The sequence below is a fragment of the Loxodonta africana genome, chromosome 24 (assembly GCF_030014295.1).
Source record: "Loxodonta africana isolate mLoxAfr1 chromosome 24, mLoxAfr1.hap2, whole genome shotgun sequence".
NCBI lineage: Eukaryota > Metazoa > Chordata > Mammalia > Proboscidea > Elephantidae > Loxodonta > Loxodonta africana.
This window is the reverse complement of record NC_087365.1, coordinates 56,993,072-57,135,133: the sequence shown is the minus strand read 5'-3', so window position 1 is coordinate 57,135,133 and position 142,062 is coordinate 56,993,072. Positions and strand designations below refer to the sequence as shown.

Genomic DNA, 142,062 nt, shown 5'->3' with positions numbered 1-142,062 from the left:
AAATGTTGTTAGGTGCTGTGGGGTCTATTTTCGACTCATAGCGACCCCAGGGGTTACCAAGTAGAACAGCCCTATAGCGTTTTCTAGGCTGTAGTCTCTACAGAAGCAGATTGCCAGGCTTTTCTCCCTCGGAGCCACTGGGTGGGTTCAAATCACTGACCTTTCGTTTACCAGCCAAGTGCTTAATGACTGCACCACCAAGGCTCTTTTTTTTTTTTTTTTTAATGTGGGGCAGCTTCATGGGTGGTCACCCACGCAGTCACACAGGAGATCTGCCCTTGGCTTAACGCTCTGCTCTCGCCTTCTTGAAATTCTTCATAACTTTGGATCAAGGGGCCCTATATTTTCACTTTGCACCGGTTCTGCACACAGTTGTTCTTGTTGGGTGCCATTCAGTCGATTCCAACTCACGGCAATCCTGTAGGTCAGAGTAGACCTGCCCCATACGCTTTCCTAGGCTATAATCTTCATGGAAGCAGAGTGCCACATTTTCCCCACAGAACTGCTGGGTGGGTCAAACAGCCAGCACTTCTGTTCGCAGCTGAGCAATTCACCTGCACACAGAGACCAGGTAAATGCCCTGAATGGACATGGCGAGACAGTGGCAGAGGTGGAGGCAGGTTCAGGCTCTGAGCGTCCCACCCCATCCCCAGTGCAGCAGGGTTGTACCCAGGATACCCCGAGCCATGCACCCACCCCTTCACCACACACTTGGTGCTTTGGCAACCACTCTCCTCTTTCTGAAAAGCCCCAAATGGGTCCTCCCAGTGGTGGTTCAGAGGTAGGATTCTCGCCTTCCCTATGGGAGACCTGGGTTTGATCCCTGGCCAAGGTACCTCATGCGCCAGCCATCTGTCAGTGGGGACTTGCCTGATACTAGGACACTGACCAGGTTTCAGCAGAGCTTTCAGACTAAGACAGACTAGGAAGAAAGGCTGGGTAATCTGCTTTTGAAAAGCAACAGCAATACAATGCACATACTCATTTCCCCAGCCTTTCTGTTTACATTTCCCAAACTGGGCATTGCAGTCCTCCTTTGTTCCAGAAGATTCCAGCCTCTCGGCCCACTCTTGGTGGGTTCCTTCCAGCAAGGAGAAACGAAGAAGCCTGGTTGGGAGCCGGGATGATAGGAAGGAATATTATTAAGTTGCTTAGGAGGTCATTAACACCTTTTATGAACTTCACTGTTTAAAAGCCTGCCATGCTTAATCATCTTAGCACCATTAAATCAGAATTAACAACAACTCCATGACTTACACTCTGAAATGTCACCATTTGATAAAGCTCATGCAAGGTGGTGCCGGGGGAAATCTGGGTCGAAAAGGTGAGCTCCCGGCTTCCCCCACAACGCTCATCCTTCTTGTGGCAAGCCTCAAATTAAAAGAGGGGGTGCCCCTGCTACTCAGGGGCCCAAAATGTCAGGCAGGGTAAATCCACCCCACCACCACCTGGGGAGAAGGAGATGAAAGAGGGGACTTGATTGGAATTTTGTAAATTATGTTTTTTCTTTTTCATGCTTGGTCAACAATGCGTTGTTGTTGTTAGCTGCTGTCGAGTTGGCTCCAACTCATGATGGCCTTTTGTACAACAGAATGAAACATTGCACAGTCCTGCACCATCTTCACAATTGCCAGCATGTTCAGGTCCAACATCGTGGCTATTGTGCCAAGCTATCTTAAAGAGGGTCACCCTCACCCTTGTTGGCCTTCTAATTTGCCAAACATGAAGTCTTTCTCCAGCAACTGATCCCTCCTGATGATGTGTCCAAAGCAAGTGAGCTGGACAATGTTCTGTTGTGGTTCATAAGGTTTCCATTGGCTAATTTTTAGAAGCAGATTGCCAGGCCTTTCTTCCTAGTCTGTCTTAGTCTGGAAGCTCCATTGAAACCGGCCCATAAGGGTGATTTTGCTGGTGTTTGAAATACTGATGACATAACTTCCACCATCATAGCATAGCAACACTCAAGCCACCACAGTATGACAAACTGACAGGTGGAAGGAGAGTGGGACAAATAATATAAACATTTGTAAAGTAAAAAGTATATGTCCTTCTCGCCCACACTCTGTAGTCAAACAGGCCAGGTTTGAATCCCAGCTCTGCTGCTTGAAAGCTGTGTGTGACATCACCTCTCTGAGCCTGTTTTCTCATCTGTACTGAAGGTGTCAGAATAGTACCTACGTCAGAGTCTTGTAAAATTAAGTGAGAGTCCATGCAGTTCACACAGTGTCTGGCACTTAGCTAATATTCAATAAAGTTTATCACCTCTTAAAATTCCAGAGGTAGGTGCCCGGCCACAATCGATGTCTGCCCTGTCAGGGAGCACAACAGACAACTCCTGAGGGAGCAGGAGACCAATGGGATACAGACCCCAAATTCTCATAAAAAGACCATACTTAATGGTATGACTTCAACTAGAGGAATCCGGGAGGCAATGCTTCCCAGACCTTCTGTTGGCACAGGACAGGAACCATCCCCGAAGACAACTCATCAGGCATGAAAAGGACTGGGCAGCGGGGGGGAGAGAGATGCTGATGAAGAGTGAGCTAATTACATCAGGTGGACACTGGAGAGTGTGTTGGCAACTCTTGTCTGGAGGGGGGATGGGAAGATAAAGAGACAGGGAAGCCGGCAAAATTGGCACGAAACGAGAGACTGAAAGGGCTGACTCAATAGGGGGAGAGCAAGTGGGAGAAGGGAGTAAGATGTATGTAAACCTACATGTGACAGACTGATTGGAATGGTAAATGTTCACTTGAAGCCTAATAAAAATTAATTAAAAAAAAAAATTCCAGAGGTAAGCAGCAGAAGGAGACTCAGAAATTGGAGAAGGCACTGGACTGAAGTTCCAACTGCCTCCAAAAACTACTAGCCATGAGAGCAGAGGAACTGAATGGTGACTAACCACCATTGCTGAACATTTTGATCAAGGAATCCAAGTTGAATACTGATCAAAAGGAGAAAAAATGTGGAACAGATTTTTAAATTCTTATAGAATCCGGACTTACGAGAGCTGTAAAGACTAGAGAAGCCCCGAAGCTATCAATCTGAGAAAATCTTCAAACCATGATCTGAAATTACCCACTGAAGTCATCTGTAAACTAAACAACTGATTAGCTAAATTAGTAAAGAAGGTTCACCGCAAACATCACTCTCTTTTAAAAAATCGTCTATATGAGGTCAAATTGTCAACAGTAACTCTAAAGTGTAGATGAGAAGTTTAGGGGGTAGTAAGTCTAAGTCAATGGTGGTGAGACAACATGTGTAGAGTTTGTGAGAATGGAGATACAATGGGAAGAATGTAACCAATGTCATTAAATTGTACATGTAGAAACTCATGAATGGATCTATGTTCTGCTGTGTACTCTTTCACCATTTTTTTTTTTTTAATTCCAGATGTAACCCTCATTAGCAGATTGCGGCATATCCTTTCAGACTTTTGTGCACCTATAAAATACATGCACAGTATATGATCTTATTACCTTCATTTGACACAGATTGTATTTGTCTTTCATTTTTCTTTGTTGTTGTTGTTAGGTGCTGCCGAGTCAGTTCTGACTTACAGCAAGTCTACGAACAACAGAACAAAACACTGTCCAGTCCTGAGCCATCCTCACAATCGTTGCTATGTTTAAGCCCATTGTTGCAGCCACTGTATCAATGCATCTTGTTGAGGGTCTTCCTCTTTTTCGCTGACCCTCTGCTTTACCAAGCATGATGTCCTTCTCCAGGAACTGATCCCTCCTGATACATGTCCTAAGTATGTGAGAAAAAGTCTCCCCATCCTTGCTTCTAAGGAGGATTCTGGCTGTACTTCTTCCAAGACAGATTTGTTCGTTCTTTTTGCAGTCTGTGGTACACTCAATATCCTTTGCCAACACCGTAACTCGAAGGTGTCAATTCTTCTTCGGTCTTCCTTATTCATTCAATTGTCCAGCTTTCGCATGCTTATGAGGCAATTGAAAGTCCCAAGGCTTGAATCAGGAACACCTTAGTCCTAAAAGTGACATCTTTGCTTTTCAACACTTTAAAGAGGTCTTTTACAGCAGATTTGCCCAATGCAATACGTCATTTGATTTCTCGACTGCTGCTTCCATGGGTGTTGATTGTGGATCCGAGTAAAATGAAAGCCTTGGCAACTTCGATCTTTTCTGTTTATCATGATGTTGCTTATGGGTCCAGTTCTGAGGATTTTTGTTTTGTTTTGTTTTGTTTTATGTTAAGGTGTAATCCATACTGAAGGCTGTGGTCTTTGATCTTCATCAGTAACTGTTCCAAGTCCTCTTTGCTTTTAGCAAGCAAGGTTGCGTCATCTGCATAACGCAGGTTGTTGGTTTGCCCTTCCCTCCTCTGTGGGATCTTTTTCTCACGCAGCAGTAGTCCATGGGTCAGCCTGCTTTTTCTGTAAAGAGCCAAATAATAAATATTTTAGGTTTTGCAGGCCATGTGGTCTCTGCAGTGATTGCCCAACTCTGCTGTTGCAGCTGGAAAGCAGCCATAGATGACTGGGAAACAAATGGCCCTGGTTGTGTTCCAACAAAACTTTATTTACAAAAGCAAGCTGTGGGCCTGACTCTGCTCTCAGGCCTAGTTTGGCAACCCCTGCTCTAGCCTGATTCCTGTGGACTGCTGCCTGTATCCACTGGACTGGCACAGTGTTGTTTACTCCATTTGCTGTTAAGTCAGCTCCTGGCAATCACACGTGTGTTAGAGTAGAACCGTGCTCCCTAGGGTTTTCAGCAGCTGATTTTTCAGAGCTAGATTGCCAGACCTTTCTTCCTGGGTACCTCTGGGTTCACTTGAACCTCCAACCCTTCATTTAGCAGCTGAGCACGCTCATTGTTTGTACCAGCCAGGGACTTCTGTTATTTATTTATTCATAGGCATTTAGGTTTTGTCCCAAGTTTGATTTTTCGAACAATGCTTCCACATCTGGGTACTTGTAGCGGTGGCATGAATTCCTCCCAGCGGGATTGCTGGGTAATGGGAGGTGTCCTTCAAATGTTAGGAGTCCTGGTCCTGCTGGGGTCAACTGCCCCCACCTCGTTGTTTATGGACAAAGGCAGAGGCTCAAAAACGTGGTGGTGGGTAGAGAGAAAGGGGACCAAGTTTCAAGAGCAGAAACAGACCCCTGTGCCTGGCACCAAGGGCTGGGACAGACACTAGCCCTGCAGACGTGGCACCTCCTCCCATCCCCGGAGAGCATCTCAAACAAGCATAACCGACCCATCACCACCCAGCAACACCAGGACGGCCACCCTGTGCACTTTCAGATTTATCGTTGGTTTGCCATCAAGTCTGGTCCACTCATGGCAACCTGACACATATAACAGGAGGAAATCTTGCCCAGTCCTGCGCCATCTTCACGATGGTTGAGATGTCCTGGGCTAGGTTGGTGGTAGGGGAGTAGGAGAGTGAATGCCTTTCCAAGGAACTGAAGTATGATAATATCTACTAAAGCTGAACCTGTGCACGTCCTATGACCCAGCAACTCTGTGCCTGGGTATAAACCCAACAGAAATGAAAACACGGGTGCACAAAAAACACAAGCAAGAATGTTTGTGGAAGCTTTATTCAAAATAGCCAAGTACTTAAAGCAACCTAAATGCCCATCAATGGGAGGATAGTGTCTTAGTTACCTAGAGCTGCTATAACAGAAATACTACTAGTGGGTGGCTTTAACAAGCAGACATTTATTCTTTCACAGTCTAGGAGGCTCTAAGCCCAAATTCAGGGTGCCACCTCCAGAGGAAGGCTTTCCCTCTCTGTCAGCTCTGGGGGAAGGTCCTTGTCATCAATATTCCCCAGTTGAGGAGCTTCTCAGAACAGGGACCCCAGGTCCAAAGAGCATGCTATTCTCCTGGCTCTTGTTTCTCGGTGGTATGAGGCCCCATGTCTCTGCTGGCTTCTCTCTTTTATATCTCAAAAGAGATTGACTTAAGGCACAGCCTAATCTTGTAGATTGAGTCCTGCCTCATTAACAAACTGCCTCTAATCCTGCCTCGTTAACATCATAGAGGTGGGATTTACAACACATAGGAAGATCATATCAGATGACAAAATGGTGGACAATCACACAACACTGGGAATTACGGCCTAGCCAAGTTGACACACATTTTGGGGAGACTCACAATTCAATCCATAACATATGGATAACTGCACTGTGGTATGTTCAAACTATGGAACACAACTCAGCATTAAGAAAGAAGGTGCTTCCAGTACACAGGATGACAGGGATGAATCTCACAGTCATAACGTTGAAGGAAAGAAGTCGGATCAAACAAGAGCTTATTGTACAATCCTTTCATATGAACTTCAAGAACCAGAAGACAGGGTATTAGAAGACAGGGAGATAATGACCAGGGGCTTCGGAGAGGTGGTCATGTTCTGCTTCATGATCCAGTGCTGGTTATACAGGTATGTTAGCTTGGTAAAAATTTACCTGGTCACGTATGGTTTGTCCACATTTCTGTGTGTGTGTTATTCTCCCATAAATAAGTGTATTGTAAAATAGAGATAGATTTATCAACAGGTGAATGGATAAAAAAGATGGGGTGTATCTGTGTAAAGGAGTACTCTTGTTGTTGGTAGTTGACATGGAGTCAACTCTGACCTGTGAAGACCTTATATATAACAGAACGAAATGTTGCCTGGTCCTGTGTCATGTTCATGATCAATATCCAGGGAATAGAATACTAAAGCCACTGCCGTTGAATCAATTCCGACTTGTGACAACCCCATGTGTATCAGAGTAGAACCGCTCCATAGAGTTTTCTTGGTTGTCATCTTTACAGAAACAGATAGCCAGGCTTTTCTTCCACTGTGCCACTAAACCATGGAGCCACTGAGTTTAAACCAACAACCTTTTCGTTAGTAGCTAAGCCCTTGACTGTGCGTTCTCAGTGCCGTTGGGTTGGTTCAAATCCCAACCTTTAAGTTAGTAGTCAAGTGCAACCCATTTGCTCCACCAGGGTCCTGATGGAACACCACTGAGTAATAGAGAGGAAGGAACTACGGATACACGCAGCAACACGCGTGAATCTCAAAATAATCATGCCGAGTGAAAGAAGCCAGACCAAAAGAAGTCCAGACTGTATGAGTCCATTTATATAAAACTCTAGAAAATGCAAAGCAGCCTATGGTGATAGAAAGCAGAGCCATGGTTGCCTGGGAAAAGAAGGGGTGGGAGAAAGGGATTGCCAAGGGTCCCGAGAAAACTTCCGGAGATGAAGGAGGTGCTGAGTATCTTGATTGTAAAGGTGATTTCCTGGGTATGTACACAGGTCAGAACTTATCAAATTGTACACTTTAAATACGTGAAGTTTATTGTATATCAAAGGAGCCCTGGTGGCACAACGGTTAAATGCTTGGCTGCTCACCAAAAGGTTGGTGGTTCGAACCCACCCAGTGGCTCCATGGAAGAAAGGCCTGGCAATCTGCTCCAGTAAAGATTACTGCCTAGGAAACCCTGTTTGGAGCAGTTCTACTCTGTCACATGGGGTCATTATCAGTCTGGACTGACTCAATGTCGTCTGACAGCAACAACAGATTGTATATCAGCTACACTGCAATAAAGCTGTCAAAAAATAAATAAATAAAGGAGATAGAACCTCGGGATTTGTCAATGGGATGTGGAAGGTGCTGGAAAGATCCCAGACTCTGTACAGGAAAAGGGGAAGAAGTGGGGTCCTCGGTCACAGTGGTGGTTGGCTACTTTGGGGTCATTAATTGAAGAACCTCTGCTCCCCTCCCCCACTCCACTGCCAGCTCCTCAAAGGCAGGGCCTGGGTCTCTGGGCACCATTGTTCCCCCTCTACCCCAGGGCCTAGCACAGAGCCAGGCACCAGGAAGCACTCAGTAAATGTTTGTGGAATAAATGCTGGCTCTTCAAGGGAAGGCGTTTTTTTTCTAAACACGCATTAGGACTGCAAAGCCCTAAACACACTGCCCATGCTTAGGGCTGCGTGTGTCTGTGTGTGCTTCTGTGATCCAGCAGCTACCCACAGGAGGCGCAGGGTAGGGGGGAGAAGGAAGTAGGGGGACAGGGACGCTGACAAGAAGCCATGGCTGAGGCCCCCAAAGTGTGCGCTAGAGAGGACCAGCCGCCATTTGCTGAGCACTTCCTTCCACTAGACCTGCCTGGGCTGTGTGGTAACTGAGGCGCCCTGACAAGGTCAGCACTCATATCATACCCATTTTACAGGTGAGGAAACTAGGGCATGGTGGTTCCCAACCCAGGCTCTAGAGCACTGCTACCCAACAAGGAGCGATTTTACCTCCTAGGTAGGGTGCCAGATGTAGCAAAGAAAAACACAGGACACTCAACCAAATTTGAATTTCAGATCAACATACTGTTTCTAGTGTAAAACCCAAAAAACCAAACTCACTGCCATCGAATTGATTCCGACTCATAGCGGCCCTCTGTACAACAGAACAAAACAGTGCCCGGCCCTGCACCATCCTCACCATCATTGTTGTTTGAGCCCACTGTTGCAGCCACTGTATCAATCCATCTCGATAAGGGTCTTCCTCTTTTTTTGATGACCCTCTACCTTAAGGCAGAAGTATATCCCATGCAAATGCCATCATGGTGGCATTTGCATGGGATATACTCATGCTATATTTATGCCTGTATTTGGGACGTACTTATACTAAAAATAATCTGTGGCTTCTCTGAAATTCCAATTGAACTGTGTGCCCTGTATTTGTATCAGTCAACCCTACCCCCAGTGGACGTTGGGTGATCACTGGGGTCATGTCTGGTGTCACACCTTGGGGGAGGAGTGTTACTGGTATCCAGTGGGTGGAGGCCAGGGATATTGCCACACATTCTACAATGCCCAGGCCAGCCCCATCCCAGAGAATGATCCTGCCCCAAACGTCAACTGTGCCGAGTGTAGAAACCATGATCCCTAGGCCTTGAGGGTTGAAAGAGGGATCGGATCGGCCACTGTGGGGTGAGAAGAGGCAGGAGAGGGGGTCCCAGGCCAGACTGCTCCTCACAGTAAGCCATGGGAAAGAAGCTCACAAATGCAGAGAAGAGAGAACAGACACCCGGCTGCATGCCCCGCACACGTGTCTGACGGTGGCATTTGTCAGAAAAGTGTGTAAGATGACACGCAGGGGCCTAAAAATAATTAAATAAATAACCGGAGAGGCCCAAATTAGACGTCTGGTGGTTCCAGTGTGGAGATTTGGTACAGCTTGCTCCAAGCATTCTGGTTTCCTTGGATACGTTGGCCACGCATTAGCTGTCTCGGGCCAAAAATAAAAGATTTGCAAGAAAGAAGCCACAGGACTTTGCCGCCACCGCCGCCACTGTAGAAAACAGGTTTTTAAAAACCAGACAATCCCAGGCTCCTGGGAGAGAGAAGTGGCTTGGTTCTCTGTTGCTCCTGTTGGCAGGAGAGTGAGGGGCTGAGAGAGCAGGCTTTGGGTTCGGCCTCGTCTGGGTCCCAGTCTTGGCCCTAATAGCAGCTGGGCAGCTTTGAGAGTGTTATTTAACCTCTCCAAGCCTCCAAGAAGGAACCTGGGTGGTGCAATGGTTAAGCACTTGGCTACTAACTAAAAAATTGTTGGCGTGAACTCACCAGTGGCTGTGCAGGAGAAAGACCTGGCAGCCTGCTTCCGTAAAGATTACAACCTAGAAAACCCTATGGGGCAGTTCTACTCTGTCCTCTACGGTTACCATGTGTTGAAACTAAATCGATGGCGACGAGTAATCTTTACAGAAGCAGATGGCTGGTTTCGAACTGCAGACATTTCGGTTGGCTGCTAAGTGCTTAAACACTGCACCACCAGGACGCCTTGATTGTGCGTGCACATCAGGAGTTTTTAAGTTTTTGTTGTTGCTGTTATTACCAGAAATATAAGCTATCAGCTTCTACATTCACCTCCAGAGTCTTCCACCCCACAGGGCTGCCTTCAGGACAAAACATGCTGGCCTCCCCCTTACCCTTAATTCCTCTTCCCCGGGCCAGTTTCTGACCCTTGGAGCCTGGGGCCTCTGGGATTGAACTACCAGGAAGCCTGCGTCTGTTGTGCACCCCAGGAATGGGACTTTTACCCTCATCTCATCTCAGTGACTCAGTGACTCGTCTTTTGTTCACTGGGCTGGTAGGTAGGTGGCAAACCAAACTCGTTGCTGTCGAGTTGATTCCAACTCATAGACACCCAATAGGACAGAGCAGAACTGCTCCATACGGTTTCCAAGGGGCACCTGGTGGATTCAGACTGCTGACCTTTTGGTTAGCAGCCGAACTCATAACCATTGCACCACCAGGGTTTCTGTGGTTCAGCCAGACCTAGGCTTACCTTGCAGCTGCCTGGGCAGTGTGACTTGGAGAAGTAGCTGCTCAGGACCAGAATTCACAGACTGGTATAAAATTCATATGGGAGTAAGGGAGACCACCACAGGTTCATCATTTTTAAATTGTCAACCAAGAACATTTTTTAAATTACTTCCTGAGCTCACCATCATTTCATACAAGAAAAAAAAAATGTTTACTTAAAAAAAAAATGAAGATAGTTATGGTTGCAAAAAGTTCATGACGTGTTCCTGTTGTCCTTATTTCACAATGGCCTGATGGAAACCCCGTCTCAGTCCAGAAGCAGTCCCTAGCCTGGGTGGAGCAGTCACTGGCAAATTCAGTTCTCTGAGCTTCAGTTTGCTCACCTGCAAAATGGACATAAGAAGAACTGCCACTGGGGTTGTTCACTGAGTCAGCCAATATGTACCAAGCACCTCCTGTCCCTAGGTGGCGCAGTTTGTGTGTGACTACTCACTACTGACTACTCACCTAAAGGCTGGTGATTCAAATCCACCCAGCCACACAGCAGAAGAAAGGCCTGGCGAGCTGCATCTGTAAAGATGACAGCCAAAAAAACCCTGTGGAGCACAGTGCTACTCTATAACACATGAAGTAGCCATGAATCAGAATCCACTCAAAGGCAATGGGTTTCATTTTGTTTTTGTGGGCCTCTCATTGCATTGGCCTCAGGCGAAATTGTCAGGGGGAGGGAGGAGATTGAACAAAGCAAAAAATCTGAAGAACTTAATGCAGGATCTGGGCGAGGCTATTAGCATCCTTAGTATTATTATTTCCACTGACGTTGTTATTGTTGCCATAATCATTACCCACCCCCCTCCCCCACCCCACTCATGTCAGGTCTTCTGATTCCAAATCCAAGTCCTTCTGTTCATGGGTAAGAGTATCAGTTTCATAATGCAGCAGTCTGGATTCAAGTCCTGACTCTCCAACCGAGCAACTGACTTCCCTTCTTGGTACAGCAGGGACAGTAACGGCATCCACCACATGGGGTCCTTTGGAGGGCCATGTGAAATAATTTAGGTAAAGGCCTGAGAAGAGTGCTGGAGAACTCAGAATTCTAACAGTCTAGACAGTAGCCTAGTAGCAGGCGCCCTGGTGGCACAACACTTAAGCGCTCAGCTGCTAACTGAAAGGTTGGAGATGTGTACCTGCCCAGCAACACCTCGAAAGAAAGACCTAGCCATCTGCTCCTGTAAAGATTACAGCCTAACAAGGTAATTATGAGCCCAAGAGACAGAAAGGGCCACATAAAGCAGAGACTCCATCAGCCTGACACCAGAAGAACTAGACGGTACCCGGCTACAACTGATGACTGCCCTGATAGGGAACACAAGAGAGAACCCCTAAGGGAGCAGAAAAGCAGTGGGATGCAGACCTCAAATTTTCGTAAAAAAAACCAGACTTACTGGCCTGACTGAGATGAGAAGGACCCCGGAGGTCATGATCCTCAGACCTTCTGTTACACCAGGACAGGAACCATTCCCAAAGCCAACTCTTCAGACAGGGATTGGACTGGACCATGGGATAGAAAATGATACTGATGAGGAGGGAGCTTCTAGGATCAAGTAGACACATGAGACTATGGGGCAGCTCCTGTCTGGAGGTGAGTTGAGAGGACAGAGGGAGTCAGAAGATGGCGGAATGGGCATGAAAATAGAGAGCAGAAAGGAGTGTGCTGTCTCACTAGGGGGAGAGCAACTAAGGTGTATATAAATTTTTGTGTGAGAGGCTGACTTGATTTATAAACTTTCAGTTAAAGCACACTAAAAATTAAAAAAAAAAAAAGATGACAGCCTAGGAAAACCTATGGGGCAGTTCTCCTCTGTCACACGGGCTCGCCATGAATTGGGATCAACTCCACGGCACACGACAACGACAAAGTAGGGTAGACAGTAGCCTGGTAGAAGGAACTCAGACCCAGAGCCTGATACTGTCATTATGATTATTGCTGTTGTTTTTGTTGGTGGTAGAAGTCACGGGATCCCACTCACCCCAACCACACTTGGCCAAATCCCCAAGAGGCCCTCTGCCCTTCTCTCTCCCTCCCTCCTGAGTCCATTTGACCAAATGACTTCAGGACGCTAAGGCTGTGCTTGGTCACGAACTTGGGAGTGTTGACCAGCCATATGGATGACAGCGTGGCTACTGGAGATCTTCACCAAAAGGGACCAGGCCCCTCCAGGAAGCAATGGAAGCTCTGTCTGCCTAACTTTGCAGTACCAAAGGAAGAGCCCCAAGTTTCAAACCAAGGAAGCAACTGAGCTGAGCCGCATCCTAGACCTTGAAGCCATACTTCTTCAGAGTGAGTCTGTTCCCAGTCCAGGGTACACGGAGCCTCACTGGCCTCAGACAGCTGTGTCCCATCCACCACAAAAGCTCCCCTGTCACTTTGAACCCTGAGACATCACCAAAAGAGGCCAAAGCAAATGGCTTTATAAACCAGGAGCACGGGCCCCCGAGACTGGGGCCAGTAATGACCCACTCATCAGGAGACCCCAGGGGAGGCCAACACACCTTGTCAAAGGGCGATTTCTCCGCAGTCTTGATACATGCTACAGTATGGAGCTGGAAGACAGCATGCTGAGTAAAATAGGTCAACACAAAAGGACAAATATTGTGTGACCTCCCTTATATAAAAAGACAAGAAAAGGCAAATGTATAGAGACCAGGTTTTATCAGTAGTTAGTGGGGGTGGGAGGCAGAGGGAAAGGTGGGTTAACAGTGATGGAAAAATCACATTGATTAAGGGTAAGGTTGCACAACCGATTATTGTAGTTGCTGTCAGTAAGTTGTATACCTGCAGAAAGGTGAATTGGCAAAAGTTGTACGATAAATATATTTATAACAACGATAGAAGAAAAAAAAAGAGTAGCTGCCGAGGCTGCTTATGCACAACCAAGCACCTCATGGGATTTGGTTTCTTGGTTTGGAGGTTCAGGGTCATGGTTTCATGAGATACCCCAGTTAATTAGCCTACTAACATGTTTAGTGCTTCTGTTCTGCCTCCTAGTTCATTGCATAGTGGAATGGCTTCACTCACTATTACCCCTGGTGACCCCCTCACAAAATTTTTGCTTCCTGTCCCTGGGACCCTATGAGCTGTGGGTCTAGAAGTCTTAGTTCCAAAGGGAGGAATGCTTCCATCTGGGGACACATCACTGATTCCATTGAACTGGAAGCTAAGAATGCTACCTAGCCACTTTGGGCTCCTCATGCCTCTGCATCAACAGGCAAAGAAGGGAGTTACCATACTGGCTGGTGTGATTGACCATGATTACCAAGAGGAAATCAGATCGGTGTGACATAATGGAGGGAAAGAAGAGTATGTCTGGAATGCAAGAGATCCCTCAGGGCTTCTCTTAGTACTACCATGCCCTGTGATTAAAGTCAATGGAAAATTACAGCAACCCAACTTTGACATGACTATTAACAGCCCAGACCCTTCAGGAATGAAGGTTTGGGTCACTCCACTAGGCAAACAACCACAATCAGCTGAGGTGTTTGCTGAGATGAAAGGGATACGGAATGGTGGTGGAAGAAGGTAGTTCTACCAGCTATGACCACATGACCCATTGTAGAAACAAGGAATGTAATTGTTGTCAGTATTTCTCCCTTGTTTTGTTATACATGTATGTGTGCATATATATACAGCAAATATTTTTCTTTTCTTCCCTCCCTTATTCCATTTCTTATTATAAAGTATAAGATGTAAATGGGGCTAGTGCGTTTTCAGTCATACATATGTTTGTTGTACCATGTTAGGCATAACTATGAATTTGTAATTGTCTTTATTTAGAGATTATGTATGGTTTAAGGAGATGAGTACAGATGCCGAGTTGACAAGGGGTGGACTGTGATGGTTAAGGTTATGTGTCAACTTGACAAGGCCACATATCTCAGTGGTTCGGCAGATATGCTGTGATCTGTTGTGATGTGATCACCATACATGGTGCTATCTGTTGTCACATAATCATTGTCCATGAAGTGATCTGTTGTGAGCAGCCAACCAACTGAAAGGGGAGAATTTCCTTGGGGGCGTGGGCTGCATCCAATATATATGAATGTTCTGGCAAAGCTCACTCTCTCTGGATCCTGCATTCGACTTGTCTTCCTCTGACCTCTGGCTCTTGTGATGTGAGTCAGCAGCCTGCTGCCTGACCTGGAGAGCTTGGGATTCACCAGCTCCCACAGCCCTATGAGCCAGCGGCCTGCCACCTGACCTGCCAAGTTTTGGTTCATCAGCTCCTGCAACCACATGAGTTAGGAGAAGCCTCCAGCCTGATGCCTGACCTCAGATTTGGGACTTGCCAGCCTCCACAACTGCCTGAGCCATTTCCTTTAGATAAATCTCTCTCTCTCTCTCTCTCTGCATATGTATACATACACCACTTCACTGGTTATGAGTTGAAATCGACGACTACATTTTTTGTTTTTGTTTTTTTTTGCTTCTCTGCAGAACCCAGCCTCAGACAACGAGCAAGGAAGGAGTGGGAGGAAAGCAGGCTGGTGAAGCAGCTGGGCCAGGTCCTTCCCAGCCTGGGCACCTGGCCAGGGGTAGGAACCTAGTCATCACGCAAGGTGAGTCCATCTGAAGATTTCAACCACATTCCTGGGGCTGACCGCTCACCTGGTTTGCCTGGAGGCACCTGGCTGAAAGGAGGCCTTGCCTGTCTGGCCACCTCAGCCTGTGTCACCCTGATTTGTTTTTCAGTGGGAGAAAGATAAGCTTCTTGCCCAGCAGTCTCCAGGTCTGGAATTTCAATTGCTTGGTCAGTCCCTGGGTGAGGAGAAAGGGCTAAGGCACGCAGTTCAGTCAAGACTGTATGATTTTGTGCTTGTTTCCCTGACAACTTCTGCTCTCAGAGGGGCCTCGGACATCTGTTCTGACTGCTGGACTGTGGGCTCTATCTGTTCTGTGTCAGGGGCAACACAGGGTGAATGGATGCATAGTAAAATACTGGTGGACGTTGTAGCTGTCATGGCATTCTTCAAATAAAAATTGCAGAGTATTTCCTTCATTCTAAGAAGCTACCAGGAACCCTGGTGGTGCAGTGGTTAAGAGCTCGGCTGCTAAGCAAAAGATCAGCAGTTGGAATCCACCAGCCGCTCTTTGGAACCTCCTATGAGGCAGTTCTACTCTGTCCTATAGGGTCTCTATGAGTCAGAATCAACTTGACAGCAACAGGTTTGGTTTAGTTTTGAAAGAAGCTACCAGAGTCTTTTGGTGGTGCAAACAGTTAACATGCACAGCTGCTAACCTAAAGGTTGGAGGTTCGACTGTACCCAGAGGCATCTGGGAAGACAGGCCTGGCTATCTACTTCTGAAAAATTAGCTATTAAAAACCCTATGGAACATAGGATTTCATAGAGCCACCATAAGTCAGACTCAACACAACAACAGGTTTTTTTGTTTTTTAAGATGCTATTTAAAAAAAAAAAAAAAAGTTTTTTTTTTTTTTTTTATCAATGTACCATTGATGCAATAGCAAATTGTCTGGGAAAAGGAACCTGTATTAAACACACATATCCACTGAAATATGTGTCTGTGTTTCAGAAACTGAAGACTGTGACTCCTGAGGGAGGGGACCAAGTTGGTTTGGCTTGATTTTGCAACCTTAAGGGTGCAATTAGGTGCTAAAGCAATGTCTGCAGAATGAATTGCCAGAGTCAGGGAACGCTGAAATGGTGAGCTGTGCACTCTAGACGGTAGAAAAACAGATTTGCAAACCTTCTGCATTGCATGGTAGGCCTTCTGCACAAGGCTTTAGATCAGGATCCCTCCCTGTTCAAGGCGGGATATGCAAAGTGCAGAACACTCGTGTTGAGAGAGGAGACCAAACGACAGCTCCAGACCCTTGATGAGGGAATCGTCCAAGAGGAAGCCCCAGGGTTCTGCCGGCATTTGGGTCTGTCCTGTTCAGGGTTTTCACTGATGATTTAGATGAAGCCCTAGAACCCACTTTTTGTCAAATTTGCAAGTGACCTTGAGGGGGAAGGAGGGCTCAGGGGTTGGAAGGTGAAGGTCCAGGGTCGGAGAAGACCTTAACAGTGGTCAGTGAGGCACAGCGAGCTGAGTTCCGGTGCTGGGCTTCCTTCAGTTGCCCAAGGCAACGGTGACACCTTTCAGAACGGCTGCAATGAAAGAGACCGGCCATGCCAGTGCTGGTGAGAGTACAGAAAAGCAGGAAGGCTCATTCACCCACTGGCAGAGGCAGAAATCTACACAACCTCCTTGGAAAACTGGTAATATTGCAAAAGCTGAGCGTGACCCCAGCCTTTGACCCACTGTACCCAGGAGAAATGAGTGCAAATCTGTGCAATGAGTGTACAAAGGGACAAGTGTAAGAATGCTTGTGGCAGCTCTCTCTGAAACAGCCCACAGCTGGGATTAACAAAATGTCCATGGACAGAATAGATATATTGTGGTGCATTCATCCAAAGGAACACTACACAGCCATGAAAAAGAACAAACTCCTGTTACAACACGATGATCTCAGGCTTTGTCAGAGAAAAAAAAATCCGATGTACTGTACGACATAGTGTAGACATTGCTTTTATCTGAAGTTCAAGTACAAGTAAAATGAAATCTTTGGTGAAAGAAATAAGAATAGTGGTTGTCACCATAACAGGGGCAGAAGGGAACTTTCTGGAGTGGGGAAAATGTCCTATATCTTGACCTGGATGGTGATGACATAGACAGATGCAAATGTAAAAGTCATCTATGTATATACTTTGGATTGTGTACTATACTGTCAAACCAAAAACCAAATCCATTGCTGTGGATTCCAATTCATAGTGACCCTACAGGACAGAGGAGAACTGCCCAGGAAGGTTTCCAAGGCTGTAATCTTTACAGAAGTAGACTGCCATATCTTCCTCCCACGGAGCGGCTGACTGGTGAGTTTGAACTGCTGAGCTTTCGGTTAGCAGTTGAGCACTTACCCACTGTACCACCAGGGCTTCTGTACTTTACTGTATATGTGTTATAGTGCTATTAAAAATGAAAATTTGAGGGAGAGGAGAGCTAGCAGCTGTATGGACAGTGGCGGGGGAGGGGGAGTTCTTAGAACCGGGATTTCTATGGTGACCTGTGGGGACAGCAAGCACACCTGCAGGAGTTGGCCCCTCTTCCTGACCACCACTGCCCAAGGCCTGGCAATGCTCGGTGACAGGATTCCAGCTCACTCGGCTGTGTCTGACCCACCTGCTTCCTATCCCGTCTCTTTTCTCTCCCTTGCCAGTAGCACAAGCCCAAGTTTTAAGAATTTCCTTAGAAAAGAAAAGAGTACTGGATAAATATTGGGATAGTGTAGTGGCTAAGACCAAGGGCTCTAGAAGCAGACAGACATGGGTTTAAATCCCAGCCCTACCAGCTCCTAGCCATGCAACCTCAGAAAAGTTACCTGGCCCCCTCTGCCTCAGTTTCCATATCTGCAAAATTGGGGTAATAATGATGCAAAATTTGTCAGCTTTTTTTGGTGAACATTAAATTAGCTAAGGCCTGTAAAATGGCCAGAAAAATGCTTTGCACGTAGTAGGCATTCAGTCCGTGCTAGCTGTTCTTTCTTGCAAAAACAGTTACTATTTATCAAACACCTACTGTGTGCCAAACACTGTGATGAGAATTGGTCTTTGAGTAATGTATTCAGCAAGTGCATGTTGAACATAAACTATGGGGCAGACACGCCACAAGACACATGGGCACCCCACTGTTATGGATTGAATTGTGTCCCCCCAAAAGATGTGTTGTCAATCCTAACCTCTGTGCCTGTGGTTATGATCCCTTTTGGGAATAGATCCTCTTTTTTTACCTTAATGAGACAGGATCAGTATAGGGTGTGTCTGGAGTCAATCTTTTACAAAATATAAAAAGACCGGGTTAAGCATACTGAGATAGGGGAAGAGAGATGCCAAGCCACTTGAAGACTGCCCCAGGAGCAGAAGCTCAGAAGACATCTGGACCTTCCTCCAGAGCTGACAAAGACAGAAAGCCTTCCCCTGGAGCGGACACTCTGAATTCGAACTTTCAGTCTCCTAAACTGTGAGAAAATAAATTTCCGTTTGTAAAAGCCACCCACTCGTGGCGTTTCTGTTACAGCAGCACTAGAGGACCAAGACAGCCTGCTTTTCAAGAAGAGTAAAGTCCCGTAGACGAAGTAGAATAAACGCTACTGTGCAGTTAAACAGAGCAGAGTGGGAAGTCGGAGCAGGTAGATTAACAGGTATTTTACGGATTAAACGATATGCCCAGAAAGGTTTTAAGCCATGTGTCCAAGGTTGCACAAATAACAATATGTCGTTTGATTTCTTGACTGCTGCATCCACGGGCATATCTCATCTGGAACAGATCAGTCCTGGAGGAAGTACAGCCAGAATGCTCCTTAGAAGCGAGGATGGTGAGATTTCATCTGACTTACTTCGCACATGTTATCAGGAGGGACCAGTCCCTGAAGAAGTACATCATGTTTGGTAGAGGGCCAGCGAAAAAGAGGGAGATCCTCTACAAGACGCAGTGACGCAGTGGAGGCAACAATGGGTTGAACCACAGCACTGATAGTGAGGATGACACAGGACCAGGGTCCGTTTCATTCTGTTGTACACAAGGTCGTTACGAATTGGCACCTAACAACAACACACATATAGCAAGCGTGGGGTTCAAAAGGTGTCTCTGGTGTGGCGGCCCTTGTATCACCACGCCGGGCCCATGAGCCTGGACTGCGTGCTCAGTATACGGAGGAATACCACTGGAGCCTCACGAAGCCTTCTATGGAACCTGCTGATACAAACAGGCTCTCACAGGCGGAATCCCTTGTTCAGGGCTCTAGGAGGCGGTGGCTGAATCGCGCTCACGCACGGTTTCTCCAAGGAAACGGGACAAGCCGAGTCCCAGCTCCTCTGGGCCTTTAAGCGCCCGGACCGGGCCCGCCCTCCCGCCACCACGTGGATTTAAAACCCACGCGGCCGCCGGGCTCCTGCCCCTCTGCCGCCATTGGCCAAGGCAGCCGCACTTGTGTCCAATAGAACTGGCTTTCCTAGGAATCCGAACTTGGGATTGGTCCGCCCGCTGTGTCATTTCGGGCTGCCCTTGACGTCAGGCATGTCTGGCACCCTCCCCTCCCTCCAGCTCTTGGGTGTCTTGACACGTTTTAAAGGAGCCGCAGGGGAGAAGACGCGCGGGCTGCTTCCCAAGTGAGTGTTCCAACTTCGCGTTCACTGTAGAAGATAAAGCAAGGCGGCATCAGAAAAATGTAAATTCAGTTAATTCCATCACACAAAGCTAACCACGGTTAACACTTGGGCTTGTATCATTTCAGTCTTTTTTCTAATTGTAAATAAAATTTTACTTTTACAGAATTGGAATCACTTTTGCAGCCTCTTTTAAGATTTGTTCTATAAGACTTTTCTCTGTATCATCAAATATTCTTTGAAACGTGGTTTTTAGTAGTTGCGTTATCTTTGACCTTGTTAACATATGTATTATTGCATTGCATTTTTGCTTTTACATTTTTGTCCGTTTCTCTACTTCTTTAAACTGTGTCCTAGAAATGGAACTACTGGGCGAGACTTTTAAAGGGCTCCTTGGAAACTCTATGGGGCAGTTCTATTCTCTCCTGTGGGTGGGGTCGCTATGAGTCGGAATCGACTCGACGGCAGTGGTGGTTGGTAATCTGCATTGCCAAATTGTTTTTGCATTCATTCCTTCAGCAAATATTTCTTGAGCAGGAGTGTGCGCCAGTGGCTGCTAGGAGCCGTAGATACTGGAGAGAGCCCGGCAGATGTAGCCCCTGCCTCTTTCAAAAATGCAAGGCCAGTTCCATTGCCTTTGAAGCAGCCGCTTGGACTCTGGTTGGCAAGCCCCATATCTGAGGACGGCTTCCCCAACGGTCGGAACCGTAGCTCTAGCCCCAGGCACCAGGGCTGTGGATAAAAGACACGGGGTGTTTTCTGGTGGCTGCACCCTGTGCGACACTGAACAAAGCAACTCACAAATTCATTAAAAATTCCAATTCAGGGTAAGTTCTCTGAAGGGAAGAAGGAGATTCTAAGGAAGCCTCTCGAGCTCTGTGTAAGACTAGGAGGTTGCCAAGGAACCCTGCTGGTGCAAAGGTTAAGTGCTCGGCTGCTAATTGAAAGGTTGTGGTTTGAACCCACCCAGCAGCTCCGCAGGAGAAAGACCCGGTGGTCTGTTTCTGTAAAGATTACAGCCAAGGAAACCCTCTGGGGCACCTCTGCTGTGGTACATGGGGTCACCATGAGCCAGAATCGACTTGACGGCAGCTTTAGCAAAAACAACGGGAGATTGCTAAGGGCAGAGCCCATGGTAAGAACAATAATTAACTTTCACCCCAGCTCTGTGCTAATCTACGAGGAGCCCTGGTGGCTCAGTGGTTAGAGCATTCCACTGCTAACCAAAAGGTTGGCAGTTCAAACCCACCAGCCACCCCACGGGAGAAAGATGTAGCAGTCTGCTTCTGTGAAGATTGCAGCCTTGGGAACCCGGCGGGGCAGTTCTACTCTGTCCTATAGGGTTGTTATGAGTCTCCACTCAACAGCAATGGGTTGGTTGGGTGCTAAGCACCATACTTATGTTTTCCCATTTAATCCTCGCAACAGTCCCTGGAATCTGCACCTTTATGATCTCCATTTTAAAGGTGAGTAAACTGAGGCTCAGAGATGTTTACTGACTCCCCCAGCCAAGGGCACAGGTGAGAAGTGGTGGTGTATATCCTTGTGATTCACAGGTTTAGGCATGCAGAATTCAGAGTCTGGGGGATGGTTCAAGGAGCGAATCAGCCCCCTGCCCCCCAAGTCACCGTGCACCCCCAGGGCCTGGGGCAGCACCTGTGTGCCCGGTGTGGTGACCGGTGCTGGCAAGCCACAGAGAGCCAGGCAGACCCCTCATCCTCTGTGATTAACTTGACCCTGGCCCTCACACCCAACCCTCCCCTTCATTGCCTTCCCCTAAAACCTGTCAGCAGACTGTGAGGCCCAACCTCTCTTCCAGAGACCCTTTCAGCCATGGAACATCACATTTTTGCTGCATTGCGCCTAACAACGGGAAGATGCACCGTTCATGAGAACAGAGACACGGAACGTTTTTTGCTCGGGTGTTTCTGGTCCGTGAAATCAGCTTGAATGATGAACAGTTCTTTCTGGAAGTGTTTAAGACATAAGTTGAACATCTGCGATCTTCCAAACCCCTCGGAGGCTCTGGCAGACAGGTCTGTCTATTAAGCTATTTAAGGTAACCAAAGACCTTGGGGCCTGGGCCAGGCCACTGGGGCTGAGTTCTGGCTCACCTCTGCCCTTCACTCTAGCTTGGAGCCTTAGTGGCGCAGTGGTTAAGAGCTCAGCTGCTAACCAAAAGGTCAGCCATTTGGATTCACCAGCTGCTCCTTGGAAGCCCTATGGGGTATTTCTAGTCTGTCCTATAGGGTCGCTATGAGTTGGGAATTGACTAGACCACAACAGATTGGGTTTTTGTTTTTTTTTTTGGTTTTGACCTTGGCTAAGTCATGTCCTTCTCTGGCCTCAGTTTTCCCATCTGTCAGGAGACAGGATTTGGCAATGGAGGCTCCCCTTCTGCCCACTCCCAGCTCCCTGTCTGGGCCCCAAAGTTTTGTGCTCTGTCCTGTCTGTAGAAACCAGTTCCCAGCTGGAAATGAGAAACTGGATGGAGCAGAATGGGACTTGGAGGGTTCCCCTGGGGGGTGAGGGATGTCATGTGTGACCAGTTTTGGCAAGCTTCTTACACTTGGTGCTGGAGAGCTCAACCATGTGACATTGGACCACGATCACCACCTGTATCACCACCTAAACACACACATAGCACACACTACACTGCCAAAAAAATACACAACACACACGTACTTCCCACACGACACGAATACCCACATCTGTACCCCACACGTGTATGCAGCATACAGCACTCGCTCACAAATCCACAGCACGTACATCACATGTATACGAACACACCCCACACTATACAACCAACACCACACACACACACACACGAAGGACACATACATCATACACGTACCCCCACATGACACAAATGCATGTATATACATGTCACACTTGTATACATCAAACAGCACACACCCACACACCCACAACACACACATAACACATATACAAACGTGCATCACAACACTACACAACTAACAAAGCCCACAACACATACATGCACACATGACACACACTACCACACACATACCCCCTCATACAACACAGATACCCCCACACACACACCACATGTGTATGCAGCACACACAACACGCGCCCACAAACCCACAACACACACACTCCACAAGAGTCTTCTTTCTGGCTAATGAGATTTCTGGGTTTGGTATCAGGCCAGTCCTTGCAGTTCTCCTGTGCAGGTTTCTAGCTTCCAGGTACTTGGTTAGGAGCTCACTGCTAGGAGGGCATCCCAGGGACCCACACAGGATGGAGGAGAGCAGGGAAGGGAGAATTAGCAGCAAGTGGTGAAGGTAGCCCCCGTGGCACAACAGTTAAGTGCTCAGCTGCTAACCGAAAGGTAAGCTGTTCAAACCCACCCAGCCGCTCTGCAGGAGAAAGACCTGATGATCTGTTCCCTTAAGGATTATAGCCTAGGAAAGCCCGTGGGGTAGTTCTGCTCTTCACATGGGGTCACTGTGATTTGGAATTGGCATGACGACACCTAGCAACAACAGGAAGGTAGCCAGAGTGTTTGGGTGTGTGGGTGCCACTCGATCACGTAGTCCAGATACGTTTGCCTAGTGCCCTGCACGCCAGGCCCTGATCAAGGCACCAGGACACGGAGGGGCCCACCAGACTCTGTGCTGCCCTACTGGGACTGACAGTCTAGTGGCGGGTAGACAGGGAAGGCACAAACGCACACATCGTTGTGGCTGGTCACTGTGCTGGGCCTTCACACGCCACCTCGCCTCCCTGGGAAATACCGTTCCCTCCACACTCAGTGATGGCAGAGACACAGGCTCAGAGAGCGGAACTGCCTGCCAGCCTCTCCCACGCGGGACTGTGGCCACCGGCATCCCCGAGGTGCTTCTCTGAGTTGTTCCTCACGTCTCGGTTCCCTCTCAGCCCCCTTCAACCTCACCCCACCTCTGAGCAGTCAAGGACTCTTCCTCTTTATAGGTTTTGTGGACAAGCCATGGGGAGAACTGTGGAGCTGGGCAGCCTCCCGAGCCACTTGGGTGGTGGTCCCGAGTCCAGTGGGGTGGACGCTGGCAGACGAAGTGTGGGTGGGGAGGGGGTGCACGAGGCACCTTTTGCTGAGGTCGGGTCACGGGCTTTGGGCTCCAAGTGCCTGCAGTCACACCCCAGCTGTAGCCTCACTCCCTGTGTGCCTCTGAGACTCAGTGTGCCCATCTGCCAAAAGGGCATAATATTAACCCGGGCCTCCTCGGACTGCTAATCCCTGGCACTCACAGAAGCCCGGTGCATATTTGCTGGATGAGTCAACGGGGGAATATGAAGCAGTTAGAACGGGGCCTGGCACACAGGCGGCACCCAATAACATTTGCTCTGCTCAGCGTTTAAGAACAAAACAAAACCAGACAAAAACTCAGAAGCCCAAGAGCTCACCAGGGTACATTGAAAGGCCCAGCAAACCACAGCCAGGACTTGAACAAAAATCATGCGGCTAGCAAATCTGCACCTGAGATTGTTAAACCGCTTCAGGTGGCCCAAGGCTTGTTTCTGAAAAGGTGGCTCTGTCTGGGCGGCCCTGGGAGTGGCAGGAGGCAAAGGGGGCAGGACTGGGCCTGGGGAGCCCCCACTCCACGCTGGCCCATGGGTGGCCAGTGGGTGCTTTCCACTGTGGCCAGTAGGCACACGCAGGATGCTGCTGCCACCACCCTCAGCTGGGACCAAAACCCAAGAAGGCGTCCATAGGGTTCCAACGGGCTGCCAGCAGGACTGGCTATGGAATTTAAGGGATCCATTGTCCACAAGTTAAGGGTCCCTGGGTGGTGCAAATGGTTGTGATTGACCGTTAGTCTAAAGGTTGGCGGTTCCAGCCCACCCAGAGGTGCCATGGAAAAAAGGCCTGGCTATCTATTTCCATCTTAGTTATCTAGTGCCTGCTATGACAGAAATACCACAACAAACAGAAATTTATTTTCTCACAGTTTAGGAGGCTAGAAGTCCGAATTCAGGGCGCTGGCTCTAGGGGAAGGCTTCCTGTCTCTTGGCTCTGGAGGAAGGTCCTTGTCTGTTTTCAGCTTCTGCTTCATGGTTCCTTGGAGATCTCTGTGTGTCCTGGCATCTGCCTTACCCCATCTCTCCTCTGCTGGCTTGTTCAATCTCTTTATAGCTCAAAGGAGATTGACTCAAGATATAAAAAAAAAAAAAAAAAACCACATTAATCCTGCCTTGTTATGGATTGAATTGTGTCGTCCCAAAACGTGTGTCCACTTGGCTAGGCCAAGATTCCAAGGATTGTATGGTTGTCCTCTATTTTGTGATCTAATGGAATTCTCCTATGTTATATATCCTCACCTCTATGACCTTAATGCAACCCTGGTGGTGTAGTGGTTAGGAGCTACGGCTGCTAACCAGAAGGTTGGCAGTTCGAATCCAGCAGGTGCTCCTTGGAAACCCTGTGGGGCAGTTGTAGTCTGTGCTGTAAGGTCGCTATGAGTCAGAATCAACTCAACAGCAATGGTTTTGGTTTGGTTTTTGGTATGATGTTAATGAGGTAGAATGAGGCAGTTACGTTAATGAGGCAGGATACAATCTACAGGATTAGGTTGTATTTGAATCAATCTGTTATGAGATGCGAAAGACAGAAGTGAGCAGAGAGGAGAGGGACCTCATGCCACCAGGAAGGCAGAGCTGGGAGCGGAGCTTGCCCTTTGGACCCGGGATCGCTGTGCTGAGAAGCTTCTAGACCAGGGTAAGGTTGATGACAAGGACCTTCCCCCAGAGCCGACAGAGAGAGAAAGCCTTCCCCTGGAGCTGGCACCCAGAATTTGACCTTCTGGCTTCCTAAACCATGAGAAAATAAATTTCTGTCCATGAAAACCGCCCACTTGTGGTATTTCTATTATAACAGCATTAGATAACTGAGACATGCCTCGTTAGCTTAACAAAGACAACCCATTCCCAAATGGGATTATAACCACATGCATAGAGGTTAGGATTTACAACACATTTACACTTTTACAACACATGTATTTGGGGGACATAATTCAATTCATAACAACTTCTGTAAAGATTACAGCCAAGAAAACCCTATGGAGCAAGTCCACTCTAACACGTGGGGTTGCCATGAATTGGCAATAAACCCGTTGCCATCAAGTCGACTCTGACTCATAGTGACCCTATAGGACAGAGCAGAACTGCCCCATAGGATTTCCAAGGAGCAGCTGGTGGATTCAAACTGCTGACCTTTTGGTTAGCAGCTGAGATCTTAACAACTACGCCACCAGGGCTCCGAGTCGGGAATGGGTGTCCACAAACTATGAAGAGTTTCAAGATGGCAACAGCAGACCAGGAAACCACCTGCTGCTCTGTGTGCCCCTGAGAAGCCGACCGACCTCACCCCCAAGGCAGGTGCAGGAGGGTGCTGGGGACAGAGGCCCTCATTGGATCAGAGGAGACGTTTTCTCCCTGAATATCTATCTGCAGTGCTTCAACCCACTGTCAGATACACAGCTGCCCACACTGTCTGGAGGCCCTGAATGGCCTCAGGGTCGCCTGGGGACACACACCCGTCTCACAACTCTGTGACCTGTAACCGAGTTGGGAAGTGCATCCCGAGCCCCAGACTTCCTGGGACTCCAGGGATCTCTTACCTCCCCTCCCACATGTGACTTTGGCCTGGGCACTCTTCCTGAGGTCCTCCTGTGCCTGCTCCCACCTCCCGGGAGAGGCCGCCCTGACCCCTTGGGCCTGAGTTCCTTGTGGCCCTTCTCTTCCCAGCCCTCGGCCCTCTCTGAGATGACAGCCTGGATGAACATGTTTACAAGTTTATTGTCTGTCACACCTGAGTGAACATGAGCCCCAGGAGAGCAGGGTTCGTGCCTGACAGGTGGTGGACGTTCATCAATACCAATGGAATGTAAAGGCACCTGAAATGGTCTGGTTTAGTTACCGGTCGACTTGGGTCTCTATAGTCTCCCTCACCTCCACTCTGCCCAGTGTGGAAAGTTGTTGTTATTGTTCTTAGGTACCATCCAGTTGATTTTCAACTCATGGCGACCCCATGTGACAGAGTAGAACTGCCCTACAGGGTTTTCTGGCTCTAATCTTTACAGGAGCAGATTGCCAGGTCTTTTCTCCCAAAGAGCCACAGGATAGGTTCGAACTGCCAACCTTTAGGTGAGCAGCCAAGCGCTTAACCATTGTGCAACCAGGGCTCCTCAGTTCAGAATAGAAGCACAGTAATTTTTTATTGAATGAATGAAATAAACGTGTTTCCCTGACTTGTGCCTCCCTCCCAGTTCCCATGGAACCTCCCAGCACCACCCCCCAGTAGAGCTCTCCCACCTTGGCCCCTTAGCACCTCACCACCACCCCTCTGAACCTGCTCATCCAGCAGGATCAGTGAGTTTGGGGCTCACTCAGGGCTCTGTCCCCCTTATCACTTTGTCCCCAGTAGCTCAATATCTGGCCCACATAAGGCTGCCAGATTTAGCAAACAAAAATACAGGACACCCAGTTAAATTTGAATTTCAGATCCACAACGAATAATTTTTCTGGCATAAGTCTGTTCCAAATAGTGCATAAGACCATTCATTGTGGATCTGAATTCAAATTTAGCTAGGTGTGCAGTATTTTATCTGGCAGCAAATGGGACATACTTATACTAAAAATTATTCATAAAACAAACAAACAAACAAACAAAAACACATTGCCTTTGAGTCCATTCCAACTCATAAAACTCATAGCACCCCTATAAAAGTTATTCATAGTGGATCTTAAAATTCATATTTGTCTGGTGCCCAGTGTTCCATCTGGCAATCCTAGGTGTGTTCTAAGCCCCCGCGGGAGGGTGGGGTTTCCAGTCCCTGTTCCTTCCAAAGCAATTGTGTCCTTTCATCCTGTCCTTTCCAGTCTTTATCCCCTCATCTGTAAAATGGAAAATAAAATAACACCTGTCCCTACCCTCCCAGAGTTGCCATGAGGATTAAATAAGATAACAGCTAAAAGAAAAAAAAAAAATTTTTTTTTTCTTTTAACATGTGTTCAGTGGTAGAACTCTCGCCTTCCTTGTGGGTGTTCCCTGGTGGAAACTCCAGGTTCTGCTTGCGGTGACTCATCTCAGCCAATAAACGAGAGACTGAGGTGGCAGAGTAGAAAGTTACCTTTATTTCCTTGCGCAAGGAAAGGAACAGTCGGGGCTGCTGCTGCCAAGACTACTCATCGAGGGTGAAGGGAAAGGTTACTTTTATGGGATTTACAAGCAGGAAGTTCACACAAGTTACATCAGCAACATTTTAAATCATACTACCCAGGTTCAATGGGGTTTACATATAACTTCATGGATCGCATGTTCAGAAAATGGAGGTTAAACTCCACCAAGAGGTGAGGAAGTTACTATGTGTAAGGTACTTAACGAGCTAAAAGGTTATCCTTAATGTCAACATGGTACCTAAACCGATTTCCACCCGTTTGGGGCGGCAGTTAAGGAGGGGGAACCAGGATGTTAATGTAAAGCTAAGGGGCATGTTGAGCAAGCTGCTTGAGGCTGTGGGGTTTTGCGCAGCCTGGGGACCTCTGTCTTATGGAAACCCGGGTTCCGTTCCCTGACAATGTACCTCATGCACAGGCACCACCCAACTGTCAGCGGAGGCTTGTGCGTTGCTGTGATGCTGAATGGAAGTTCTGGTGGCGTAGTGGTTAAGTGCTATGGGTACTAACCAAAAGGTTGGCAGTTCGAATCTACCAGGTGCTCCTTGGAAACTCTATGGGGCAGTTCTACTCTGTCCTATAGGCTCACTATGAGTCAGAATTGACTCATTGGCAACGGGGTTTTTTTTTTTTTTTTTTTTTTGGTTTGGTGATGCTGAACAGGTTTCAGTGGAGCTTGCAGACTAAGACAGACTAGGAAGAAAGGCCTGGAGATCTACTTCCAAAAATCAGTCAGTGAAAACCCTGCGGATCGCAAAGATCCAATCCACAACTGATCATGGGGATGAAGCAGGACCCGGCAGCGTTTCGTTTCATTGTGCACGGGGTTGCCATGAGTCGGGGCCTACTCGGTGGCAGCTAACAACATATATTTAGTCCATCTCTGAGCCTGGCCCTCTTCTTCCTCCCTTTCAAGGCACTGAACACGTTCATTCCTCACAACCACATGGCAACGAAACGAAGTCGCCATTAATATGCACATTTAGCAGACAAGGAAACCAAGGTCAGAGAGGGGAAGGTTCTTGGCCAAGGTCACACAGCTGGTCCCACCCGTCTGTCTTCAGTGACCCAGTCCCAACAACTGCATCTGTCACCCCACCATCAGGCCTTCCAGCAGGATGACACCAGACCAAGCCTGAGACACTAGGCTGACCCCAGTGCTGGCACACAGTAAGCGCTCAATGAATATAGGCCATTGCTACTGTCACAACACGGATTTCCTTGTGTCCCAGACAGATCAACAGGAGATAAAGTGTGGTGGGCAGGTTCAGTCATTTTAATCCACTGAATTAACTGGTTATTTTTGCCTGCTGGCAGTTCCACCACTGTGTGAGTGTTGCCTCATTCCCAAGACAATCGGCATGTGATTTTGAGCCTCCGGCCACTGGCAGGGACCAGAGCTCCAGGGAGTGACTTTCAGGGGAGCAGGGGCTGCCTCCCGCCTTGCTGTCCCCCTGTGTGGGGCTGGAGCCAAGTGAAAGTTTGTTGATTAAATATATGAAGGATGGATGGCTGCTTTGCCCCCTGAGAGGAGGGGCGTTGGTGGTGGTCTTCTTCCACCTGGGACTGACAGGTCCCAAGGTCATTTTCAAGGAGCCCTGGTGGCACAAGAGTTAAGCACTCAGCTGCTAACTGAAGGGTTGGTGGTTCAGACTCATCCAGCAGCTCCCCTAAAGATAACAACCGGGAAGATTACGGCCAAGAAAACCCTATGGGGAATTTCTACTCTGTCACATGGGGTCACTATGAGTTGAAAATTGATTCCATGACACCTAAAAACAGCATGGTCATTTTTAGGGTGCCAATATTTTCAGGATGCTCAGGAACCTCCAGCTTTCTCTCCAAGCTGCAGAGGCCAAACTGAGCAAACCCTCCCCCCCAGCCCCCCATGGCCCAAGAGGAAATAGCCCCTTCTTCCAGGTAGGGACTGGGATTGCCCAATCCACAGCAAGGCGTGGTCCCCATAAATCTGGGTGTCTCCTTCTCCTTCTGGGCCTGGGCTCTGAGCTGGGGGGGGCGCTGCGGCTTTAGGAGTGGCCTCTGTCTCTCTCCCTCTCACACACACACACACACACACGCACGCACACGCACGCACACGCGCACACACACACACACTATGGCCAGAGCTTTCCTCTTGGCTGGACACTTGGGGTCCCCCTTACACCCTCCAGCAGCCCACAACCATTGAGCTCAAGCCCTCCAGCAAAACAGTCCGCTTTCCTGAGAGAGAGCAGGAGGCTTCAGCCCCAGAGCAGGGAAGGAACCAGCTCACTTCCTGCGTTGGTTTCCTCCGCGTTCTCCAAGACGAATTCGCTCCGGCCTAGACTAGTTCTTCACCCCAATCCGACCTTAACGTCCCAAATCCTCACTTTTCCTCCTCTACCCAGGCTGTCAAAGGAAATAACAGTAATCTAAACAACCTTTTTCCTCCTGAATACAAAAGGAATCCTCGTTCATTACTAAAACTCCAGCATTCAAACGAATCTGTCGATATTAAATACTAGAAATTTGTGTGGGGGGCGGGGGAGCGTGGATAAGAGGCAGGGGCCAAGGGCAGGGACGGGAAGCCTGGCCACGGCTGGCGCTCAGGACCCTCCCCGACTGTGTGATCTTGGGCAAGCCACCTAGCTGCCTGGCCTCAGTCTCCCGCTTTGTAAAATGGGAATAATAACCTTCCTGCCTCACAGAGTTGGTGTCAGGCTGTGACACCGGGAATATGCCTGGCATACTGTCGGTGCTTGGTAAATAGAAATGTAGGAGAGGATCCAGGAGGAACACGGAATTCTTAAGAGAGATTATAGGTGAGCCAGGGATGGGGGGCTTAATGGTAATATTTTAATACTTTTTTTAAGGAAGGAGAATGTGTTCTTGTGGCACTTGTGTGATTATAACTTAATTTTTAATGAAATAAAAGCACCGCCGGCACCGCCCCCGCCACCCCCCCCCCCGCCCCCCGCCCCGGTTGAACTCCGGAGCCGCGCCTGGGGCTGCAGACAATGGGTGTGGATTCGCCCGGGGCCCCGCCGGCTGGGGCGGCCGACAGTACTCAAGTCCCCGACAGGCATTTACATGATAAGAGCCCGGGCGTTTCCCGGAGCTGCCCCGGGCGTGTCTATGCGAGTTCAGGACTTTACAAGGCGACCTTCTTGCGCTCGGGTTAAAGTGAGCTGGGGTGGGAGGTGGGGCGCAGTGGTGAGGGCCACAGCGGGGCTGCAGACCTGCAGTGTCCTGCGAAATCCGGTAATGAGTAATCAGAGGCTTTTACTCCCTTTCTCCAATTTCCCCTTCCCCAAGCCCCCGAAGGAGCCCTGGTTGCGCAGTGGTTAAAGCGCTCGGCTGTGAACTGTAAGATCGGAGATTCGAACCCATCAGCAGCTCCGCGGGAGAAAGATGTGGCACTCAGCTTCCGCAAAGACTTACGGCCTTGGAAGCCCTATGGGGCAGTTGTACTGTCCTATAAGGTCGCCAAGAGCTGGAATAGACTGGACGGCCATAGTTTTCTTTTTTTTTTTTTTTGAGCCCCCGGGGGCCTCCTGCTTCTTAGGAGACAGGCTGTCCCCAGAAGCCTGGGTCACGGACTGAGGGGCGCACCCGCAACTACCGAAGGGCACCAAGCAGATCCCCCGGCCCCGAGTCTCTGAGGCGCGGGTCCCGGGTCTACGCGGGCTGCGTCGTTCTGGCCCTTTAAGGGCCCGCCCCTTTGCCCGTCTCCCCGCCCCTCGGCCCGGGGAGGGGGTACGGGGGAACCTCGGCCAGGATTGGCGCAGCGCGCGCCCCCTCCCCGGCCCCCGCGCGGTGGGAACCAGCAGCCCCGTCTAGCGCTGACGTCAGACCGTCTGCCTGCCTCCGACCGCGGGCTCGGAGCGAAACCCGATCTCCTTGGACTTGAATGAGGAGGAGGCGGCGGCGGCGGCGGAGGCGCTCGGCTGGGGGGAACCAGCGGCAGAGGCTCAGCCCCGGCGACAGCGCGCGCCCCGGCTGCCAGCCCATTTCCCAGACCCCACTCGCGGGCCCTGCCTACGCCCCCAGGGCGGCCGAGGGCCGAACGGGGGGCGCAGAGGAGCGCAGCCCCGCGCACTGAGCCCCGCGGCGCCCGGGAACTTGGCGGCGCCCGATCCCGGCGAGCCGGGGCCACCTCCCCGCCGCGCGCCTCCTGCATGCGGGGCCCGAGCGCCGGGCGCCGGCCGGAGCCCCCCCCGGCCGCCCCCGCGCCCCGCGCCGCGCCGCCGCGCCGTCCATGCACCGCTTGATGGGGGTCAACAGCACCGCCGCCGCCGCCGCCGGGCAGCCCAATGTCTCCTGCACGTGCAACTGCAAACGCTCTTTGTTCCAGAGCATGGAGATCAGTGAGTGACCCCGCGCCCTCCCTGGGGCCCCGTCGGGCTCGGGCCCCGAGACGAGGGCGGTTGCGGGCGGGGGCTTGGGCCGTGCGCGCCCCTCGGCCGTGCGCCCTGCGCGCAGGCTGGCCCGCCGCGCCCCGAGCGCGCCCTCCCGGGTCGCGGCAGCTGGCGGCCGGCCCGGCTTTGTCCCGCGGCGCTGGGCGCCTGGTACGGCCCTGCTGCCCTGCCCCGCCCGCCGGCACTCGGACCCGGGGCCGCGCGGCGATGAGGCCCGGGGCGGACGGGTCGGTGAAGTTTCCATCTTATTTCCCTCCGGGACGGTTGCGATGGAGCAATTAGGCCGGCTCTTTATCAACTTCGGACGGGGGGAGGGGGGGCGTGTGAGGCACTGTCTAGCCTGCGAGGTGTCTGGGCCCCTGAGTGTGTGTCTGGGGCTCCGATGTGTGTCTGGGGAGTGCGGAGCTGCTTGTTTCGGTCAGTGTGGATCTGGTTTCCCTGCGTCTGCGGAGTGTGCGTGTCTGTGGTCTGGGTCTCGGTACGTCTCTGGAGTGTGTGTCTGTGTCTGGGTCTCGTGCGGCTGTGTCTGTGTAGTCTGGGTCTTCCTAAGTCTCTGGAGTGTGTGTCTGTCTGGGTCTGGATCTCGTGCAGCTCTGTGTCTGTGTAGTCTGGGTCGCCTTGCGTCCCGCTGTGTGTCTGAGTCGCGGTCTGCCTCTGGAGTGTATTTCCGTTGAGTCTTCTGGTCTCTGTGTGTCTCTGTGCTGGGGTCTGGGTGCGTCTTTGAATGTGCGCCGTCTCTGGGGTTGTGGCCTGCGTTGGGCCGGGTCTGGGGACTCTACCTCCGGTGTCTGGGTTCTGGGCTCTGGGCCGGTGCGTCTGGCCGAGCGTGGATACCGAGTGTGTGTCATTGTGTGTCTGTGTCCCCGGCGCGCCTATAAATAGCCTGTCTGGACAGCTTGGCTGGGTCTCGCTGGGACAGCGGTTACAAAGGAGTCAAAGTTTGGGCTGTTTGTGTTTGGTGCTGCCTTGCGTGTAAGAGGCTGTGGGTCGAAGGTGGGGAGCTTGGAGCTGACAAGCTGGGCACACTGAGACCACCGGTGCCTGGGGGTCCTGGCAGCCACGGGGCAGTGGGAGATTTTGTATTGTATGTACGTGGAGAAGCTGAGATGGCTAAGCCGTTGTACTTCATTCACTTTTAACCCACCCAGGTGGACCTTGGGTTCTGTGGGGAACTGAACCCCACCGCCCTGGGGTCTGGCTTCTAGTCTATACCCTCTCCCCAGCCCACCGTTTTGGGGACCGTTTGCTCTGAGCCTGTTTCCCCATCCTCTCCCCCAAGCACCCCAGGTGAGGGGGCACACAGCTCTTTTGGCTTGGGCCAGCCTTCCTCCAGCTGGGGCCGTGAGCGCCAGGCTGGCCTCGGGGTGACTCATGAGCCAGTTTCCGCAGGCGGCTGCTACAGTGTGCCTCGGGAGCCTGTACAGTGCAGCATGAAAGGTAAAAATAGCCCAGGACTGCCCGCCAGCGGGTCTGGGCACTCGTGGTGGGTCATTCCCTCCATCTCGTCCCACCCCCTTGTCCTCCCCCAGCATCCCTGCGCCAGCCCAGCCAGGTGCCAGGTGAGCTGCCCAGAGCTAGCGCTTGCGGAATTGACTCACATCAAACCGGATTGATTCCCAAAGGCCTCGGGAGTTGAATGAAATTCGAGAGGAAGTGATTGCAGTCCTTCCCTGTGCTAGGTGGGTTGCTGGTTAAGGACCCTCGGTGCTGTCCTCCCGCCCAAGGGGTCCATGTTGTGTCACCTGGGTCCTTCCAAGGGCTGGCTGCAGTTCCCAGTATTCTCCTCGTCCCAGCTTGCTGTTCAGGACTCTTCAAAATTATTCGTTCTTATTTCTGTCCCTTCTTCAGCTAATCGGCCCTAATGATGTTTGGGCTGACCCCAAAGTACCTTGTTAAATCCATTGCCTGCACTGCGTGTGCCGCCTCAGGTACCCTCGAGGTTATTAGCACCTGGAGCCCCGGCCTGCCGGGCTGGCAGCTGGCCCCAGCCACTGTACTCAGTCCATTTCTTAAAACAGGGCCCTTAATTGGAAGAAAGCGGGAAGGCAGGGAGGCACCCAGTGTTAAAAATGCAGGTATGAAGTAACTTTATTGCAAGTGCTAATCATATTTCCTAGAAAGGTTCAAGTTAGGAACCCTTAACCTGAACCCTTAACCCTGTGTTTCCAGGAGTTTCTGTCAAGCTAAAAAGGAAGGAAGGCTGCTGTATGTTTTACTCAAGGGCTTTTGTGGAGGGTTGTTTACGGCCAGAACTTTAAAGACAGGCTTGGGAGTTGGCTTGCAGGGTTGTGTTGAGGTGACTGCTGATTTATGAGATTTTCTGCAAAGGGAGAGTGACCTTGTTAGGTCCCTTAAGCCAGCCTGGGCCTCAGTTTCCTCATCTGAAAAAGGAGACCATGATGACTGGAATCTAAACTTCTGCCTTCTTTCAAGACATAGCCTCTGCCCCTCTGGAAGTCTGGCTTAGGGAGTTAATGGTACAGGTTCCACTGTGGTCTTCAGTTGCCCCAGATTTCAGACCCTGGAGAGCTCGGGTGCACACCTTCAGGTTGCAGATGGGGACATCAGCGATGGAAAGCCCTGCCCAGGTCCCCACCGCACCTGGAGCCGGGGCTGGGGTTATTTCTTCTGGGCCTCAGAGCCAGGTCCACCTTGAGCTTGGGGCTGGAGGAGCTCCCCAGCCTCCCCACTGTACCTGGGAGCGTGGGGACTGGGTCTTTTGTGAGGAAGCTGGCAAGATGGGCTTGGTTTTACTTTATCCTACTGCAGGAGCCGGAGCTTGAGAGTCGGGATGAGGAAGACTGTTTGATGGGAATCCACAGCACCCAAAAACACCCCAAGGAAAATACACCGTTCTTTTAAAAAGCCTGGGGTTTGGGATTACAAACGGAGGCACAAATGATGACCCGCTAGGTGACAGCTGACGAGCTTGCTGTGGCTACTTTTGAGGAAAAGACTCCTCTTGGCACGTGTTTACTTGGCATTCTTGTTGCCTCTCTCTTCGTCCATTTCCGCCATGTCTCAGAGAAGTTACACCATCTTCTCTGGTGCCCTTTTGAGACTTGAGGGGCAGACAGATGCTAGGTGTGCCTTTGGACAGCTTTTGGCGCCTGTGGCCAGCGTTTCCTGGTGGCTTTGGGAGGGCCCCTGCCCTGGCCCACCTCTCGCCTCTGCACAGCATCTGCAGGGACAGTTTTTTTTAGCCAGAGTCACCGGGCCCCTGATTTCTCTTCTCCAACCTGTTCCAAACAAATATTCTCAATCCTTCCTTGGCTTTTGGAAACTCAAGCGACACCCTGGTTTCTCATGGTTTGGCTGGCACACATACACTGACTCACTTAATACTGACTTGAATCCAAGGTCTCTGTTGATGTGGTGGGCTGGCTCATTCTTTGGGGGATGGGGGGGCTTCTGACCCTGTAGGGTGTTAGGCAGCATCCCTGGCTTCGATCGACGAGATTCCAGGAGCACCTCCAGTTCTAACCTCCACAAGTGTCTCCAGACATTGCCAGGTGCCTTCGAGGGGCAGAATCACCTCCTGTGGAGAACTGCTGTTTTAATCAGTGTTTGGTTTCCCCAGGTTTGGGGGCCAGAGAGCAGCATCTGAGTTGCCAGGAGAAGCCCCTCAGTTCCCTTCAGAATTGGGCCCTAGAGAGACCTGTGGTCACTCTCCACGTTGGTGCCAGGCACCACCTCACTCAGCCTTTAGTGAGCACCTACTGTGTACTTTGCAGCAGGAAAGATCAGGGCTCCCTGCTGAGAGAAAGAGCTGGGTTTCCATCTTGGATTTGCATGTAAGGAGAGGTGTCAGTGAAAGCTGATATTTCAGGATTTGGGTTAAATAGGTTTGCTGAGCTCCAGCTAATTTCGCGTCTGGGCCCTCACAGCTGAGACTCTGAACCCGCAGGTTCTCTGTCTGCCTGGGTCTCAGGTTGTGAAATAAGGAGGTTGAGTTTCGTGGCTCCAGTTTCAGGTCAGGAATTCCAAAGCCAACACGTCCAGTTGGCCCCAGCCTCCCAGGAGTTGTGGGCTAAGGCAGCTACACTGCCAGGTGAGCCAGGGTCAGGGCGCGCTTAGTGTGTGTCAGACGCAGAAGAACTCATTGGTCCTGCACAGGCACACACGTGTGCACACACAGCTTCTCCACCTTTCTGCCTTTCCTGCCAGCTTCTCTTTGGGTTGGGAAGGGTTAAAGCTTTTGCACATTTAAGAAGAAAAGGGGAAACTCTGCGTGCACAGACACTCCTGCGAGTTGTGTGAATGTATTCCCTCTCCCTTCCAGAAAGGAAAAGGGAAGTTGAATGGTTTGTGAAGCTGCCCAGGAGAGGGAGGCTGTTGGTGTGTGTGGGGTGCATCCAAATGGTGCTAGAAAGGCCTGCAGAAGAGACACCTTTTTTTACCTGACTCCCCTCCCAACCTCAGGCACACTTGGAGGCCTGGCCCACTCTCCTCCCATCTCAGATAGAGCCAGGGCTTTTAAAAGTTGAGGGTTTGGCCAGTTGTTGAAAAGAAGCTGTTGGAGAGGCAGGTGCTGGCCTTTGGGCCCAAACCAGAAGGCCTGCAAGGCTTTTTCTCCAGGTGTTACCTGTCCCCTGAGAGAAAGTTTTCAGGCAGCTCAGCGCAGGGATCCTGCCCAAAGAGAAGCCACCCTTACCAACTGAATTTGACCTCTGCACTCCTGCCAGCCTCGGACTTTTGTGTGGCCTCATGCCAAGGGGTGGAGGCCCAGGGCCCATGTGTGCATGAGTGCACATGTGTGTGCATGCGTGGTTCAGGGCACGTGTGGGGAGGCATGCGTGCTGGAGTACCCAGTTTGCCATTGTTTGCCCTTTGGAGAGATGGAAGTGGCACTGCCCTGGGCCGGGTTTTTCCCGAGGCCGGGAGAGATGGTTCAGGACAGTACACCGAAGTTCTGGTGTCGCCTGTGGTTAACCTCCTCGTGGGATGGCTACCCTGGGCCCACCACTGCCTCGGGGTTCAGTGGGGTCAGGGCTGCCCATTCCAGAGAAGCTGGGAGTCTAGGCTTCATGTCAAACCCCTGGTTTTTAAAAATATCGGCAGCCCCTTTGCCTTCTCACTTCAAGGGCCACACAGAACATGGCTACAGGCACTCAGCTTGTGGGGCCATCTCGTGTGCTGTGGTCTGGGGGGCTGAGGGGATGGAGGTCCGGAGGTGGCACCTTAGTTGGGTCCCACACACGCTATGTGTCACTTTGCACCACCAGTACCTTGTCCTGTCTGAGATGGGGTTAACGATCACGCCAGTGTGCTGGGCTGTTGTGTGTGTCCAAAGGGGTCGTTCGTGGAGAGTGTGGAGCCTGGTGTCCAACACAGTGAATGTTCATGGGGTGCAGTAGTAGCATGGGCAGATTAGACCCAACCGTCATTCCTGCCCAGGAGCGCTCACACTCTGTGGCATGCTGCCCAATGAGAATACCTTCACCGGGCAAAGATTTCCTCGTCCTGGGCCGGGGTGCTGGCACTGGCAGGGTATGTTGGGAATGGCTAGGCCCATCAGGAACCATGACTTTGTCCCTGTCGCTGCCAGGCCCCCCGCAGACCTGGCTGACAGAACCCCAGCACGGCTGACCTTGGCTAAGAAGCCCCAGGTGGTCCTTAGATTCTGCCACCTGGGTGCCCCTGATCCCTCGGTGGCTTTGATGGACGCAGACCCCGGAAGGAGGTTATGTCCAGATGCCCCCCGGGGGTCCAATTCACGGCCAGCAGGAGCAGAAAGTGGGGACGCATGGGAAGGTTCCAGGTGCCCTGTGATTATCACTATCTGTAATTATTCGTATGTGCTTTATTTGTCATTCTATTTAAACAGGTAGTTTTGGTGTCTGCAAACGTTTTTAGAGTTACTGTTTATTTATTTGGGGTGAAAATATATACAACAAGACCTACTTCACTTCTATTTCTCCGTGGGCAGTTAGTGGCACTGGTTACACTCGGCAATTGTACCACCTCGACAGCCTGCTCCAAACCCTTTCACCGTCATTAACACAGACTCACTGTGAGGCACCCATTTTTTAAATCAATTTAAGTTCTTAACAAGTGAGTGTTCGTGGGGTCAAAAGAAAGGCCCCGATCTTTTTTTTTCCACGTGGGTTGGGTGGGGAGTTAACCTTCCGTCTGATTTCTCCTCCAAGCACCTGCATCCCCATCCCCTCCCCCCTCCCCGCCCTGCCTTCTCGCCAAGGGGGGCTGGGCCTCTTCCTGAGGCCACAACAACCCAGAGCACTTACAGTGACCCCCAGCCTCCCCTTTGCCTAGGGTGACATCGTACCTGAGGTCTCTGCAGGGTCTGGTGTCAGTCACCAAGCTGGGGAAAAAACCCAGTATCCCCGGATGGGCCTGGGAAGGTTTGGGCCTCCCTGGAACGGCTTCTCTCTTCCGTTTCCAGGGTGACTGATGGGTTTTTGCTTCTGCTCCCTTTCCTAGTTGGATATGGAGCACTTGTTATGTGCCAGGTACTAGTGACGCATGTTCTTCAGTCTTCAAAACAACTCTTGCTCTCATCATTTGGCAGATGCAAACATGGGATCAGAGAGGGTGAGTCACTTGCTCCAGGCCACACAGCCAGGAAACCGTGCTCAGTTGAGATTCAAACCCAAGCTCCTGCCCCACAGCCCACTCCTCCGTGCTTTCCTCCTCGTGACGCCCACAGACCCCGAGCCCCCATGTTTTCTTTGCACACTCACGCTGCAGTGGCATTGTAGATTTTGTCCCGAGGCTGCAGGCCCGAGCTGGCCCCTTTGTTGGGGAAGGACATTAACACACTGGTCACCTCTCAGAGGAAGCAGGGTTTGTTCCGCTCTGGTGAGACACTGGCTGCCTTTCACAGAAAACTTCTCCCCAAAGCCTGTGTCCTGTCAGGCTGCATGAGGACCTGTGTCTCTTATCTCCAGCCCATTCATGTACCCCCAGTACCTGTAGGTGGTGAGGTGATGGAAGGTTGGTGAGTGGCTCTGAAGTGTTCCAGAGGGACCTCATCTCTTAACCCCCTGTGTGACTTCCAGGCCACCTGGAGTCTGCACACACCATCTTTCTGGCCAGGGTGTGGTTATGAAAATCTAGACTTTGTAGGTGACGTGTGTGGGGCGTGTGGCACCCTTAAGGTGCTCATTCATTCAGTGCTGTTATTGCATACCTACTGCCCTGCTCCAGGTCCCTGGGTGGTGAAAACGGTTTGCACTCCGCTATTAACCTAAAGGTTGGGGGCTTGAACCCACCCAGCAGCACTGCAGAAGAAAGGTCTGGCAATCTTCTTCTGTAAAGATTCCCGCCAGACAACCCCATGGAGTGGTTCTACTCTGTAACACATGGGGTCGCTGTGAGTTGGAATTGACTTGACGGCAGTGGGTTTGGTTGCTTCTTTTTAACGATCTTGTTCGAGCTGCTGTTCCAGGCGCTGTTCCCGGCACTGTTCCAGCTATTGGGGAACGTCAGGGAACAGCACAGACACAGCCTGCCCTCCGAGAGCCGCCCTTCTAGTGAGGAGACAGACAAGAGAACATGAGTTCATTTCTGGGAAATGGGCTCCCCAAGCCTCCTTCAGGCAGGCCCCAGACTGGTTAACCTCAAGGACACCCCATGGCTTTCCCGTCCCACCTTTCACAGGTCATTCGATATTTGTATAAGTAGCTGTGCCATCACTGTGCTGTTCTGGTCATCAGGCACCAAGGGACAGGGGACCTGTCTGCTTTGTTCATTGTGTTCCTTAAGCCCTGCACCTGGTAGGTACTTCCTATTCCTTTGACAAGGCAAGGGAAGGTAGGTGGGCAGGTACCTAGAAGACTGTAGGTGGAACCAGATGCAGTCAAGGGTGTGGCTTTTAAAAATCCTTCCTTTCTGTGTGACCTTGGGCAAGGGGCAGAATCGTTCCTAAGCCTCTACTTGCCCCTCCGTAAAATGGGGAGAAGCGTAACATCTACTTCATAGGGTTGTCAAGACAGTTTTCCAAGACCCATAAAGCACATTTGGCACTAAGTATTTTTAGTGCTCTGAGGAAGTGTTCACTAATTCCGGCAGGACGCTGTGCCTTAGTCTCCTACCACCATCTACCTCCTCAGGTGTCAAAGCTGAAACAAAGGGCAGATGCGGAAATCGTGTGGCCTCCCCTTTGTCATCCGGCACTGCCACGGGAGCTAGAGGCTCCTTAGTGTGGGCCTTGCTTGAGGGCATCTGTGTGTGTGTGTTGTGTGCCACTGAGTTGATTCCGACTCACAGCAACCCCATGACAGGGTAGAACTGCCCCATAGTGTTTTCTAGGGTTTTCTTGTAATCTTTATGGAAGCAGGTCTTTTCACCCCTGGAGCGGCTGTTGGATTCAAACCATTGACCTTTTGGTTAGCAGCTGAGCCCTTAACCATTGCACCACCAGGGCTTCTAAATGAGGCAGCATTGGAAGGTGGAGGAATTCTCACCTTCCCCGCGGGAGACCTGGGTTCGATTCCTAGCCAGTGCACTTCATGTGCAACCACCACCCATCTGTCCGTGGAGAATTGTGTGATGCCGTGATGCTGGCCAGGTTTCAGCAGAGCTTTCAGACTCAGATGGACTAGGAAGAAAGGCCTGGCGATGTACTTCCAGAATTCAGCTGATGAAAATCCCATGAATCCCAGTAGTCCTATTCCCAACCCATCACGGGGATGGCGCAGGACTGGGCAGCATTTTGTTCCGTTGTTGTTCGGGTCACCGTGAGTCGGGGGCTGACTTGACGGCAGCCAACTACAACAACTATCAGGGCGTCTAAAGGATGAAAACCCACCTGCCAGGGAAAGGAGAGTTTCCAGAGAGATTCCTTCCTGCACACGCTGGCTGCAGACTTGGGGTGTTTTTCAGTTACTCCCCTACCCGTGTGGCACCCACCGTGGTGTGCGCGTTTGCTCAGATGTGACATGGAGAACCACACAGCTGAGCACAGCCAAGAGCCTAGCCTGCAGGGACGCAACCTTCACTTCAGAACTGCTGGTGATCAGATCTCCCTCGTGTTCCAGAGAATTCTAATGTTTTCATGGCGGGGGCAGGGGGTGGGTGGGAGGAAGAAAGGGTGGGTCACTTGGCTTAGACTTGGTGTCTGCAGTAAACTTACTAGGATTTCAGAAGCATTGGGAAACGTGTGGCTGATTTTATTTTCTGCCCTGCCATATTTCAACTCAATCCATTTATTATCGTATCTGTGGGTTTGGGAATGGCTCTGCTGGCAGAAAAGAGAGTTTTAATTATTTGGTAACAAGTTTGAAAGCCCCGGTGGCTCTGGGATCTGAATGCTGGATGAAGTTTGCTTTCGGCCTCTGCAAGCTGACTCAGAACCCCTGCCCCTCTGGAATGCCTCCCCTTTTCCTCCAGAGCCCTCAGCGCTGAGTCAGGCAGATACAGCCCAGACCGCGGAGCCCTCACTTGGCTTCGAGAACACCACATTGCCTTTGAAGGTTTGAGGAGTTGTCCCATAGCCTTTGTTCCTAATAGAAGCTTTTGGGGGGAGGTGGCGGCCGCGCTGAGTTTTGGTTTGGGTGGATGAAAACCTATTGGCACAGAGTAGGTGGTGGTTAAGTGCTCGGCTGCCAACTGAAAGGTCAATGGTTCGAATCTACCCAGCTACTCCTTGGCAACCTGCTCCCATAAAGATCCCAGCCTAGGAAACCCTATGGGGCAGTTCTCTGTCACATGGGGTCACCATGGGTCAGAATGTACTGGACAGCACCCGACAACAACAGCAACAGGCGTTCAGTAAACAGGTGTGGGTGGTGCTCCTGTGTTTCCTCTGATGCTCCCGTGGCAGCTGGGCACACAGAGTGGGCCGGTCAGTGGAGATCATGCGGGTCACGTGGGCATGGGGATGGGATGCTCTCTGTTGGTCCTTACTGACCCCAGGAGGGCATACTGGCCATCCCTTTTTGGGAAGGTGGGGGTTAAGAACATAAAACATGTGAATTCCACCTACCCAGCTGGGGAGGCATCCCCGAGGTCCACTAAGAGACCCCGCCTCCGCAAGTGTGCCGCCCAGGCCTAAGTCCTGGGATCTCCCAAGAGGTGAAGTCAGGTGTCCCGGGCTCTGTCCTCAGACCCAAGGGCAGTGGGGAGCTGAGTCATTTCCCAGCAAATTTGGGCAAAAGGAGACTGCTTGTTCCTTCAGGTGGGACGCACGGGTCATCTTAGAGTCGCCATGCTTTGCCTGCAGCCAGGCCAGATTGCCTGGGGTGGGGAGGGAGGCCGGCTGTAGGGGGAGGTGGCGGGGGGAGAGTTGGAGTTTTATTCAGCTCAGCCTCTTGCTAGCTGTGTGGTCTTCTGTAAGCTGCTTACTCTCCTGATCTTTGCTGCCTGACTATAAACCAGGCTCGTAATTCCTGCGTGGGGGTAGTGGTGGCTCAGTGGTAGAATTCTCACCTTCCACACAGGAGACCTGGGTTCGACTCCTGGCCAGTGCACCTCATGCACAGCCACCGCCCATCTGTCGATGGAGACTTGCTTCTTGCTCTGATGCTGAATAGGGTTCAGCAGAGCTTCCAGACTAAGATGGACTGGCAAGAAAGGCCTGGAGATCTATTTCGGCAAAAATCGGTCAGGGAAAACCCTGAGTCACAATGGCCCTATCTACAACCAGTCATGGGGATGGTGCAGGACTGTATGGTGTTTGTTTTGTGGTGCCTGGGCTCCTCATGAGCCGGGGGCTGAGTCAACGGCAGCTAACAGCGACAACAGTCCCCCAAACAACAATAACTGCTGCACAGCAGGGGTTAAGCAGTCCGTATGGTACCTGCCACAGGGCTCGGCACACAGTAGGTGCTCAGTAAATGGCAGAGGGGATGACAACCCTGATGCTAAGTGCTATTGTTGTTGGAAAGTGTTGGGGTGGTGTGGGTCTCTGGTTCTCTAGTGTTGGACATCCCTGAGTTTGAGGCCTGCTGCAAACTCTAAGGAAGGCTCAGGTGCTTGGTCAGTCCAGGGTCCAGTACAGCCCGCGGGCCGACTCACGCCAGAGGCCACCCTGCCATTAGGGAGGCTCAGAGCTTGTGAGTGGCCACAGGAGATGCTCCTTCTCCGTCAGCCTGAGCCACACTGCAGTCAGTGTGGTCTGAAGCCTCCGGTGGACGGCAGTTGAGGTGGCGTGAGGGTTTGGTGGTGGTTGGGGGTATGCTTCAGAGTCCATCAGAGAAGGGAAGGATCCTCGTATTGTGTCACAGCTGCCCCACTTCAGGAATAAAAAGTTCATACCAAGACTTTGCCAAAACTCTGTCTTTACGTAAAAACCAGTTGGTGTCGGGTTGATTCCAACTCATGGTGCCCCCATGTGGGTCAGAGTAGAACTGTGCCACACGAGGTTTTTTTGTTTTGTGTGTGTGTGTGTTTGGTGGTAAATACATACATAACAAAACATTTGCTGTTTCAACAATCTTCGTGAGTATGTTCGGTGACATTAAATAAGCTCACCATGTTCAACCATTACCACAAACTAGTTCCCAATTTTCCCGTCACCCTTCACAGAAGCACAGTGTCCCCTAAGTATCTTTTCTTCCTTTCCACCTCCATCCCGCCCATCCCAGGCAACCACAAATACATTTTGATCTCTGTACACTTCATGGGGTTTTCAGTGGCTGATTTTTCAGAAGCAGATCTCCAGACCTTTCTTCCAAGGTGCTACTGGGTAGGCCCAAACCTCCAACCTTTGGTTAGCAGCTTTAATTGTTTGCACCACTCAGGGACTCCATGTATAGACATACTCCCTTTAAATCACTTATGTGGCTATACACGTTAAGCGTGTAATCTAGGCCTCCCTCCAATAACCTTCCAGAAGGTAAAGCATGAAGTGGGGGTCCACCCCATTCCCAGGGAGCCCTGCAGGATTTTGGAGTCTGCCCCTGCCCCGCTTTGCAAATTCCCCACTCGCCGGGCTGATATCAGATTCACAGTGCTAATCGCCTTCCTAAAAACAATTTAGTCGGTAATAATTCTGTAAACGTATGAATCAACTTTGTGCAAACACCCTGAGTAATTTCTTTGTTCTTTTCTCTCTACTTTGTAATTGGTGTCTGTAAAAGCCAAAGGTTTGGTCTTGCCGAAGGCGTGATTCATTTATGGGTGTCTGAGCCGCCTCGATATCATTCAGTCAACTTCAGAACGCACGGCCGTGAGCCAGCTGTGATTCATCCAGCCGAGCTGCGCCGCCGTTGGGGTCACAGCCAGCGGAGGCCACTATTTTTTCTAATCTATTTATGGTATGGGAGAAAGGGGTGGGGGTATTGAGATGATGAAGATGGTGTCAACCGTGAACACAGCTGATTAAATAACATCAGCCAGCCCCTTAAACACTGCTCCTTTCGCTGCTGTTCATCTTGATGCTAGATCACAGCTAAGTGCCCGCCTGTCTCGGGGGTACCTCACCCTGTGTTTGTGGGCCCTGATCTCTGAGCTGGCCCAGATGTGCAGATGCCCCACCACACCTGGAGGGGAACTTTAAGTCGCTAAACCAGGGATGCGGAGAATGTATTTTAATATAGTATCTGAACAGGGGCCGTCACGGAACAGTGTAAATATTCTCATACCAAGGTCAGTTAGTCCCTGGGTGGCACAGATGGTTAGGCGCTCCACTACTAGTTGAAGAGTCGGCAGTTTGAACCCACTCAGAGGCACCTGGGAAGAAAGACCTGGCAGTCCACTTCCAAGAGGTCACAGCCATTGAAAACCCTGGGGAGCACAGTTCTACTGTGCACACATGGGGTCGCCATGAGTTGGAATCGACTTGATGGCAGCTAACGAATAATACATAAGGTCACCATGAGTCAGCTCGATGGCATCTAATAACAAATGCAAGGGGGCCACTTGCCATTCTCTGTTGCCCCGACAGTGACAGTTATTACTTCGTTAGGGTCGTTAGCTCTTTGCTTTATTCTGCAACGTGTGTACTGAGGTGCTGCTGCTGATTTCGCTTAATTTTATTAGTTGCTTTTGGCCCTAAATAAAATTGTCACCATCTTCCCATCTAGAGAGCAATTAGCGTTGCTTGCCACGTTGCCCAGAAGTCTCATTATGAGTCTAACTTTCAATTGTCCTGTAAATCTAGGCCTTGCCTGCTAGTGCCTAAGCCGAGAGCCACTTGTGGTTTGGTTGACAGACTTTTCTTCCTGGGAGGTGTTTTCTTTCCTGCAGTCAGTCGCCTTCTCTGCAGTTGATTCTCTTCCTGCAGACTCCGCTGCCGTCCCCGCATAACCCAGTGGAGGCCTGGTTCCGGTGTTTTTGGGTTTCCAGCTCCAAGCTCCATGGCCAGGCAGAGTGTGTGCAGGTCGATGTCTGTTGAGTTCACTGGGAAAGAAATGTGTCGGTAACCCTTTAGAGAAGAATCCAGCCAGCATTATTGAATTGCTCTGTGGCTTTCAAGGTATAGATCCGGGATGTTGAGTGTGCAGCATTCGTACCAGCACTCCCTAGCCTGTCCCTGACAGACATTGCTAATCAATCGCAGCATCCATGCTTGCTGAGCTCAGATCTTGTCAAGGTGGTGCCTCCCAGCCAGGGTTCAGAGTGAGCCCAAGTGATCAGATCTGGGGGCCATCAGGATACAGGTAATCCTGATGGTGGAAGTTGGAGTGGACAGTGGAGAGAACTGGCTGGCTGGGAGAGCAACGAGGGCACAGAAAACTGCAGCTGAAGAAATTGCACCAGCCTGGAGCCACCAGGACTCCCGTCTCTGTGTGATTCTCACCTGCTTCGCCCCTTCTTTGAGTTCTAAGGACGCCCCACCCCTGTTTGTGTGATCCCCCCCACCCCCATCCCTCAGATGGCAGACCTGAGCCCCTCCCAAGCAGACATCTGAGACCCCTGTGGTCCTCAGTGAGGCAATATGTGAGCTCGATTCCAAGAGCAAGGGTCTCACCAAGACTGCCGTCCAGAGTAAGGGCTGTACCCATGATAGTGCTCAGTCCTCCCACACTACCACATCTGTCTGTCTTCAAGATTAGGGTCACAGACTCAAATGTGCCAGGAGCCTCCATTGTATTCTGACAGCCTCTTCCCATGGAAGTCTTGAGCCCTCCCCTGAGCACTTTGCAGCATGGCTTTATACTCTAGTGAGAACCAGAGTCAAAATCGAATGGCTGTGGGGTTCAGGAACAAGAGCAGCAGGCAGAGTCTGGGAGGTTGCCAAGTGTTTAGGGATTGAGTACCAAAAGACCAGCATCTTTGTCCACTTGATTGTTTGTCTCAGGGCTCACTGCAGTGACTGTGGCTTTTCCAGCCCCTGCTGACAGTGGTAGGTGCTGTGGCAACCCGCTTTGCACATGAGAAGATGGAGACCCGCAAAGCTAAGGCACATGCCAGAGATCCCCCATCGAGGCGCAGAGCAGGATTCAAACTTGGGCTGCTAGACTCCGGCACCTGTGCTTTGCCTTTTCCGGGCGAGATGAGCCCACCGTCCTCCAGCCTCAGAGCCACCTGTCGCCTGGCTTAGGAGCACAGCTGGTTTCAGCTTGTCCTTTCTTTGGGCTCTTGGACTTTTCCTGCCAGGCCTGCTGCCCTGTCCAGCTGGCTCCCCGCCCCCCCCATTTTCCCTTCTTGGAAAGGTCACCACGCGGGGATCAATGGCTCAGGGACGCAAGAGCAGGAATCACCCAGTGCCAGGTGCACCTGAAGGAAAGAGGGGTCACTGTGATTGTGGGGTGTTTGACAGGGCTCCCCAAGAGGGGGTCCAGGTAGTGGGGTGAGGAGGGAGCTGGAGAATGTGGGGCGCTGGGCAGGGCTCCCCAAGAGGGGGTCCAGGGAGTGGGATGAAGAGGAAGCTGGAGAACATTAGGACCAAGCGACCTTCTTCAGTCCCCGTCTAAACGCCTCAATTCTCCATCCTGGCTGCTTCTCAGTCCACCTGGGACTTTATAATCTGACGCCCAGACCTGTGACAGCTGACCTTGGGGAGGCATCGGTGTCCCTGAAACTCCCCAAGTCACCCCGGGTCATTGCTGTGAGCGGCCAGGTGGAGCCCCGCTGGGCTGGCCCCAGTTTCTTGCTTGCAGGTGGGTGAGCTGAGGTCTAGTGTGGGGAGGGAGGAGCCCTGGAGTGGCACAAATGGTTAAGAGCTCAACTAGTAGCTGAAAGGTTAGTGGTTCAAACCTACCCAGAGTTACCTCTGAAGATAGGCCTGGCAGTCTGCTTCTTTAAGTTCACAGCCATTGAAAACCCTGTGCAGCCCATTTCTACTCTGCACATGTGGAGTCGCCATGAGTCCGAATCAATCAGTGGCGTCTAACAACAAAAGTGGAGGGAAAGGTGAAACCCAGGCCAGCTTCAGCCACGAAGCCCTCTGGCTCTGACCTGTGAGTACCAACAATAATGTGATCATTGTAACAACTCCCAGTGCCAGTTACGGGGGCTTGTGTACCTGGGCAGGGCTGCACACCTTGTGGGCGTGTCTTCATTGAATTGCAGCACCTTTGGGCAGGTGAGCACTTGCCACCATCCTTGGTTTCTGGCTCAGAGACCAACAGCCCCAACTCTGCCCGTTCTGCTGAGTGCCTGCTGAGTGCCGGAGCAGGTCTTCCCCCCACCCCACTTTTTTTTTTTTTTTAAGAGACTTAATTTTCAGAGTAGTTTTAGGTTTACAGAAAAATTACACAAAGGATAGAATTTCCATATCCCCACCACACGCACACAGTTGCTCCTGTTAACATCTTGGGTTGGGTGGTATATGGTACAGTTGAACCTGTATTGCTCCATTAGGGTTCACTGTCTGTTGTACAACCTCTAGGATTTGACAGAAGCACGGTCACGTGACCACCATTATAGTGTTGTGCAGAATTGTTTCCTGGCCCTAAAAATGACCTGACAGATGCTTCTAAACCCAAGCAACCTGAGGCCTCGCTGCCAGTGGCCAGATGGGAAGCCATCCTGGTGTTGGTGGGCAAGAAGTGGCCCCCAGGGGCCTGCGATTAGTGTAGGGGGGCAGGCCGGGTGGGCACCAGGCTTCAGCAGAGTCAGGACAGCCCTGGGCACCGGAACACGCCTGTTGCTTCCTGTGCCTGGCCAGACATGAGCTGGACCTGGGCTTAGGGCCAGAGCTGTGCTGTCCTCTTGTTCATGGTTACTGACTGTGACTTTCTGCTGCACCTGGGGGGCAGGGGGCAGAGGGCAGAGTTGCTTCTTTGAAGGGGTGCCTTGAATGCAGTAACCTGGGCGACTGAGGACAGAGGCTGGGGGTAGAAGCTCAGAGAGGCAGGAAACACAGGCACAGGTGGGAGGCAGGAGGTGGATTGCTCTGGACACAAGGATTTCCTGTCCCTGATGCCCGAATGGTTCCACGTTCATTCCTCTTTACGCACCTTCCTCCTCTGTAACATGGGTGTAACCTGACCCCAGGGCTGCTGTGAGAAGAAGGAAGACCTCGCACACGCCCGTCACCCTGACGTGCAACCCTTGTCCCGTGAGCTCTTAGACCTTGCGTGTCTCCCGCGGTGACATGTTTGTGGAGGTAGAATCTGCAGACAGTGAAATGCACGGGCCTTAATGTGTACAGTGTGATGAGCTCTGGGTAACGTGTGCACGCATGTAACTGCCCCCCTCAGCATGTAGAAACATCCACCTCCCCAAAGTCCCCCTGCCCCCTCCCAATCTGTACCTGCCCCAGGATTCAGCCGCCACAGATTAAAATTTCCACGTGCTCACTTTTTTGTCCGGCTTATTCTGCTGGGCCTGATGACTGAACTTTACCCATGTGGTGTGAGTATCGGAAGTCAGTTCCCAGCGTATGGGTGAACCGTGGCGCTGACAATTTTAAACGGGGTAAAAGGGCTGTAAAGGGCAAAGCTGGGCCCCAAGGAATGACTCTACTGGTAGGATTACAGGATCCTTAATGGGGAAAACATTCTGGAATCTGAATCTGGGCCCCATCAACAGGTACCAGAGACCCGGGAATCTGTCCAGCCCTGGCCAGGGAGGCTTAGTGAGCTTGGCTCAGGGTGGCAGCAGAGCCCACGGAAAGCCGGCACCTGTGCCACAGCCTTGCCAGCCGCTGGTGCCAGGCCTGCTGGATCCCAGCCCTCGGAGCGGCCCACTCCAGTTTCGTCCCAGAGCCGCCTGCTTGCCTCACCTGGCCTGCATTCCTTTGCAGGGAATGAGGATGTGGGTGACCCCAGACAGGTATGAATCATGTCTCGGGAGCTGGTTACTCAGAGACGCTGAGCACCAAGCCTGCCTTCCTCTTGGCTGACGACTGGCTGGGACCTCAGAATGGAGCTGGGTGTCCCAGGGACTGGGGCACAGCGTGGGAATGGGTGCTGGCCCATTCTTGTTGGAGAGTAGGGCTGGCAGGCTGACCTTCGACTGTAGCATTCTCAGAAGCAGAACAGGATAGCAGCAGAGTCAGGATGCCAGTTCAGAACCGTAGCTCGGTCACTTACCATCTTTCTGGCCTCTGTTCCTTGGTTCTTCATATGTAAAATGGGGGTGCTAGCAAATAGCCCTTACCTTTGAGCAATCGTAGGACATATAATTTGCTTCTCTTTTGACTGAGTGCCTACCATGTGCCAGGTACTGTGCTGCCTGCAACCCCTGAGGAAGCTCCCATTACTAGACCCATTTTATAGATGTTGAAACTGAGGCTCAGAGAACAGAAGTCACTTGCCCAAAGACACTTGGATAATAATTAAATGAGTTGATTCTGCAACCCCTTGAACCCACTTCTGTGATAGCCACTCTACTGTGTAGGTTCCAAGAATTCTACAGACGCAAAGCAAACCGGTAGCCAATGAGAACGTTTTAGATGACACAGAGCTGTGTACTTACATGACTGTCTATTAGGAAAAATGTAGCAAGCACATCATTGAGCCCGTGGATGTTATTGTTAAGACGAGGCTAAGTAATAATAGCGAGTTGGTTGAATATTTTTTTAAAGAAAAATATTAGGGAGTCCTCTTTGTTGTAATGGGGGTCTTTGGAGCTGGAAAACTCAGGCAGGCTGTTTGACTCATGGCCCTGCCTTCAGAATGGAAGCTCTTTGGCCTTCTACATCCACCCATGGTTTGAAGGTCAGGGCCAACCTGATTCTTATGAGATCAAGGTCACGGGGTCATGTCACTAGAAGGAAAGTTCTGTTTTGGGCTGGGAAGCCGTGGGCCAGGGAGACAGACAGGTCAGAGAAGCCCCCGGCAATGGACGATACTGAAGATGGAGACACCAACGCTTAAGTGAATGTTTGCTGGGTGCCACGTGCAGGCCCCACTGAATTCTCATGCAGTAAAGGGACTGTTGCTGTCAATCCCAGTTTACAGAGGAGTACCTGAGGCTCAGGTCTGAGTTACCTGCCTAGGTCATGATGCCGCGTGCTGCTGGGGCCTGTGTATGTGTGTTAACTTCTTCGTGTAAGGCGCCTGAAATGGTATGCCGTTTCCCAGGGTCGGTCTGTGATTTATGACGACAGCCTCACCCACACCTTTCCAGCTCTAGGGAGAGGGAGGCAGAAAGCAAAGGGCCCAGCTATGTCTGGGCGCTGGGCCCAGCAGGGGTGCTGGGCCCAGCAGGGGCGTGCGACCCCTGATTATACCGCAGGGCAGCCACCCTCATCCCCTGCAGAGAAAAGCCCTGGGGGGAGTTGAGGAAGTTCTTGTCTGGCTTGGGGTTCGCCAGAGCTGTGTTTCTATTTCTAAACCAGTTTGCTGGTGATGGGCGGTGGAGGGAGTGGTCTGAAGACCCCATATTGAGGGCTGGAACCGAACCATTTAGAGGTGTGGATGCTCCCTCAGGGGAGGTGGGGGCCCTGGCCAGGATGAGGCGGCCTCCTTCCGGAGGATAGAGACCTTCCAGACCCCAGGTCTCAAGTCCTGATAGAACTGGGGAGCTGGGGAGGCCCAGGAGGTGGTTCCCCCAGCCCGCTGGCCTGCCTTGGGGGGCAGGCAAGCTCTCAGCACCTTTGCCCTGCCCCTCTTGGCTCATCCTGCATGCCTGCCCCTTCCTGACTACCTGTCTAGGAATTTTTATTGCAGCTCACAGAGGCACTGCAGGCTGGCTGGAATGGGAAAGGTCCTGGCCTGGGCCGTGCGAGGTGGCCATGGGGGCAGGTAGGCAGACATCAGACACTGAGCTCATGGCCGCTGGGCTGCTCACAGATGGAGGGTAGATACCACTCACAGATCCAGTGTAGGTGCTGCTCACTGGTCCATTGTAGATGTTGCTCACAGATCCAGTGTAGACACCCCTCACAGATGGAGGGTAGACACCACTCACATCTGGCAGCCTCTCCCCTTGAGTAGCCAGGCCACTTCCCTGGCAGCCCCAGGCCAGGCAGATGTCTGGGTGCCTCTCTGAGCAGAGGAGAGGGTGTCTGTAGAAGGCCAAGCTGTCGGTGTCCTGTGGCGGGCTCCACCCTTCTCCATCACTGTCACCCATTGTCCATCCCCCGTCCTACACGAACCCATGGAGCCACTGCTCTGAACCCAGCTGGCCACACCCCGATACCTGTACCCCATTGACGTCCTTGGGTGAGGCCAGACCCAGAATGCAGGGAGTCGGTGGGCACTGGGGACCCTAAGCTGGTCAGAGGGAGGCAGTCTCAGTGGTTCACTCCTCCATTCCTGAATTCAGATTCATCCAGCAAGTTTATTGAGTACCTGCTATGTGCTAGATCTGTTATTCCAGAAACATAACCACAAAGAAGACCGACCACGTCTAGTGTGGGGGACAGAAAATAATGATGCTACCAGGAGTGCACACCAACTGTGGGAGAAGATGGGGTGGAGAAAGGTGGGCGCCTGGCCACCTTTCTCAGTGGCTTCTTGCCTCCATCAACATTGGAAGCCGGAGTTCCTGGGTCCTGTGAGACAGACACACCGTCATTTATCCAGCCCAGTTCTTCTCTCAAATATGAAACTCTTTCTAAAGAGAGTGAGAGACTTATGGGGCGGGGTGTGTGCAGGGGCTGCATTTTTACAAGTTTCCCCCGGGAGAGTTGAAGAGGCCCCGCTGCATGGATGCAAACCGGCTGGGGAACTGGCAACACTCATGTCCGCAGAGGCTCTGGCTCGGCTGGGCCTTGGGGGCGTTTGATGTACAACTGTCCCCTCTGATGGGTCGCTTAGGACTAGGACAGATTCCAAGCAGAGAACCCCTCCCAAGCTCCTGCCAGCTGTCTCCAGCTCTCCCTCAGGACCCTGCAGCCTGGGTACAAAAGTCTGCGTTTTGTTTCACAGTGGAAATAACCCGGTTCTTCTGATTGCAAGAATGAGATATGCTCCCTATTTAACAAACAAAAAAATTCAAAGAATTTGGTAACAAGTCAAAATGCCTCTGACCCCACCCATGCTGACTGAAAACACTGCTAATGCTCTGCCATCCAGGGTCTGCAAGCCTGTCTCTGAACTTTGCTTGGAAGGCTGTTGATGGGCTGGTGGCTAGGTTGGGGGTGGGCAGGGACCTGGCTGCAGGAAGAAGAACAAGCAGGTTCTGATTGGATCCCTTCTGCCCAGGTCTCCTTCCTTGGATGGGTGGGATTGGGCCTCAGAAGGCCCCATGGGGACGTTCTCTTGGCTAGAATGTTGGGATGGGAGTTCTCTTGGCTTAAGTGTTGGAGTGGTATGGGAGGGCACAGGCTTGCAGCAGGGAGGCCCCAGGGCTGGAGACTGGTGGGCAGGGGTTTGGGTCCTAGTTGCCTTGATAACTAACCCGTGGCTCCGCCTCTTGGAGTCTTGCTCTTCTCCCCTGTAAAATGGGGTGATGCAAATAGCTTCTGCCTTTTAGAGCAGAGAAGCAGAGGCAGACTCCGGTGTTTGGAGCAGTCAGCCCCATGGACCTTAGCTGTATGGGGGAGACGTCCACTGGCCTCTGGGCCCCCCTGCAGCCTGGCTTGTATGTCTCCTTGACAGACCGGGCCCGGAGTGAGACTCCATTCCAACCTGAGGCTGCTTCTGGGGAAAACGAGTCTGAAAACCACAGATTGGATTCAAGCCCCACTCTTTATCGAGCGATCCCTGAGACCAGAGAGGGCCAGTAGGGGCCCAGGGTCACACAGTGGGCCATGCAGGTCTCTGGAACGCGTCCTCTCCCCCCATGGAGCAAGGCTTGCATTGTAGTGGGCCTGTGAACCAGATGCAGAAGGACCCCCAGGTTCCTGTGGGGACCCTTGTCCTCTTGTCATCCTAGCCAGGAATACACATGGAGCTTGTAAACCAACAGTCACATTTCAAAGCTGGTGTTTGGGGGTGCCACCTGGGCTCAGGATGGTGAGGAGACCCCCTCGAGCATCTTCCCCACATTCGTGTCTCCAGTCTTGGCAGTGACCCAAGTCCGGTCCCCAGGCTGGGCTCTGGCTGCACTTTTATCTGTAGAGGGACAGGCAGCTTGTGGTCATCGAGAGGTGGACCAGGTCATGGCCCTTCCTGCTGGGCCAGAGCCACCCTCACGGCACCCCTGGGAAGGCCAGGCCTCCTTGCTGGCTGCACGATACCCCCTTCTCACGTTCAGACGGCAGTCTAGACACTTGCTCTCCCTTTTGTTCCCAAGGGTCAGGGGTTGGGCGAGCGGCCCGGAAAGTGGGATTTGGGCTGAGGCAGGAAGAATTCTCTGCCGACAGAAGAAAAGAGTAGGGTGCAGGGAGCCGGCGTCAAAGGAGACAGCCCCTTGCCCGGCAAGTGACCAGCCCTACTGTCAAAATTTGCCTGGTTTATAGTGTCTGAGGTGGCTCCCCACTAGGAACGCCCTTAGAAACCCAACCAAGCCCTTGCTCACTCTGCCTGCATGCTGGGAGCGCCCAGTCAACACCATCTGAAAACCCCACGTCCACGCCAAGACGCCTGGGGCTGGCTGCCAGCAGCAGCACGGAGCCCCAGAGACAGAGCTTCGCCAGACGAGACACAGCCACTCACGCTCCCCGGCCTCCACCCCCCAGGAAATGTGAACCCTGAAGCCACCTTGTCATCGTGGCTGTTGGTGACAGGAAGCTCTGAGTGTCGCTGTCTGGGAGCCCGGGCCAGCCAAGGACAGCTGCAGAATCCCCAGCATGGGCCTCCAGCTCTAGACCCTAGATATTGACTCATGAGGGCTGTGCCCCTTGAGCCTCAGTCACCTTATCTGTAGAATGGGGCCAAGAATGGTCACAGTAGCTCCTCAGAAGAAGAACAAGCAGGAGGGTGACATAAGCTAGTTCATGTTGCAGTGCGTGGCTCAGAGGGAGCTGTGGGCACTGTTGGTGTCTGCCATTCTCAGTAAGTCACTTCCAGGGGTTCTCACTGGGGTGTGGTTTTGTCTCCCCCCCTCCCACCCCCGGGACATTTGGCAATGCTGGGGGCATCTTTGGTGGTCACAACTTGGGGGATGCTGTAGGCATCTGGTGGGTAATGATGCCGCTAACCATCCCACAATGCCCAGGACAGCCCCCTACTCTAGAGAACCATCTGGCCCAAAGTGTCAGTGTTGCTGACGCTGAGAAGCCTATCTTTAACTTAGTCCAGGCCCCGAAGCTCCCTCCCCAGCGTGCTCTGGCATCATTACCTAGTGGAGGTTAAATGGGAAGTTGGTTGGTTCAGCCCAGGTGGGAAGAAACAGCTTATCCCGAGGGACGAAGAATCTATACTGGGGTCAGAAATGAGGGTGCAGGTGCTTCCTGACACCTCAGAGCTGCAGTGGCTGCAACTGGAGGGAAAAACGGGGCACGGGAAGGGACAGGGCTGTGAGGACCAGTGGCTCTCCAGGGGCTTGGAGTGGTTTGGAGTTGCCTCTCGGGTTCTGGAGAGCTTGGGTGGGGAGGCGGGATCAAGTCGGCCGTGTGGAGAATGGCCTGGAGGCCGGGGGGGCCGGTGAGGGCCGTCTTGCTGGGATCCCAGGCCACAGTGATGTGATGGGGGGGATTCACACACCCAGAGTTAGGGCTGTGTCCTGGACAGGGAGCCCCCAAAGTGGACAATGAGGTACTTGCGCCTCGTGGGGCACCTGGGAGGCCCTGGTGGGTTTGGGGTGAATTTGGAAAAGCAGAGGAGGGCTAAGGACAGCAGGCCGAGCGCAAACCCCTGTGTGTCAAGCTGCAGAAGCTCAGTGTTTTATGGAAGCATGGTGGTTCCCGGGCCCAGCTGCTCTGTTGCTTCCCATGTGCCCCTGGCTTTGTCCTGCTGGGCTTTTATCATTTCCTGTCAGGTCAAAGACTCCTGACAACTGGGTTTGGGGGAACAGTTGGCAAAAAAAAGTTTCATTTGTCTGGCTGGCAGAGCCCTTGGGAAGAGTGCAGTGATTGATTAGTGATGTCTGCCGTGGTTACCAGAGGTGTGGGTGGCGTCAGGAGTGCACAGTGCGAGAATCACAAGTACAAGAGGTAGCTGGGCTCTGTCTAGTCCTGACTAGGTCACTCCCCTTCTGGCCCTGGGGTCCGTCTGTTAACTGACAGTGCTGAGTCAAATGGTCTCTCTAGCTATTGTTAGGTGCTGTTGAGTCGATTTTTTACTCATAGCGCCCCCATGTGACAGAGTAGAACTGCCCTGTAGGGTTTCCTAGGCTGTAATCTTTATGGCAGCTGACTGCCAGATATTTCTCCCGTGGAGCTGCTGGTGGGTTCGAACCGCCTACCTTTTGGTTAGCAGTGGAGCGTTTAACCACTGCACCACCAGCGCTCCTTTTCTCTAGCTATTGTTTGAGAACCTTGGGCCTGGACCAGGCACAGAGATCACAAGGGGCTCTGGTTTCCCAGCCAGGGGAGAAGGAAATGGTCTCCTTGAAAGCGAGAACCCTGTCTGTTCCCTCAGCGCTTACCCTCCCCGCCCCCCATGTCGGCAATGTCTTCTAGAACATGCACACCCCATCCACCTCTCTGCGTTGGAACCAGAGTCTCCACCTCAGATAGCAGATCCGGACTGTTTGCTGCAGGAGGCGTGAAGGTCGGGAACAGCCTTTTCAGAGCAAGTATTGATAGTGAGAGTATGGGAACCAAAAACATAAAAAGGAGGAAACAAATCTTTAGTTACTTGTCTGACAACTTTTTTTTTTTTTTAGCAGTTTGGGGTCACTGTAGTGACCACCGGGACGGGTTCTCGTTGAACACTTTCCTCCAGCTGGATTAGCATAGACAGGAGTTATTGGTGGGAATGCCGATCAGCGTAATTGTTCTGTTTATGGAGTATTCCCTGTGTGTCCAGTGTTTAGCTGAACTCACCACATGCATAGTCTCATTAAATCCTCACGGGCTGCATGTGAGACAGGTATTTACTGCAGCCCCATTTCACAGATGAGACCAGAAGGCTTACAGCGGGGAATGGCCCTGTGCAGGGTCTCACTCTGGGAAGAGATAGGCGATGCTGAGCAGGTGGCTGGTCATGCAAGGGCGTTCAATCCTCACAACAGCCCCTCAGGGCAAGTGGCTGGGAACCCATTTTACAGCTGGGGAAACTGAGGCTCAAAAGGGAAGTGACTTGGCTTAGGCCAACCAGCTTGGAAGTGGTGAAGCTGGAGTTTGATCAAAGTTTGCCTGGCTCTAGTGTCTGGACTCTGCCAGGTTTGAGAGAGAGCGTGAGGGAGAGAGGACGGAAGGAAGAAGAGCAAGTCTCCAAGATAGCAGCTGCCACCAAGGACAAGAGGAACGTAAGGGAAGGGACAGTTTCACCGGCACCCTGGCAGAGAAGGTGCTGGAAGTTTGTGGAACAAATGACTCCTTGTTGGACCCCTGGTGGGCACCAGCCTTGCTCTAGAAGTTGGCGATCCTGAGATGAAGGGGCTCCATCTTTGCCTGGCAGCCTCAGATTGTGGCCCAGCAGACGGTGGGCGTTCTAACCAGGCCTGTGCTGCCTTGCGTTAAGGCCCCATGAGGTTGTGGGTGCAGCGTCTGGCTGAATAGAGGCACACTGCTGAGTGTCAGGGTGTTTGGGGTCACCCTGAGTGTGTCCCTGCATGCTTGTGGGTGGTCCATTTTGCAGGGACCCTTTGTACAACCAAGGAGCCCTGGTTGTGCTGCAGTGGTTAAGTGCTGGGCTGCTAACTGAAAGGTCAGCAGTTTTCATCCACCAGCTGCTCTGCAGGAGAAAAGATCTGGAGATCTGCTTCCATAAAGATTAAAGATAGAAAACCCTATAGGGCAGTTCTACCCTGTCCTATAGGGTTGCCGTGAGTTGGAATAGACTGTATGGCAGTGGGGTTTGTACAACAGAGGGCAAGGGCACTCGCCTGCCAAGTGCAAGTTGGGGACAACACCATATCCCTCCCATTTACACTTCATAGTGTCATTTGGAGGCAGGTGGAGACAGTTCTCGACACCCCCCACCCCCGTGCATTTTCATTTAACCCTTTGTGTCCCCCCCTTTAAGCGCACAGTGCTACACAGAAATTGCTGCTCCCAGGTGTTAGAAACATTTTAGCAGTTGGCTTCTTAGAACAAAAACAGTGAGAATTATTGGCAAATTATTTGCCTCTTGGTCATCCCTGCACAGTCCCGTTTTAAGAGCGATCCCCATGCATCTCAATCCGAGATTCTCTGTTTTCTCTTTCTCCAGAGTAGCCAGCTTTCGCCTTGTGCCCTGGCGGACTCCGAACCAGGCACACCGATAACTTAGCATTTTCATTTAAGTCCATCTGACAAATTGTTTTCGACGGAGAAAGCAATACGGCATCCTTAAATGGCTACTTTGTCAGCGCGTCTCTGGGCGCTGTAAAAAGTCCTTTGTTATCCGTGTCTAGACGGCACGCCAGCGGAATATTTGGTCTGCCGAGGGGAGAGCAATCTGACAAGGTTGAATTCAGTTACCAGCTTATTTAGGGCGGAATTTCCAAACACTCGCTCATAAATGGTTTTCTTCAGCCCAGACTCCCCGGCCCCCCCCCCCCCCCACCCCCAACCCACACTGGCTTTTCTTGTTTTTATAATTTTTGCCTGTTCGGTCCGCAAGCGCAGGGTTGCAGCAGGGCTCGGTGGCGCGCAGGAGACACGGGGCGGCTGCGGCTGGCTTGCAGCCTTTTTTCTTTTTTTTTTAATTGTCCTCTTTATGACTGTCTAGACGCCCTGCAGATGTACAATCACGGGGGAAATGGCTTTTCCCTGCAGTTACAGGACACTCAGTGGGAAGGTTGCAGCCGCCGCCCCCTCCAGTCATCTGACCACCCTCCCCACCCCCTCTCAAGAATGTTCTTCAGCGGTTAGTTCCTCCTTCAGTGAAGGTGTTTTACATCCTAGAAGTGCCTTTGTGTTTATAACACATTTCCTTGAGTGTGCTAATTTTATACCATCTCCAAAGAAAACGAAGTGACATTCCAGGTTTTCTCCTGGGGCGGAGGGCAGAGACCCCTGTCCCTCCCCGCAACTCCCCCCTACTTCTTTTTTCGTGTCTCCTTTTTCATTCATTTTTTTTGTGGCACCTATAGACAATTAAGCAGCAGAGGCTGCCTTTTAAGGATAAACCTATCAGGGCGACTTGAGTGGGTCCGAGGGTTTAGTTATGGGGAATAGATGCATTCATTAACCTCATTGCCATAGCAACTAGGTGATTGTTGCCAGAGTGAAAAGAGGGGGCAAGCTGCGTGGGTGAAGGGTCTCCTGGCCCCCCCCCAACCTCTCCACCACCCATCTTCAGAGGAGCTGAACACAGGCACCCAGGAGTCATTGTCCTACCTGAAACCAAAGAAGTGGGCCCACTTAGGCTTCCTCTCAGGCTCTGTGGGGTGTGGGGCTCTTCTCAGCTGCCCCCCTTCTTAGGCAACTGGGAAGCCCAGTCAGTAGACTTGAGACATGGAAGTCCCAGTCCAGCCATGTTTTAGGGTTCCTCTAATCCAGAGTCAGGAGTGAGGCAGGTGCCTGGACTCCCTTCTGGAGTGAGGGGTACAGAATATCCCTGACCCCTCCTCCCCCCCAGCCCCCAGCACCCCCTCCCTTGGAAACGATTGTCCTTGCTGTTGACCCAGCCAAAAAGCCATAAATTTCCACCCACCGCCACGGCATCATCAATCTGCCCTCTGGGTTTTACATGGTAGGGGGCACGAGAGGTGAGGAGGGGGATTTGGGGCAGGCAGTCAACCAGATGTCTCCTGGGATCCCTAAACTGCCTTTCATTTCTGCCAGACGAAGCAAGTCCAGCATGTAAATCTACTTCTGGGGTGGGGGGTTGGACAGTTCTTGTGCTGGAGATAGAGGGTGGATGCCTTGTACCACTCCAGGTTTCTTGGCCTGGTCCTCTGTTTCTCCCTTTCTCCCCCAAAAGAAAAAACCCATGTGCAGGAGCGGCCCTGACAGTGCTTGTCCATTGTGTTGGGCATGGGTTTATGACCAGCTTTATGCAGGAGTTAACAATGCGCTCCTGGGGCTGAGAGCTGGGGAAGCTGCTGGGACTTTTCCTCTTAATTGCTGTTAGCCTGGAAAGCTGTAAAGTCCGGACTTGGAAGGGAGAAGCCGGGTGACCAACTTCGCAGATCATCAGGTCTTTTTCCCTGCAGAGCCGCTGGATGGGTTCGAACCTCCCACCTTTGAGTTAGCAGCCAGCTCTGAACCATTGTGCCACCAGGGCTCCACTTTTCGAAGGGAGGGGGCCTTTTTTTTTTTAAACAGAGGTCCAAAATTCCATCACTGACTTTGCAATGCGTGAAAGCATCCTTGCTTGCCTGGGATCTTTGTCCACCAAGTCCCCGAGGCGGAAAGTTCCTTAAGAAAGACTTGGACTCCACAGACTGGCAGACTTGTCAGTGCCCTAATTGGGTCTGTCCTGGAGTAATTAAAGGAAAGTAATTGTATTAATCCGGTCACCCAGACAGCATAGAGAAGCAAGTGGCACTGATATTGATTTCTCCCTCCAAAAATTGATCTTTCTCGGTATATCCAAAATGCACCCTTGACCTAAGGCTTGGGGTTTTTTTTTTTTTTTTTTTTTGGTCTTTGTTATAATTGATCTTATGTCTGCTGGTCTTTTTTTCTTTTTTAAGGTTCCTGGGGGGGCTCCCCGTTCCTTCTAACGTGAGCAGCTCCAGCGCACCCAGGGAGAGCTGAGCTTTGAAAGCTGGGTTTAGGGATGTCCGTGGAACAAACCCCCAAGAGCCTGCAGCTTGAGAGAGGAGATTGAAGAAAAGTCTGTTTTTTAAGCTCAAATCCGAAAGGCCGGGATTTTTTTTTCCCCCCTTTCTTTTCTGGAGGGTTGGAGAAGCTGGGGTTTGAAGATGTTCTTGCGTGCTGCCTTATTCAGGAGGCGAATTGCTGATCATTTGTCAGGCAAAACAGATGTGGCTGGGCGACAGCATCTATTTTCATAATTCGAAACCAATCTGGCGGGCCGCCTTCCTTTTCTGCAGGGCCTGTTCATGCAGAAAGCCCAGCTCCCAGCAGCCCGAGCAGAAATATTTATAGCTCGTCAGATGAACTTTCCTTCATCCGGGACGGGTTGGCTTCTGCTGGTGGCTGGGGACACAGACTCTGTTAACAGGGTGTGGACGCTGTCGCGAGCACTTGTAAAAATCCAAAAAATGAAGACGTGGGGGTCCCAACTGGGCAGAGCAGCAGTGCCTCTTGGCGCCCCGTCTCTGGGGTCTTCTCATACTCGGAGAGTGCAGAGGGCTGGGTAAGGGGTCCTGTTTCCCCACCACTCTAAAAACCCATTGCCATCGTCGATTCTGACTCACAGAGACCCTACAGGACAGGGTTGAACTACTCCATAGGATTTCCAAGGCTGTGATCTACAGAAGCAGACAGCTGCATCCTTCTCCTGAGGAGAGGCGGGTGGATTCCAACCGCCAACCCTTTGGTTAGCAGTGAGTGCTTAACCACTGTGCCACCAAGGATCCCCTCACTACTGTAGCACCTTTTTATGAGAGTGGGAACTGGAAACTGGATTTAGGAGGAGCGCCCTGGGCATCCCCTCTGACACTCCACAAAGACCCAGGGTCTGGGCCCCCTAGTCTTCGGGAAGTTTGTGTTTAGATTTGTGAGGGAACTTAGTGTCATCTCCCCATTTCATGGATGAGAACGCTGAGGTTCAGGACTGGGGATGAAGAGAAATAATCTGGACCATTCAGACTATGATCAAGTCTTCGTGCCCAACCTGAACCCTTGCTACACTGTAGCCTCCCAACTAAATGTAACCAGTTGTTGGGTACATTCCAACTCATGGTCACCCTATATGTGTAAGAGTACAACTGTGCTCCATAGAGTTGTCAGTGGCTTATTTTTCAGAGTAGATCTCCAGGCCTTTCTTCCTTGGTGCCTCTGGGTGGACTCGAATGTCCAACCCAGGGGGTTAGCCACCAATGGTGTGAACCATTTGCACTGCCCAGGGGCTCCCAGCTGAATGTAGCCGTGTATATATTTGTGTGAGGAAAGAGGGTGGGAGTGTTTGAGGAATTGGCCGTTGCTGGTCACTCATCAAATAGTTGAGCTCCTACTATGTGCCACTGAGAGAGCTGGGGATGGGATGGTGATGAAACAGACCTACTGTCGGCCGGCAGGGAACACAGGCTATAGAAGGTTGGGGAGCAGATGGTCACCATAGTTTCAGATACAAAACCAAACCCGTTTGTCAATATAACTCCAACTCATAGAAGACGCCATAGGACAGAGTAGAACCGCCCCATAGGGTTTCCAAGGAGCACCAGGTAGATTCTAACTGCTGACCTTTTGTTAGCGGCCGAACTCTTAACTACTACACCACCAGGGCCCCTGATACTGGTGACCAAATCTGTTGCCATCGAGTCGATTCCAACTCCTAGCAGCTAACAACAACAAAACCAGTTCATGAGTGTTTTTCTTAGATGATGGCCCTGCTGCCTCTGACTCTCAGTCCACTCATATATTCATTCATGCTGTAAATGCCCACTGTATGCTTGGGGACAGGGTGGTAAACAGGGGGGCTCCTGGAATCCTGGGGTGGACAGAAAACAGGGAAACAGACACGTGATTATAGAGTAAACAATGCTAAAACCAAACCCATCGCCAGGGAGTCAGTTCTGACTCGTAGTGACCTTACAGTATAGGGTAGAACTGCCCCTTAGGGTTTCCAAGGCTGTAAACTTTACGGAAGCAGACTGCTTCATCTTTCTTTCACAGAGTGGCTGGTGGGTTTGAACTGCCGACCTTTTGGTTAGCAGCCAAGTGCTTAACCACTGCACCACCAGGGCTACTTTGATTCTGGTGACAAAAGGGAGGAAATACAGCAGGGTCATGTGACCCTGCCCTGGGGAGAGGGGGCCTGGGGAGCGGTCTGAAGAGCTGACACTTCTGCTGAAATCCCAGGATTGAGAAGGCCCGGCAGTGGGAAGGTCTCGGGGGGATCTCAGGAAAGGGAAGATGCTGAGCCGGCTGTGGGGTCTGTTATGATACATGGGGCCATCGCATTTGGCCATCTGCTGACTGTCACCCTGACTGAGGGTCTGGCCAAGTTTCTGTCTCCTCCTCTGTACAATGAGGGTTGATAAAAAGTACCAGAGGTTTCTGATGTACCTGGAAGCACCGCCACTAGAGATACGGTTCTGGAAAATGCCACCATTGCGGGAAGCTGGGTGAAGGGCCTCTGGGTGGCACTGCTGATACAGTTCTGCAAAATGCCACCATTGCGGGAAGCTGGGTGAAGTGTCTCCGGGTGGCACTGCTGATACAGTTTTGCAAGATGTCACCCTTGGGGGGAGCTGGGTGAAGGGTCTCCGAGTTGCTTAGAGTTTTGTAAGATGTGACTGTTCGTGGAAGTGTGTCTGGGCCACTCTTCATTATTTCTACAACTGCGTGTAATTCTACAATTACCTCAAAATAAAAAGTTAAAAAAGAAAGAGAAGTCTGGAAGGACCCCTTCCCCTCACTAGGATCACGCTGGTGGAGCTTTGTTAGCCTTATCATGGGTGCAGCTCACAGAGAGAAAGCCCTGGGCAGCTTTTTTTTTTTTTCACCTGCAAATTGTAGGAGCGGAGGCTAGGGGCCAAGGCAGCTGATTTGGAGGGCATGGTAGATCCAGTGGCAGAGACAACATTGGCAAGGGTTTCTCATTACCAGCCTGCAGCCCCGCCTGCGATTACTCAACCTAAATGGAGGGAGTGCACTGGTGAAGTCAGGCACAAACACAGATACCTGCCTTCTGTGTGACGACAGCACTCGAGGCAGACATCACTAATCTATCACAGCATGCTTTCCCGCGGGCCTGGACACAGCCTCAGACTCTTTCCCAACACATCGTTCAGTGGAGGACAGGTGTGGGAGATGGAGCTCTGTTGGTGTGCCCTGTCCCTGGTCAAACTAGGGTGGGTGTCCCAGGCCCAGGGCATCTGGAAAGTGTTTCTCTTGGAGAACCGGCATAAAGATAGCCAAGCAGAGCTTCCTTCCCAGTCAGGCCCACTCTGGGTCTTTATGAAGACCCAGGAGGCAACTTGGTTTCTTATGGCCTCCGAGCCAACAGCCTCCTGTGTTTGGGAAAGTTGCTGTCAGGCGGCACCTCTTTTCGTGCAAAAGCTGAAGGCTGGCGATGTCACCGTGAAGACTGATTTTCCTGCAGACAGACCAACGTTCCCATTTCAGAAACCCTTTATCTCCTTTCTGCCTGACCCAGGACTGGAAGTAACTCGTTCCCCACGTGTGGCTGGCTTCGTTCACCTTCCTGCAGAAAAGAGCCTGCAAAGCAGTGGTGCCGCCCTACTCTCTCGTATACTCATTCATCTCACAAGCACTTATTAAGCACCTACTGTGGCACAGTGGTTAAGAGCTGGGCTGCCAACCAAAAGGACGGCAGGTCAAATCCACCAGCCGCCCCTCAGAAACCCTATGGGGCAGTTCTACTCTGTCCTACAGGGTTGCTATGAGTCGGAATAGACTCGATGGCAGTGGGTTTGGGTTTTTTTGTTGATGGCTAATCAGCCGCTCCTTAGAAACCCTGTAGGGCAATTTTAAGTTCTACTCTCCCCACAGAGTCGCTCTGAGTCGGAATCCACTCAACAGCAGTGGGTTTGGGTTTTTTTCCCCATTCCAGGCACTCGTGATAACCCCGTGATCCGCTGTGGCCGCACCCCTCACAGACATTCGTGTGTTCCCTAAACAAATCGCCACTCTTAGTCTGCTTTCAAATTAAGCTTTTAGACTGGTTTTTGTTGTTGTTATTCTTTAAACCAGTTGCCTGCGATTTAACTGTTTGCTGCTATCTTCATACCAACAAACCGTTACCATCAAGTGGATTCCAACTCTTAGCAACCCTATAGGAGGAAGTAGAACTGCCCTGTAGGGTTTCTGAGGCTGGGGGCGCAGTGGTGAAGCGTTCAGCTGCTAACTGAAAGGTCTCTGGTTTGAGCCCACCCGCTGCCACCGGGCAGAAAGCTGTGGCGGCCTGCTTCTGTGAAGATTACAGCCTTGGAAACCTACGGAGCAGCCATACTCTGTCCTATAGCGGCAGTGTGAGTCGGAGGCAACTCAGCGGCAATGGTCTTTTTGTTTTTGTTTTTTTGGTTAGGACTCTCAGTGAGGGTTGTTGGGAGCCTGGAGTCATATAAGACACTTAAAGCTGTCAGCACGAGCCTGGCTGAGCCTGTAGAGGCTGAGATTCACCCAGCTGGTGTGCCCAGTGGGCAGAAATCCTTCTTTCCATTCACTGATCTGACTGGGAGCTTGGTGAGCCAGACGCCATGTGATGTCTAGACCCGATCGAAAAGACGGACATGGTGGTGATTCTCATGGCACTTATCCTCCAGGGATGATTCATGGTGCTGGTCTGAAGGAGGGTACTGGGGTGGTCAGCCTGTACCCACAGGCCCGGCGGGCACAGGGCACCTGCCCTACCCGTCTTTGACTGTGACTGAGCAATGCCTGCCCTTCCCTGGTCAGTTCGTTTGTCACTGGGCACATCTCAGGAGCTTTCAAGCTGCCCCCCTCTCTCCCCAGACACCCAGCATGTAGCAGGCATGGCATTGGGTTTTCCCTGACTCATTCAAGACCCCAGTTCCTCGGATCTTTAAACCACTCAAGGCACCAGGCGTCTGTCCCTCTCCTTTCCCTTCCACCATACTTATTTGAATACCAGTCTTCAGCATTAGGGTCTGTTGGAAGAAATGGTTCCCCAGCCAAAGGAGTGGAAGCCTGATGCAGATCAGTGAATTCAAAGTGGGGTGATGGTGAAAAGTACCCTTTCCTGCAGGTCCCTAGACCCACTTTGCAAAGATTCCCTCCTGGTCTGTTGGGTGTGGGGCTCAGTGCCCTGTGTTTTTAAGGCATTGCCACTGGGATTCTGCTGGGTGACCTTGTTTGGAAACCCACAGGCCGAGACGATGCCTGAGTCATTTTCACACTCATGTTGTCTGTGCTGCCTTTTCCTTGCACACACATACACAACCACCCCCAGAAGTCTTAATGTGAGTTTGCCACCAGCTCCTCATCAGATCCTCACTCTGCACCTAGAAGCATCAGTCTCTTTCTTCCCCTGGTGGCCAATGTTCTTACCCCAGGACATTTGCACTTGCTGTTTGCTCAGCCAGGTGTGGTCTTGCTCAGCTCTCCTCATCTCTCAGGTCTCAGCTAGGGCCGCCTCCTTGGAGAGGCTGTCCCTGCCCACCCACCTAGGAAGTCTCCGTCACCCCTTCAGTTATTAGCGTCATGGCACTGTTAGTTGCTGTGTTTGTCGTGTTCATCCACTGGCTTATCCCTGGTCTCCCCAGGTTGACTTGAACAACTTGGGGGCAGATGTTTGTTTCTCCTTCATGCTGACTCCTGTGCCCAGCACGGGGCCTGGCTGTGACTTGCTGATGCAGAGGACCACGCTCGTTGGCCCGTGTTGATTCTAGCTCAGTTCCCATTTTCTGAGAAGAGGTGAGCAGTGTCTGACAAAGGGGACGCTTGGGTGTCTCGGTTGCTCAGACATCCCCAAGTTCCTGCACCTTTCTGTCCCTGGAACGGCCACTTCCGGAGGCCTGCAGTCGCCATATCTGCTTCTCAGGGAACACCCATGCTGCTCTCCCTCCCCAGGCTCAGGCCTCTCCTTGAGGAAGGGGTTGGAGAGTCTTTGCTCCCAGCTTTGGGTAAGACAGTAGGATCCTGTGCTTTGAGGCTGCTTAAAATCTTCCTTGTTTCTAAATTTTAAATGGGGTGTTTGGAAGTTAATCATTCAAGCCTGGGAGGCAGACCTGCAAGTGGAAAGCTGACAGCCGAGATGGTTTCGTTTGGCTGGTGGCGCCAGCCAGATGGCAGATGCTGGAGAAGGAGATGAGGGAGGCCAGGAGAGGGGGGTGGCTTCTGTTTCAGGCATACCCTCCTCCCAGTGAGCAAGCCTCCCTGGGCCACAATGGCCCAGGGGAGTGAGTGGGCCCCCAGGATCGCTTGGGGGTGCCGGCGTTGTTCTCTGCCAGGGGAATGCCAGCAACCCTAAGGGAGGCCCCCCCAGCCTTTTTTAAAAACTTTACATTTTGAGGTAATTGTGGATTCACGTGCGGTTGTATGAAATAATACAGAGGGATCCCTTGTACCCTTCATTCCGCTTCCCCCAGTGGTAACATCTTACTGTTATAGATTAACTATAGATGAACACCCCAACCAGAACATCGACATTGCTACAATCCACCAACTGGACTCAAACGTCCCATGTTCGTGCATTCATTTGTGTGTGTGTGTGTGTGTGTATTTAGTTTTATGCAGTTCGATCACATGTGTGGAGTTGTGTGACCACGATCACGATGGAGACAGAACAGTCCCGTGATGAAGATCCCGCCTGCTGCCTCCCACCCACCGTCCCCGCCTCCGGTCCCCTGGCAACCACTCATTGTTCTCCACCACTGTCATTTTGTCATTCTGAGAATGTTACATAAATGGAATCATACAGTGTGTAACCTTTGGGGCTAGGCTTTTTCCACAGGGTCATGCCCTTGAGGCCCACCAACGTTGTTGTATGTGTCAACAGCTTGCTCCTTTTTGTGGTTGAGTAGTACTCCCTGGTCTGGGTGAATCACATTTAACCACTCACCCATTGAAGAGCACCTGAGTTGTTTCCTGTTGGGGGCTATTACAAACAAAGCTGCTATAAACATTTATGAAAGGGTTTCTGTGTGAATTATAAGTCTTCATTTCTCTGAGATAAATGCCCAGGAGTGCAGTTGCTGGGTCGAATGGTGAGTGTATGTCTACTTTTGTCAAAGACCCTTCACTTTCAGCCAACACCCATGTCTGCCTCTGGGAAGAGGTGAATCCTGGTGAACGGACACTAGACATGGATCCCTTCTCTGTTGGAATAGTCATTGAGGATATATTGTGCCAGGCAGAGCTGTGTGTGCCCAGGCCCTGAGGTGGGAACAGGAGAGAGGCCAGTGTGGCTTGAGTGCTGTGAGCAAGGGGAGGGAAGGAGAAATGAGATCAGGCAGGGGTACAGCGGAGAACAAGCTAGGCCAAACCCACTGCCGTCAAGTTGATTCCAACTCATAGCGACCCTATAGGACAGAGTAGAACTGCCCCACAGAGTTTCCAAGCAGCGCCTGGTGGATTCAAACTGCTGACCTCTGGGTTAGCAGCCATAGCACTTAACCACTACACCACCAGGGTTTCCAAGCTAAGCCAGGCCCTCTCAAATGGGCAAGCAGATTAGCACAGAGGCTAACTTGTCGTAGCAGCCAACACTTATGTGGGCTTGCTACATGTTGGTCTCATTCTGGGCACTTTACAGATAGTTACTGGTTCAGTCCTCAAACAGCCTGAGGAGGCAGGGCTCTCACCTGTCCTGTGCACAGAGAGGGAAGCGGGGCCTCAAAAAGCTGCCGTGCCACAGCCAAACTGTGGCAGAGCCACATCACCAGCTTCTCACTGTCCCCTGCACTGCCCCCTTGTGGTCAGGATGGGCATCAGGGGGAGATTGAGGTGGGCAGACACCTGGCATAGGGTGACCTCTTTGCAAAACCCTGCAAAATTCTGGAGCAAGTGCTCCAGATAGATGGAACTGCACGTGCAAAGGCCCTGGGGCAGGAACAGGAGAGAAGTGTGGCTGGAGTGTGGTGAGCTAGGAAAGTACTTAGGCTTCGTAGGGTTGAAGGTGAATGTGAAAGGGAGTGAGTGATTCATTCAGTTGATGTTTTTAGAAGATCACCTGGTTGACAGGTGCAGAATGGACTGGGGGAGGTGGTGTGTATCTGAGGAAGCAGGGAGACAGGAGAGGACAGACAGGTAGAAAAACCTTTTGCTCTTGAGATGTGACCCTCTCACCGTGGGAGACCTCTACAGAGTCCCTGTGCAGATGACCAGCTACCTTTAAAAAAATGTTTGTTGTTGTTTTGACAATATACGCAGCAAAAAACCCACCAATTCAAGTTTCTCATGTACATTTCGGTGATACTGATTGCATTTTTCAAGTTGTGCAACCATCTCTACCTGCCTTTTCCAAATCATTCCTCCCTCATTAACATAAACTCACTGCTCGCTAAGGTTCCTGTCTAATCTCGCAAATTGCTGTTGTCAGTTTGATCCCATGTAGATGGATCTTAAAAGAGCCCGATGTTCAATCAAGGCAGGCCTTCTTTATTAGTTCAGCTAAAATATTATTTGGCGCTAAGAAGACTTCAGGAGATATTTTTGGCTTAAAGTTTAAAGATTATCTCAACTCAGTAGTTTTGGGGGTTCACCCAGCCTCCATGGTTCTAAAAAATCTAGATGAGAATTTGAAGTTCTGTTGTACATTTTCCCCCTTTTGATCAGGATGGTCACTATGCATCAGAATAGACTTGTCAGCGACGGGTTTTCTTCTATAGAATCTTTGCTCTAAATGTTCAGTGATGGTAGCTGGGCATCGTCCAGTTTTTCTGGTCTTAAGATCATCTCTCTTTTGGACCCATATAACTACAATCTCCTGTGGCTCCTCCCCTTTTAAGCAGCTTTCCTGTGGCTGGAGAGAGAAGACCTACAGCCAACTTGTCTTGAGCCTCCACAGGCAGATGCTTGGCTCCACAGGCGGATGCTTGGCTCCTGCGTCTTCTATCTGCTGATGGATTTTTCTGGCTTCTCGATCTTTCTTGCCGTTCCCCGTCTCCCTCTCTCTACTCTGGTCGTTACCATATAAATTGAATTTACCTGCTAAGCATCAGCCGATCTGGATTGTTAATAAACGCATGCCTGATGTTCTTGCTGTACCCCTCACTCCTGGCCCAGTCGGGCGAGGCGCCTGCTTTGTAATCAAATGACGGCCACCATTTATTATGTGCCTACTATGTACCAGCTAATGTTCGGAGAGCTACTGCACACGTATTAGCTCAGTTAATCCTGAAACAACCCCGTGAGGCAGACACTGTGACCAGCCCATGCTTTACGGTGAGGAACCCAAGGCAAAGAGGGCTATGACACTGACCAGAGCCATGCTTAGAGGAAGTGGCAGCAACTGGATTTGAATCCAGAGCCAGCTGCCTGCCTCCCACAGCTTTGCTGTATCCCTGACTTGGAGAGAAGACGCCTACATGAGCTTCTTTTGCTTCCCTTGGAGGACAGTGTTCCCATCATTTGAGATTTTCTCCCTCTGGAAGATGTTTCAATAGGAAATGATGCCAGGAGCTGGGATAGTCTTGCCTATGGGCATGGGGTGGGGAGAGGGCTGGGCTCCGGGGGGCTTGTGACGTCTCCTTGGAATTTGTTTTGGTTTTTGTCCGAAGGGAGAGAGAGGAAGAGACTCATATAGACAGAGACCTGGGGAGAGACTCAGCAAATTAAGACCACAGAGAGACAGACAGACATATAAAAGAGATAGACGGGCAGACAGACACACACACACAGGAAAGGGACAGATTTAAGGAGGCAGAAAGGAACGAGGACATTAACGCCGGGTTTAGGAGCTGGGGCTGCCAAGAGAGGCTGTAATTTGTGGCTGCTACTTCCGTTGCAGTTTCTCATCCACTTTTGCGACAAGATGAAATCAGGCTTCCGGTCACAGGTGTGGGCTAAAGTCCACCTAATCTTGGGCATGTCATTTGCCTCCCCGAGCCTCAGTTTCGTCCTCCCTGAAATGCAGTGACGGTAATGCTGGGAACCTTTCTGGGAGGGTTGTGGGAAGAGCTGAGGGAGCCGACAGAAACCTGTATGTGATGTGCTGACGTGCACCGGCTGTGCACACATCTGGAAGATTGCGGGTTGCTGACCGTAGATCTGCCCACATAGAATCCAGCCAGGGTCCTGGGGGCACAGATCTATCCAATTACCTTGCCCGGGAAGGTCAGATACAGTCGGATTTAAAGCCATCAGCTGCCCTGGAAGACCTCAGCTCCCCAGGGCCAGGCTCTGGCTGGCTGCAAGATCAAGGCCTGGCACACAGTAGGTGCATAATAGGTACTTGCTGCTTGACAGAATGAATGAGACTGAAAAACCCCCAAGGAGAGATCCAGAAAAAGTCAGGCACCTTCGGCTCCCGGGCATGGGGGCTGAGGGCAGGTGCTGAATGTCGCATTCCAAAGGGCCGCTGCCATGGTTTTACGGGCCTGTTCTGCTCCACACTTGGCTGCCTGAGAGCAGATTTCCTTCCATCCAGCCCCTTCCCTCTATGCAAGGCCCTTTCCTTAGGCTCGAAGTGCAGGGATTGGTATGCCGTCTCGGCAAATTGTTCCTGAACGGCAGTGCCGAGGGTGGCTCTCAGCTCCGTTGTGGGTTTACTGTGCATCCGGCACCCGGAGCCCTTTTCCCACCCATTCCGTGAGCATGGGCCCTGAGCTGGGGAAGGAGCTGGTGAAGGAGTTGCTCAAGGACATTAGGTCCAGGGCAGCAGGTCAGGCCCCACCTGGACCCCCCGGCGTGGCCTTGGAGGTAGCAGGCTTCTCCCTGCCTGGCTGACCCTGTGTGTCGGCCTGAGCACCTCTTTGTGCGCTGGGTGGAGTAACAGTGACTCAGGTAGGTGACACTGTGCTCCTTGGGGCTGGGAGCCCCACCTGGCTGTGGTCTAGGCTTGGCACCGTGGTAGAAAGATGTAGAACGTGCTCTGGGGCATCCAGGACTGGGCTTTGAAAGGGGAAGAGGAGCCCACCAGTCCAAAAACTGGGAGAAGGGCTCCTGCTTGTCCAGACCGTGCTGGCTTTGAGGAGGCCTGCAGCACAGGGAGCCGTCGCCTGCACGGAGTGGCCAAGCTGGCCCTGTTGACAAGACACAGACCTAGGAAAGGCTAAGAGGTGACACAAGGTATTTTCTTAGAAGGCACAGCAGATGTCCTGGGTGGTAATTACATAATTAACCACCAGCTATGTGGAGAGCTTAGAAGTGCCCAAGCAAGCCAGAGAAGGAGGTGACCATAGGGGCAGGGGCGGCTGGAGGGGTTCCTGGACCCACCAAGTCCTGACTGGAGGAGGCAGGAGGCAGGTGGACCAGGAGGCCGGCAGGCTGAGTGGAACATGCGGCAGCAGCAGAAAATTAGGGGTCAGAATGGGTGGCTGGGGGCCCAGGAGGCCCGGCTACTCATCCTAGCAAGGAGCCCTCATTAATAACCAAGGCTGCTTGTTGAGCCCTTGACTCAGCACCAGGCATGCCCTCTGCACAGAGTGTGTATTCGGTCCTCCCACTTCATCCGCCAGCAGCCACGTGAGGTGGGCTAGTGTGTCCCCCTTTTCCAGATGAGGAAACTGAGGCACACAGAGTGAAATTACTTCCTGACTTCATCACGTGTTTGGCTCGTGTCGGAGTGGTTTTGGATGCTGCAGGCGCCCCGGCGTTCCCACTGACCACTGCACTCCGCTGCCCACGAGTGCTGATGAGTCAGATTTGGGAGCGGGAGCCCATGCAGACCCTCCATGCCCTCCAGCTTCTCCCCATGTCTGCCCTTGGCTGTCTCCAGCTTGCCCGCCCACCCTGGCCCCTCGGGAAGGCAGTCAGGCCGAGAACAGCGCAGGCTGACCCTCGAGGCCCTCCAGCACGCGGCGGACATCCAGGAGGCCCCTCAGCTGAATGAGGAGCTATTGAGAGGCAGCTAAGTACTGCTGCTTTGTGCCCCCAATTCAGAGCGGCGCTTTTTGTCCAGAGGCTTGGAGATGGAGCCTCTGCACGTCCCCTCGCCCGGCCCCGCTCATGTCGGGAAACACCAGGCTCTTGAAACTCGGTAATTGAGAGAAACATCTGCCGGTTTCCAGGGAGCATGCGGAGCCCCCTGTGCGGCGAGGCCCTGTGAGTTGCATTGTCAGCTCGCCTGCACATACGCACGCACACAAGAGGGTCCTTGGTATATCATTAAAGAGTATTTTAAATTACAGTTGTCTAGGCTTGTTGAGGAGCCCTGGTGGGTCAGTGGTTAAGAGCTCGGCTGCTAACCAAAAAGGTCAGCAGCTCGTTCCACTAGCTGTTCCTTGGAAACCCTATGGGGCAGTTCTCCTCTGTCCTGTAGGGTCATTATGAGTTAGAATTGACTTGATGGCAATGGGTTTGGTTTGTTTTGAATCTTTACAGAAGCAGATTGCCACATCTTTTTTCTGTGGAGCGACTGGTGGGATTGAACCGCTGACCTTCCAATTAGCAGCCAAGCGCTTAACCACTGCACCACCAGGGCTCCTTTGCAAACAATATAGAAATATAAAAAGTTAAGCAGCATAATTCTCATCTTCCAGAAGTAGCCATCATTGTCAATTGGATTTTTGCCGTCTTTTTGTTATAAAATGGTCGGTATTTTATATACTGCTCTATGGTTTAATTTTTTTTTTTGTATGGTTTTATTATTTCTTCTCCCCGATAATTGCTAATATCTATGCACCCCCACCTCTGGTGTGGGGACTCTTTGTGATATGTGGAGATATTTTTGGTTGTCACAGCTGGGGAGGGGTAGTGGTACTTGGCATCTAGTGGGTGGAGGCCAGGGATGCTGCTAAATATCCTCCGATGCCCAGGTCAGCTCCTACCTACCCCCCCAACAGAGAATTATTGAGCCCAAAATGTCAAATAATGTGGTAGACCCAAGGTGAGAAACCTGATGTAGATTTACGTTCTGCATTTAAGTGGTCAGAGTCCCTGAGTTAACATGCTCGGTGGCTAACCCAAGGGTTGGTGGTTCATTTCCACTCAGAGGCACCTCAGAAGAAAGGCCTGGTAATCTACTTCCAAAAATCAGCCATTGGAAACCCCGTAGAGCGGTTTTACTCTGACACACACGGGGTTGCCATGTATCAGAATCGACTCGATGACAACTGGTTTGGTGTTTTTGGTTTTAAGTGGCCACCTCGTATTCCACCATGTGACACACCAGGACTTGTCAGGTGCCGTTGAGGTGGGCTCTGGCTGTTCACATTGAAAACACCACTGGGGTGATACCCTGTCACATGTCTTTGGGCCTTTCTCTGACTATTTCTGTTGCATAGAGTCCTGGAAGTAAGAATGGCTGGTTTGAAAGGCGATGTGCATTTTTAATTTTGATAACCAAAAACATGAGTCAGTTTTGACTCATGGCAACCCCGTGCGGGTCAGTAGAACTGGGCTCCAGACGGTTTTCAATGGCTGATTTTTCAGAAGTAGATCGCCAGGCCTTTCTTCCAAGGCACTTCTGGGTAGACTTGAACCTCCAACCTCTGGGTTGACAGCGGAGCACATTAACCATTTGCACTTAAAACTCCTTAATTTTGATTAAAAAAACCAAACCTGTTGCTGTTGAATTGATTCCAACTCATAGTGACCCTATAGGACAGAGTAGAACTGCTCCATGGGGCTTCCAAGGAGGGGCTGTGGTTTCGAACTGCAGACCTTTTGGTTGGCAGACAAATGCTTAACCACTGCGCCACCAGGACTCCTAATTTTGAGAGGTACTACCAAAATCTGCTCCGTGAAGAGTTGGGGCAGTTACCTCTACCGCTGGCAGACACACTTGCTTCCCCTGTAAACACCCCCTCACCCCCTGCTCTCACAATTAACAAAACGCTTTTGATTTATCCTAAACGACTTTCCCTTCGCCTCCATCGTGTCCACCGACAGAAGTGGTTCTGTCGTCGGGGATTTGCTCCATCCTGCCAATATCTCTCCAACAGTGATTGGTATTTTGCTGACACTGGGTGTTTAAAGATGTTCAATGATGGTGACAAAAGGAAAAAAAAAGAACCCATTAGTTCTTTCCATTTGGATAATAGCAAGAAAGATAAAAGGTGCTGCTTTGTCTTTTTTCATTGAAGGAGCATTTAATCACGAGGCTCTAAACTGATTATCAGGCTGAGCTCTCCCTGGAGTCCAGGTCTCACCGCCTTTTCCCCACCAGCTCGCCCTCCCTGCAGCTGCTGCCCCTGGGAGGCCACCTCCTGAAAGATGACCCAGGGAGCACAGGGTGAAGGCGTGGGCTTGTGCTGTTCAGGGGACTCCTGAGGCCCCAAGAATGAAACCCTGTCGATGGGGTCTGAGAAGGCAGTTCAACCCCTCACCCGAGTGATCTTTGTGAACTAACACAGAGTGTCACACCGTCTCAAAGGAGCCACAGGTGGGAGATGCGGAGTTAATACTTTATCTTTCAAAGGTCCTTTAAACCTGACCCTGTATTTATTGTCTAATTAGAACATGTTAACTGAGTGTGGTCCCTAGTGCTTCTAGATGCTTCTGCCTCCCCCGAGGCAGACACAAATGAGTCTAGACCTGGCCAGGGGAATACAGAGGTGGGGGATGACAGCTTAGTGGGCATGTGCCATCCCTGAGATGCCCACCCCCAGAGGGAGGCAGGTAGGGAAGAGTTGCCAGGCGTGAGCATGACAGGTTTATGATGGGCAAGCATGGTGTGCTGTGGGAGCCTGTTGTGAGGGGGTGTGTGTGTGTGTGCCTACATGTGCATGTGTGTGTGCGACCAGAGGCGGGGTCAGGTCAGGGACATCATTCTTGAGTTTGGTCTTGGTCCTGGCACTTAGTGGGATGGATGGATGGAAGGAAGGAAGGGAGGGAGGGTAGGAGGGCAGGAGGGCGGCGGAGGGATGAACAAGTGACGGATGGATGGAAGGACGGAAGGCAGGATGGATGGATTGATGGTTAGATGGAAGGATGGATGCTTGGATGAAAGGAAGGCAGGATGGAGGGAAAGAAGGCAAGGAAGAAGAGAAGAGGGATTATCCTAAGTCAGCCAGGTGAAGAAAGGCTGGAAGGGGCACCCCAGTCAGAGGGCTGGGAGGCAGGACGGTGAGCCAGTACCCTCAGATCCATTTCTGCTGTCCTGTTGGCTGGACAGTTAGTGTGGAGGTCCAGAGAGGACGCCTTTCTCCCTGTAGTGGCTGACTGTCCAGCCCAGTGCTGTCGCAGAGGCAAAGGTTCATTGGTTATCACAGGGCAACCCCAGCCTCTGGCGGTATGTCCCTTACCCCGCAGGTGATGGGAAGGTCAGTGCCAGGGGGGAAATGGCTGTCTGGCACCTGGACATGACCAAGCGCTCCTGGTGGGGCAGCCAGGTGTCCCTCCTGCCCCCCCAAAGGCATTCACGGCGCAGTATCGGACGCTCCCAGGGCCACTAAGAGACCACCTGCTCTGTGCCTCCCCCACCCTCTGTTGGAATCCGCCCCCAGCAGTCCTTGCCAACCTGGGGAGCCTTACATCTTTTCCCCTTTTTTACTGCTGTTGTTGGTAGCGGCCATTGATACGTAGTTGCATGTACTGTTGTTGGTAGTGCCTGCTGATATGTAGTTATATGTACCACTGTTGGTAGTGGCTGTTGATACATAGTTATATGCACTTGGAAAAGGCTGAGGAGGCAGAATTGTGCTGCGTGGACAGTTACCTTTTTCCCTCTGCTGTCCTTCCCCGAGGGTAACCACGGCTGACAGAAAACATGCTTTTTTAAAAAATGAAAACAGTGTGGGCTTGTCTTGATGGCAGCTTTGCCTCTCTCCCATCTGGGGCAAGCGGGGGTTCCACCCCAGTGACACCAGAATTATAATGAGGAGAAAACCAAACCCATTGCCATCAAGTCGATTCCAACTCATAGCGACCCTATAGGACAGAGTAGAACTGCCCCATGGGGTTCCCAAGGAGTGGTTGGTGGATTTGAACCGTCGACCTTTTGGTTAGCTGCTGAGCTCAGAGAGAAGTAGGAAATGTACAGTTGAACCTTCTCGATGAGTGCTTCAGAGAAAAACTGGGCTGTACAGGATTGGGGGCCCTGTGGCTTAGGACTGCTTCAGACAGAGTGCTCAGGGGACACTTCCCTGAGGAAGTGACATTGGAGCAGAGAACAGAAGGTCCTTAAGGTAGTAAGCCTTGTGGCTGTTGGAAAGATGGCCATGCAAAGGACCTGAGGTGGAACCGAGCTTGGTGCTTTGATGGAACAGAAAACAAGCTGTTAGCAGAGTGAACGAAAGGGAGAGGCCCAGGGGAAATATGTGTGCAGAGAAACGCCCAGAGTCGTGCCAGGAAAAAGGCTCACACTTGGGAATTTTGGGTGTTATTTTGCTCCCTGTTTACACTGTCAATAAAACACTGGCGGAGGGCCCCCTTGGGTGGGTCTTTTCCCTGGCTGTGGATTCCGACAGCCCAGGGTCTGGAGTTCTTACTTAAAGGCGTGTTGTCCCAGAAATGTCGGCTTTGAATTAACTCACGTAGCTCTTGCAGCGAGGAGCCCTGGCAGTACAGTGGTTAAGCGCTTGGCTGCTAACTGAAAAGTCAGCGTTTCAAACCCACGAGGAAAAAAGACCTTGCAATTTGCTCCTGTAAAAATTATAGCCTAGGAAACCCTATGGGGCAGTTCTTCCCTTTCACATGGGGTTGCTGTGAGTCGGAATTGACTCCACAGCACAACAACAACAGAAAAACAACAGAGTCCCTGGGTTGTATAAGCTGTTAACTGAGTTCAGCTGTTACTGCAAGGTTGGAGGTTCAAGTCCACCCAGAGGTGCCTTGGAAGAAAGGCCTAGTGATCTACTTTGAAAAAAAAAAAACAGCCATTGAAAACCCTCTGGAGCACAGTTCTCCTCTGATACACATGAGGTCCCGTGTGGCACACAGCAACAGCTCCCATGACACCCACGTGAAGTGGGGACTGGGTTGCCCCTCCTTTTATTCCCCCAGATGAGGACACTGAGTGGCCACCAAGTCAATTCCAACTCATAGCGACCCTATAGTGCCACACAGTAAGTGGCAAACCTGGGGTTTGAACCCAGGACTCCTGGGGGCAAACCTCATGCTCTTAACACGGACCCTACAGTTCTCCCACGAACAGCAGAGCAGGGAGCCTGGGCCCTGGTTCAAGGGCCAGACCCCTATAATCCCCCACTTCCTAGGGCTGACCACCATGGGGCTTGCCCCTCTCCGAGCTTGTGTTAGTGTTGAGGTAGTGGGTGCCGGGTACCTTGGATCAAGCCTGGCACATAGTAAGTCAGGCTGGTTTTAAAAGTCAGCCTAGAATGGCTGCCCACCCCCAAGCCTCAGGAGAAAGACCTGATCATTTTTTACCCACAGAAAGTCCTCCCCTTAGAAATAAACATGCCATTGAGGGGCGGAAGAGGGGCAGGAGTGCAGGAAATGGCACCTGGAGCATCAGAAAGTCCTCCCTCTCCGTCTGGTTCTATTTGAAGTTGGGGGGTGGGGGTGGTGGGAGCTGGGTTCTTATTCAAATGTGGCGCGGGTGGTGGGGGACGGGGCAGAAATGAGGTGGCTGGAAGCCCCAGGCCGCAGGGCCCCTCGAATGACAATGAGGCCAATGAGGCCGCCTGGCCTGTCTCATCGAGCAGGCCTAACAAGATTAGATTTTCATAAATTTCAGACAGTGCCAATTCCTAATTCCTCGGTGCGCAGCCAGGAGGCCAGACAGGGCCGCGTGCACAGGCTGCTTGTTAACAGGAAGGAGGGGGGCAGGCGGGGGGGGGGTCGTCTGGTCTGGAAGCATCCATGGGCTGCAGGAGCCAGGTGGAGTCTGCCCAGCGCTGCGGCTGAGGACAGCAGATCTCGCTGATTGCTAACCGCCATCTCAGTGATGCTCAGCGCCACTTACAGCCCTGCGTGCTGGGTGTGCTAGTGGGCACATTCTACACAGCCACCTCCCCAGTTTGCAGACGAGTCACATAGGACGAAAACAACAACCTCCTTGCTGTCAAGTCGATTCCGACTCATAGCGACCGTATAGGACAAAGTAGAACTGCCCCATAGAGTTTCCAAGGAGCAGCTTGTGGATTTGAACTGCAGACCTTTTGGTTAGCATCCAAGTTCTTAGCCACTTTGCCACCAGGGCTCCTCCACCAGGAAGGTAGGTGCCAAACTACAGTGGCACTGGCCTTGCCTGTGACTTGGTCACCTGTGGAAACCACAGATTGTCGATCAGACCACCACTGTCCTTTACACTTATCAGAACTTGAGAACCGGGATGGTTGATACACCACCACAAAGCAGTATTTCACGGTGTAATATTCCTCTGTCACAAATGCACCCCCACGTATTGTTCCTGTCTCACAAATCTGGCTGGTAGTTTCATAACTGTATTTCTGTACAGTTGCTTTCCTTCTTAATGTAGTGTCTTTTTTTCCAGTTTTTAAAAAGACTTATTTTTTAGAGCAGTTGTAGGTTTACAGAAAAATTATGCATAAAGGAACAAACAAAAAAAAAAAACCCATTGCCCATCAAGTCAGTTGTGACTCACAGTGACCCTATAGGACGGAGTAGAACTGCCCCATAGGGTTTCCGAGGGTGTCATCTTAGGGGAGCAGAGAAGCAGATAGCCACATCTTTCTTCCGCACAGGAGCTGATGGTTCGAACTGCCTACCTTTTGGTTAGCAACCAAGCACTTCAAGTGCCCACATACACCCGCTTCTCTGCAGGCGACTTCTCTGTTATTAACATCCTGCACTCCTGTGGAACATTTGTTCTAATTGATACACCAATATGGATACATCGTTCTTAACTGAAGTCCACAGTTCACACAAAGGTTCACTCTCTGGTAAGTTCCTGTGGGTTTTAACAAATGTGTAGTGTCATGTATCCACCACTGCGATGTCATGCAGAATAGTTTCACTGCCCTAAGTATGTCCTGAGCTCCACCTCTTCATCCCCCACCCTGCCCCCGACCCCTGGCAGCCACTGGTCTTTTCACGGTCTGTAGTTTTGCCAATTTCAGAATGTCATCCAACTGAAATGATTCCTTGTGTAGCTTTCTCAAACTGGCTTCTTGCACTTAGCAGCTTGCATTTAAGGTGGCTTGAGAATTTTTTTTGAGAATTCATTTCTTCTCAACGCTGAAAAATATTCCACTGTATGGATGTGCCACTTTGTTTATCCATTCATCTATTGGAGGACATCTTGATTCCTTCCCACTTTGATGTATTTTATTTTTAAAACCTTATTCTGAGAGAAGGCAGGGTAGGTGAAGCGCCTGGGTCTGGAGGCTGCGTGCCTGTGAGTGCGGATGTGCCCACTCTGAGACTCTAGCCTGTGATTGGGGCTGATGCTGTCCCTCAGAGGAGGGCCTTGAGAATTAGGGGAGGGGAATGTTGTCACAGAAGGGTGTCACTTCCTTGGCACCCAGGAAGTGGCAGGAAGTGGCACTGTGACTGTCCTCTCATGCTGTGGGAGGTGCCAGAGAGTGTGGCATCCAGGTCCTTCCTAATCACCCTGTGATTGGTGGGAAGTGGGGACCACAGGCCACACAGGCTGGCTTCGTACACCCCACGGGGAGGAGGGGGCAGATATGCTTCCCCCTGCAGTCACTGTGTTCATCCTGAGTCTTTGCTTGAACCCAGGACACCTCTGAGGTTCTGCCGTGGTGCTCAGGGCTGCATGTGGAACAGAGGTCTGACCTCGCAGTAAAATCACAGGCTCTGGCATCAGAGAAATGTGAGCCTTCGGCCTGTGTGGCCTGGGACCCATCACCTCTCCTTTCAGCCTCGGTTTCCTCATCTGTCATATGGGATGGTGTCACCACCTATCTCACAGGGTGACCAGTACCAAAAACCAAAGCCATGCTGCTGAGACAATCCTGACTCATAGTGACCGTATAGGACAGAGTAGAACTGCCCTGTAGGGTTTCCAAGGCTGTCATCTTTCTGGAATCAGACTTCCACATCTTTCTCCTGAGGAGTGGCTTATGGGTTCCAACTGCCAACCTTTCCGTTAGCAGCCTAGTGTTTAGCCACTGCACCACCAGGCTTCTCGCAGGGTGACAGGGAGAGTCCCACATGGAACCTGGAAAGGACCAGGGGTGTGTGGCACACACCTCAAAGTGACCGCATGTGTCTCCGGAGAAGACAGAAGGGAGGGCCAGGGTGCTCCAATGAGGCGGATGGGCCTGTTAATTTGAAATTATTCACGAGGAAAGGGGACCGTAAATTAAATTAGAGTGACCTTACTTTGCATGTGAGGATGGGCTTGGTCATCCCTGAGAGCCTGCCACGTTCATCACCCACCGCAGGGGGAAATTACAAAGAGAAATGACCTGAGCCACTTCTCTGCCCCTCCCCCACAGGAGCACAGACCAAGCACAAAATGACAGAAACGCAGTGTTTCTTCCATAGAAGGCACCTGTTCCCATGGCCCGGTGCTCGGAGTGGGTCAGCACCCCGAGGGTCCCCAAGAGCTGCCTTTGTGGACTGAGGATTGACCGGACCCCAGACTCTCCAGGCCCAGGGTGGCGGCGGGGGTGCAGAAGGGCGGCTGTGGACAAGCAGCACCTGGGGTGCGGGGTGGCTGCGATGAGGTGATGCTGCAGGGAGGTTGATTCAGGGGCCTGCCTTCAATCCCTAGACCCTGGGAGCCCGGCTGAGGAGCTCGGGTTGTGTGGAAGGAATAACATCGTTGCTGCTGAGTCGATTCTGAGGTGCCTCTGGGTTTGAACCGCCAACCTTTTGGCTAGTAGTCGAGTGCTTAACTGTTTGCGCCACCCGAGGTGCTTTGTTGAAGAAGTACTGCTACTACTCGTTGCCGTCAGGTCGTTCGGACCCATGTTGAGTCTATAAGGAATTGCCCCCAAAGGTTTCCAAGGCTGTCATCTTTATGGAAGCTGACTGCTACATCTTTCTCCTGCGGTGCGGCTGACGGGTTTGAACCACCGACCTTTCAGTTAGCAGCTGAGCTCTTCGCTGCACCACCAGGGCTCCTTCGCTAAAGAGATAATACTCTATAACGGCCTGTGGGTGTGGAAGCATGGATTTGCGTCGGGGGGGATGCTGTCGGCCAGACCAGAGTGCCAGCACCCCATGGCCAGGGGTGGCCCTCAGTGGGCTCATCTGGGGGTCCCAGATGCTGCCAGAAGTAGTACAGCCCCAGCTGTTCACCAGCTCTCCTTCCCATCGGGGCCTGGTGAGGGTGACTGTTAGACGTAGGGACCTCAGAACCTCTTTGGCCGAAACACCAGCCCGGGTCTTCTCTGTCACACAGATGGGGTGAATCGACTGCTGGCCAAGGGGCCTCTGTGCCGCCTGCATGCCTGGGCAGGTTCTGGAATAATCTGCACAGTCCTGCTCACAAGTCTTTGCTCAGGCTGTTTCTTCCTCTTCCCTTCCTTCACCTCTCGCTCACCCTTCTCCATCAGACAAAGCTGCTTTTTCAGTCCCCAGGCCCGAGTTACAGGAAGCCTTCTGTGACCCTCTGTGAGGGGCTGTTTCGTCTGCAATTCCAGAGCCGCTCAGCGACGTCTCTGAGGGCTCTGGGTTTGGGCTGTGTCAGCCGAGTTTCTCCAGAGAGGCAGAGGCAGAACCAACAGGATAGATAAAACCCGTTTTATCTATCTATCTAAACCAAATCCGTTGCCATCCAGTTGATTCCGACTCATAGTGACCCTATAGGACAGAGTAGAACTGCCAGATAGAGTTTCCAAGGAGCACCTGGTAGATTTTGGTTAGCAGCCATAGCTCTTAACCACTACGCCAACAGGGTTTCCTAGAGAGAGAGAGAGAGATACAGATATATGTTTATGGTTTATTTTGGGGAATTGGCTCACAGGATCGTGGGGGCTGACAAGTCTAGCTGATACTGCGGTCGTGAGTCTGAAATCTGTAGGGCAGACTGTCAGGCTGGAACGCCAGCAGGGTGTCTAGGTTACCGTCTTGAGGCTGAATTTCTTCTTCTGTGGGAAACCTGTTTTTGCTCTTCAGGCATCTAACTGATTGGATGCGACCCACCGTGGAAGGTGATCTCCGTTCCTACCAAACCCATTACCGTCAGGTTGATTCTGACTCATGGTGGCCCCATGTGTGACAGTAGAAGGGCCCCGTGTGGTTTCTTGGCTGTAATCCTTACGGAGGCAGACCACCGGACTTTCTAACGAGGAGCCGCTGGGTAGGCTCAAATCGACGGCCTTTAGGTTCCTAGTCCAGTGCAAACTATTTGGGCCACCCAGGGTTACTACCTAAAGTCAACTGGTGTTAATATTAATTATACCCACAAAATACCTTCACAGCCACATCTAGGATCCTGTGTGACTGAACACCTGGGCACCACAGCCCAGCCAGGTGGACGCACAACACTCACGTCACATCCTGCTGTAACTGGGATGCTGGTGAACAACCCCCCCATTAATAATGTGAGCCTTTAGGGGGCGCCCCTCTCTGGGCTGAGCACACGCCCAGCCCCGCAGACAGGTGCCAGTGGTCTTCTTTTGCCTGAGGAACGAGATGAACTCAGGAGGCCCAGAGCCCAAAACAATGGACTGTGGGCTGTGCTGGTCTGCCTCCCCTGGAGCAGGGGCTCCCCTGAGCCATAGCCCTGAGTCCTGGTAACCTTTGGGACCTTAGGCTTTTACTCACGAAGTACAGCCTGCAGTCAATCTTATTTTTCTCTTCCCTCCTCTGCCCAGGTGAGTTTTCCAGGCCTGTGTCTTCACGGGGGATGGAAACCCTGGTGGCATAGTGGTTAAGTGCTGCGGCTGCTAACCAAAGGGTCGGCAGTTCGAATCTGCCAGGTGCCCCTTGGAAACTCTATGGGGCAGTTCTACTCTGTCCTACAGGTTCTCTATGAGTCGGAATCGACTCGACAGCACTGGGTTTTTTGGTCTTCATGGGGTTAGTGGCCCAGGGACCTGGTGGTCACATGTACCCTTTGAGAAGCCCTGTGCTCATTTCTGACCTGCACCCAATTCTGGGAGAGGTTTTCTCACTCTCGGACACAGGCACCCAGAAATCAAATACTCCAGCCTGTTCGGCCAAGCCTGCCTGGGTCAGGAGGACAGGGGTGGGTTTCATCCGCACCAGGGTGGCTCTCAGGGGCCACATCCATAGCCCTCACATCCTGACCTCGCCAGACAGCCCCCAGCCTGTCAGCCCCAGCCACCATCTCGCCGCTGTCACCTGAGCCCCAGACAATGCCAGGAGGAGGCCTGGTATGGGCAGGGCCCTGGAGACAGCCTGGCCTCCCTGCATGTCCCCAGCCAGGGGGAGGGGCCGAGAGGGGTGTCCACTCCCCCGCCCCCACTGGGGTGAAGAGTGCATGGGGATTGGGGGTCAGCGGAGCTACAGAGCCCCCCGAGGAAGAAGGAGCGGTGGGCGTTGGACAAAGCAGGCCCTGTGTGTCCTTCCCTGAATGAGTGGCTTTATCCCGGCCCTGACAGACGGGACCTGGCCCCACAGTCAGGCCGGGCTGCTGGCCCTGTCTGAGGAGAGGGAGCTGTGGTCACACAACCCAGGCCCTGAGGCCTTCGCCAACCCACAGCTCTGCATCCTGGCATTAGAGCAAAGGTACTGCGGGTGGCTTGGGGAGAACACACCAAGGTCCCTGGTTAGCTCTGACTCCTCCTGCCCAGATACCCGGCCTGATCCCAGACCCCAGTCTCTGCCCTGGTGCAGAGGTGGGGCAGATTGGCCAGGCTTCTCGGGTGGCACGGGGTTTCTGTTCAGGGCGGCGGAAATTGTTGGAAACAGATGAGGGCGATGGTCGAACCATGTACCGAACATAATTAATGTTGCTGAATCATACACATAAATGTAGAAATGGCAAATGTTATATGTTTTTTTGCCACAATAAAAAATAAAAAGCATCCTGTTCAGAGGCACACTAGGCCTGGGCCAGGGACATGTGGCCTGGATGGTTCTCTTTGGGAGCCGTCCTGGGAACTCTAGGGTGTTGAGCAGCATCCCTGGTCTCCACCTGTAAGATGCCTATAGTACTTTCTTCCCCCAGCCATGACAACCTAAAATGTCCCCAGACACTGCTCTGTGTTCCCTGGGGGGTAAAGTCGCCCCCAGGGAGGAGCACTGACCCACAGAATAACATCAAGTGCGCAGGGACTGGGCTGAGCAGCTGACAGATGCAGAAAGTGGCAGGAGAAGGGACAGTTCAGAGCCCCTGACGGAGCCTCTGACGTGGGGTGCTGACGTGGGGTGACGGACGGGAAGCCACTGTCAGTGGGGAAAGGGGGGAGCCACAGGGCTTCAGAGAGGAGCAACCAATTCTGCTACAGCAAATGGGGGTGTTCCCATCTAGGCAGCACCTCGCTTTCCTGCTGGAAGCCTGGGTTCACAGATGGGGAAACTGAGGCGAGTGGCAAGAGGGTGGGCCCTCGAGGGCCTGGGGTCTGTCTGGGCCAGGCCTTCCCAGGTGCCTGCCTTGGTCTGCTCCCCCCTCCACCTTGGGTTTGTCTCTCTTGGGAGGAGAAAGCGCTGAGTCGGTGGCACTGGGCTTGAACCTGGGCCCTGGGGGGCCTCGCTTAACTGCTTGTTAGCATCCAGGCCACCCCAGAAACTCCTGGGTCTGGGGGAGAAGCATCCCAATGCACCCCCGTTGGGAGGCAGAAACCCTGATGCCAGTCACCTCCTCATGCCCGGTCACCTGCTCGGTGGCTGAGGGCTCCGTTGACACTGACCTTACCGACTGCTGGCCTGCGCCCTCCCAGGCCCACCTGCATCAGCAAAAGCCGCGGGCTGCAGCGGAGTCAAAACAGCATTCCTGCTTTGCCGGTGCTTGGGGGCTTTCCTCTCCTGGGGAGAAACAAAGCCACATGGAAAACTTTTTTAAAAAACGAAAATTGCGGCCTTTGTAGCCACCTGGAAAATGTTTTTTTTTTTTTTTTCTGAGACATTTTCGCCAAAAAGGGGTTCCTTATACACCCCTGCCGATCGAGGGTGGGGTGCGTGTGTGCATGGGTCTGTCTGTCTGTGTTCATTTGGTAATGTTTGTATGTGGGTGTGTGTGGGGTGTGTGTATATTTAGGAGAGCTGGGTGCTGGACTGGTGTGTTTGTGAGGATCCCAGGGGCAGGCGATAGAGGAAACGGCCCTGGGCTCAGACCTTCCGGCCAAGGGTCCCGTTCGTGGGAGAGGTATTTTTGGAGGGCCGGCCTTATGCTGTGACACTGGGCATACAATGAACAAAATTGGACCAATCCTGCCCTGCAGGGGGCGGCTTGTCAAACCGAGGACAAACATATGCAGGCCAGACCCCGGGGTGAGGGGAGGAAAAGTTGGCTTGGCTTTGAGAGCTGGAGCAGGGGCTTCGTTCTAAACCCCCGTAATTCCCTCTTTGGGGTCAGTTTCTAGATGGAGGTGCCACCGCCCTGCCCCCACAGGCAGCCCTTGCTTCCCCCACCCACGCCTACCCTGGCGTCATCATTGGGTGACTGCTGGGAAAGTGTGCCCTGAGTTTCTCTGGCTGTGAAAACCACGCCCCCACATTAGTGGGTCTTTACTGACATGGAGTTCCGCAGGGGGTGGGGTGAGCCCTGAGCTTGGTGGCAGCGGGGTCCTGGGTCCGTGTTTCCTGGGTCTCACAGTGTTTCCTGTGTCGCAGCTGGGCTGGAGCTCATGGGGTCCCGGGTCTCACCATGCTTTCCTGTGTCCGCAGCGGAGCTGGAATTCGTACAGATCATCATCATCGTGGTGGTGATGATGGTGATGGTGGTGGTCATCACGTGCCTGCTTAGCCACTACAAGATGTCCGCACGGTCGCTCATCAGCCGGCACAGCCAGGGCCGCCGCAGAGAAGACGCCCTCTCCTCTGTGAGTGTCCCCCTTCTCTGGACGGATCCCCACAGAAACCAAATTCAACAGAAACCCACCCAGATCAGTGGGTTTCTGTAAATGGGAGCAACAGGCCCGCTGGGTGGTCCCTGGAGATGCTGGGAGGGGCAGGGTGGGAAGAGAGGCTCATGGTCACGCATTTACCTGGTTGACTTGGCAACCTCTTACCACACATCTGCTGTGCCCCAGGCCCTGTCCTAGGCTCTGGGGACACATGGTGACAGGGCAAACGAGGTCCTTGCTGGCACAGAGCCGGTGCTCTAAGGAGGAGTTGGAATGTAAGCAGAGATGAGCCCTTTAGGTGGCGATAAGGGAAGAAGTAGGAGGGGTGGTTCCCAGCTGAGTGGTTTGTTTTCACCTGGATCAGGTATGCTACGTACCTGGTACCTGGGGCAGGTGATGGAGGAAAGGGTGTTGAGGAAAAGGCCTGAGGGGCCAAGGTGGAAGGGCTGAGGAGCCAGCATTTGACTCTGTGCCAGGTAGGGCAGAGGTGGGGGAAGGGGAAGAGCCAGGTGCCTCCAGTCCTGCAGCAGCAGGACCCAGAGGGCCAGATGAGGAGGTGCAGCACTACCCTTGGCAGATGCCCTGTAGGTGTGCTGCAGCATGAAGTCACAGTGCCTTGGGGTCACAACACAACACACAGGAAAAGACCCTTCCTGGGCCTGGAGTTTAATCCCAGTGCCGCCGGTTCCTGGCTGTGCGTTCTTGAGCAAGTCGCTGATCCTCATCCAAGCAACGGGGGTTCATGATCAAGATCGCCTCCCTGAGATTCAATGAAATGCTGACTGACCGTGACAGGATTTCACCCACTCATCCGTCCATCATTTATCCAGCCAGCCACTCATCTGTTCATCCATCCTTCAGTTTACCCACTCATTCATCTATCCATCCATCCACCCACCCACCCATCCACCCATCCATCCGTTTACCCATTCGTTCATCTATCCACCCATTCACCCACTCATCCATTCTTTCACCCACCCATCTATCCATCTACCCATCCATCCATTCATTTACCCACACATCTCTTCATCTGCCCATCCACTCAATCATCCATCTATCCATTTGACAAATACCCGTCAAGCACCCACTGTGTGCCTAGAACACAGCTGACCCCGTGAACAAGCCCCATAAGGCCACTGCCCTGGGTCTAGACAGACAGACACACATACTTCCAAATTATGCTGAGAGTTCTAAAGGCAATTAAGAGGGCTGTGATGGAGAGGTTTAGCCTGGACAGCCAGGCCAGGCTCTGAAAGATGAAGAGAAGCTAGCCACATGAAGAGGGGGGCAGGAAGGGTAGAAAAAAGGGCAGAACACGATGTAGTGGAGGGATCCTTGCTATTAGTTGAGAGATTGCATTTCAACATGTCGTTAGAAGCCCAGAAACACCCCCAGGGCTCCAAGGATTCAACTCAGGAGCTGGATGGGGCCACCAGGTGGGTGAGGAACTTGCCTCCTCTTCAGACCCCAGCCCCTCTCCATTGTCTTGCTTTTTGGGACTGACCTCTGCCCCTGTGCGGGGTGCTATTTGGCACATGAATGAAAGAGGAAGGAGTAAATCCTGACTGGTTTCCATCTCGTTGCTGGGATGTGTCAGTTAACAACTTGAGACAGGAACAGGCTTGGTGACAGACAGCTGGGAATTTCGGGGAGAAGGCTGGCACGCAGCACACTGTGTGGGCCCAGTGTACATCCCAAGCCCCAGGGTAGCCAGGTGCTGGACTTCGACAAAGTATGGAGCTGGCAGTTCCCTGAGGCCATGGGGCTGCGCCAGGTTGGCCGAGGAGCCTGTTGGCGGTGGCCCGAACTGTAGCCCTATCCGTGGCAGGTCTGGGCGTCTCTGCTCTTGATCAGAGCCAGCCGAGGTGCGTCACCAGGGCGGTCACAGCAGGGCAGGAGCATCTCCTCACTAGTCCCGCCATCAGTAACAGCAGGCCCCCAGGCCCAGCATATCTGAGGGCTGACATTTGCTACTTGGAGGAGCCCTGGCTCTGGAGCCCACGCTCACCTGGGCTTCACCTGCTGTTGCCAGCCCAGTGGTGGGCAGCATCTGCCATCAGTGGGTCTTGCAGCACCTGGGGACCTAGAGGGCTCGCCCCATTTTACAGGGAAGAAGCGAGGGTTCAGAGAGCTGGGGGCACTCCCTGAGACCATGCTGTTTGTGGGTGGTGTTTGGAGAGCCACAGCCTCATCTCTCCTCCCAGCAATGCTGGGCAAAGAAAGACCCGGAAGCTCATGGAAGGCCGTGCTCCAGGGCAGGGCAGACCTGCCTGCCTGAGCCTCTGTATTTGCATCTGTAAAGCGAGGTGGTGCCAGCCTCTTCCGGCCACCCAACGTGGTGGGATGATGCAGGGCCGGCCCACCATGTGGGCAGCACCAGATGTTGTTGCCAAGACAGGTCAGGGGTCAGGTCTGGTTCCCCAGGACACCTGAGGTTCAAAGGAAAGAGGAGGGAGTGGGGTGCTGGCCACCTGGAAGGCCTCATCTACCCAGCCGCCTGCTGGAGCCCCTGGAGATGCTGGCTGGGTAAACACGGAGCCTCGTTAGGCCTGAGGTAGAATGTTCTGCCTCCCCCAGGGCACCTCCTCCAGACAGGGTGCACCTGATCATCTTGCCCCGTGACCTTGCTGAGAGACTCGAGGAGGGGACTATGGGGACCCTGAAGAGGCGCCTGACCTGGCCTTGGGGACCAGCGAGGCCTCCAGTAGCGTGTCTACGTGCACCTGAGGGTCTGGGGAGGTTCAGGAGAGAGAGGGCAGGGTGGTGCCAGGCCCAGAGGCCAGATGGCAAGAGCTTGTTTATGGGCCCTACTGCGTGCCCACAAAGAGGCTCCCAGCCCTCACGCAGTGCATCTTGGGTAGTCATGGGCCCATTCTACAGGTAGAAACACCCTTGTTAAGGGCAGTAGGCAGTTTTAAGAAAACAAGCCTGCAGAGGTCTGCAGGTGTGTGAGCCTTGACAGGGAAATGGAACTATTTCTGGAGACTGTAGGGAGCCTCCCCCCGCCATAAGTAAATAAATAAAAACCGTTGCCCTTGAATCGATTCCAACTCTGGCATCCTCATGTGACAGTAGAACTGCCCAATAGGGTTTTTTTGGCTGTAATCTTTATGGAGGCAGATCGCCAGTGGTTGAGTTGGAACCGCCAACCTTTAGGTTAATAGTCCAGCACGTACTGCTTGCACCACGCAGGGACCTCTGTAGGGAGCCCCGGAGTAGCAGGGTCAGGTGTGGGTGAAGGAGGTAACTCTGGCTTATGGGGGGCAAGAGTGGGGGCTGAGAGGTCTTTGGAGACCCTTTAGGGCCTTGAGACCAGTAGCAGCAGCAGCAGCAGCATCTGGCAGCTTTTGAGGCATGCAGAGTCCCCGGCCCTAGCTCAGAATCTGCATTTTCGCTAGCTTGGGCTCACTTGGTTCATGCACATTAAGTCAGAAGCCGGGGATTCCAGGGCCTCTCTAGTCTACCAGGCAGAGGTGCTGGGACCTGGGCTTAGGTGAGGGAGAGGTGTGTGGGTGAGAGGGAGAATCCAGGGAGTCAGAATGATGGGATGAATTGGGGGAGAGGAGGGAGGTGTCAGGAACAATCCCATGGGTCTGGCTTTTGCATCAGGAAGGACGTGGGTGACCCTCCTGAGTTAGGGAGCCGAAATGAGGAAGATGCGGCCTTGGGCAGGAGTCTTCAGCTTGGCACCTTACAGCTGCTGGGCACAGTGAGCGTCCCGCAGGTGAAGCTGGGATGGCGGGAGCCTGCAGGGGGCCGGGGCCAGTGGCTGCTGCCTGGAAGGATCCCTGGAGGAGGAGGTAGGCAGCGTGAGGCTGGCTGCTGTTCCTCTTGGGTCCCTGGGTGTTGACTGTTGTTTTCTAAAGCCTCTGTTCAGAGAACCTCTAGGCAGGGCAGCGTACTGGGAGGCAGTGGTGGAAAGGGGCTGGCAGGACCTCAGGATGGCAGAGAGGGTACCGGGCAGGGTCTTGTCTGGATTACATTTCATCCACACTGGCCTTGGGGCTGTTTGCACCTCACCCCAGGACATCACCAGCTTCCCCTTCTGGCTCCTGGTGCTCACGTGGCAGGGCAAGGGACCTGGCCGGGCCTTCTTGGGCCCGGCTGGGTCTGACTCATCCAGGGCCCTGCCCGCTCCAAGGGGCCTGGAGGCAGCCAGCCAGGGTGTGGGTCTGGCACTGCCTCTCACCAGCTGACTGATCTCACTCACAGGCTCTGGAATCGGTGGGACCTGCTGTGTAGGTTTGTTGGGAGAATTGAGAGGGTCCTTTAAGGGCTCAGCACAGTGCCTGGCACGGAGGCTGTGATGGATATGGCGTTACTTTATATATCGGTAACAAAGTAGCCATCAATGCCATGTGAACAGTAATGGTGTGGCTCCTGGCTTCTCCACCCCTAGGACATACCAACCCACCATGAGTCTCTGGAATTAGTGCCTTCCTGATGAGACAGTTTTGAGTGCCACAAAGCCCCCTTGTGGCCACACAGGGGATCGCAGTCCCCTGGGCACAGGTGAGATACAAGTCTTACCTGTCTTGGGAGCCCTCAAGAAAGCATGTCCCTAGGAAACTTGGAGATGACGGATATGTTCATCATCTTGATCGTGAGGATGTGTCCCTGGTATATATGTGCATGACAAAACTGACCAAATTGTACAAATGACTAAGCATTGGACTACTAACCAAAAGGTTGGCAGTTCAAACGCCCCCAGAGACAGGCCTGGAGAAATGTCAGAGGCTTAAAAACCCTGTGGAGCAGTTCTCTGCACACGTGGGATCACCATGAGTTGGAACCGACTTGACAGCAGTGCAGTTTATTGTATGTCAATTATATTTCAATAAAGTTGTAAAGCTAAAAGAAAAAGAAGGGACCCCTCCCCTACTGCTGCACAGCGGTGGCGTCTGGGCTTATCCCTCATCCTGGCATTGGGTTCTGCTCTCCTGGCCCTCAGCTTTCTTCCCATGAGGTGGGACTCACGAGCACTTTGGCTCAGCTGGGAGATGTTCCCTGGAGCCCGGGAAGAGTCTTTCCGTCAATCAGAGCGAGTGCTGTGGGCGTGTGGAGCATACCGGTGCTTTCCTGCCCTTGTGCCCCAGGCTCTGTCGGGCGGCCCTGACCAGGCTATTCCGGGCCGGGAGTGAGGGGCCTGTGCAGTGTGACTTGAGCTCACAAGGGTGTTGTGAGGAGCTGAGATGACCCCCAGAGAGCCCACACAGCCCGCTGCACCTGGGCAGTTGAGTGTCCAGCACCAGCCCCCTGGGTTCTTAGGAGGAACCACTGGGCCGCCCTGGAGCTCCAGGGCAAAGGACCATAGCCTTGTGGAGTGGCAGCTCTGTCCCCAGCTCCTGGCCCAGAGCTTGGCACAGAAGCGGAACCACATTGCACATGGGTGAACTGGTCAACGATTGTTCTGTGAGGAGGAGTGAGTGCCTGGCCGTTCTCAGGCTCTGCTCCATCGGTGATTGTTGTTAGGTGCTGTCGAGTCTAATTCGCAGGCACCCATGTGACAGAGTAGAACTGCTCCATAGGGTTTTCTAGGCTATAATTTTAATAGGAGCGGATTGCTATATCTTTGTCCTGTGGAGCCACTGGGTGGGTTCAAATCGCCAATCTTTCAATTAGCAGCCAACCGTTTAACCATTGCACCACCAGGGCTCCTTTGTCTATAATTAAACCCGTTACTGTTGAGTAGATCCTGACTCGTAGCGACCCTACAGAACAGAGTAGAACTGCACCATAGGGTTTCCAAGGAGTGGCTGGTGAATTAAAACTGCTGACCTTTTAGTTAGCAGCCGAGCTCTTAACCACTGTGTAATTAGAGGCTGACAATGTAGAGGGAGAGATAGACTCTGAAACGGTGGTAAATAAACACGTAGACGAGACAATTACAGCCCTAAGCGCTGTGAAGGAAATAGTGGATGGCAAGATAGTTCTTGGGAAAGGGCCCTTTAGGTAAAATAGTGTCAGACAGACTGGAGGGGACACTGAAATTGAAAAACAAAAAGGACCTGGCCATCCAGTGGGACAGCCAGTGCAAAGGCCCTGAGGTACAGCGTAGCCTGTTAGCGCACCAGACAGAAGGCCGTTCAGCTGAGGCGAGAGCAGTACTAACAGTGGACACTTTTATACACTTGTGGGTGTCGAATGTGGCCCAAGGGGCTTTAATGTTTGAGCATTGAATTCGTCAACGCCTCCATGAGACAGGTACTGTCTGCATTTTTGGGTGCAGGCACTGCCACATGGTGGTGGAATAACTAGTCCAGGGTCGTCTAACTGGCACAGTGGAGACTGGCAGGGCCCTTGTTGGAAGCCAGTTGAAGAGTTGATTTGGGTGTATTCCAAGGCCAGTGGGAAGCTGCTGAGACCCGTGAATCATATGTGTCTTTGGAGAGCATGAGGGTGAGTGGTGGGTTTTCAGGGATAGCAGTGGGAGCCGAGATCAGGAAGGAGGCAGGCGTGAGCATCCCAGTGAGAGATGTCCAGGGCCTGGACTGGGTGGCCAAGTGGGGAGAAGGAGCAGCAGACGGCACCAGGATCTAGTTCAGGATGAGATGCCTGAGAGTCAAGACCAAATCTCAGCCCCTGCTTTCTGGCCTCTGCCAGCCCACTGACGCTGCTGGCACTCTCTCCTCCCCACGCAGGAAGGCTGCCTGTGGCCCTCAGAGAGCACCATGTCTGGCAGCGGGATCCCAGAGGTGAGACCTTCCGCCCACCCCCTACCCAGGGCCCCCTCCCCAGGCCAGGCACCCACCTCCACCCTTCTGGGAACAATTACCTTTGGCTGGTGGGAGTCTCCTTTCTGGGAGATGTATGCTCCCCACCCTCGGGGAGTAGTCCACAATATCAGCGCAATGTGCCAGTGCAGGGGCCGCTCTTTATGCTCCGGGGCTCCCCGAGGGGTCCGGCTAGGACTCAACCACTGCTGACCTCAGTCCTTGCTCAGCTCCCTCTGCAGCAGTGCTAGCTTCTTTCCCCTTTTCCCTTTCCCTAGAGAGCGGAACTGAACTCTTGCCTCAGGCTCTGCGTGTAGGGACCCCAGCCTAGACCTCAGTCAGAGGCAGCACCTCACTTCCTCCACTGCTCCACCCCGCTTCCTTCCCCCTCTCTCCTTCTCTTGGGAGCAGAGCTGAGCTCTTGCCTCAGGCTCTGCATCTGGGGACCCCATTTGGAGACAGCACCTCACTCCTTCTGCTCTGCCCCCCAGCCACAGATCTATGCCCCACCGAGGCCTGCTGACCGCCTGACTGTGCCCCCCTTCACCCAGCGGGACCGCTTCCACCGCTTCCAGCCCACCTACCCATACCTGCAGCATGAGATTGACCTGCCGCCCACCATCTCGCTGTCGGATGGCGAGGAGCCCCCACCCTACCAGGGCCCCTGCACACTCCAGCTGCGGGACCCTGAGCAGCAGCTGGAGCTGAACCGCGAGTCGGTGCGTGCGCCCCCGAACAGAACCATCTTCGACAGCGACCTGATGGACAGCAGCCTGCTGGGCGGCCCCTGCCCCCCCAGCAGTAACTCGGGCATCAGTGCCACATGCTACGGCAGTGGTGGGCGCATGGAGGGGCCTCCCCCCACCTACAGCGAGGTCATTGGGCACTACCCTGGGTCTGCATCCTTCCAGCACCAGCAGGGCAGCGGGCCACCCTCCCTGCTGGAGGGCAGCCGACTCCACCCCGCACACATCTCGCACCTGGAGAGCACAGTGGTCTGGAGCAAGGAGAAGGATAAACAGAAAGGACACCCTCTCTAGGAATCCCAGGGGCTGGGGCAGCCGTAGGTGAAAAGGCACAACACTCCGCACTTCTTAGGAGAAGAGAGAGAGAGGACAGGATGACACAGAAAACACGACACGTACCCATCCTTCCCTCATCTCTCTGTGTATAAATATTTACATGTTCTGTTTGGTCTGAATGCACAAGCTAGAAAGCTTGCAAAAAACAAAACAAAACAAACAAAAAAAAAAAACGTTTCTTTGTTGAGCTGTGTCTTGAAGGCAAAAGAGGAAAAAAAAATCCTACACTAGTGTTTTTTTGTTTCTAGTTGAGCTGTGTGCGTGAATGCTTATTTTCTTTTTGTTTATGATTATTTCACTTAACTTTAAAGACATATTTGCACAAACCTTGGTTTAAAGATCTGCAATATTATATATATAAATATATATAAAATAAGAGAAACTGTATGTGCAAGGGCAGGAGTATTTTTGTATTAGAAGAGGCCTATTAAAAAAAAAAGTCGTTTTCTGAACTAGCAGAGAAAAAAAAATGGCAATTTTTGAGTGCCAACTCAGAAAGTGTGTATTACCTTGTACAAAAAAAAAAAAAATTACAAAGCAGGGGTTTAGAGTTATTTATATAAATGTTGAGATTTTGCACTATTTTTTAATATAAGTATGTCAGTGCTTGTTGGATGGAAACTTCTGTCGTGTCTGTTGAGACTTTAAAGGGAGAAACGTGGGCAGTGCAGAGGAGCCGTTAGGCAGAAGGGTGTGAGTTCCCCGGGATGTCCTTCTGTCCAGGATGGTGATGCTTCTGTTTAGTGGTAGACTATTGCCATATTGTACATTCCCTACCGAAGGAGGCGCGGTTCTTTGCTCCTGGCCGTTTCAATCCAAACAAAACCCAGAACAGCCTTTGGATTGCGGATGAAATAGGAAGCTTGCTCCAGAAACGCCACGTGCCAGGTGGTGACTTTTCCGAAATGAAAATAAACTGTTACTGAAGGAATCTTAGTTTTTCTTCCTCTTTTACTTTTTGAACATGAAGGTCCCCATGGGAAGGGGCTGCGGTGGCCCCCCTGAAGCTGCAGCCAGGAACCCACCCGAGAGGTTCAGGTGCTTGTTTGGGCGGCACACCTTTGGGGCAACTCACTGGCCCGGCATGTATCGGCAAAGGTTGGCACAGCACCCTGGTGTATAGGAAAAGTCCAAAGTATTAGGAATTTGAGCTCCTCCCTGTCTGTTTCCTACTGAGGCCAATCAGCAGAAGACCCAAGATGAAAAGGTGACACGCCCAGGTTTCTCCCAGGACATGTGAAAGGATTAAAATGAGAAAAACAAACCAACACTAACCCGCGCTTTATGCTTTAGAAGCAGAATTCCTTACCTTCTCCTCCACACCCTCCCATCCCTCCCCCACGGAAACAATCACTTTTGGTGTGTTTATTTATCTGTGTTTTCATGAGCATCTTTGTCGGGCTCAACTCTTGTTTACAAGGTTTTTGTTGAGTCGGTTTGGGGTTGGCGGGACCCCTTGGTGATGGCATGCAGGTGGGCACAGGCGGGTGTAGATAGACACTATGGAAGGAGAGAGAAGTGGGGGCTTCTGGAGGCCCACCAGGGACCGTGGGTGGAGCTTGGCCTCCTTTGGCATTAAGTGCAAGGATGTGCTAGTATTTGATGGCATGACCCTCTCGCCCAGGTAGGAAGAGAAGTCCCCTGCCTCCCACCCTGTGCATGTGTCTTTATTTTTGGCAGAACGCTGACTAGTAGACTAGCATAAAAGGAAGATATGAGGCAATAACTATTGTTTTTAAACAACTTTTTTATTACTTGAAAAACAGAAACCTGAGAACAGTTTTGAAGTTCCGACCATTTGAACTCTATTTATATATATATCCACACACACATATATATATAGACACACACAATATATATATTTTAGGAAGATGGAGACCAATAGGTGATGTTTGAGCTTTCCACTGACCTGCCTGGCAGGAAGTCCTTGTACCTTGATAACATCAGAACCTGCCTCTCCGCGGGGCCTTCAGCCTCAATGTCGTTTCTCTTTCGAAGAGGATTCTCCTAGAAGGCCATGCAGCAAAATTCAGAGAGATTGTTCTGAAAGGTACAGGGGCACATTTATAGATGAAGTTTTTACAAGCGTATCTTTATGTGAAGTGTCTCTCTAGTGCCTTACTGAGGAAGCATTGGCCCCCTTGTTCCCAGGGTGGAATGGGGGGTGCCCCTGGACAGCGGTAATAAAGGGCTACTGAGTCTACTGAAGCATCCCTGTCAACACCCGCTCCTGCCCTCCCTTGGACGTGCCCAGCTTTGTGAGGACCCCCTCCCACCACTCCAGCCGCGTTAAGCTCTATGTATCACTCATATCTGGGTCCAAAACCTGGACGTGAGTCTTTGTTAGAGTGGCATCAGCCAAAAGCCAGGTCGAAGTGTGCTCCGTGCCCTCTAGAGCCAAACTTGAATCCTGTTGCCTCGCTGTGGGCTCTGTATTTGCTGTTTGCGACAAGCTAGAGGAAGGAAGGAGGGGCAGGTCACTGACCTGGCTGGCTTGAGGGCAGAGTGTGCACCCCAAATTGCAACCCAGTGCTAAAGTCCAGGAGGTAAATTTGCACTGTCCCTGGGCCTGGTGCCCAAGGCGTGACAGTGGCAGAAGTTCATGGGGGTGGGAGCTTGTCAGAGGCAGGGCAGGTCCCAGGAAAACCAGAGGAACCGTTTGTCCAGAAACTACTGCCAGACCATACCCTCTTCTCGAGATACTGGCTGCAGCGCCATTATCTTTGGAAAGCATTTGAACACACTTCGACAGCCCCCTTTTCCCCTTGGAAGTTAGGTGGTAGTCCTCGGGGTGGCTGGTAGGGGGACCAGGTGGGTTTCAGGGGTCAGGACTGCCTGCCATCCCATCCTGGGTCAAGAGGAAGTGGCCAAGCTGGCTTTCTCTCACTCGTGTTTCCTCAGAAGGAAAACCATTTCCCCGCCAAGCCTGGGTCTACCAGATGGACTTAGCCAATTGCACTAGAGCCCTCCTGGCCCGGAAACACCCAGTGTTTTTGCAGAGTTGAAAGTGACTCCTGTCCCCAGGTCGAGTCCACTCCCTGTCCCTGTCAGCCGTCCCCATGAGTGGTACATCTCAGAGCATTTTTTTTTCTCCTACCTGCAACACAAAGCTTCCAGAACCATAGAACACCCTAATGATACAGAAGGAGATGTTTTTTCGGAAAAACGTGCTTCACATTCGCTGTACCATAGAGCTCAGAAGGCCGCGCCGCGTTCCGTCTGCCTGCCTGATGTGTTGGCCACGTTCTTTTGTACTGAGTACAACGCCATGGCGTCGCTTTCTTGGTGTTGGAATCCCGCTTCCTTTGCAGCCCTGTTTCCCAAGTTGTGTTGGAGTTAAACTTCTGTAAGCCCCCCACAGCACGCTGGGTACAGCACCCCTGTTGCTGCTCCACGCGACTGTATTTGGATGCTAATCCACAGATCCAATGAAATCGCTTGTATCAGTAATCAATAGTGGCAAAGATGACGTTCTGAAAAGCTGCAATACTTATACAATAAATTTTACAATCCTTTGGAACGAGGCTTTTTTTCACTTCTTTGGCTGTGTTGCTTTCCCCCCAGCCCCACCACCGCCCCCAACAACAACCCACCAAGGTGCATTTATTTAGTGAGGAGAAGCTATCCCTTGGAGCTGCTATGTGGCCTTGGAAAATCTGTTCCACCTCTGATTTTAAGTCTGGTGAAAACACTGGACCAGACAGTGGTTTTAATAAAAAGGGAAGTTACTGGGGTTAAGAGGGTTTGCAAAGCATCGCATGCTGTTTCTCTCTCCTGGAGGATCGTTATTCATTGTCGCATGATGAAAGCTCTGATAAGGTCTGCAAGAAAGAAACAGCTCTTGGTGGGGTTCTCCCAGACACATGAATGTATGATGGACACATTCCCAGGGGAGACAGGGAAGGGAGCCAGGAAAGCAGGACAGAAGGGGGGTGTCCCAATCAAGGGGGCAGTTTTAGGCAAAGTCCCCATCTCAACCTGGAGCCTAAGCTGCACCCTCGGGAGAGGTGGATTCTCCAGCCCTTCTGGCTCTTGCACATAAGAGTGAAGCAGTAAAGGGGCCGGGGTGGTCCTCTGAAGCTAGTCCAAGGTGCCAGGCATTAGCAGACAAGCATGTGGAAACCGGGGGTGGGACACAGCCCCTAAGGGGGATCCACGGGGTCTGGGGGACATCCACAGTGCACTCTACAGAAACGGTCTCGTTTGTTTCTAGAGGGAACCATCTTTAATGGGTGATCAAAGTAAAACATCCGCCAATACGGTAACCCCCAGAGATGACACCGTTTGTCCCCAGCCCCAGGGCTTCCTACGGGGTCCCAGACCACCAAAACCAAACTCACCATCGTGTCTGTTCCGACTCATGGCAATCCCATTTCTTGCAGAGTAGAACTGAGCTCCATAGGGTTTTCTTGGCTGTCAGCTTTACAGAAGCAGATTGCCAGGACTTTCTTCCACAGCACTTCCAGGTGTGTTTGAACTGCCAACCTTTAGGTTAGAAATCCAGTGCAAACCTCTTGCACCACCACAGCTGCTTTCCCTGGACTGCAGAGCCCTATAAACATCCGACTGGTAAAAATAGAGTAGCCTGCTGCCCCGAGGCAGAAAAACTCGGTACCCATCTACCTTCAGTCTTTCTCGGGGGAAGAACCTCAGAGGTTACAAAGAATTGGGGAGAAAACACAGGACAAGCCCATCACTGCCTTCATCCATGGAGAGGGCAGGGTCCCCTGTGCTGAACACCAGCCAGGCTCTGGGACCCCAGCCTTTTACTGTCCCAGTTGAGCCTCAGTCACTTCATCTGCAGGATATGTGGATGTCAGCCTGAGATCATGCCCGCAGGTCCTCGACGGGCCCACACAAATGTTAGCTGCTTTTACTAATAAAATGAGCTTCCAAGCAGGGTTTTTATGTTATAGTCAAATGCCCCTTGAACCTTCTGGATCAATTCCCAGGTGGCCAGATGCATCCCTTGGTCACTGGACATTTGAAGGTCTCTTGCCTCCACTGAACCTTGTTTGTGGAGCCAAAGGAGCTGCCAGGGTGCCATGATCATGTCCCATCCTCTGATCCATGTCCTGGGCTGAGCGCACAGGCAGCACCTGCGCTCTAGGCCCCTTCACTGTTCAAGTCCTTGTGCAAGCGTCATGGCCCAATCCAGACAGTACCTCCTCCAGGGAGTCTTCCAGGATGCCCTGGGCTCGGTTGGTTGCCTCCCATCTGTGTTTCTGTGTGTCACTTCTGTTGACACAGCCACTGCATTGCATGTGGGGTTTGTGGCTTGCCCCTTCAGGACACTGAGCTGCTGAGGTCAGGGCCAGGGTCAGCCACGTTGTCTCACGCTGTGGGAGGCAGACACCTGCTCCCAGAATGAAGGAGGACGTGGCCCGCCCTTTATTTTACAGAGCTCCCCAACTCCTATCATTCTCAAAACATCCCATTTTTCAGAGATCGAAACTGAGACAGAGAGGGGTCAGCTGGCTTCCCAGGGCCATCTGCTTGTAAGCCCTGGCATACTCCATTCCACTGCCTATGGTGCCCCCTCAACACCTTCAAAATCTGTGGGGCAGATAGGAAAGTGATGTGAGCTGAGGGAGGGACATCCCTCCATTTGTTCAGAAGGCCCCTCCCCTGCTCATACCCCGCAGCCCAGCGAGGCCAGGAGGAAACAGGGTCGTCCTAGGACAGTGGACACTCACTAACATTCCCAGGGACTGAGGCAGGTCCTCATATGATGCCCAAATTACCGATGGGGAACCCCTCACCCGACTCACCGGTCAGAAAATAGCAAGCCAGGCTGGTAGGTTTTACCCACACCATGGCCTTGCCTGACACAGCTCCAGCTGGCTGGACGCTAGCTCAGTGCCAGGCCTGGTACAAAGCTCTATACACATAACTGTGCCTGAGTCCTCACCCTGTCTGAGGGAGGGGTGGCCAGAACCATTATTTTACAGATGAAGGAACCAAGGCTTGGGGAGGCAGCGTGGCTCGGGCATGAGCTCGTGGAAGATAAATTTCAGCATGGAACCCGGGGCTGCAGGACCCTGACATTTGCCTTCTCATCCACCACACTGAGTCCCGGGACCACAGCCACCAGGTTGTGACAGGCTTTGCCTGAGGTCAGCTGGCTGCCATGTAGCAACTCTCTGGGTCCCCTTCCCTCCACTGAAACAGGAAACAGTGGTTCTCTGGGTCCCCTTCCTTCCCAGTGAAACAGGAGACTGTGGTTCTCTAGGTCCTCTTCCCTCCCGATGAAAAATGGAAACAGTGGCTCTCTGGGTCCCTTTCCTTTCTAGTGAAATAGGGAACAGTGACTGTCTGGGTCCCTTTCCTTCAGTGAAACAGGAAACGGTAGCTCTCAGGGTTCCCTCCCTCCAGTGACACAGAAAATGGTGGCTCTCAGGGTCCCTTTTCCTCCTGGCGAACAGGAAGTAGTAAGACCTGCCCCGTGGCTCCTGCCAAGAGCAGCAAACAGGTCAGCGGCACTCAGTCCCTTACCGTCTGCTGCATCTGTGGACAATGTCAAAAAGTGGTTTTATCAACTGAGTGTAACTTTAAATTTTTATCAAAGGAAAGCAGCTGGTCAAAAGCAATGGTCCTCAAGGGGTAGCACCTGGTTCTCACGCTTCTTCTGAGAGCTACCACCTAGTCTCTAAAATAATGGTCTTCTGCCCCGCTCCGTGGTTTCTTCAAATTACAGACGTTTCCTGATGACCTTCTGCTTTTCGAAAGGTTAAGATTTAGCACCTAGACTCCCCTGCCCCTTCACACCTCGGTTCTTCCCAATGTAGGAATATTGCCATTAGGGGTTTTCTTTGTGGTTGTCTGTGGGGTCTAATGTTATTCCACACGTGGGGCACAGCGTCTCTAAACTCCCCTTTTGGGAAGCTGAGGACCCTGTGCCCCACACTTTGTCTTCGGCTTGCCCCCCGCCCCCGCCCCACGCTCCCTTCACTTGCTGTGTTCCTCAGTCGTCTCTATTTTTACTTCCCACGTGTCAAGGTTAATGGCACCCATGCTCTGCCCTGCAGTGTAATGAATTCTGTGCTTTATCTGTGAGTTGATTCTAAAACTGAAACTCAAGTAAGGGGTATTTATGCCGCTGTGATTGTGCAGATACTGCCCGTTGCATCGCAAAGCTCTGTTCAGTATAAATCACTGACTTCTGTTATTATCTTTATTATACTGGTAATCCATGTTCCTTATAGAAAAAATGAGAAAATACAGAACGATGCGAATCACCTATCATAGAGTCACTGAGAGATAATCCATTGCTATGTCTCTAGGCACTTTTCTGTGTTATACATAATAAACACACACCGTATATTTAAAAATGGAATCAGACTATAGCTTTATAAACATTTTTCCTTAACATACTGTGAACGTCTCTCCATACCAATAAGTACAGTTCCATATGCCATTTTTTTTCATAGCTTCAGAATACTCTATTGTATAGATTGCCTCATTTATCTAAACCAGTCCCCTTTAGTTGGACATCTAGGTTGTTTGCTCTGTCTTCAGCTTTATAAACAATCCAGTAATGAACATCTCATCACTGGAAGTGAGCAAGCAGAGCCCATGGGTCAGGATGGGTCCGCAGGTTCTCTGGACTAACCATCGTTGTTAACTGCTGTTGAGTCAACTCTCACTCACGGCTACCTCACACACGACAGAAGGAAATGTTGCCCACTTCTGCATCATCCTTACAATCACCACCATGTCTGAGTCACCAGTGCAGCTCCTGTGCCAATCCACTGTGCAACAAACTAGGAGGTAGAAAGAAGCACTAAACATGTTATTAGGCCGATTCACTGGGCTGCCCCACGAATCATGAGTCTAAACCTCCAGACCAAGGAACCAAATCCCGTGAGGTGTTTGGTTGTACATAAGGAGACTCAGCAGCTATCTTCTTTTTTTTGTCATCATTGTTGTACACAAGGTTTTCATTGGCTAATTTTTGGAAGCAGATCACCAGGCCTTTCTTCCTAGTCTGTGATAGTCTGGAAGCTCCATTGAAACCCGTTCACCATGAGTGACCCTGCTGGTGATGGGAATCCTGGTGGCAAAGCTTCCAGCATCATAGTGACATGCAAGCCACCGCAGTACAACAAACTGACAGACAGGTGGTGGCTGGACTGACTATAATCTCAAAATTGCTTTTCGGCTCTGGATGTCCACCCAGTGACCTGAAGCCAGTTCATCCACTATTTTAATCTTCTGTTTGTTGAATAACATTTATGTATCACTTAATTCTTTATATGCAAGTGATCCAAGCACAACTCAGGTGGCCTTGAGCAGAAACAGTAACTGGCTTAACAGCTACTGAAACTGAGCGGCCACAGACTGGAGCTGGGCAGATTGCATGCCAAGGGTCCAGCTGCCCACTGTGATGTTCGCAAGGCACCTGCCTCCACTCTCACATTGCTGTTCTCACTGCCGATTTCCCTCTCAGGCAGATTCCCCTCACCTGGCACCACTGTCTCTCCAGGTTCATTTCCTCACACCTCCAAATCCAGTGGGGAGAAATTGTTTCCAGTCATTCCGGCTAAAGTCCCAGAATTGAATCTCATTGGCCTGGCTTAGGTCATGTGCTCATCCCTGAGCCAATCACTGCAGCCAGGAGAATAGCACGCTGTGATTGGCCAGGCTTGAGCCACACACCCTACCCTGAACCTTGGACGTGGGATCCATTCCATCGGGCCACGTGAATTGATGGGGGAGAGGTGGTTCTCCAAAGGAAAAGTGGGGTGATTTTACCAGAAGGAGGGGGTTGGGTGCTTGGTGGCTGAAACAGCGGATTCCACTACACCGGACAAGTAAAGGCATTTCTCATTGTCTGAATGACCTGGTGCTGCTGTGACAGAAATGCCACAAGTGGGTGACTTCACAGAACAGGTTATTGTTTCTCCGAGTTCTGGAGGCTGAAAGTCCAGATCAGGGAGGCTCTCGGCTCTGTGGATTCCTTCCTTGTCGGTAGCCCGGGTGTTCCTTGGTTCCTTGGCGATTCCCACATGGCGTCTACCTTCTCCCTGTGTGTGTATTCTTGTCTTTGTGTCTAATCTGCTGTTTTTACAACTCAGAAGTGATTGGGTTTAGAACCTCATTAACAAAGAAAACCCTATTTCCAAACAGGATTACATCCACAGGTATAAAAACCAAAAACCAAACCTGTTGCGGTCGAGTCAATTCTGACTCATGGTGACCCCATGTGTTAGAGAATAGAACCAAGTTCCACAGGGTTTTCTTGTCTGTAACCTTTACAGAAGCGGATCTTTCCAAAGGCTTTCTTCCCCGGCACCCCTGGGTGGGTTTGAACCACCAACTTTCAATTAGTAGCCAAGAACAAATCATTTGCACCAGGGACCCTGCACAGGTATAGGGGTTAGGATTCCAACACATTTGGGGGGACACAGTTTAACCCACAACTATCACAAAAACAGATTTTTGTCAATACAGCAAGATGCCTGCGCTGTGGGTACAACGCGGTTTCCTTTGCACTCAGCGGCGCCTGGACCAGATCCTCCCTCCAGGTTTGACTCCTTCACGTTGGTTTTGAGTCGCTGTTTGTTGAGATGATCTCAGCGTGTGTGTCTGGCTCCCTGTCTCAGTCGCAGGCATAGACGGAACGTTCGGTGTGAGGAAGAATGTGTGAGCCAGCGCGTCAGACAGAACACACAGCGAACCTCTGCCAAATCAGCAAGGCATTTTCTGTAACACTTGGTACAGTTGTTCCGAAGTAAAAGAACTGCTGCTAAAAATAAAACAAAATATTGTAAAAGCTTCCCAGTCGGTAACAAACAGTCCCTTTAAATGTTCAAGTACATCTTTAAAATAAATATGCACCCGTGTGTGTGTCTGTGTGTGTGTGTCTCTGTGTGTGTGTGTGTGTTCACATGCTTTGCCCCCCCTCCCCACCCCCACCCACCTGTCCCCTTATGACTGATAACTTTAGACGGCTGAAACCACGGTGTTCAACTTAGTGGAAGATTTTCTAGAGCTCAAAATAATTAAATTTGTCTTTAAAAGCATCTAACTTGGTTGAGAGAGCAAATCTGAACATGAATTTTTAGAATTCTTGGAGTTAGACCTCGTACTCTTTACAACAGAGCCCTGGTGGTACAGTGGTTAAGCACTTGGCTGCTAACCAAAAGGTCGACAGTTCGAACCCACCAGCTGTTCCAGGGGAGAAAGATGTGGCAGTCTGCTTTCGTAAAGATTTACGGCTTTAGAAAAAACCCTATGGGGCAATTCTACTCTGTCCTGTAGGGTCGCTATGAGTCGGAATTGACTCAAAGGCAACGGTTGTTTTTTTTTTTTTCCTTTATGGACTCTTTACAATAGTCAGCAAATGCAGTGGAAGTAGCAAAGCATCGGGGTTGGGGGCTCTGGCTCTGAGGTCATTTGCTCTGAATTCAAATCCTGCCACTTTGCCTCCTCCCGGCTAAGCAGCCATAGTCAACCCCTGGGCCTCAGTTCCCAGGTAAACAGCTTGTGCAGACAACTACCCCGCCCATCTTCTCTTGGCTTTTCCATTTCTGTCCACACTGGCCCATCTTCCGGCTCCTCCACGATGCCCAAACCTTTCCTCTGGCCTCCGGAACTTTTTCTGCCCATGCATGCAGCATGCCAGAAGTTTGTCCCAGGAGTGACCTCAACCATTGACGGCTGGGAGTGTGGGATAAACAGCCCAGCTCCCTCGCCCTCGGGTGGATAACTCTGAGGTGCGTTCCACACTGTCTCCCAGCCTTCCCCAGTGGGATGGAGCACCAGGTGCCCACAGGGGTAACTTGCCTGATAGCACACCCTTGATTGGTCTCCATCCTTTCCTTGTCCCATCTCTCCACTTCCCCACCACTGCTTCCTGAGATCCCCTCCCAAATAAACTGTTGTTGTTGGGGGATGCGGAGTTGATTCTGACTCATAAAGACCGCACATGACAGAGTAGAACTGCCCCATAGGGTTTCCTAGGCTGTAATTTTTATGGGAGCAGATCACCAGGTCTTTTCACTTGTGGAGTGGCTGGTGGGTTCAAGCTGAGTGCTTAACCATTGTGGCACAAGGGCTCCTCCAAATAAACTTGAGCTCAAATCTCTGGTCCAAGGTGTGCTTCCGGGGGCACCCAGACTCAGGCAACAACAAGCTGTTAAGTGGTGGCCAGCAAAGTGAGAAACAGCCTCACTGGGGGGAGGCACGGAGAGCCCAGCCTGTGTGGTTAGCGGTGTGGGTGGGCAGTCACCAGGTCTTTTAGGGAAGATCTTTGGGTCAAATTGCAGAGCAGGATGTTGTTGTTGTTAGGTACCATCGAGTGGGTTCTGACTCATAGCAATCCTAAGTACAACAGAACAAAACACTGCCCGGTCCTGTGCCATCCTCACAATCATTGTTATGTTCTAGCCCGCTGTTGCAGCCTCTGTGTCAATCCATCTCATTGAGGGTCTTCCTCTTTTTCGCTGACCCTCTACTTCATCAAGCATGATGTCCTTCTCCAGGGACTGGTCCCTCCTGATAACATGTCCAAAGTATGTGAGATGAAGTCTTGCCATCCTTGCTTCTAATGAGCATTCTAGCTGTACTTCTTCCAAGACAGATTCAGATTTGTTCTTCTGGCAGTCCCTGGTATATTTAGTATTCTTCACGAACACCGTAATTCAAAGGCATCAGTTCTTCTTCAGTCTTCCTTATTCCTTGTCCAGCTTTCGCATGCATATGAGGTGGCTGAAAACACCCATGGCTTGGGCTCCTTAGCCCTTAAAGTGTCATCTTTGCTTTTTAACACTTTAAAGAAATCTTTTGCATCGGATTTGCCCAGTACAATGTGTCGTTTTATTTCTTGACTGCTGCTTCCATGGGCGTTGATTGTGGATCCAAGTAAAATGAAATCCTTGACAACTTCAATATTTTCTCCATTTATCATGATGTTGCTTATTGGTCCAGTTGTGAGGATTTTTTTTTTTTTTTTTTCTTTATGTTGAGGTGTAATCCATACTGAAGTCTGTAGTTTTTTATCTTCATCGGTAAGTACTTCAAGTCCTCTTCACTTCCAGGAAGCAAGGTTGTGTCATCTGCATATTGCAGGTTGTTAGTGAGTCTTCCTCCAGTCCTGATGCCATGTTCTTCTTCATACAGTCCAACTTTCCAAATTATTTGCTAAGCATACAGATTGAGTAAGTATGGTGAAAGGATACAACTCTGATACACATCTTCCCTGATTTTAAACCACGCACTATCCCCTTGTTCTGTTTGCATGACTGCCTCTTGGTCTAAGTATGGGTTCCTCATGAGCACAATTAAAAGTTCTGAATTCCCATTTTTTGTAACATTTTCTATAAATTGTTATGATCTGCACAGTCGAATGCCTTTGCACAGTCTATAAAACACATGTAAACATCCTTCTGGTATTCTCTGCTTTCAGCTATGATCCATCTGACATCAGCAATGATATCCCTGGTTCCACAGCGTCTTCTGAATCTGGCTTGAATTTCTGGTAGTTCTCTGTCAATGTGCAGCTGCAACTGCTTTTGAATGATCTTCAGCAAAAATTTACTTGTGTGTGATATTAATGATATTGTTTGGTAATTTCCACATTCTCTTGGATTGCCTTTCTTTGGAATGGGCACAAATAGGGTTCTCTTTCAGTCGGTTGGCCAGGTAGCTGTCTCCCAGATTTCTTGGTATAGACGAGTGAGCACTTCCAGCACTCCATCCACCTGTTGAAACATCCCAATTGGTATTCCGTCAGTTTCCGGAGACTCGTTTTTTGCCAATGCCCTCAGTGCAGCTTGGACTTCTTCCTTCAGTGCTATCAGTTCTTGATCATATGCTGCCTCCTGAAATGGTTGAACATTGATTAATTCTTTTTGGTATAACAATTCCATGTATTCTTTCCATCTTCTTTTGATGCTTACTGCGTCGTTTCACATTTTCCCCATAGAATCCTTCAACATTGCAACTCAAGGCTTGAATTTTTTCTTCAGTTCTTTCAGTTTGAGAAATACTGACCATGTTCTTCCCTATTGGTTTTCTAACTCCAGGTCTTTGCACATTTCATTATAATACTTTGTCTTCTCGAGCAGCCCTGTGCAATCTTCCGTTCAGCTCTTTTACCTCATTATTTATTCCTTTCACTTTAGCTTCTCTACATTCAAGAGCAAGTTTCAGAGTCTCTTCTGACATTCATATTGGTCTTTTCTTTCTTTACTGTGTTTTTAATGGCCTCTTTCTTTCTTCATGTGTGATGTCCTTGATGTCATTACACAGCTCATCCAGTCTTCGGTCATTGGTTTTCAAAGTGTTAAATCTATTCTTGAGATCGTCTCTAAATTCAAGTGTGATATACTCAAGGTGGTACTTTAGCTCTCGTGGACTTGGTCTAATTTTCTCCAGTTGCAACTTGAACTTGCATATGAGCAACTGATAGTCTGATCTGCACTCGGCCCCTGGCCTTGTTCTGACTGATGGTATTGAGCTTTTCCAGCACCTCTTTCCAAAAATGTAGTCGATTTTATTCCTGTGCGTTCCATCTGGTGAGGTCCATGTGTATAGTCGCCGTTCATGTTGGTGAAAAAGGTATTTGCAATGAAGTCGTCAGTCTTGCAAAATTCTACCATGCCATCTCTGGCATCGTTTCTATCACCAAGGCCGTATTTTCCAATTACCAATCTTCTTTGTTTCCAACTTTTGCATTCCAATCACCAGTAATTACCAATGCATCTTGATTGCATGGTTGTTCAATTTCACACTGCAGAAGTTGGTAAAAATGTTCAATTTCTTCATCATTCACCTTAGTGGTTGGCACATAAATTTGAATAATAGTCGTATTAACTGGTCTTCCTTGTAGGTATATGGATATTATCCTATCACTGACAGCATTGTGCTTCAGGAGAGATCTTGAAATGTTCTTTTTGATGATGAACGGCAGGCCATTCCCCTTCAATTTGTCATTCCCAGCGTAGTAGGCGATATGATTGTCTGATTCAAAGTGGCCAATACCTGTCCATTTCAGCTCACTAATGCCTAGGGTATCGACAGAGCAGGAGACACTTTACAAATGAGAAGTTACCAATTGAAAAGTAAAAGGGTCAACTCTTGCCCCATCTCCACCCCACACTCAGCAACCCTTCCAGCTCAGCCCGGTCTGGAGGCCTGATAAGAGCGGGAATCCCATCTCTGGGATTCACGTCTCCAATTCCCCATCTTATCATCTAGGCATGGACATCTTAGAACCTCAGGCTTACGATCTCTTCAACAGCCTTGGAAAACACTTGAGTTCCAAATCAGGAAAGAAAAAAAAAAAATCCTGCAAAATCAGAATCAATAAATGTTTAATTAAATGTCTAGAAACCCTAACATTATGTCAACTTTATTAATTGTTCCATTTAGTAGTCATAAAAATTTCATCACCCTTCATCATATTTGAAAAGAATTTAAGAGCAAAATCTTCTCACTTTGCAAGAATTCCAGAGAACACCTGACACTTGGTGGAGAAATTGTGGCCAATTTTAATTAATGAATTTCTCGTAGGCAAATAATTTTTTTTTTTAATTTTTATTGTGCTTTGAGTGAAAGTTTAAAATCAAGTCAGTCTCTCACACAAAAACTTATACACACCTTGCTACATACTCCCAATTGCTCTCCTCCTAAGGAGATGGCCCACTCCCTCCCTCCGCTCTCTATCTTTTCATGTCCATTTTACCAGCTTCTAAGCCCGTCTACCCTCTCATCTCCCCTCTAGGGAGGACATGCCAACATAGTCTCAAACGTCCACCTGATCCAAGAAGCTCACTCCTCACCAGCATCCCTCTCCAAGCCATTGTCCAGTCCAATCCCTGTCTGAAGAGTTGGCTTCGGGAATGGTTCCTGTCCTGGGCCAACAGAAGGTCTGGGGGCCATGACCACCAGGGTCCTTCTAGTCTCAGTCAGACCAATAAGTCTGGTCTTTTTATGAGAATTTGGGGTCTGCATCCCACTGCTCTCCTGCTCCCTCAGGTGTTCTCTGTTGCATTCCCTGTCAGGGCAGTCATCGGTTGTAGCCAGGCACCATCTAGCTCTCCTGGTCTTAGGCTGATGTAGTCTCTGGTTTATGTGGCCCTTTCTGTCTCTTGGGCTCGTAATTACCTTGTGTCCTTGGTGTTCTTCATTCTCCTTTGGTCCAGGTGGGTTGAGACCAATTGATGCATCTTAGACGGCCACTTGCTAACATTTAAGACCCCAGACGCCTCTCTCAAAGGTGAGATGCAGAATGTTTTCTTAATAGATATTATGCCAATTGACTTAGATGTCCCCTGAGACCATGGTCCCCAAACCCCCGCCCGTGCTATGCTGGCCTTCGAAGCATTCAGTTTATTCAGGAAACTTATTTAATTTTCGTTTAGTCCAGTTGTGCTGTTGTGCTGACCTTACCTTTTTTTGTGTGTTGTCTTTCCCGTCACCTGAAGTAGTTCTTATCTACTATCTAATTAGTGAATACCCCTCTCCCACCCTCCTTCCCTCCCCTCTCTCGTAACCATCAAAGAATATTTTCTTCTCTGTTTCAACTATTTCTCGAGTTCTTATAATAGTGGTCTTATACAATATTTGTCCTTTTGCAACTAATTTCACTCAGCATAATGCCTTCCAGATTCTTCCATGTTATGAACTGTTTCAGAGATTTATCACTGTTCTTTATTCCATTGTGTGAATATACCGTAATTTATTTACCCATTCATCCGTTGGTGGGCACCTTGGTTATTTCCATCTTTTTGCTATTGTAAACAGTGCTGCAATGAACATGGGTGTGCATATATCTGTTCGTGTGAAGGCTCTTATTTCTCTAGGGTATACTCCAAAGAGTGGGATTGCTAGATCGTATGGTAGTTCTATTTCTAGCTTTTTAAGGAAGTGCCAAATCGATTTCCAAAGTGGTTGTACTATTTGACATCCCCACCAGCAGTGTATAAGTGTTCCAATCTCTCCACAGCCTCTCCAACGTTTATTGTTTTGTGTGTTTTGGATTAATGCCAGCCTTGTTGGCGTGAGATGGAATCTCATTGTAGTTTTGATTTGCATTTCTCTAATGGCTAATAATCTTGAACATTTCCTCATGTATCTGTTAGCTACCTGAATGTCTTCTTTAGTGAAGTATCTGTTCATATCTTTTGCCCATTTTTTAATTGGTTATATGTCTTTTTCTGGTTGAGTTTTTGCAGTATCATGTAGATTTTAGAGATCAGGCGCTGATCAGAAATGTCATAGCTAAAAACTTTTTCCCGGTCTGTGGATAATCTTTTTACTCTTTTGATGGATCTTTGGGTGAGCATAGGTGTTTGATTTTTAGGAGCTCCCAGTTATCTAGTTTCTCTTCTGCATTGTTAGTAATGTTTTGTATACTGTTTATGCCATGTATTAGGGCTCCTAACATTGTCCCTTTTTTTTCTTCCATAATCTTTATCGTTTTAGATTTTACATTTAGGTCTTTGATCCATTTTGAGTTAGTTTTTGTGCATGGTGTGAGGTATGGGTCTTGTTTCATTTTTTTGCAGATGCACATCCAGTTATGCCAGCACCATTTGTTAAAAAGACTGTCTTTTCCCCATTTAACTGTTTTGGGGCCTGCTCATATGTGGATGGATTTATGTCTGGATTCTCGATTCTGTTCCATTGGTCCATGTATCTGTTGTTGTACCAGTACCAGGCTGTTGTGACTACTGTGGCGGTATAATTAGGTTCCAAAATCAGGTAGAGTAAAGGCCTCCTACTTTGTTCTTCCTTTTCAGTAATGCTTTACTTAGCCGGGGCCTCTTTCCCTTCCATACGAAGTTGGTGATTTGTTTCTCCATCTCATTAAAGAACGTCGTTGGAATTTGGATGGGAATTGCATTGCATGTATAGATCGCTTTTGGTAGAATAGACATTTTTATAATGTTCAGTCTTCCTATCCGTGAGCAAGGTATGTTCTTCCACTTATGTAGGTCCCTTTTGGTTTCTTGCAGAAGTGTACTGTAGTTTTCTTTGTATAGGTCTTTTACATCTCTGGTAAGATTTATTCCTAAGTATTTTATCTTCTTGGGGGCTACTGTGAATGGCATTGATTTGGTGATTTCCTCTTCCATGTTCTTTTTGTTGGTGTAGAGGAATCCAACTGATTTTTGTATGTTTATCTTGTATCCTACTACTCTGCTGGACTCTTCTATTAGTTTCAGTAGTTTTCTGGAGGATTCCTTAGGGTTTTCTGCGTATAAGATCATGCCATCTGCAAAGAGAGATAATTTTACTTCTGCCTTGCCAATCTGGATGCCCTTTATTTCTTTGTCTAGCCTAATTGCTCTGGCTAGTACCTCCAGCACAATGTTGAATAAGAGCAGTGGTAAAGGGCATCCTTGCCTGGTTCCCGTTTTCAAGGGGAATGCTTTCAGGTTCTCTCCATTTAGGATGATGTTGGCTGTTGGCTTTGTATAAATGCCCTTTACTATGTTGAGGAATTTTCCTTCTATTCCTATTTCACTGAGAGATTTATCCTGAATGAGTGTTGAACTTTGTCAAATGCCTTTTCTGCATCAACTGACAAAATCATGTGATTCTTGTCTTTTGCTTTATTTATGTGATGGATTACATTAATTGTTTTTCTAATGTTGAACCATCCCTGCATACCTGGTATGAATCCCACTTGGCCATGGTGAATCATTTTTTTTGATATGTCGTTGAATTCTGTTGACTAGAAGTTTGTTGAGGATTTTTCCATCTAAGTTCATGAGAGATAAAATAAATAATAAAGTTCATGAGAGATATACGTCTGTAATTTTCTTTTTTTGTGGTGTCTTTACCTGGTGTTGGTATCAGAGATATGGTGGCTTCATAGAATGAGTTTGGTAGTATTCTGTCCTTTTCTATGCTCTGAAATACCTTTACTGGTAGTGGTGTTAACTCTTCTCTGGAAGTTTGGAGGAACTCTGCAGTGAAGCCATCCGGACCAGGGCCTTTTTTTGTTGGGAGCTTTTTCAATCTCTTGTTATGGGTCTATTTTGTTGTTCTACCTCTGTGTTAGTTTAGGTAGGTAGTGTGTTTCTAGGAAATCATCCATTTCTTCTAGGTTTGCAAATTTGTTAGCGTAAAATTTTTCATAGTAATCTGATATGATTCTTTTAATTTCAGTTGGGTCTGTTGTAATATCGCCCTCTCATTTCTTATTTGGGTTATTTGCTTCCTCCCCTGTTTTTCTTTTGTCAGTTTGGCCAATGGTTTATCAATTTTGTTGATTTTTTCAAAGAACCAGCTTTTGGTCTTGTTAATTCTTTCAATTGTTTTTCCGTTTTCTATTTCATTTAGTTCAGCTCTAATTTTTATTATTTATTTTCTTCTGCCGCCTGAGGGTTTCTTTTGTTGCTCTCTTTCTATTTGTTCAAGTTGTAGGGATAATTCTTTGATTTGGGCCCTTTCTTCTTTTTGGACGTGTGCATTTATTGATAGAAATTGACCTCTGAGCACTGCTTTTGCTGTGTCCCAAAGGTTCTGATAGGAAGTGTTTTCATTCTCATTGGATTCTATGAATTTCTTTATTCCATCCTTAATGTCTTCTATAATCCAGTCTTTTTTGAGCAGGGTATTGTTCAGTTTGCAAGTGTTTGATTTCTTTTCCCTGCTTTTCCTGTTATTGATTTCCACTTTTATGGCCTTATGGTCAGAGAAGATGCCTTGTAATATTTCAATGTTTTGGATTCTGCTAAGGCTTGCTTTATGACCTAATATGTGGTCTATTCTAGAGAATGTTCCATGTGCACTAGAAAAGAAAGTATAGTTGGTTGCTGTGGGGTGGAGTGTTCTATATATGTCTACGAGGTCAGGTTGGTTGATTGTGGCATTTAGATCTTCCGTGTCTTTATTGAGCTACTTTCTGGATGTCCTGTCCTTCACCGAAAGTGGTGTGTTGAAGTCTCCTACTATTATTGCGGAGCTGTCTATCTCACTTTTCAATGCTGATAGAGTTTGTTTCAGGTATCTTGCAACCCTGTCATTGGGTGCATAAATATTTATTATGGTTATATCTTCTTGGTGTATTGTCCCTTTAATCATTATATAGTGTCCTTCCTTATCCTTTCTGATGGATTTAACTTTAAAGTCTATTTTGTCAGAAATTAATATTGCCACTCCTGCTCTTTTTTGATTGTTGTTTGCTCGATATATTTGTTTCCATCCTTTGAGTTTTAGTTTGTTTGTGTCTCTAAGTCTAAGGTGTGTCTCTTGTAGGCAGCATATAGACGGATCGTGTTTTTTAATCCATTCTGCCACTCTCTCTCCCTTTATTGGTGCATTTAGTCCATTTACATTCAGGGTAATTATGGACAGGTATGAATTTGGTGCTATTATTTTGATGTCTTTTTGTGTGTTGTTGACAGTTTCTTTTTCCCACTTAATTTTATGTGCTGTGTAGATTATCTTTATATATTGTCCTTTCCTCATATTTGTTGTTGTTGATTTTGTTTCTGCTGAGTCTCTATTTTTTTCTTGTAATTTATTTTGATGAGTGGGATAGTTTTTCTCCTTTGTGGTTACCTTATTATTTACCCCATTTTTCTAAAATTAATCCTAACTTTTATTTCTGTGTATCGCCTTATCTTCCTCTCCATATGGAAGGTCTATGATTACATTTCTTAGTCCCTTTTTATTGTTTTAATGTTGTCTTCTTTTATATAATAACCTCGCTGTTACCCTGTTTTGAGCTTTTTTTTTTTTTTTTAACCTTTCTTTGTTTTTTGGATTTCCCTGTCTGAGTTGACTTCTGGTTGCTCTGCCCAGTGTTCTAGTCTTGGGTTGATACCGGATATTATTGATTTTCTAACCAAAGAGCTCCCTTTAGTATTTTTTGTAGTTTTGGTTGAGTTTTTACGAATTCCTTAAACTTCTGTTTATCTGGAAATGTCCTAATTTCACCTTCATATTTAAGAGACAGCTTTGCTGGATATATGATTCATGGTTGGCAATCTTTTTCCTTCAATTTTTAAATATGTCATCCCATTACCTTCTTGCCTGCATGGTTTCTGCCGAGTAGTCCGAGTTTATTCTTATTGGCTGTCCTCTGTAGGTGACTTTTCATTTATCCCTAGCTGCTCTTAAAATTCTCTCTTTATCTTTGGTTTTGGCAAGTTTGATTTTAATATGCCTTGGTGTCTTTCTTTTAACATCTAACATATGTGGAGTTCAATGAGCATCTTGGGTAGATATCTTCTCATCTTTCACAATATCAGGGAAGTTTTCTGCCAACAAATCTTCAACAATTCTCTCTGTATTTTCTGTTATCCCTCGCTGTTCTGGTACTCCAATCACTCATAGGTTATTTCTCTTGATAGAGTCCCACAGGATCCTTAAGATTTCTTCATTTTTTAAAATTCTTTTATCTGATTTTTCTTCAAATATATTAGTGCCAAGTGATTTATCTTCAACTTCAGAAATTCTGGCTTCTACTTGCTCAATTCTGCTCCTCTGACTTTCTATTGAGTTGTCTACGTCTGTAATTTTATTGTTAATCATCTGAATTTCTGATTGCTGTCTGTCTATGGATTTTTCCAGCTTATTAAATTTTTCATTATGTTTCTGAATAATCTTTCTAATTTCTTCAATTGCTTTATCTGTGTGTTCCTTGGCTTGTTTTGCATATTGCGTCCTTTCCTTCCTGATGTCTTGAAGGGTTCTGTGTATTAAACTTTTGTATTTTGCCTCTGGTAATTCCAGGAATGCACTTCCATCTAGAAGATCCCTGGATTCTTTGTTTAGAGAGTTTGTTGAGGTGATCCTGGTCTGTTTCTTTATGTGACTTGATATTGACTGCTGTCTGGAAGCCATCTATAAGTTGTTGTGTCAGTTTATATTTACTTACTTTGTCGTAGCTGCTTGCTCTGTTTTGTTTTGGTATACCCCTATGGGTTGCTTGAGTGAGCTAGCTTGATTATTTTTGCCTTTGGAGCTCTGGTGTCCTGTCCCCAGCTGGCTAGAGCTGTTATCAGGTATATCAATCTAGGAGTCCATTCAGTTTTCCTGTATGAATTCAGCTTAGGTTTCCAGGTAGCTGATCATCAAGCATGTGGTACAGGCTCTGTCCTACAGTCTAAGAGGGGCAGGGGTGATTGGCGTATATACCGGTATCTGATTGTAGCAGGGGGTCATGCTCTGAACAAGGCAGGGGGTTGAGAACTGACCCCCAAGAGTCTCTGAGGAAAGCATGTCCCTGTTCCCTAGAGCATGCAGGTGGTTGGGTTCTACAGATGGACCATGGACACCCAATGTTTTTGGTTGTAAGGACTGGGAGGTACCAATTATTTTTGGACCCCTGTCACTGGTGGCTGTGTGACCTGAGTGGAGCTACCAGTCCTTAGGCCCCTGATGTGGGTAGGTAAGGACCTTTTTAATAGGGAAAGCAATGTCAAACATCAAACACCCACCTCTCCACCACGCAGCTGAAATGGCTGGAGTCTGCCAACAAGGGCCTATTCACCTGAAATAGGCCCATACAGGTCCATGCAGAGGGAAAAGGTACTCAAAATCCACAGACCGTTTTTGCCTGGACAGGAGTTGCTTCTGTCCTGAGCTCCCCCGGTTAGTGGCAGGCAAATTATATTTTCCCCCAATTCGAAATTTTTTCCCTTCCGCAAGGCCAGGAGGGTGGCTCTAGGTGCTCAACAGGGCCTATCTTGGGCCCGGGAGTTCAGCTGCTGAAGCCAGCTTGGGAGTGGGGGGACACTGTAAAATATACGCAAGTACTTAGCTTTTGCCGAGAGCACCATTCTCCTCGGGTTCCAGAGGTGTGAGTAGGCTGTGCGGCTGGCTGCTTCTCCCTGAGGAAACTGCAGCTGAATGCTAGTACCATCCCGCCACCGCCACTGCCACCACGCCGGTACCTGAGGGCTTCCCATGATTCAGGTCCAGTGACTCCTCTCCGCTCCTGAATGGCCTCTTCTGCCCCCTGCCCCTCTGTTCGTTTTCTAAGCTTGCCTTTGAAGCTCAGAGCTCCCAGCTTGTCACCAATATCCTCGTTTCACTTGTTTTTTCGGGTCTTTGTTGTAAAGAGGGCTCGCTGGAAGTGTCTGTCTATTCTGCCATCTTGGCTCCGACTCCCCTATCCTGGCAAATAATTTTTGAAGCAAAATGATACAAAGTCTTTCAATTATAGAAAAAAAAGTTAGGTGTGAATTTGTTTCACCATATTTGTTGGAACTTGGAAGGGCTTTCTAAAGAGCATTGGAGGGGCCCTGAAGTGTCTGAAGACAGTTCCGTGCTGGCCGAGCCCTCTCCACTGGACGTGGTACAGCCACTGCAATGTCACATGGATCTCCCTTTGCCCACCTCCTCCCAAGCATTCTCCCAGCAGACAGGGCGACCTTCCCAAATCCCCTACACACCTGGGATGAAACTTTCCTGCAACCTTTCTTTGCCCCCAGGTAAAATCTCACGGCCCAGCATGACCTAGCCCTTGCCACCTCCTTGACCCTATGAGCCATCTGTGAGCAGGTACTGCTGGTGCCCCACCCAGATCTTTACTGGGCCAGTGCCACTGGGAACGGTGGGCTGGGGACTCTGTCCACCCCTGGAACGGGCACTGTGGCCACCTTTGCAGAGTGGGAATTGGAGCAAGGACCCAACCTGGGGGTCCTTCACCCACCCTGCAGGCCCCAGCATGGGGCCTGGTAGAAGAAGGAACAAGGAATTACTTGGTGTCTGACCAGAAGAATAAATAGGATTGCCTTCTTACCAGAGAAGGACAGTTGAGGAATGAGAATACAGCTACCTTGTTTTTACTGAGCACCTACTATGTGCTCTGTGCTCTGCCAGGCCCTTCAGTTGTAGGATCTCCTTTAACCTTAGCAACAACCTCATGAGGTGACACGTAAACTAAACCTGTTGCTGCTGAGTTGATCCCTGCGATCCCGCATGTTACAGGGTAGAACTGCTCCATAGGATTTTCTTGGCTGTAATCTTAACAGAAGCAGTTCACTAGGCCTTTCCTCCGCTGAGCTGGTCAGTGGGTTTGAACCACCAACCTTTAGGCTAGGAGTCGAGTGCAAACCATCTGCGCCACCCAGGGGCCTCCTCATGTGGTAGGCACTACTATGATCCCCTTTTTCAGAAGGAGAAACTGAGGCTCAGAAAAGTTAGTGACTTGCTCAAGGCACAGAGGTAAGAAGTGGGGGCACCAGGACCAGAATCCCAGGTCTGTCCAGCTCCAGCGGACACAGAGGAACAATGGGGACACCATGAAGGACACTGGACAGCAGCCAGGACCCACTTCCCTGGGGACCACAGCAGAAAGCCCACACCTTGAACATACCTGCTTTGCTGGGTCTTTGTGCCGAGCTTGGCTTCACTGATGGCCGCCACCATGTGACCCTGGGCAGCCCTCCTCCCCCGCTACCTCTGCGTCTCTGACCTTTGCCCCCGACCCAGGACAAGTAATTATCCACGTTCAGTGCCTTCAGACCTTTTTGTCTCCCCGCCGTGAATTCACAGAGATAATCTGAAAATAAAATCCAGGCTGCCTGGTAGAAAGGAGACTTGGGTTTTGCCAACACAATGTGCAGTAAAAATATCTCTTTTAAAAGGCGGAGAGAGAAATTTAAAGACTCGAGATCAGTAACATGTAATTATCATCTGGTTTGGGAGGAGAGTTCTAGTAGTTTCCAGAAAAACACAAGCCGTGGAAAGAAAGCGTGCTTTCCAAGGCAAAAAGATTTGGGCTCCAGCAGGCAGGGCGCCATCTTGGAGCTGCGGCGACCTTTGAAGTCCTTTCCCAAGGAGCGGGAGTAGGTCCCCACACCTGCCTGCCTTCCTCTTCCCCTTCGCCTTCCACACTGGACTGGAGACTCTTGAGAGTTGAGAAGCTGCGCTTGAACTCAGCCTCCTGGAGCTCAGCACAGCACCTGCTCAATAGGGAGCTTCCAGCGAGCAGACATGTAAAAGCATGGAGATGGCAGCCTGGCTCTGTACCTAGGGGACCATCACAGTGGCAGGAACAGCTAGGTGTCCACAACATCCGCTGTCCTTTAGTTTACAGTCATGTTGTTGTTGTTGCTGGGTGCCATCGAGTTGATTCCCACACATAGCAACCCTGTATGAGAGCGTAAAACTGCCCCCACAGGGTTTCCTAGGCTTTACGGAGCAGATCGCCAGGTCTTCTCTCCTGTGGAGCCAACGGTGGGTTCCAACCGCTAACCTTTTGGTTAGCAGCTGAACACTTACCATTGCACCAGCAGGGCTCCTTTTTATAGTAATAGAACTCCCAGTTTTATCTGGGAGTCCCTGGGTGGTGCAAACAGTTAATATACTCAGCTGCTAACCAAGAGGTTGGAGGTTCGAGTTCACCCAGAGGCACCTCGGAAGAAAGACCTGGTGATCTACTTCTGAAAAATCAGCCATTGAAAACCCTGTGGAGCACAATTCTACTCTGATAAACATGGGATTGTCACAAGCCATAAATGACTTGATGGCAACTAGTTTTTAATTTTACCTGGGCTCATGTGACCCAGAGTAAAAACCATCCCTTCAGATGCATGGGGCCATGAGACTAAGCTCTGGACAAGGAGATGTCAGCAAAAGGTAGATGCAACTTCCAAGAAGTGATCTTAAAGGGGACATACTTCCTCTCCTTCCCTTTCTTCCTTCCCACTGGCAGGAATGCAGATGTGATGGTTGGGGCTTGAGCAGCCACTCTAGAACATAAGGCAAGCCTGGGAGTGGAGGCCACAGGCTGCAGAGCAATGAGAAAGAAGGATCCTGGGACTTGACACCAGAGTGTGCCACACTGAACCTAGACCACCTCCCAGACGGTATGGGAGAAAGGAAGAAGCATCTGTATTGTGAACTTTGAGACAATCACTTATAGTCATTGTTACCTTGAACATCTTTTAAATCAAGAGGAGAGATACAAGATGATGGAAGTCTTTAAGCGTAAGGATCGCAGTGAGTGCCTGTGAGATGCTCACAGCAGATCCTGGGCTTCCCTTCCACATGTGTGGAGTGAGGAATCTAGCAGAAGGTGGAAACCACCACGTTAATGGTTTTCTCTCCTCTCTCCTTTTAAAAAACCTACTTATTTACTTCTTATTTTAAAATCTAATTATTTCTTTTTTTTCTCAGTGCCTGGAGTTATTTTGTACAGACACATCACGTCACATTTTCTAACTTATGCAAATATTGCGAGCACATACCACATGCCAGAAAGCAATGCTCTGTGCTAGTTATTCTCTCCATTTTATAGTTAGGGAAGCTGAGGCTCAGAGAGGTGGCCTCACACAGCTAGGGAGGCGCGGAGCTGCATTCCAACTCTGTGCTGGGAAGGAAGCAAGACAGAGCGGCTCATCTGAGGTGCTGGGCCTTCCCAGCTCCTAGAAGCAGCTCCAGGGGCAGTGGGGACAGGATGGGACCTTCCAAACACAGGTCAGATAACCGGTCAAGAAGGGCACCAGCCTCCCCCAGTGCAGCACAGCGGTCTTTCTAGAAGCACATCAGAGCCTCAGGATTAAGCTTTACGTCCCCTGGGGACCTAGAGGGTCAGGGACAAGCCCTGGGTCTCCACCCTGAAAGATCAGGAGCAGGCAGGGACCCGACCAAGGAGCCAGAGCAGAGCTGCCAGGGAGGAGGGAGAACCCAGGGGTGAGGCCTGGAGGCCAGAGGAGAGAAGATTCCCGAGGGCCAGTGGTCGCAGAGAAGCCGGTCCGATGAGGGCTGAGGATCCCTCGAGAGGTTTAGCTAGAGAACTGGGATCTTGACTCTATCAGATATAGAAAGAATGATGGATCAACACATGCGAGGACAGGAAGTCTGAAGAACGGAGGACGGACGGGGGCCAGGCGGGGGGCAGGATAGGGTGTCCTCACCTGAGGTGGTGGTCCTCTTTCCTAAATCAGAGGGTCCGGGAGCGACCGTGCCAGAGCCCAGGTTGATGAGCCGGCGCCACCTGGTGGCCAGTCCTGGCACTGCGCCCTCTCCGCTGCCCGCTTTGCCTTTGAGGGCTGCACCCAAGACCCTCCCGAGGGCGCCTCTGTGACCTCCTGAGTATCCTAAACCACCTGCTCCTTTTCAGTTATACATGGAGGGGAACTAAATGTCGTGGTGGTTTGCTGTTTTTATAGACCTGGCCCACACTTGCTGACTCTCTACCTCGGCTGCTATGAGGTCGCCGTTCAGGTGCGGATTTAACGGTCTGGATGCAGCCAGACACCAGTGGTTTTTAAAGCTCCCTGAGCAGTTCTAACCTGCAGCCAGGACTGGGAATCGCTCAGATTAGGTGGGCACCTCCTGTCTGCTCCGCAAAGACACATTCAAGCGAACCTCAGGACTCCTCCATCCCAGTTGCTGTCCCTAAGCCCCTCCTTGCATAGAACTGCTGGGGGAAGGGGTCCCCCAAGTGCGCATGGACCTGCAAACCCTCCCAGCCCTCTGTGCTGAGACTCAGAGGAGAGCCCTGGGTCTCCTTGAGTCCAGAGATTTCTGGGGCTGAGCTCCTGACCTCTGGGCTGCCCTCAGTTTCCCCTTGTGTAGCCTGGAAGAGAATGGTCGTTCTGAACTGCTTTGGGGTCACCGGCCCCAAATTTGAAAATTTATCAAAAAGTCCTTTTACTAGAGAAATAGATGAGGTTATGATCGCAGACCGCGGGGAGGGGGAGGTTGGTCAGTGGGTTAACCCATCTAGTCTGATCGGGGCCCCATAAAGTGAATACTTTTTTTTTCTTTTTTCTCACTCTCTTTTTTATGGTGGTGAAAATACACACAGTATAGCATCTACAAACACAACAACTTCCACATTTACAATTCAATGTGAGGCAGGTACTTGTATTAACTTCACTTTACAGGCAAGGAAACTGAGGCACAGAGAGGTTAAGTAACGTGCCCCAGGTCACACACCCAGTAGATGGTGGGGCTGGGTTTGAACCCAAGCATCCTGGCTCCAGGCTCCACCGAGTACCCCCTCCCCCAGATGTTAACCTCAGGGGATATTTGTGAAGTGACCGCAGGAAGGTGTTTTCTAATCTGTTATGCTGACATTATTCAGCAGGTTCTAGCGTGAGGTTGGGAAGCTGATGTGGTCTGTGAGCTGAGAGTGGTTCACCCGAGACGTCTGGATTTTACAGACCAGGGAACACATGGCAGTAGCAGGTAAGGCTGCCTTTACCATGTGCTGAGACCTTGCTGGCCCAGCCTCAGCTTCCCCTCCAAGGAAAGAAGACAATACCGGCCCAGGTAGAGGGGCACACAAGGCTGGGAGTGCCCAGTAGGTGCTCACTGAAAAGAGCTGTCACTTTGATAGGCACACGAACGTCTCCTCTGTGCTTTGGGGTTGGGCACGGTGCGGGAGCTCCCTGGGCTGTTGTGGTCATGCCAAGCCCATCCTCCCCACCCCGTCCCGCCTATCAATCTTCGGTTTCAATTTCGTTTCTTTCGAAATCCACAAGGAGAAGCTTCACTTTCTGTTTCTGTAGAAAATTCATCAGGTCTGGCTGGCAGGAAACCAGACAGGCTAGGCCTGTTTCCGAGATGTGAGCAGCTGACATCCGCCAGCTAGAATTGACTTCTCTTATGAGTGAAGAACCACAGGAAGCACCGGACTCACCCACGAAAGGACTCACCAGACCAAGAGCCCGGGGCCACCGTTCAGTATGGCCGAGACCCCTGCTGACCCAGGCGAAAAAGGTAGTTACTTCTTCCTTCCAAAGAAGCCTGGGGGTCAGGGTGGGATATGAGCTTCTCTTTCTGGCTCCTTTCCTTGGCCCAGATGACAGCGGTGATGACAACAGTATCCTAAACAACACCTGTAATAGGAAGAAGGAGAGTCTGTTTAGAGAGCTGACTATGTGCTAGACACCTCACAGCACACCTGCCTGCATCTTGGCAACACAGCCTGCAGCGGCACTTTACAGATGACACAGCCAAAGGGACTCTCTTGGGGCTAGCACAGCTGGCGAGTGTGGGAGCTGGGCTTGGAAACTGTTCTTTATACTCATTTTGAGAGGCAAGGGCGTTGCTTTGATAAGATGTGTATGTGAGTGTGTCCCCCCCTCCCCCGTTTCCTTCTTGCCTCAGATAACATTTTCCTCCTGGAAGAACCGCGAAGGCTAATGGTGCCTGAATCCTGGGCTCAGGCACTCACTAAGCCCCGTGGTCTGTGCCTGGAGGTGCTTCAAGTTCTTGTCTCGTTGAATCCTTACGACAATCATTGAAGTACCCACTGCCGTGGAGTCAATTCCAACTCATAGCGACCCGATAGGACAGAGTGGAACCGCTTCACTGAAGTAGGCACTGTTATTATTCCCATTTCACAGATGGGGAAAACTGAGGCACTGAGTGGTTACACAGCTAATAAGTGGCTGAACCCTGGGAAAGCACCCATTACAGGGTCTGAAGGAGGAGAAGAGGGTGTGCTGGGGAGGGGGCCGGCAGAGTGTGGGGCCCCTGCAGGTGCAGGCAAGGGCACTTGGTAAAGGCTTTTCTCACTTTTTTTCTCCTCTGGCTGATTTCCGTTCCATTACAACTGGTCGCTTACACTCGGTCCCTTTTACAACATCCGTTTTCAGGCATATCAGGTGGGCACACAGGAGCCTGAGCCAGCCAGCCCTAGGGCTCCGGTTTCACTGACTCTCAGGGTCCACCTCTCCTTTGGTGTCGGGGAAGTTAGGAGGAGACAGAGGGAGAGGTGAAGTCGAGCCAACCTCCTGAGCAGGCGTTGCGAGAACCAAAACTCCTCCAAACCAGCCAAAGAGCAGGTGTGCAGCCAGCTGGAGAGGTGTCACTTCCCACTGGGGGTGTCACTTTGCATGAAGGGGCAGCACTCCCAGGTCTGTACTTGCTCTTTCCCTGATCACAAGGGGAGCTCCATTTATCCCCTCCCCCACTGAGCCCTGCCCGAGGGAGCCAAGACACCTAAAGGAGCGTCCCATTAGGAAAGAAAAACCTAGATCGAAAGGGGTGGGCCACTGCCCCAGAAAGGGCCTACTGTGAGCCTCCCTTGGGGATTTTGGGGGTGAGGTACTTCCTGATGACAGGAAGGCCTCCACCCACTGTGGGCTCTCCCCAGCTGGTGGCTCCAGGGCGTGCCTGTACCACCTCTACCCAACTTAATCCTCTGGGTCTGGCTTTCTGCAGAGCAGCCAGTTTTGACGTTTGAGATCCTCCCCTGGGGAGGAGCAGGGGTGATGGGGTGGGCTGCCTAGGGCTCCTTAAAGTCAGGGCAGGAGAACTGAGGCCTTGTCAGCTGGTCCATGGTGAGTCACCCACACCCTGCCCTGGGTCAGCTGGGCAGACAACTGTCCTGGTAGAGACACACCCACTCAATCACCCACTTACCCACTTACTCACCCACCCACTCACTCACTCACCCACCCACCCACTCACTCACTCACTCACCCACTCACCCACTGACTCATCCACTCACTCACTGACCAGAACAACTGTCCTGGTAGAGACACACCTATTCACTTAGTCACCCACTTACCCACTTACTCACCCACTCACTCGCCCACCCACTCACTCACTCACCCACTCACTCACCCACCCACTCACCCACTGACTCATCCACTCACTCACCAACCAGGACAACTGTCCTGGTAGAGACACACCCACTCAGTCACCCACTTACTCACCAACCACTCACTCACCCACTCACTCACCCACCCACTCACCCACCCACTCACCCACTGACTCATCCACTCACTCACCAACCAGAACAACTGTCCTGGTAGAGACACACCTACTCACTTAGTCACCCACTTACCCACTTACTCACCCACTCACTCGCCCACCCACTCACTCACTCACCCACCCACTCACTCACTCACTCACCCACTCACCCACTGACTCATCCACTCACTCACCGACCAGAACAACTGTCCTGGTAGAGACACACCTACTCACTTAGTCACCCACTTACCCACTTACTCACCCACTCACTCACCCACCCACTCACTCACTCACCCACTCACTCACCCACCCACTCACCCACCCACTCACCCACTGACTCATCCACTCACTCACCAACCAGGACAACTGTCCTGGTAGAGACACACCCACTCAGTCACCCACTTACTCACCAACCACTCACTCACACACTGACTGACCCACCCACCCACCCACTCACTCACTCACTCACCCACCCACTCACCCACTCGTTCACTCACTCACTCACCTGCTCACTGCCATTTCGTGAGCACCTACTATGTGTCCAGCACTGTGCTAAGATGGAGGTGCCACAGGAAACAGGCCAGATGCCTCAGGGGATTACAGTAGGGGATCCTTGGGGACATTCTCAGGGGATCCACACACAAAGAGCACCCACCTGTGCTGAGCTTCCCAAGAAGACAGTGTCAGCGAGAGCTGGAGGTCCAGTCGTTGGACAGGGAAGAGAGGGCTGAGTGTCCCTGGCCGAGGAACATGTAGAAAGACCCAGGGGCAAGTGGGGCTGACACCTGGAGGGAAGTCAGGGAGGTGGAGACCAGGACCTTGTAGGTGCGGAAGGATCCAGATTCATGCTCAGGCTGCTGAGATCTGAGAGAGACCCAGGAGTAGGGTCTCCTGGGCCTCAGGGGAAAGATTTATTTCTGAATGTCTATCAGGATTCTGGCTGAGATGGAGGTTAACCGTAGGGCTACTTCCTACTTCATAAGGCTCCAAGGAGGGGCGGCTTCCTTCTGCAGGGAGGACAGTGATGGGGACCAGAGAACACAGATGCCACGTCCTCAGGAACTGACTTTCCTTCACTCTCCCCCTCCTGCTTTACAGCCCATTCCTCCCCCATCAAGGCCCTGCCTCTCCTCTGGATGCCTCCTCCAGCCACTCAGCTGTCAGTCACAGCTGTCTCTGGTCTGCCCTGTGCATCTCTCAGAAACCCTGGTGGTGTAGTGGTTAAGAGCTATGGCTGCTAACCAAAATGTCAGCAGTTTGAATCCACCAGGGGCTCCTTGGAAACTCTATGGGGCAGTTCTACTCTGTCCTAGAGGGTGGCTATGAGTCGGAATCGACTCAACAGCAATGGGTTTGGTTTTTATGGTAGGTGTCTCTCACTGAGCAGAAGGGGCTGTCCCTGCTGCTATGCTGGGTGCCTGCCAGGCCTCTGCCCCCGGCCTCTCCCTGGGCCCTGTTTGAAGGGGCTCGGTGGTGGGGGCACTCACATCATCTCTGCCCCTCTTCCTTCTCGCCTAGGCGACCTGGAGCAAAAAATTCTGCAGGTGCTGCGGGAGGCTGCCTCCCCCGTGAAGACTGTCCAGCTGGTGAGGAAATGCCAAGTGTCCAAGAAGGAGCTCAACCAAGTCCTCTACCGAATGAAGGCTGTGTCGACAGTCACCCTCACAGGCCCCGCCACCTGGTGCTTGCCTGGGGATGGAACTGGAGCCGTGATTCCCTCAGAGCTGGCCGAGGCAGGGCCCAGCCGTGGTAACCGGCCATCGGAGGAGGCGGGTAGGACTCAGCACAAGCCATCAGGCAACAGAAAAGCCCAGATTCCGGCCCACAGACCTGGCTTCACGCTGGGCTCTGCCACACTCCCATTGTTCCCTCGCTGAGCCTTGATTTCATTTCCTGGCCAAGGCTGCTTCACAGGGTTGCCGAGAGGGTTACACACAGTGCGCAGCCCAGTGCTGGCAAAACGTTGATAATAGTGACAGAAAATTGTGTTGCCGTTGAGGTGATTCTGACTCATGGCGACCTCATGTGTGCAGAGTAGAACTGCTCCATGGGGTTTTCAAGGCTGTGACCTTTTGGAAGCAGATTGTCAGGCCTTTCTTCCGGGGTGCTTCTGGGTGGGTCCAAAGAGCCAAACTTTTGGCTAGTAGTTGAGCACTTAACCATTCAATTCACACCACCCAGGGACTCCTATGGAATATAATAATGATAGTAATAAAGCTAACAGTAATAGAACAAAGTAATACCCTAAAAACCCACTGCCGTCGAGTCTATTCCTATTCATAGTGACCTACTCATAGAGACCACAGGGTGTCCAAGGCTGCAATCTTTTACGGAAACAGACTGCCACATCTTTCTCGTGTGGAGTGGCTGGTCGTTCGAACAGCCCACCTTTCAGTTAGCAGCCGAGCACTTAACCACTACACCTCCAGGGCTTCTTACTATCACTCTAAAAAAAAAAAAAACAAACCCGTTGCCACTGAGTCCATTCCAACTCACAGTGACCCATAGGACGGAGGAGAAGTGCCCCACAGGGTTTCGAAGGAGTGCCTGGTGGATTCAAACTGCTAACCTTTTGATTAGGAGCTGAGCTCTTAACCACTGCACCCCCAGGCCTCCGATATCACTCTAGACCCCCACCCCACCTTTTTTTCTAGTTTGAGGGCCAAAAGCAAAAAGAGCTGATGTTATCGAGTGCTTACAATGCAGGAGGCTCTGCCCAGGGGTTCGTGGTCATTTGACTTGATTCTCTCTGCAACCCTGGGAGGGAACTATTCTTCTGTTCTGTTCTACTTCACAGAAAATAACTCTTCCCTAGGAAAAAACTCCCTCATCTACAGAAAAGGAAGCTGAGCCGCCTGACCCATCTTTCTTTCTCCAGCCCAGAAACCCCTGCAAACCGCAGCCAACATTCCCCGGAGCCTGGGGTCCCCACTCAGTGAGCGGGGTAAGCATCTTCTTTTCCTCTCAGCACCTGGCCTGTTTCCCCCAAGCCCTCCGGGTCACTTGAGATGTTAGGATGGATCAGGGCCATGTCCCACGGCCACTAGGTCCTCACAGCGTTCAGAGGCCAGGCTCAGACTTCACAATGAAGAATTTAAATGGCCAAGGAATTATGTCTTTGATCAATAGTTATTTCTTTGATCGACCCCAATTCCTGGCAACTCCATGTATGTCAGGGTAGAACTGTGCTCCACAGAGTTTTCAGTGCTAATTTTTTGAAAGTAGATCGCCAGGCCTTCCTTCCGAGGCACCTCTGGGTGGACTCGAACCTCCAACCTTTCAGTTAGCGGCTGAGTGCGTTATCCATTTGCGCCACCCAGGGACGACTCCTGGATCAACAGTTAACATCACTTGTGCACCTGCCATGTGCTAGGCACTGTGCAAAGCACTTTGTGTCCATCACACATGGATTTTCAGAACCACCTCTATGGTGCAGTTATGATGCCCATTTTACAGTTGGGGAGACTGGTCACAGAGGGGCAGATCACTCGCTCAAGGTTACAGAGCCAGTGGGTGCTGGAGCTGACCCAGACCCCGGGGGCCCTCCTAACCACCGGCCTGCTGCCTTCCAGAGGAAGCAATTTACAGACTGCTGGCAGCGGATGGGCCCCGGGGCGCCCTGAACATCGCCCAGGCCCTGGGAATGAAGACTGCGAAAGATGTCAACCCAGACTTGTATGCAATGAGGAGTAAGCACCTCCTAAGTCTTGACCAGAACTCAAAGACATGGGCGATTTATCGACCAGGTGAGCCCTCACCTGCTGCCTGCACTTGGACCAGGGCAGGGGATCTGAGCTGTGGAGGAAACCACTACCCTCCAGGGTCTTTGCTGTCTACTCTGTCTTGTTAGACATGCCCCAGCAGTTCCAGCAGGTTCCAGGAGGGCAGGCGTGCTGGGGGCAGCAACCAGGGAGGGCTTCCTGGAGGCGTGGCCTGAAGCCTACAGTTGTAGAAGCAGAGAGGTGGGGAGGGGAGGGCCCATTCCCAACTTCATCACCTGGGGTGCAGGAGGTCAGTGTGAGTTTGGTGGCAGGTCTCATAGAGTGCTTTGCCCAACGTGGGGTTTTAAGTTGCCGGAACAGAAGGCAAGGCTGGGCTCAGGGACTCAGAGGGCAGAGTCCCACAGCCCACTTCTCTCAGACACAGTACTTTTAGAAGTCCACAAAAATATTTTAATTTCCTTTAAAACCAGAATATAAAAATTAATGTTATAGTAATAATGCCTATCTAATTTTTTTAATAATGTATCCAGCCTGGATTATATTCATCTTTGCAGTAATACCGTTATAACGTACTTTTAAATACTGATTTGTAGAGGAAGGGTCCCAGGAAGATCCCATTACAGCCCTACGGAGTTGGCAAAGCCCAGCAGGTGCCCCCTGCCCATGTGGGGCTGACCCCTCCCATTCATGGATCCCCAAGGGGTCTCAGCATCCTAAGACTGTTTCAAGGAAGGAACGGCAGTCAGATTTTAAACATTGGTGATGAACTTGAACCTTTAAAAATGCCGTGCAAACTAAATATATCAGTGGCCAGACATGGCCCCCAGACAGCTATCTTGCAGCCACTGCTGAAGGGAGAAGGGGCCTTGGAGCTCAGTGGTCAGGGCTGTGCATGCCTGGGTGGCAGGGACGGTGGATGGGGGCAGTGGCTTGAGGCTCCTGCAGTTCTCCCGGCCAGCAGTATGATGGGTGGCCTGGCCATGGGGGTGGCAGGGCACAGAGAAAGGGTGGCTTGTCTTGGCAATTCCCAAACAGTGCTGATAAGCGGCTGCATTTGTGAACCACGCTGGTTTCTGGTCTACCTTAGACCGACTGACTCAGAACCCCAGAGTGGGGGCCTGGGAATCTGTGTTTTAACAAGCTCCCCAGGAGATGGGGGTGCTGCCAACTAGTATTTGTAACCTCTGTTCCCTAAAAAAAAAGCAAATGGATAGCATGAAATATCATTAATTCTGATTTTGTGTTTTTGGTGACAGTTTACACAGCAGTTAAGTTCTCATTCAACAGTTTCTAGACAAATTGTTCAGTGACATTGGTTATGTTCTTCACGATGCGTGACCAGTCCCCATGTTTCCATTCTGGTTGTTCCGTTTCCATTCATCTAGTCACCCTGCCCCCTTACATTCTCATCTTTGTTTAATTGTTGACCGTTTGGTCTCGTATAGATGATTTTTCTTAAAGGGACACAGGACTCACGGGTGATAACCTTTATTTTGTGAAACAGTCTGTTATTTAGCTAAAAGGTGACCTCAGGGGCTGAGTGAAATACTGTTTTGCAGAAGATTCTGGAAGGAAAAATCAGTCCTTTGAAAATATTTACCAGCAAAGTACAGTCAACATGATCGTCCAGACCGGATCCAGCTGCCACATTTCCATTAATAACTCTAAGGGCATCCAGATCGGACACACTAACATCATGCAGGAACCCACAGCCTCTGAGGAGAGAGGTAAGCCCTCTACACTCAGGAGAGGGGACCTGGAAGGGCACCTTCACCCCCTGAGGGGTAATGGGCTGTGGTGTAGGTTTAACTCTCCAAAGAGAAAGGGTGGCTTTCAGATTTCCAAGGACCACTTTCATGGCTTGGTCCTGGACTTGTCATCCAGAGGAAGGGCAAGTCCTTCTTTGTACTTAGATCAAACCTCTCCAGCTTTCTCTCCACTCCAATACCTTTTGCCTCATTTTCAATGGGACCTTATATTTTTCCCATGACAAATGGAACTCAATTCGTTCTCCCAGCCGAATGTCACAGACTACCGTATTTTATTTGTTCTGAGACACACATTTTGTTTTTCACGTTTTAACATCTTGTAAATAGGGATGCATCTCACCTGAAGTAGCATCCTCGTTTTGATGAAACACAGTCCTGGAGATTGAGTGCCTCCTCTGTACCAGGCACTGTGGCTGGAGGGCACAGGGCCATCCATCTGTCCAGCCTTGCGATGAGGGTCAGAGGAGCCCTTCCCCACACTGGGCCTCGGTTTCCCCAACTCTGAAAGACTTTGTTCTAGAATCTCGGTCAATGTTTTCCAAATGTTGGTCCTTTGTGTACCACGTTCCTGATTTTGACCACGCCCATGTCTGATTATTGAGTAATGTTTTTAAATGCTTCATCTTATTTTACTCAAATATATCTTAAATTAAAATTTCATATCATTACCTTAAATTGAAAACCATGAAGCCCATGCCAGGAAAACAAAACAAGGTCATAGCTCTGCCTCTCAGCGGCTCTGAGCACTCGTCTGGAGGCGTTAACGACACCTAGCTCACCGCAGAAGGAGACTTTCCCCTCGATGAGGTCAGGAGACTAAACACTGCAGCAGAACTAGGCCCCCACCTTTAGGGCTTGCCAGTGCTCCAGTGACACTCATCCCCTAACTGTTCAGCTCTGCCCCGTCCCCTCCAGACTGGAGTCTGACTTTGCAGCCCTTGAACGGGTTCATTCAGGTTGGAACTGCTGCTGAGAAATTGCATTTCTAACAAGTTCCCAGCTGAGAGCTTGCATGTCTACCCCAGACATACTGAATCGGAATCTACATTTTAAACAAGATCTCCAGGTGATTCTTTCGTACAACTTCCTGGGAACCTGTCAGAAAAGCAAATTCTCAGCAAGGGTTCAAACCTAAACGAGCCAGTTCCAAGCTCTGTTTGGTGGCTCCCAGTCTGATGGGGTCTAGGGAGAATTCAGAGCCCAGCCTCTCCCATCTGGCAGGACTTTGTGTGTGGGGAGCAGGGACATCTGGAGTTCCCTCCAGGAAGACTATGCTGCTGCCTCCCTGCCAGGCTCCACGGCACCTCCCCAACCACCTCCAACGGCGCCAGGTGATCCCTCAATGCAGGAGGCCCCGGCCAGTGCCTGGGGATCGCGGGACATCTATATGCTGCACTGCAAACAGGTGCAGCTAGGACACCACAACAAGATGAGCCTCCACGGCACCCTGGACGAAAGCCCTGCCTATACCCCCACAAGAAGCCCCCCAGGTAACCGGCCTCACCCACACCCCAATCCCCCTCCCCTGAAGGGTCTTGAACCAGAGTCTCTGGTAGGGGGAGAGACATGATGGGAAATTCCTGTCCTTCCACCAGGAGACCATACCACAGAGTACAACAGGCAGGGCTTCTGGAGCCTGCACTCTGGGTTCCCAACCTCCGTGACCCACCTCAGGACCTCAGTTTCCTCATCTGTAAAATGGGCCTGGTCTCCCTGGAGAAGCAGGGGTGGGGAGGCAGCTGCAGTTGGGAAGAATGCTTCCAAGGAGCAGAGAGGACAGGAGCCAATAAAGGGACCTGGTGCCCTCTAAGCACTGTGGCCACTCAGTGACCACGGGGTCTCAGTCCTCTGCTGCCCTGGGAATCCAGACATGGGCTGAGGGAGAGAAACAGCAAAGAGGCCTGCAGGGGAACACCCAGGAGGAGAAGGAAAGCCAGGCATGCCAGGAGAAGCCTCCAGAGGTGGGGAGACACCATCAGAGGTGGAGCTGGCAGGGTGGTGGTGACCCTCAGGAGGGCAGTTGCTGGGAGGGGGAGGGACACCAGTCTGAGGGGTAGGGCAAGGTGAGGCCAAGGCTGGCCTACCAGGGGCAGAGAGGGGGCATCCCAGGAGAGCAATGGTATGGGCAGGGGCTGGGCAATGGGGCAGTGACTCCCTGGGTTGTGGGCCAAGTACAGCATGGGCTGCAGGGAGGATGTTCAAGGGGAGGGTCCACCACGAGGGCTCGTGAGCCAGGTGAGGGTCGGACTCCAGGGTCACTGCCCAGCTCACCCCTGCCCTGGCATCTGTCTCTTTGGCCGATCCACAGTTTCTGTCACCCCTAGCGCAGAGGCCTCATTTAAACAGCAGATGCCCAAACCAGGACCTCAGTCAGAGGGGAACGAGCCCCAGAAAGTCCACATGAAGCGTGCGAGGACACCACTGTCAGCAAAAGTAACAAAAATGACTGACGGGTCAGCTGGTCTGGAAGGAAACAAGAAGGACCTTGGGGAGCTGAGGGAGAATGAAGGTAAGCCCAGGGCCACAGTGGACCCCTGCATGTTCTCTCTCGCTCTCATTCATTCATTCAACACTCATTCACTAGACTCCTCTTTCCTGGAGTCTGGGTAACAGCATGGGGTGACGGTAGACAGCAGGAGCTCTGGAGTCAGACTGTCTGTGGCCAAATCTTTCTAGCCAAGGGACCCACCCCGAGTCACTTAGCTCTCTGAGCCTCCAAGCCCTCATCTGTAAAGTGAGGATGACAACAGCCTGTACCTCCTACAGTTGCGGGGGGGCGGATAAGCACCCCAGTGCTCAGCCCCATGCCTGGTACGTTCAAGCAGTGGGAGCTATTGTGACTGTTGTCATAGTCCTCATCATCCTTTTAGGCCTCCAGAGAGGGGATCCACAGCCCATGAGACTGTCTCTCCGGGATCAGGCCAGCCTGCTGCAGCAGAGACCCCAAACGTGTGGTCCTGCCTGCTTGACACTCAGTCCTCTCTCAGGTCCACGTGAGGGGGCTGCCACTGACATCATTCACAGATCCCTGTTCCTTCTACCTCGTGCTCAGCCATCCCTAGGGCTCCACCCCTGACCGTGGGCTCAAGCTCCTCACAGCAAGGAGAGGAACAAGAGGGTCCAGATGGCCAGCAATACCCCTCCTTATGAAGCCCACCAGCACTTCTGCTCTGAGCTGTGGGGGCTGTGGGAGACACAGTCGTGGCTGGGTAGCCAAGGGAAGCTAGAGCCCGGGGAGGGCAGGACAAAAAGGAGAAAATCCTAGCAGAATTCCTTACTGGCCTCAGCACCTGGCCCATGGGCTGCTCCAGCTGGCTGCCCAGCCAGGCAGTGCCACCTGCCTGAGGAGGGGGAGAAGGGGCTGCAGGGGCACAGAGGAGGCTCATGGCCCAGCGGGCGTGGGGTGGGTATCTGGCAGGTAGCACACACAGACAAGAGACAGCAGGTGAGAGGCTGATGTGTGGGCGTGGGGACCAGTGGGGTGCACCTGGAAGTGAGAGACCGACAGCGTGGGTGTGGGGACCAGCGGGGTCAGCCTGAAGGGACTGACGGGCGTGGGCGTGGGAACCAGCAGGGGCGCCGGCCTGACCGGAACTCACCTGAGAGAGGTAAGTCAAAGGCCATGAGGAGGGAGTAAAGTTGACATGCTCAGAATCACGGCCTGGGGCCAACAGGGATATGATGAGCGGGGCCGCAGCTGGGGACAGACCATCCGCCCCACCTCACAGAGCCCGTGAGGCGGGGCGATTAAGACACTGTGGTGACAGGCCAAAGGGGGCGGGGCGGGGGGGGACGGGAACAGGAGCGCCTGCGATGGTCCAGGGCAGGGGATACTTGGTCGGGCCATCTGGCGAGCCCGTGGGTGGGGACACGCGGCTTCAACCCCAGTTAACATAGGTCTGATGGCTCCAACGTCCCTTCGCCATCTTCCCTTCCCCCAGATGCTGGTCCCGCGCGATCTGATAGCGATTTCCAGGGCGACGTCGGCCAGGCCACCCCTGGCGTCATCACCACGCTCAACTCCAAGATGGAAGCCCTGACTCTTGGAAGCGGGGACGCCACACCTGCAGACGACAGAGCCCCCAAGGAGGGAAGTTAGTGGGAGGTGGGATGAGGACAAGCTGCCGCCAGCGGTGTGGACTCGTGGGAGAGCCGGAGGAGGCGAGTGCTGGAACTCTGGGCAGTGTGGTCCCAGTCCCATAAACGCCTTTTTGTCCCCTCTGCTTCCTGATGCGTCCACTGAATCAGCATTTGGGGCTGGATTTGGGGTTGCAGTGGCTCTGGCAGGTGTCTTCTCGGGCAAGGGACGGACAAACAGGACTACCTTGGAGCCCCTCGTGTGCTGAGGGAGGGTGGTCCACCTGGCGTCCCCACACCCCGTGGGCCCACTTCACGGCTCCTTCGACCCTGGCCACCCGCTCTCCTCACTCAAGACCTGGCTTCCCAAGACCCATCCTGGCCATCCAACCTCTTGGCGACCATCTGGGCTTTCTAGAACCTTCTCGACTCAGCCTCGGTCTCTCGGCTGAGCTTCAAGACGACAGATCCCTCCGCCAGGCCCCGTGGAAGCCATTGGGCGCCTGTAGGTCAGGTGACCTCTCCTAGCCAATCAGCAGGATTGTTCAACATGTTCAACATGGCCGCCAGGGCCGCCGGTTCGCAAAGGCCGAGTTCCCCAAAAGAGGCGTGGGCACCGAGATACTGCCAGTGAAAACCGATGGCCAGGCCGGGGACGGGGGACTCTTGGGGACGGAGCATGATGGGAGATAGCTTTTAGACATGGAAAAGAGGATGGAGGAGGATACAGGAAAGCAGAGATCAGCCAGGTGGTACACGGTGGGGCAGGCCTGACACCCTCAACGCAGGCACGCTCACACGCACGCGCACACCTCAGGCAGACCCCTCTGACGCGGGCCAGTGAAGGCCCAGCCCGTGAGGCTGACTCAGTGCAAGGGGTCAGTGGGGAAGGCCGTTGAACAAGCCCAGGTATCCGCTCCCAGCTTGACTGAGAGGGTCTCAGAGCAGGTGCCAGCACATATGGTGTGCCTCTTAAAGGCAGAGTGCAGGGACACTGAGCTTCTGAATGCAGACATTCCTGAAGTGCTTTTGTCCCTGCACTTGTCCGTTAGAAGACCTTTGGTGCTGAAACCAGCCGAGTCAGATTTCCGCTCCCCTACTACAGCTTGTTCCTCTGGCCTCTCCTGCCCCCTTTCCTTAGCTCTTGCTGCTTGGCCTTCAGGTCCCAGCTGAGACTGACCTCATACAGGCAGTCTCTTCAGGTGCCCAGTCTAACCTGAGTGGGTTCGAACCACTAATTTTTAAATTAATAGTCTAGCGCAAACTGGGTTCCAGTTGCCAGTGAGTTGACTCTGACTCATGGTGACCCCGTGTGTGTCAGAGTAGAACTGGGTTCCACAGGGGTTTCAATGGCTTGTTTTTCAAAAGTAGATTGCCAGGCCTTTCTTTTGAGGCACTTTGGGTGGACTCAAACCACCTACAAGCTCCCTGATAAGCTCTCCAGGAGGTGCCAGACTTTCTTCCAAATTAAATACCAAGCCCATTGCCATCGATTCAATTTGTACTCATAGCAATCCTATAGGACACAGCAGAACTGCCTAATAGGGTTTCTAAGGCTGTAATCTTTATGGAAGTAGATGTCACATCTCCCCCCCGCCCCCCCCCCAAGTGACTGGTGGGTTTGAACAGCCAGTCTTTCTGTCAGCAGCCAAGCACTTAACCACTGCACCACCCGGCCTCCTTTTTCCCAAATTACAGCCAAGAAAACCCCATGGAGCAGTTCTACACTATAACACAAGGAATGGCCATGAGTTGGAATCAACTGGATGGCAACAGTTTTGTTTCTTTTGTTTAATGGGGGCAAACTTATTTCAAACACCGTGGTGATCATTCCTTCCTGGGATGTCTGGTCTGCAAACTCAAGCCACCAGATATGAGGATGGGTTGAACTTAAGGTTGGTTTGCTGCTTCTGGGATTGCCTTTCCTCTGTGGTGAGCTGAAAACCATTCGCTTACCTCAGAGTTTGCCCAAGGTCTGTGGTTAACAGGCCCCATATCAGCCAGGAGATAAAAATGGACTCTCAGAACGCCGGCTGATCCACCACCTGCGTCCTCTCCGTTCCCAGCAGCACTATCCACCTGGCAGTGAGATTCCCCCCTCTGCACAATTAATTTGTCATAAACACACTGACAAGGCATTGCTGCCAGTTGGTGGGGCTGGAGGTGAAGGTCAACGCTGCTCTCTTCAGGAAGGAAATGAACTAGCTACCGTGAAGAGCAGAAAATAATTAAGTCCCATTTTTTTTTACCACCACACACTGCCCCCACCCAGCCCTTACTCTCACCAGCTCACCCACCCACCTGCCCCTCCCAGGACAGGTGCAAACAGAACTTGCAACCTCCAGAGTTGAGTGGGGGGAGGAGAAATTCACCCGATAACTTGGAAATGGCTTTCCAAAACCACCACAACCTGCTTACAAATACAGTTCTGTTTTCTCATCTCAGGTGTTTTCTTCCTCTCAGATGAGCCCAGGCAGGACTCCTCAGCTGTGGGGTCTTAGCAGCCAGCCAAGATCAGAGGCTTAGAGCAGCAAAAAGAATCTAGGAGGAAGTCAGGAGCAACTTGGCTGCAGTGACAGAAACCTAGCTCACTGTGGCTTAAACAGAGGGAATATATTTACTCATGTAAATGGAAAATCCAGGGATAACTAATTTCAGGAATGGCTGGATCCAAGACTCTTTCTCTCCATCTCTCTGAGAGACTCTGTCCGTGTGCATTTCAAAAATGAAATGCAATGCATAAACATTGATATTCTAGGCATTAGTGAGCTGAAATGAACCGGTCTTGGCCATTTTGAATAAGACAATCATATGGTCTACAATGCCAAGAATGTCAAATTGAAGAGGAATGGCAACACATTCATCATCAAAAAGAACATTTCAAGATCTATTCTGAAGTACAATGCTGTCAGTGATAGAATAATATCCATACGGCTACAAGAATGACCATTTAATACGACTGTTATTCAAATTTACGCACCAACCACTAAGGCCAAAGATGAAGTAATTGAGGATTTTTACCAACTTTTGCAGTCTGAAATTGCTCAAACATGCGATCAGGATGCATTGATGATCACTGGTGATTGGAATGCAAAAGTTGGAAACAAAGAAGGATCGGTTGTTGGAAAATATGGCCTTGGTAATAAAAACGATGAAATCGCATGGTAGAGTTTTGCAAGACCAACAACTTCTTCATTGCAAATACCTTTTTTCACCAACATAAACGGTGACTATACACATGGACCTCACCAGATGGAATACACAGGAATCAAATAGACTACATCTATGGAAGAGTTCAATATCATCAGTCAGAACAAGACTGGGGCCTGACTGTGGAGCAGACCATCAATTGCTCATCTGCAAATTCAAGCCGAAGTTGAAGAAAATTACAAGTCCGTGAGAGTCAAAGTACGACCTCAAGTATATCCCACCTGGATTTAGAGACCATCTCAAGAATAGATTTGACACATTGAACACTAATGACTGAAGACCAGACGAGTTGTGGAGTGACATCAAGGACGTCATACATGAAGAAAGAAACAGGTCTTTAAAAAGACGGGAAAAAAAAAGAGAAAAAACCAAAATGAATGTCAGAAGAGACTTTGTAACTTGCTCTTGAACCATAGAGTAGCTAAAATGGACGGAAGAAATGATGAAGTCAAAGAGCCGAACAGAAGATTTCAAAGAGCTGCTTGAGAAGGCAAAGTATTATAATGAAATGTGCAAAGACCTGGAGATAGAAAACCAAAAGGGAAGAACATGTCTCAAGTTGAAAGAGCTGAAGAAAAAATTCAAGCCTTGAGTTGCAACACTGAAGGATTCTAAGGGTAAATATGAAATGATGCAGGAAACATCAAAAGAAGATGGAAGGAATACACAGAGTACTGTACCAAGAAGAATTGATTGACATTCAATGATTACAGGACGTAGCATGTAATCAAGAACCTATGGTACTGAAGGAAGAGGTCCAAGTTGCACTGAAGGTGTTGGTGAAAATCAAAACTCCAGGAATTGACAGAATACCAATTGAGGTGCTTCAACAAATGGATGCAGTGCTGAAGTGCTCACTCGTCTATGCCAAGAAATTTGGAAGGTAGCTACCGGCCAACCAACCGGAAGAGATCCATATTTGCGCCAATTCCAAAGAAAGGTGATCCAACAGAATGTGGAAATTATTGAACAGTATTTTTATCACTAATATCACACACAAGTAAAATTTTGCCAAAGATCATTCAAAAGTGGTTGCAACCATCCATTGACAGGTAACTACCAGAAATTCAAGCTGGATTCACAAGAGGATGTAGAACCAGGGCTATCATTGCTGATGTCAGATGGATCCTGGCTGAAAGCAGAGAATACCAGAAAGATGTTTACCTGTGACTATGCAAAGGCATTCGACTGTGTGGATCATAACAAATCGTGGATAACATTTCAAAGAATGAGAATTCCAGAACACTTAATTGTGCTCATGAGGAGCCTGTACTTAGATCAAGAGGCAGTCATTCGAACAGAACAAAGGGGATACTGCATGGTTTAAAGTCAGGTAAAGTACATGTCAGGGTTGTATCCTTTGACCATACTTATTCAATCTGTATGCTGAGCAAATAATCCAAGAAGCCGGGCTATATGAAGAAGAACGGGGCTTCAGAGTTGGAGGAAGACTCGTTAACAACCGACATTATGCAAATGACATGACTTTGTTTGCTGAAACTGAAGAAGACTTGAAGCACTTACTGATGAAGATCAAAGACCACAGCCTTCAGTATGGATTACAGCTCAACATAAAGAAAACAAAAATCCTCACAACTGGACCAATAAGCAACATCATGATAAATGGAGAAAAGATTGAAGTTGTCAAGGATTTCCTTTTACTTGGATCCACAATCTACACCCATGGGAGCAGCAGTCAAGAAATCAGAGGACCCATTGCATGGGGTAAATCTACTGCAAAAGATGTCTTTAAAGTGTTAAAAAACAAAGATGTCACCTTGAAGACTAAGGTGTGCCTGACCCAAGCCATGGTGTTTTCAATAGCTTCATATGCATGGGAAAGCTGGACAATGAATAAAGAAGACGGAAGAAGAATTGATGTCTCTGAATTATGGTTTTGGAGAAGAATATTGAATATACTATGGACTGCCAAAAGAATGAACAAATCTGTCTTGAAGGAAGTACAGCCAGCATGCTCCTTAAAAGCAAGGATGGTGAGACTACATCTCACATACTTTGGACATGTTGTCAGCAGGGATGAGCCCCCTGGAGAAGGACATCATGCTTGGTAAAGTAGAGGGTCAGCAAAAAAGAGGAAAATCCTCAGTAAGATGGATTGACACAGTGGCTGCAACAATGTGCTCAAGCATAACAACGATCATGAGGATGGTGTAGGACCAGGCCATATTTTGCTCTGTTGTACATAGGGGCGCTATGAGTCGGAACTGAATCGATGGCACCGAACAACAACAGCACATAAAAAAAAGTATTTTCACCAGACATCTGAGAAAAGCTTCCAATAAGAAGTTCAGACAAAAGGTAAACAAACATAGAAAAGGAGGAAATAGAGAAAATGCAGTGAACAGAAGAAAACTTCACAAGCTCTGTCATTAACAGTCTCCAAGGGAGGAGTGGGTATCGTGCCCAGGTAACATGAATGGTTTGCTCAGAAAAAGGAAATTCAGGAGAACAAGGACAAGTTCCTTGGCATTATAAGTATGAAAGTTGGAAATTTTAAAAAAGCAATAGCAGAGTTGGAAGAAAAAGTTAAGAAAAATTTCCCAGATAGTGAAGATTTATTTTTTAACGGGCAGTAAGGAGGAGGGGAGGAGAGGTGAAAATTAGAAGATCAATTGAGCAAGGCCTATGTTTCATAAATAGAAAGTATGTAAAAAGCTGTAGTTGTTGTTAGTGGCCATGAAGTAGTTCCTGGCTCATGGCGACCCCATGTGTGCAGAGTGCAACTTTTCCACAAGGTTTTCAGGGCTATGACCTTTTGGAAGCAGATTGCCAGGCCTTTCTTCTGAGACACTTCTGGGTGGGTTTTGAACTGCCAACTCTCAGCTAGTAGTCGAGCATTTAGCCATTTGCACCACTCAGGGACCCCATGGAAAAAGTGGAAGGTATGAATTATCAAACAAATGACACACACACAAAGAATTCCCAGAATGGAAGCCCATGAGTTTCTAGATGGGAAGGTCCTCCTAGCACTCGGTGCAATGAATGCAAAAGCCCCACCAAGGCATCTGTTATGATTCGGAAAACTAGGCTAATGAGGAGACTCTAAAAGTCTTTGGAGATGAAATGAAAATGGTTCCCTACCAAAAAAAAAAAAATTGTTGGAATCAAAATCTCAGGGTGGCTCAATGTCAACATGGCAGTTGGAAGACAATGTCTTCAGAATTCTTCAGGAAAATGCCTTTTTCCCCAGCTTTGCCATCCCCCTGCTCAAGTGAGAGGACAGATAAGGACCTTTTCCAGTGCAGCAGCCCACAGGCTCTCCTTCCACATCCCTTTCTCAGAAAGAAACTGGTGGACCCTGTCGTGGATTGAACTGTGCCTTCCAAAAAGGTATACTCAAGTGCTAACCCCCAGTAGCTGTGAACGTGACCTTGTTTGGAAATAGGGTCTTTGACAGTGTTATCAGTTAATGTGCGGTCATACTGGAGTCAAGAAGCCTTGGTGGTACAGTGGTTAAGCCCTCGGCTGCTAACCGAAAGTTCAGCGGTTCAAATCCACCAGCCACTCCATGGGAAGATGTGGCAGTCTGCTTCTGTAAAGATTACAGCCTTGGAAACCCTATGAGGCAGTTCTACCCTGTCCTATAGGGTCTCTATGAGTCGAAATCGACTCAACAGTGATGGGTTCATACTGGAGGTGGATCCTAACCCACCCAAGTGGTGTTCTATAGAAAAGACACAAAAAGACAGAGTCCATGGCCTGGCTCTCGATGCCTCGCCCTGCTCCCAGTGGTCAGCGTCCCTGTTTCACCTGCTCATCCACCACCCCTGCACCCCCAGGTCCCTCTGACCCTTGCCTACATCAGTTGCACCCCATCAGCTTCTCCAGGAAGCCCAAGAACTGGGGTGCCAGAGGGGTAGCTGTCCCTTACCTGGGTTGCAGAGCCCCCAGGAGCTCCACTGAGGGAGGGCCTGAGCCAGGGACAGCAGAGCCAGTGCCCCCTGCTGGTGGAGGGCATGGGGAGGGTGCTGGCTGAGGAGCCTGGAGCCAAGGCTTCAAGGTTAAAGACAGGAGTCTTGGCTCTGCCCTCCCAGTTTGTGCCCCCGCCAACACACACAGCAGGCCACTTAACCACTCTGTGCCTTAGCCTTCTCATCTGCAGAATGGGCCGGGAGGCAACTGAAGTGCCCCCCTTGAAGTTAGTGAGAGTGAGATGCTGTGATACGTGTGTGTCAGCCAACGAAAGGACTCAAGAAAGAGTGACTGCAGTTCGGTGTCCCCACCTGTTCAGTGTCCCCACTTGCCAGATGCTGCCCCAAGGTACATGTGGAGATGTTTTTGGAGGGTGTGCTACTGGCATCTAGTGGGTAGGGGCCAAGAATGAGCAAACCAAAACCCATTGCCATCAAGTCAATTCTGACTCATAGTGGCCCTACAGGACTGAGTGAACTGCCCCACAGGGTTTCCTAGGAGCAGCTGGGGGATCCCAACTGCCGACCTTTTGGTTAGCAGCTGAGCTCTTAACCACTGTGCCACCAGGGCTGCAAAGGCCAGGAACACTGCTTGTATTTGCTTTTCATGGTGGCTACAAGAAATCATCACATACATGGTAGCTAAAAAACGGCACACATGTATTCTCTTACAGCTCTGGAGGTCAGAAGTCCAGAAGGGGTTTCACAGGGCTAAATCAGGGTGTTGGCAGGGCTGGCTCCTTCTGGAAGCTGTAGGGCAGAATTGAGTCTTTGCCTTTTCCAGCTTCTAGAAAACCAACCAAACCAAACCCATTGCCATCAAGTTGATTCTGACTGATAGCAATGCTAAGGACAGAGTAGAGCCACCCCACAGAATTTCCAAGGAGCGCCTGGTGGATTCAAACTGCGACCTCTTGGTTAGCAACCATAGCTCTCAACCACTCCACCACTAGGGTTTCCCAGCTTCTAGAAGCCGCCTGGTTGTTTGGCGCAAGGCCCCTTTCTCATGTTCAAAGTCAGTTGCACCACTTCTTCCAATCTCTCTTCCAATCTCAGTCTCTTTCTCTCTCTGACCCACCTGTCTGCCTCTTCTGAGGACCATTGTGATTACACTGGCCTACCTGGATAACCCAGGATCATTTCCCGATATCAAGAGCCGTAATCACACCTGCAAAGTCTGTTTTGTTTCCTGAGGTAACATAGGTTCCGGGGTTAGGACCAGTCTGTCTTTGGAGAGCTATTACTGAGCCCACCACACTGCTAAACATCCTACAATGCACAGGACAGTCCCCACAGTGGAGAACCAACCAGCTCCAAATGTCCTAGGTGACGTTGTCATTAATGTTATGGAGATTAAAGAAAAATGCGGCTTCTCATGGCAGCGGCAGGTGTGCCCACTGTGTACTGAGGCCTCCTCCCCTGTAAATGGGGACTCTGGGGACAATAGCAGACCTCCTGGTCAAGTGTATCCTGGGGATGAAATGTGACCACGCATAGGGGTTCTCAGCCCTGAAGCGTTCAACAAATGCAGATGCCTGGGCCTGAGAGTTTCCGGGGTGGGGCCGATCGGGGCTGTTTTTAAATGCACCCCCCCCCAGGGACCCCAAGGAGCAGCCAGGCTGAGATGCCCAGGTTTACCCCCAGCTGGGCACACAGAAGGCACAGATGGGTCCATAACGGTGACCCAGAGCCTCACTCTGGGGTCGGGGGGGCTGGAGGCCCCCACCCCTCCACTGCCCCAACACGCATCCTCTGGCAGGTCTCAGTGGCCAGAGGGCCAGGAGGAGCCCAGCCCAGCCCCGTGAGCTCAGCGCCGGCCGAGTTGCAGCTCCCGCACATTCACAGCCTTGGGCCGAGCGCCCTCTGCCGGTCACTGACGGCCTGGCCGCTGCTTTCGCTGGCTGGCTTGCAAACCTGAGGGTCAGGAGCCTGGGTTGGGGCAGGGGCCCGGTGAGACTTCCCATCCCCTCACCAAAAAGTAGCCAGACACACATTTTCCCCCACAGTTCTGGGGGCGGGTGCACGACCTCCTAAGCCCAGGTTACAGGTGCTGTGCCACTTGCTGATGCCAGCTCCCCAAAGTCGGGGTGGGGAATGGGGGTGACGGGTGGGTGGCGGCAAATCCAAGCTCTGCAAGGGTAAATTTCCC

The 142,062-nt window shown here is 50.9% G+C and overlaps 2 protein-coding genes across 6 annotated transcripts; both read left to right on the top strand.

Moving 5' to 3' along the window:
* The first annotated feature begins 31,929 nt into the window (after positions 1 to 31,929).
* Positions 31,930 to 97,095, top strand: PMEPA1 (prostate transmembrane protein, androgen induced 1). The gene is made up of 4 exons (XM_064276261.1): positions 31,930 to 32,038; positions 85,602 to 85,756; positions 92,422 to 92,475; positions 92,985 to 97,095. The coding sequence occupies exons 1-4, from the start codon at positions 31,930 to 31,932 to the stop codon at positions 93,531 to 93,533; spliced, it is 867 nt and encodes a 288-aa protein (XP_064132331.1). The 3' UTR covers positions 93,534 to 97,095.
* A 23,904-nt stretch (positions 97,096 to 120,999) lies between these two features.
* Positions 121,000 to 141,329, top strand: ZBP1 (Z-DNA binding protein 1). 5 transcript variants are annotated; one of them, XM_064276260.1, is made up of 9 exons: positions 121,002 to 121,220; positions 121,611 to 121,819; positions 124,722 to 124,976; positions 126,082 to 126,147; positions 126,776 to 126,949; positions 128,485 to 128,652; positions 129,987 to 130,184; positions 131,003 to 131,203; positions 132,636 to 141,329. In XM_064276260.1, the coding sequence occupies exons 3-9, from the start codon at positions 124,841 to 124,843 to the stop codon at positions 132,791 to 132,793; spliced, it is 1,101 nt and encodes a 366-aa protein (XP_064132330.1). In that variant the 5' UTR covers positions 121,002 to 121,220; positions 121,611 to 121,819; positions 124,722 to 124,840; the 3' UTR covers positions 132,794 to 141,329. The 5 variants fall into 5 exon arrangements, with proteins under 5 accessions (XP_064132329.1, XP_064132330.1, XP_064132327.1 ...); XM_064276257.1 differs by lacking the exon at positions 121,611 to 121,819 and having other exon boundaries at positions 128,488 to 128,652; XM_064276258.1 differs by lacking the exon at positions 121,611 to 121,819 and having other exon boundaries at positions 131,024 to 131,203.
* Positions 141,330 to 142,062: the final 733 nt, after the last annotated feature.

Excerpts from the sequence above, each read along its gene's own strand:
- PMEPA1 (XM_064276261.1), top strand. The coding sequence starts at position 31,930 with ATGCACCGCTTGATGGGGGTCAACAGCACCGCCGCCGCCGCCGCCGGG. Across the intron at positions 85,757-92,421 it reads GAGAAGACGCCCTCTCCTCT|GAAGGCTGCCTGTGGCCCTC; the intron begins GTGAGTGTCCCC and ends CTCCCCACGCAG. Across the intron at positions 92,476-92,984 it reads CTGGCAGCGGGATCCCAGAG|CCACAGATCTATGCCCCACC; the intron begins GTGAGACCTTCC and ends TCTGCCCCCCAG.
- ZBP1 (XM_023538762.2), top strand. The coding sequence starts at position 121,187 with ATGGCCGAGACCCCTGCTGACCCAGGCGAAAAAG. Across the intron at positions 130,185-131,002 it reads CCCCACAAGAAGCCCCCCAG|TTTCTGTCACCCCTAGCGCA; the intron begins GTAACCGGCCTC and ends GCCGATCCACAG. Across the intron at positions 131,204-132,635 it reads GGAGCTGAGGGAGAATGAAG|ATGCTGGTCCCGCGCGATCT; the intron begins GTAAGCCCAGGG and ends CCCTTCCCCCAG.